This window comes from Hemicordylus capensis, chromosome 13 (genome assembly GCF_027244095.1).
Source record: "Hemicordylus capensis ecotype Gifberg chromosome 13, rHemCap1.1.pri, whole genome shotgun sequence".
Classification (NCBI taxonomy): domain Eukaryota; kingdom Metazoa; phylum Chordata; class Lepidosauria; order Squamata; family Cordylidae; genus Hemicordylus; species Hemicordylus capensis.
In genome coordinates this window covers 16,165,296-16,270,705 of record NC_069669.1, presented here as the reverse complement: position 1 = coordinate 16,270,705, position 105,410 = coordinate 16,165,296, and the positions used below count along the sequence as shown (strand labels likewise).

Sequence of the window (105,410 nt, the reverse complement as noted above, 5' to 3'; positions counted from 1 at the left end):
TTTTTGCACTCGCGTGCTGGCTGGAGACTAGCCCGTCAATCATTTTTGCTAGAGCAAGAGAGCATACTTTGGGAAGCCAGTGGGAGGGCTGAGGGCTCTTGCCTCCTAACAAAGCAACAACGGAAACGGTAAATGCGTCAGTGCTCTGTTTAGATTGTCCTCGTAGCAGATTCTTCTGATTGGTTTTGGTGCTCCTCAAGCTGGCAGCAAGGTTCACATGATGCTAAGAGCACACTGGGTCAGAGGTTCTCTCAACCTGTGGTCCTCCAGATGTTGATGGCCTACATCAGGGTTTCTTAATCTTGGGCCCCCAGATGTTGGACTACAGCTCCCATCATCCTCAGCCACAAAGGCCATGTCTGGGGATGATGGGAGCTGTAGTCCAATAACATCTGGGGGCCCAAGATTAAGAAACCCTGACTTACATCTGTCCCAGATAACATTTATTGTGGCTGGGGTTGATGGGAGCTGTAATTCAGCAACTTCTGGAGGACCACAGGGTGGGAACCCCTGCCCTAGATGTATCGGATTGATTCTCTAGATGTATCGGATTGATTCTCTAGATGTATCGGATTGAGATCTGCAAAAATACTGGACGTTTGCTTTGGGAGACCAGATTATCTCCTAGGACAGGGGTGGGCAAACTTGGCCCACCAGCTGTTGTTGAACTACAACTCTCATCATCAATTGTGGCAGGGGATGATGGGAGTTGTAGTTCAATAATAGCTGGAGGGCCAGGTTTGCCCACCCTTGTGCTAGGACAAGGGTTAGGTAGCATTTGGTACTCCAGTTGCTGCTGAACTACAATTCCCATCATCCCTCACCACGATAAATTAGGGTGGGGCTGATGGGAGTTGTAGTTTAACTGGGGAGAGAAAGGTGGTTTACCCTTGTCCTAGAATAACATCAACTGAATGGGGGGGGTGCTTCTGAAGGTGAAGGGGGTCCATGTGAAATATTTATTTCGCCATTTCCTCCATGCCCCAGAGCATGGTCAGAGAGCCACCTTGGTGTGTAAGCCAGTCGTGGTATGAACATCAGAACAGCCTTGTTGGATCAGGCCCAAGGTCCATCTAGTTCAGCATCCTGTTTCACACAGTGGCCCACCAGATGCCACTGGAAGCCTACAGGCAGGAGTTGAGGGCATGCCTCTCTCCTGCTGTGACTCCCCTGCAACTGGTACTCAGAGGCATCCTGCCTTTGAGGCTGGAGGTGGCCTATAGCTCTCCGACTAGTAGTCGTTGATAGACCTCTCCTCCATAAAGTTCTCCAAACCCCTCTTAAAGCCATCCAGGTTGTTGGCTGTCACCACATCTCGTGGCAGAGAATTCCACAAGTTGATTATGCAATGTGTGAAAAAGTACTTCTTTTGGTTGGCCCTCAATTTCCTGGCCACCAATTTCATGGGATGACCCCTGGTTCTAGTGTTATGTGGGAGGGAGAAGAATTTCTCTCCATCCACTTTCTCCACACCATGCATGATTTCATAGACCTCTATCATGTCTCCCCGCAGTTGTCTTTTTTCTAAACTAAAAAGCCCCAGGTGTTTTAGCCTTGCCTCATAAGGAAGGTGCTCCAGGCCCCTGATCATCTTGCTTGCCCTCTTCTGCACCTTTTCCAGTTCTACAATGGCCTTCTTTAGATGTGGTGACCAGAATTGTATGCAGTACTCCAAGTGTGGCCACAGCATAGTTTTGCATTATAATATTAGCAGTTTTATTTCAATCCCCTTCCTAATGATCCCTAGCATGGAATTGGCCTTTTTCACAGCTGCTGCACATTGAGTCAACACTTCCAATGAGCTGTCCACCATGACCCCAAGATCCCTCTCCTGATCAGTCACCGACAACTCAGATCCCCTCAACATATACTTGAAGTTGAGATTTTTCGTCCCAATGTGCATCACTTTACACTGGCCAGACTATTGGGATAAATTACTGTGTGGGCCAGCCCAAGGCAATGTTAGGTGAGTCATGCTAGTCAATTCTTGAAATCAAAACACTTAAAACCTAATCAAGCTAGTAAATCCTTTAATTAGATGACTGCCCTAGGAGAAAATGCGTAACGGCTTCTGTATCGGCGATGCTTTAAGAGTTGTTTTAAGTCCAAACTTGTCCGTATTTATACGGCATCGACTTAGGCAGAGGCTGAAATTTTATGTGGGCTCCACACGGACCCCTTTATTGCTCCGCTTGTTAATCGTTCAAGGAGATTTGCAGCATGGAAACATGGACACAAGCCCTGTGCGGTGATTCTTGTCTCTTCGAACAAGACGGACTGTTAACTGGGATTGCTGAGCCCTGCAGAGTTGATTGTGGGAACCCAGAATTTCAGGGCAAATTTTTGGGGTTAAATGGCATTTATCCAGGATAGGTCATCGGGATCAGATCCTGGGAAAGACTCCTGCCTTAAACCTTAGGAGCTGCTGCCAGTCAGTGTTGACAATACTGAACTAGATGAACCAGTGGCCTGACTCCGTATAAGACAGCTTCTTATGTTCCTATGAAAGTGCTATACAAATTATTGCTAATGTGTTGTCTTTTTATATAAATTGATGCATACAGTCATAGCATACATTTTATTTTAACCCTTACTTTAAAATTTTGCAGGCCTCAACCAGTTACGGGATCCCATGCCAACTCCATTCTGATTTCTCACTTTGCTGAATAATGTCAATTTCAATATTTTACTATCCCTTTTTCTTTTTCTTCCATGTTTCCAATGTTTTGCAGCCTGTGTTTGTACATAAATATGTATATTATGTCTAGATCGAATCCCACACATAATTTCCACTGTTTTGCCGAAACAATTTTCACCGCTATTAACGAATTCATAACATCCTGTTATTCTTGCCATTAACGTTGAAGTTAATCCTCAAGACCACCACTGAGTTTCTCTCGATATTCTTGGACCTGGTGTAGTGCTTCTAATACACCATTCCAATCTTTCTTTTTTCAGCTGTAGGACTAGCCACTATGTAGGGGAAAACATCTGCCTTTAGAAGGGCCCTGTCAGTTTTATTCTTGTCCAGTGCCTAACTATTTGGAGGACTATAAATAAAGATGATTCAGGCTGTCAGGTTCCATGTGGCCTCTGGGTGCCTGGCCAGAAGAAGGCATAGAGGGAAGGATGCATCATCCGTGTCTGTGTGCAGGTGATATAAATGTGTGCCCTTCTCTTAAAGCTGCCATCACTGGGAGAAGGAGAAGCCAGGGAGGAGGTCCAGGAGGACAGAGTCCCAGGAAAGAGATGAGCAGCTGAGACATAAGAACATAGGAAGCTGCCATATACTGAGTCAGACCATTGGTCCATCTAGCTCTGTATTATCTACCCAGACTGGCAGCAACTTATCCAAGATTACAGGCAGGGTTCTTTTTCAGCCCTATCTTGGAGATGCCAGGGAGAGAACCTGGAACTTTCTTCTGCATGCAAAGCAGATGCTCTAAGGAATGTACTAAAATGAATGACAAGGAATGCCCACTGAAAAGCTCCCATTCCTTCCCAAGGGCTATAGGAATGCCTGGAATTTCTGAATGGCTATTGGCCATTTGGAAATTCAGTGCATTCCATGGCCACATGGAAGGAGAAACATAGGAAGCTGCCGTATACTGAGTCAGACCACTGGTCCATCTAGCGAAGTGTTGTCTGCACAGACAGGCAGCGGCTTCTCCGAGGTTGTAAGCAGGAGTTTCTCTCAGCCCTCTCTTGGAGATGTTGCCAGGGCCCAGGGAGGGAACTTGGAACCTTCTGCATGCAAGCAGGCAAGTGCTCTTCCCAGAGAAGCCCCATCCACTAAGGCAGTGGTTCTTAACAATAACATGTCCCTGGGAATGTCGGGAGTTGTAGTTCAGCAACATCTGGTCGACCCCATGTTAAGAACCACTCCCCTCAGGGGGCTATCTGACAGTGCTCACAGATGTAGTCTCCCATTCAAAGGAAAACCAGGGTGGGCCCTGCTTAGCAAAGTGGACAACATATACTTGCTACCACAAGACCACCTCTGTCCTCCCAACAGGCAGGGTTAGCCCAAGGCAAGCTGGATGGCTTTAAGAAGGGTTTGGAGAACTTCATGGAGGAGAGGTCTATCAACGGCTACTAGTCGGAGGGCTATAGGCCACCTCCAGCCTCAGAGGCAGGATGCCTCTGAGCACCAGTTGCAGGGGAGTCACAGCAGGAGAGAGGGAAGGCCCTCAACTCCTGCCTGTGGGCTTCCAGCAGCATCTGGTGGGCCACTGTGTGAAACAGGATGCTGGACTAGACTAGAAGCCACTGATAGACCTCTCCCCCATAAAGTTCTCCAAACCCCTCTTCAAGCCATCCATATTGTTGGCTGTCATCACATCTTGTGGCAGAGAATTATGCGTTGATTATGTGTTGTGTGAAAAAGTACTTCTGTTGGTTGGTCCTCAATTTCAGGGGATGACCCCTGCTTCTAGTGTTACGTGAGAGGGAGAAGAATTTCTCTCCATCCACTTTCTCCACACCATGCGTGATTGTATAGACCTCTATCATGTCTCCCCGCGGTCGTATTTTTTCTAAACTAAATAGCCCCAGGTGTTGTAGTCTTGCCTCATAAGAAAGGTGCTCTAGGCCCCTGATCATCTTGGTTGCCCTCTTCTGCCCCTTCTCCAGTTCTGCAATGTCCTTTTTTAGATGTGGTGACCAGAATTGTACACAGTACTCCAGGTGTGGCTGCACCATCGTTTTGTATAAGGGCATTTTAATATTAGCAGTTTTGTGTTCAATCCCCTTCTTTATGATCAGCAGCGTCCCCTCTAACAGGGATTCCCAGATGTTGTTGACTGCAGCTCCCAGAATCCCCAACTGCAATGGCCTTTGGCCGAGGATTCTGGGAATTGTAGTCAACATCTGGGAGTCCCTGTTAGAGGGGACACTGATCCCCAGCTGGAACAGCTTTTGCTTGGGGATTCTGGGAGTTGTAGTCAACAACGTCTGGGAGGCCCTGTTAGAGGGGACACTGGCCCTGAACCATTTATTGGTAGCCCAGATCGAGAAGAAGCAATGGGTGGGTCAGGGATTGGGTGGCGCTATCCTGGGGGAGCAATGCCGCTTCTCTCTCTCTCTCTCTCTCTCTCTCTCTCTCTCTCTCTCTCTCTCCACTCAATAGAGTGGCTCACCACCAGGGGGCACAAAACAGATGCTCTACCATTGAGCTATGACCCTGTTTGTTTGTTTTTAAATGGGGATGGGCTGTGACTTTCAAGCTATGGGAACAGGGAACAGGGACAGTCTCTCCATTGGGGGGGGGGGCATATAGAACAGACTAGTTGTTCTTAGGTGAGCCCCTCGCTGCCTTGGCCCCGCTTCTGAGAAACCATCTCGATCAACCTGTCCTAAGAATTGCTGCCATAATGTTTGTGAAGGGCTTTGCCTCCTCTCAAGCAGGGGGTCTCTCAAGCTTGGCTCTCCAGATGTGGATGGACTACAACTCCCACTATCCCCAGACATAGGAACATAGGGAGCTGCCATATACGGAGTCAGACCATGGGTCTATCTAGCTCAGTATTGTCTTCACAGACTGGCAGCGGCTTCTACAAGGTTGCAGGCAGGAATGTCTCTCAGCCCTCTCTTGGAGATGCTGCCAGGGGAGGGAACTTGGAACCTAGATGCTCTTCCCAGAGTGGCTCCATCCCCTAAGGGGGGAATCTCTTACAGTGCTCACACTTCTAGTCTCCCATTCATATGCAACCAAGGGCAGACCCTGCTTAGCTATGGGGACAAGTCATGCTTGCTACCACAAGACCAGCTCTCCTCTCCAGACCAGCTCTCCTCATTGTGGCAGGGGGTGATAGGGGTTGTAGTCTAACAGCATCTGGAGACCCAAATTTGAGGAGGACCCCTCGAGTAGGCATTCTCAACCTGTGGTGCGCCACAGGTTGCCGGTTTACAACTCCCATCATCCCCAACCACAAGGGGTGATGGGGGTTGTCGTTCGTCAACGTCTGGAGAACCACAGGTTGGGATCCCCTGCCCTAGGGAATAAACACAAAGCCACCAAAAAGCTGCCGCCTGGGTTGTCTAGTTTCCTCTTTTCATAAATTCACCGCACCTATCACGTCCCACCCCCCTTCTGCTGTTCTGAAACCTTCTGGTGCAGAGATTGTGAACAGCTTTCCCAGTGTTAAATCCAGCATTAGCTGGCATGGAGAAGGAGTGAGTGAGTGTGTGTGTGTGTGTGTGTGTAGAGAGCGAGAGCGAGTAAGGGAACTCTTTAAAACCAGATGGCAGGTGACAGAAAAACCATTTGAGTGTATATATCTACCCCACAGTGGCGGCTTCCTCAGATATTAGGTATCAGAAGTGGCCTGACAACTGAGAACAAACAGCTGTATTGATTGGCTTCCAAGCGGCAGACCCGCACGCCCATGGAGCGAGTCGTGGCTTTCCGCCAGAGCAGCCCTCAGGCAGGCAAAGCAGAGATGGATGGGATCAGGGGCTGGGATTCCTAGCAAAGGGGGCTTCTGCAGTGATCGTTGCAAGGTTGGCCTCATGGATTTGGGCAGCCATGGCTCAGTACGAGAGCACCTGCTTTGGATGCAGAAAGTCCCGAGTTCAAGTTCTAGCAGGAATAGCTGCTGCCAGTCAGTACAGATCAGTGTTCCCTCTAACAGGGATTCCCAGATGTTGACTACAACTCCCAGAATCCCACAGCTGCAATGGCTTTTGCTTGGAGATTCTGGGAGCTGGAGTCAACAACATCTGGGCGTCCCTGTTAGAGGGGACACTGGTACACATCATACTGAACTAGAAAAGCCAGTGGTCTGACGTTCGTACCCAGAGAGGGCCTGGCCTAAGAATGAGATAGAAACAAGGAAGCTGCCTTATACTGAGTCAGACCCTTGGTCCATCTAGCTCAGTACTGTCTACACTGACTGGCAGCAGCTCGCTGAGGTTTCAGGCAGGAGACTCTCCCAGCCCTACCTGGGTGCTTTCCAGATTAGCCGCTCAACAGCAGCAAAATGCTCCCATTCAGTCAAATCGCACTTGAAATGTAAACAGCAGGGGGAGCAGTCTTGAAACTAACAACCTGAAAAAACAGCAACTTTTTTATGCCGGGTACATGATATCATAGCACTATATCGCAGTGATTAAATCCAAAACAAGGCATCGGAAACGTGAACGGCACCCTGCTGTCAGCGTAGGGACTGCGGTGTCACAACACAGGAAGGACGGAAGCACACTTCAGGGATACGTTGCGACCCCGTTGCAGGGTGTAATCTGGAAAGCGCCCTGGAGATGCTGCCAGGGAATGAACCTGGGGCCTTCTGCATGCAGAAGGATAAGTTCCAGAGATGCAAGACTGGGCCAGTCTACGAGTTAGGAAAATAAAAATTAAAAAAGTATATTTATTTTATAAATGAAATACATATTTTTAAACTAAGTAAGATAAAATAAATATGCCTACTATATAACCCCATCTATAGAAAACTGCCTTATACTGAGTCAGACCCTTGGTCCATCTGGCTCAGTATTGTCTACACTGACTGGCAGCAGCTCTTCAGCATGTCAGGCAGGAGTCTTACCTAGTCCTACTTGGATGGGGTGCGGGGATTGATCCTGAGATCTTCCGCATGCCAAGCAGTTGCTCTGCCAGTGAGCTACGGCCCGCATCCCCATCTTCTCCCGGCAACATCTCAGGCTCGGCCAGAGAGTGTTTACAGCCAGACCAGGTCAGGGAGAGCCGATGGGCCAGGGGGTTCTCAGACTGAGAACTACAACTCCCATCATCCCCAATGTTCTACAACATCTAGAGTCCCAATGGGTAGCGAGGTACACGAATCGTGATTCGATCAGTGGGAGTTGTAGTCCGACAACATCTAGAGTCCCAATGGGTAGCGAGGTACACGAATCGTGATTCGATCAGTGGGAGTTGTAGTCCGACAACATCTAGAGTCCCAATGGGTAGCGAGGTACACGAATCGTGATTCGATCAGTGGGAGTTGTAGTCTGACAACATCTAGAGTCCCAGTGGGTAGGGAGGTACACGAATCGTGATTCGATCAGCGATTCGAGTACATCCCGGGCACCGTTAAAGGGGAGAAGAACAGGTCCATATCTGCTCCTCTGCCGCTCACCGCCGCTTCCTGTTTCTTCCTGATCGAATCATGATTCGTGCACTTCCCTACCAATGGGCTTTCTGAGGGAATGGCCCTCCATTGTCCTTTTTGCAGTGATGGAGGCCAGACGTACCATCCACCCTTGAACTGACTTCATGGCTTTTCTGCTGCCAGCGACCTTGGGAAGCGGAGCCATCATTTCCAAGCCGGCTGTCTGTCAGCCAATAACTGCTCTTTGCTATCCTCTTGCACGGAAGGAAGCTGTGCTTCTCGGGCCCCTGAAGCTGCTGGGAGGCTTTGCTCATTATCAGATTGCTTGTTATTAATCAAAGCAGCAACAATGAGATGGAGGGAGCCGAAATAACAACGTGGCTGGTGCTTCGTTTGTTCCCATTGATTTCCCCATCACTGTTTATTACCAGTATTTACTTTGTAAGCCTCCAAAAATAAGCCACACAGCATGGCGGGGCATGTCTACAGATTCCTCTGCTAAATGCTTTCGTACCAGCTTATTTCCACGGTGACAGGAGCAGCCAGCTGGGGACATGATCTCCTCGAGTACCAGACAAAGCAACCTGCTCTTGCCATGCAAAATAGGCTGCTCTTAAGCAGCAGTTATTTGGAGGCACTGAATGCAGAACTCTGGGGGGCACCATCCCCAGGGCTGTGTGGCGGGCTGCAATTCCCTAAGGCATGTTGCTCGTGCAGAATTCCGCTCTGAAGATGGTTCTGATTTCCTTCTTTTAAAATTTAAAGATATAGAATAAAGGCAGGTTTCTAGCCTTTATGGCTTCCTGGTGAGCAGGCAATGTGTGGATGACATCATTGGGAACAGAGGAAGCGGCCATATACTGAGTCAGACCATTGGTCTATCTAGCTCAGGAGTGTTTTCATAGACTGGTAGCGGCTTCTCCAAGGTTGCAGGCAGGAGTCTCTCTCAGCCCTATCTTGGAGATGCTGCCAGGGAGGGAACTTGAAGCCTTCTGCTCTTCCCAGAGCAGCTCCATCCCCTGAGGGTGATATCTTGCAGTGCTCACACATCAAGTCTCCCATTCATATGCAACCAGGGTGGGCCCTGCTTAGCTAGGGGGACAAGTCATGCTTGCTACCACAAGACCAGCTCTCCTCATTACAAACTATGCCATTAAGTTTGTCCCTATGTGTCCCTACGGCTGTAGCAAATTTGGTTCAAAGCAGTTAGACCGTCCACAAGTAAGCCCACTTGCACCTCATATGTTTACGCATCCACCATCTTGAATCGGGGTGGATGACGTCATCACAAAGTACACCATTGAAGTGCCCCTGTGTGTCACTAACTACAACTGTAGCTAATTTGGTACAAATCGGCTAGACTGTCCACAGGTTAGTCCTCTTGTGCCTCAAACATTCACATGTTTGCCATCTTGGATTGAGGTGAATGACCTCATCACATGTTACGCAGTTGGGGCATCCCTATATATCCCTACAGCTGTAGCAATTTTGGTTCAAATTGGTTGGGCAGTTCACAAGTTAGCCCACTTGCGCCTCAAACGTTTACGCATCCGCCATCTTGAATTGGGATGGATGTCATCATCACAAACTACGCCGTTGAGGTGTTCCCTACTACTGTACCTGATTTGGTTCACACTGGTCCAGGCATTGTGAAGTTGATGGTGGGGGACACACACATGGACGGACACACGGACAGAATGCCAGATGATCTACAGATAATGTCCAGCCATAGAACGCACCCGTGGTCATGCTGCCCAGACAGAAAACACACAGAACACCTTTATGAGAATGTCCCCCACCCTGAGCAGACACATAGGGTTGGGTGTTAGGCAACTGATGTCCCTTCCCATGTGCTTATTCGCCTTGATTGTTCGGGAGCTATCACAACATTCCCTATAGGAAATGCAGGTAGACATCCTTTATGGTGGAAGGGATGGGAGAACGGAGGGCGATGGAAATGTGTCCAAGTATTACTGTTATTGGGGGTCAGTGCAACTGGCACCACAGTGATGGGTTCTCTGAGACCTGTCCTGAGCTCTCCGTCTTATGTTCCCATCCTTTTTTGTCCAAAAGACACAGGGGAAAGCTGGCTGTCTCCGACGCATTTCTGTGCTTTGAAATGCATGAGCTGTAGGGATGTGGCATCCCGTTGCCAAGCAGCGGCAGGAGGGTGAGGTAGATGACAGAGGGAGGGATGTGAGCTCCGAGAGGCAACTATCGGGGTGTGGGCTGCTCTGAGCCGGCCTCTTGGTGGTACCGGCCAGAGCTCGGGCACAAAACCTCAGTTACAGCAGCGGCAGAATTCGGACAACACTGCCCCTTCCCACCTCTATTTGCAGTGATGGAACCGGGGAGGAACTGAAGGCTGAAATTCAGGTTTGGGACCGAAAACGGTGTTGCGGTTGGGTAACGAAACCGCGGCTTCACACATTCAGATGATCTGTAATGCGAACCTCTGCAACATTTAACTCTGGTTTCGTGTTATGTCCAAAGGCGGCCAGAGAGTCGCCCTACCAGGAGATGTCAGGGATTGAAACTGGAACCTTCTGTAGGCAGAGAAGGGGCTTTGCCGTTGAGTTACTGCCTTTCCCCTTGCCTTCTCTGAGATTCTTCTAATTGGAGATGCCAGGGATTGGACCTGCGACTGTTGAGTCCTCACCGATACATATGAAGCTGCCTTCCCTGGAGTCAGACCCTTGGTCCATCTAGCTCAGTATTGACTACTCTGACTGGCAGTGGCTCTCCAACGTTTCAGCCCTACCTGGAAATGACAGGGACTTAAACGAGGACCTTCTGCATGCAAAGTGAGTGCTCTGCTACTAAGCTGCCATCTTAGTAGGGATGATTGAATAAGGTTGCCTGTAGTTTGGAGAGGAACTTCAGTGCACTATATAGCTCCTTCCCTCTTCCCTATCACTAACCAGAATGCAACAGAGTGACCATTGCAAAATGAATTATGCAAAATAATACATCAAACAACTGTGCTTAATTTGCATTACACACACACACACATCACAGAACTTGGGTGCGTTAGTGCAGAATGTATTACTTTTTTAAAAATGCAGAAGTTTGTCCTTTTAGAACTTGCTGTCTTGGATGCTGGCCACAGATGCTTGGCAGGAGAAGCCAGGCGTGCTCTTCGCGGCTTAGACTCTGGGGGCCGTGCAATGATTCTGTTAACAATACTTCCCCTCCCAGCTTTCTTGGTCGGTAAACACATCTATTCTGATGAAAAGGCCACAAGGCTCCAGTGCAAGTTTGGCAATGGACTGGAAAATGTGCATGGCTACTGCGCCGTGCAATGGCTATGGGCGAATCTGTGGAACCTCCAGGAAGAGAGGCAGTATACCTCATGCTGAAGACAACAATAAGGGAAGGCATCTTTGTGCCCTGCTTGTGGGCAGAAAACCACTTGGCTCTGTGGCTCTGTGGTTGCCAGGAGTTGGCACCAACTCAACGGCACAACTTTACTTTGTGAGCTGGCTAGCCACTGATGAAAATGGGCTCTGTATCCTATACCCCACTCTGGCAGGGAGAGGGGGGAGGCAGACAATTCAGGGAATGAGTGCAAATGGGAAATTCCCATTCAGAAACTGGGAAATCCAGTGCCACTGGGAGAACCAGGGAGAGCAGGAGAACCAGGGGAACCGGAGTCAGTATCCCTACCATGAGCCAAAGACACAGCCCAGAGGAAAGCTGGTCTTGTTGTAGCCAGCATGACTTGTCGCCATAGCTATGCATGGTCTGCCCTGGTTGCATATGAATGGGAGACTAGAAGTGTGAGCCCTGTAAGATACTCCCCTCAGGGGATGAAGCCGCTCTGGGAAGAGCAGAAGGTTCCAAGTTCCCTCCCTGGCTTCTCCAAGATAGGGCTGAGAGAGATTCTTGCCTGCAACACTGGAGAAGCCGCCGCCAGTCTGTGAAGACAATACTGAGCTAGATAGTTCAATGGTCTGACTCAGTATTTGGCAGCTTTCTATGTCCCTCTGTCCCTTCATCCTCTGATTCAGAGGAGTCCCATGAGCACCTGCTAGACAGAGATCTCCCCAGTACCACTTACAAAATTGGGCAGGGCCGCTTTAAACAACAAAGCCACCCCCAGCGAAGAGGTGGAGCCAATACAACTCCAAGCAGCTCCTGGAGCAACATCCATCTCAGGCCTATTGTGCCCAGTTCTCTCACTCTGAGCTGTCCAAGGTCCTGACTTCCTTTTCCCTTGGATCTATCTGAGGTCTGCATCTCTCCCAGGTCCCCCTGATGGTGGAGGCCCTGATTCAGCCTGGAACATGCTAAAGAGAGCTGGGACATGTGGTCCCTAGTCTAATGCAGCAAGCCCATTCTTAGAGAGGCGGAGGGCGGGAGGAATCATGGGACATCTGCCACCACATGGTGCGCAAATGATCTGTGCAACTCACCCTGACATGACCTGATGATGACAAACAGGAGCTGTGTCTCCAGAGGGCTACTGCATATGCAGGGGAGGTAGGAATATCAATAGCTATTAACGAAGGTGGTCTGGGAATGCACCGCCATAATGAGCATTTGGCTGCTCACTTGAAGTCGATAATAGGAACAGACTATTAAGTGGCTTGATCTGGAACTAACAGCCGTCAGGAGCCCAACACAGGGGCCCCATAAGCCGTTGCTCTGAGCAGGGAAGGCTAGTCCTGCTGCCTAGTTCTGAGCCGGCTGACGACGAATCCGACCAGCAAGAGTTTTATTTCCCTTATTCTATTTGTTCTGTATCTTGTGTCCTTGGGTTGCACCAAATAATCGTTTTCTTGCTGGTTTTCGGGAGGAACAAGAAGGATAATTGAAGAAATGTGCAAGAGGGCACCAGGCCAGTAGGGGTTAAATGAAAGCTAAGTTGATCCCATCAGTCGGGCCAGTTTTCAGGTCACAATTTGCTGGAAGGAAAGCTGGGAAATCTCAGTCTGAGGCCTTCATATTGTAAATGTGTTTTACAAGAGCAGACGTTGTGACTGATGGGAGGAAAGGATTGGGAGGAGGAGTGCGTGTACACACACACACACACACACACACACACACACACACACACACACACACCAGCAGTGATTGATGGGACCAGAACCAAGTTCAGAAAGCGGGATACGTCTCAATGCAACGGTATCGAGCAGAGACTGGAAGCACTAAATATCTCTGTTAATCTGGCACTGGTTCCGTTCATACTTTATTATTATTGTTATTAGGGCCTATAATTTATCGCAGTCAACTTGGAACACAGTCAACTGTTTTTTCTCCAAGATGTTCGCCCTCTGCTCTTTCCCTTTGCTTGCATTTATACTGACGGGGCGGGGACGCGTTTGCTGAAGAGCTCTGTCTCCCTCTACTGGTAAAAGCCAATCAAATCTCCTTTCTCAGGAACAATCCAGCCATGCAGATAGAGATGACCTGTACTTAGGTGACGAAGTCACTAGTGTTGGGGGCTGCTTCCATGCCCAGAATTTAGACTGGAACTGGGAGCCATTGTCCATTCATTTTGGGGGGAGAATCCAGACGATGTCATGGCCAACTTGATCCCCTTGTTTTCTGGGCTCTCCTCCCATTTTCTTTTCCCCTAACCCTGATTTGCGTGGGGATGCATTCTTTGCAATAAAACTCACTTGCTGCACCAGCCTTCCATGTGGAAGGGAAAAGCTGGAAATGGGCTACAGACAGCCGAGCCCATGCATAATCTCTTGGGCGAAGGGGAGGAGGAAGGAACTCGCTGCTGCCCGGCCGCATGGTGAGCCACCACAGGTTAAAAAAGGCATCCTCTTCCCTCCTCACACCCACCCTCCCTGCAGCCAACAGTGATCTTACTTTAGGGGGCAAAAGGGGGGCTTTCCCCTCGCCCGGTTCCCCCCCCCTGCAGCTACTGCCACTGCGGCTTTTTAAAAAAATAAAGTAAAAGGGGGGGCGGTCCTCTCGCCTGCCCCCCCCCTGCAGCTACCTACTCCCACCGTCGTCGCCCCCGGAGAGGCGCAGCAAAATCTGAGAAGTGGCAAAATGCCACTCCTCAAATTTGGACGCCGTAGGCAGATGCCTCTTCTGCCTCTGCATGAATCCGTGTCTGCCTGAGGCATCTGCCCAGCCATCGGCGGTTCCCTTGGGGTGTGGGGCAGCAATTCTGATGTGGGCTTCTGATTCTTCCCCCGTGCACAGCCCTAGGGCACAGCCTGACTGGGCCACTGATTCCCACAGAAATGGGCGTGAGCATTCCAGGACTGGCTCATCCTAATGCACCAGGGGGCGCTAGATGAGGCACAGCTCTCTCCACTTCCCGGCAGCTCCGTTTGCTCCTCGCTCTCCCACCCCACCCCATCCCACCAAGCTCCAGCATTAATGAAAGCTCTGCTGACTGCAGCCCAGCTCTGGGTCGGACTGAGCTGTCCGAGCTGGTTAGTCATTGCATAAGGACATAGGAAGTTGCCTTCTACCAAGTCAGACCCTTGGTCCATCTAGCTTAGTATTGTCTACACCAGGCCTGCTCAAATTTGCCCCCCCACCCGCCGCCAGCTATTCTTGGACTACAACTCCCATAATCCCCAGCCATAGAGATTATGGGAGTTGTAGGCCATAATAGCCAGGGATTATGGGAGTTGTAGGCCAACATCTGCAGGAGGGTCAAAATTGAGCAGTAATGGTCTACACCAGGGATTCTCAAACTTGGGTCCTCAGGTGTTATTGGACTTCAGCTCCCATAATCCCCAGCCTCAGTGGCCTTTGGTTGGGGATTATGGGAGTTGAAGTCCAATAACACCTGAGGACCCAAGTTTGAGAATCACTGGTCTACACAGACCAGCAGCGGATTCTCCAAGGTTGCAGGCAGGAGTGTCTCTCAGCCCTATCTTGGAGATGCTGCCAGGGAAGGAACTTGGAACCTTCTGCTCTTCCCAGAGCGGCTCCATCCCCTGAGTGGAATATTTCGCTGGGCAGTGGAATAGTGCTCCCCAGTGGTCATAATTTGGATGCCTCCTGGAAGTTCCCTCTACACAGGAGGAGGTGGAACCTTACAAGGGTGTCTTCCTTATGGCTGCCATGCGGGCTGCCGAGATCTGGACCCTCAGGGACTTCACAGCTCTTCTCTCTCATGCTCTAGTTGTCAGATACTTGAGGATACGGTGCGAAACATTCCCTTGCATGTCCCGAGCCCACTCTAAATCATTCCATCTGCTTTTCCTCCAGCCAGTAAATATCTATTTCATGTCCAATCTTGAAAGCTCAGGGATAAAATATGAGGCTGCATTCAATGATCTAATCATAATATGTCAGTATTTTTGATGCATAAAATTGAGCTGATTGGGCACCAGAATGATGGAGTGTGATAGTACTGGAATCCGTTGCAGTTTCTCGAAGAAGCACTGTTTTCCCCAATCCATTTTCTCAGTGGCGTTGTCAATATTACTCACAATCTGCACGACAGCCAAGGGCCAGATCCATGATGCCAGACGCTTTCCAGATGGCTCTCCAGCATAACCTCTGGCTCCAAGGATTCCATCCCTCCCTCCCGCCCACACCAACGACTATGTGCTAGCCACCAACCTAGGAACACAGGAAGCTGCTTTATTCTGAGTCCGACCTTTGGTCCATCTAGCTCAGCATAGTCTGCACGGACGGGCAGCAGCTCTCCAGAGCTGTAGGCAGGAGTCCCTTCACAGCCCTACCTGGAGATGCTGCCAGGGATTGAATTTGGCCCCTTGTGCATGCTAGGGGTGTGCACTGAACCAGCTGGTCCGGTCCGGTTCGAGTCCAGACTGGAACCGGACAGGGCCAGTTCCGTCAAGCAACCCCCCAGAACACACACACCCGGTTTGGTTCGGACCGGGGGAGGGGGTTCACAAGGTTTATTTTAATTTTTAATTTTTTTTAAACTTACCCTCTCCACGGAGGTTCCCCCTCCCCCCACCAGCCTCCCTTATTCCATTAATCAGCCGTTTGTCCACTCTTAGGATGGTTTTCGGCCTTTCCCCCTTGGCGTGGCAGCCATTTTGGAGGCCGCCACGCCTGCACAATAGGCCTCTGTGTGGCCTGGGTTATGCCAGGCCCACCCAGAGGCCTATTGTGCAGGTGCAGCAGGGGATGATCCGGTTCGACCCCGAACCATCGAAACGAACCGGTTCGACGTCCAACACGTTCGACGTCGAACCTGCTTGCACACCCCTAGTGCATGCAAGACAGATGCTCTACCACTGAGCTATGGCCGCACCCCCAGATTATAGTGGGGCAAAGTGATCTTCGACACCTTCTCCCCCCAGTGGCGGAACCTTTTCGAGTCTTGCTTTGGATGCTGCAGTGATTCGCCTCCATTTTGCAGTGTCTTGGCTGTGTGCTGGTGTGTGGTGCTGGAGAAGTCGCTGCCGGTCTGTGAAGATAATACTGCGCTAGATAGACCAATGGTCAGACTCAGTATATGGCAGCTCCCTATGTCCCTATGTAACGTCTCCCTGCTTCGCCCTCCTCATCCGATAAAGATGCCCATCAGGAGAATGACCACCAAAAGGTGGCCGTTGGCTGACCTTCATTTGGATCCAGGGGGGCTTCCCTTGTTCTAGCCTCTGTTGCCAGACCCCCATCTTCCTCCTCCTCCTCCTCCTCCTCCTCCCACCAGGTTATAAATTAAAAGTCAATCTCATTAAAATCACATGTAATCATTCCCCAGCCAGAGCTCTGAGCGTTCTGGTGCGGGGGGTTCCCGGCTGCCCCTAGCTGTAATTCAATTGGACTCTCCATCTCATGTTCACAAACTGCTTGAGCTGCACTTTCGGTCCCAATTTATGGTGCCGGGAGCATCCAGCGGCTGAGTTACAGCTTGGGGGCTGGACGGAAGGGCTGCATTATTCCGCACCGGATCCTTGCATTTTGACAGCTGCGGTGGGAGGAGGAACTCCCTTGTAAGGCAGGCGCGGCTCCCGTTGTTCCCCGGCTTTTATGTCGGCAGCTGGAAAGCTTTGGGGAATCTGGAGGCTGTCAGCACGGCATGATGAGTAAACAACCTGATCGCCAAGGCATGAAGTCATAAATTAGAACTCTAACGAGAGGGCAAGCCAACGGGATGGGACGAAGATGGGACTCTCACCAAGCCCGCACTGGTTACATAGGAAGCTGCCTCCAACTGAGTCAGACCCTTGGTCCATCTAGCTCCGTATGGTCTACCCAGACTGGCAGCGGCTTCTCCAAGGAGTCACTCTCAGCCCAGTCTTGGAGATGCCAAGGAACTGGGAACCTTCTGCATGCAAGCAGGCAAATGCTCTTCCCAGAGCGGCCCCATCTCCTAAGGGGAATATCTTACAGTTCCCAGATATAGTCGTCCCATTCAAATGCAAACCCAGGTGGATCCTGCTAAGCAAAGGGGACGATTCATGTTGGCTACCACAAAACCAGTTTATGGTTTGCCGGTCCATGGCACTGTGCACTGGTGCCCCCTGGTGGTGAGCCACTCTATTGAGTGGAGAGCGAGAGCGAGAGCAAGTGGCATCGCTCCCCCAGGATAGCGCCACCCACTCCCTGACCACCCATTGGTTCTTCTTGATCTGGGTTGCCTATCAATGGTTCAGGGACAGTGTTCCCTCTAACAGAGATTCCCAGATATAGTTGGCTACAACTCCCAGAATCCCCAAGCAAAAGCCATTGCAGCTGGGGATTCTGGGAGATGTAGTCAACAACATCTGGGAATCCCTGTTGGGGGAACACTGTCCGGGGTCATGCTTGGTTCTTTACCTGGGCAGCAGGCAGGCTTTGCTTGTGTGACCCCCTTGTCCCATCCCTTCTCCACTCTTCTTTCCCACTCCTATTGGACCCAGATGAGAAGGTCTTCATTCATCCTTTTTTCTACTTGAGGATAAACAACCAGGTGAATAGCTGATTCTTGGTTATCTCCGATGTGTGGGACACATTGTTCAGATAGAGCAGGGAGTCCCAATCTCAGGTGGCCAGGTGGTGTTGGACTACAACTCCCATCATCCCCAGCCACCAGCCAGGGACCCAAGCTTGATTCCGGGGCAATATGTGGCCAATGTCATTGGGGAGGAGAGCTGGTTTCGTGGTTGTATGAATGGCCCCCTTTGCTAAGCAGGGTCTGCCCTGGCTTCCATTGAATGGGTGAGCACTGTGAGACATTCCTCTTAGGGGATGGGGCCACAGCTCAGTGGTAGAGCCTCTGCTTGGCATGCAGAAGGTCCCAGGTTCAATCCCAGGCAGCATCTCCAGGTAAGGCTGGGAGAGACTCCTCCTTGAAACCTTGGAGAGCTGCTGCCAGTCAGTGTGGGCATACTGAGCTAGATGGACCAAGGGTCGGACTCAGTATACAGCAGCTTCCTAGGTTCTAACCAGAGGTATTCAGGATTGTCCCGTGATGGTCAGCATGGCAGAATGGCTGGGATGTCCTTATTCCCATCAACCAAGTTTCTCTCGAGATAACCTCACGGAGATCATCAGCTTGGCCTCCAGTCTCCAAGCATTCCCAACGTCCCCCTTTTGTACAGGCCTTCCAGGTACTGCAGGTGGCTGCTCTTGAGCTCATCAAGATGCTTGCCAGCCCCTCAAGACCTGTGCCCAGGTGCTTCTCAGCATGGTCTCCGCTGATTCCTTCCAAATTCCATCACTTCTTTCTTTTCCTGGACAAACGGAAATATATTTTCCTTTCCCTAATTAACTCCCTGCCACCTTGCATTTTTTTTAACCTGATTTATTCTTGCCTTTCCACGTTCAGAGAGATGGGATACTTAATCTCCAGTGCGTGGAGTCCCAACATGGCATCTTAATGAAATGCCCATCACTCATCTGACTAGCCTGTTGCCAGCTCGCCCCTGCTTTCCAGCTTGCTTCTTTCTTGCTTTGCTTCTTTACATTCATCCATCCTTTTCTAGATCCGCTTGGAAATCCATGCTCATGATTCCGGTGAGTGTGTGTGTGTGTGTGTGTGTGTGTGTGTGTAGCAGGGAGACAACAGGGGGTGGCATTAAGCATGACCTAATGAAATAATTTACATTATTATTAAATGTAAATAATAATCCCATTTCAGATGGGGAGGACAGCTGGCCTTGTGGTAGAAAGCATGAATTGTCCCCTTCACTAAGCAGGGTCTGCGCTCGTTTGCATTTAGGTTTAGATGGTTCAGGTCAGTGTTCCCTCTGACAGGGATTCCCAGATGTAGTTGACTACAACTCCCAGAATCCCCAAGCAAAAGCCATTGCAGCTGGGGATTCTGGGAGATGTAGTCAACAACGTCTGGGAATCTCTGTTGGGGGAACACTGTTCACAGTCACGCATTTATGATGATGATGATGATGATGATTTCTTGTTTACACAGTCAGACAGGTGTTATTGACTGGTTTGTTTTATCCAGTATTATTATTGCATTATTATTATTATTATTATTATTATTATTATTATTATTAATAATTCGATTTCTATACCGCCCTTCCAAAAATGGCTCAGGGCGGTTTACAAAGAGAAATAATAAATAAATAAGATGGATCCCTGTCCCCAGAGGGCTCACAAACTAAAAAGAAACATAAGATAGACACCAGCAACAGTCACTGGAAGTACTGTGCTGGGGGTGGATAGGGCCAGTTACTCTCCCCCTGCTAAATAAAGAGAATCACCACGGTATGGGAGATGACATGTGAGTGCTGTAAAATATTGCCTTTGGGGCTGTCATTCTTAATGTGGGATCTGCCAGATGTTGCTGAACTAGCATGCTGGGAATTGTAGTTCAGCAACATCTGGCGGATCTCATGTGAAGAACCACAGCCTTAGGGGATGGGGTTGCCCTGGGAACAGCATTTTCATGCTCACATGCAGAAGGTTCTAAGTCCCCTCCCTGGCATCTCCAAATAGGGCTGAGAGATACCCAGGAGAGACCACTTCCAGCCTGTGTAGACCGGGCAAAATCCGAAAGAAGGCATCAGAAAGGTGGATGGCCCCTTGCTGACAGCGCCGGGCTGTGATGCCGAAACATGGGCAGTAAGGAGGCACACTGAGTGGACAGCCCCCTGGAAAGCCCTGTGATGCCCTTGGACTATAACTCCCAGGGTTCCCAACTACCATGACTTTTGGCTCTGCAGCTCAGGAGCAGAGCATGACGGCTTTTTTTCTTTTTTCTTTTTAGCAATTTTTGCGACGCATTTAGCGTTTAGCATTTTTATCATTTAGCAAGCTAAATTAGCATTTAGCGTTTAGCATATTTAGCATGCTAAATTAGCATTTAGCATTTAGCATTTTATTGAGACGCATTTAGCTTTTTTTTTTTTTTAGCTTTTTTTCTCTCCCCCCCCCCCCGATGCACATGCAATGTTGTAGGATTAAAAGGCAAGGATAAAATCTGAAAGAAGGCATTAGAAAGGTGAACGGCACCTTGCTGACAACGCAGGGGCTGTGATGAGCGGCGGAGCCAGTCTGCCAGCGGCCCGTGTCCAGCCGCCGCCGCGACCCCGCTCACCCCGCCCCCCACGTCTGGCGCCAGATGCGGGGGGAGTGGTCTGGCTCCGTTCGGGAGTTAAATGGCCGGCGCTGCATTCGCGGCATGGCTAGGAGTGGCTCTTCCCTGCCTTAAAGGGAAGCCTTAAAGGCAGGCAGGGCCTTAAAGGCAGGGAAGAGCTGCTCCTGGCCGCGCCGCGAACACAGCCATTTAACTCCCGAACGGGGCTGCACAGCCCTGCTTGGGAGCTCAACCAGCACCCCCCGCATCTGACGTCAGACGCGGGAGGTGTGTCTGGGGCCGCGCTCACGGCCCCTGATTGGTGGCGGCCCGGGTTCTTTGAACCCGTTCGCCCAAGGGTGGCTCCGCCCCTGTGATGTCGAAACACGGGCAGTAGGGAAGCACACTGAATGGACAGCAGTGACACTGTGGTAACTGGGTGCTCTGGAAAGCCCCCTGATGCCCTTGGACTATAACTCCCAGTGTCCCCAACTCCCATGACTGTTGGCACTGCAGCTCAGGGGAAGAGCCTTTGCTTGGCATGCACGGGTTCCCTGGTTCCCTCCCTGGCAGCACCTCCAAGAGAGGGCTGGGAGAGACTTCTGCCGGAACCCTTGGAGAAGCCGCTGCCAGTCCGTGGAGACAAGACTGAGCGAGATGGACGGATGGCTTGTCTCATTACCAAGCAGCTTCCTACATCCCTGTGCCAAAATCTCCCAGGCCACAACCGCAGGAGTGTACGATGTAGCTGTACAGATCTGTATGTAGTCCAACACCTGAGCACAGGTGCTCCATAAGGCTTCTGTGAGCTGGCCCAGACGAGTGTCGGGAGAACAGAGCGGCCGCCGAGAATACAGACGCTGGCCGTCCCCTGATGCTTGAACACATCCGTGATACAGCAAACTGGAGCGACTGATGGAGCTTCTGCCGGGAACTAAAGCTACCAGCTAAAGAGAACATCTGTTTCCCCTTCAGATGTGGCGCTGCAGTCACAAGCCATGCATGCATTTTGTGAAACCCAGCTAATTTCCGGCGGGCCTAGGGATCTCTCTCTCTCTCTCTCTTACCCATCTCTCTTTCTGTGTAATCAGATGCCATGTATTTTTCAAAATACTTCACGGGGACGGGGAGGGGGGGTGTGTGTCCAGGGATTGGCAGGCAGTGTGAAGGTAGCTCCCTTCTCAATTATTGTGTAGTGTGGCGGTGTTGATGCTAATCAGCACTATAGTGCTTTGTAGAAGGCAGCTCTGTGGGTTTCATGAAGGTGGCATTTGTTGTGCTGAAATTCCACGTCCAGGCCAAATCTGGTGGGCCCGTGAGCCAACTAGGACCGTCTGGTACAGAACAACCACCTCACACTTGGGTCAGGCTCCGAGGACTTCGTGTTGTGCCATAAAGTCTGAGCTGTGCTATTGGGAAACAGAAATGGTGCTCCAGGATCCATGACGCAGATTTGAGATAACGTGCCTGTGTTTTGTTCACTGGGATATGTAGACTCATGAGGCAAGAGCCCACCCTCCAGAATAATAGGATGTTGGAGCAGTGGGGTAGGAACATAGGAAGCTGCCATATACTGAGCCAGTCCATAGGTCCATCTAGCTCAGTATTGTCTGCACAAACTGGCAGCGTCTTCGCCAAGGTTGCAGGCAGGAGTCTCTCCCAGCCCTATCTTGGAGATGCTACCAGGGAGGGAACCTGGAACCTAGATGCTCTTCCCAGAGCGGCTCCATCCCCTGAAGGGAATATCTTATAGGGATCACACTTCTAGTCTCCCATTCATATGCAACCAGGGCAGACCCTGCTTAGCAAATGGGACAATCCATGCTCACTTAGCCCTGCTTAGCAAATAGGACAAGACCACTGCAGATCTGGCAGGCATTTCTCGGTGATTACATAGGAAGCTGCCTTGTACTGAGTCAGACCTTTGGTCCAAGCAGCTCAGTATTGTCTACACTGACTGGCAGCGGCTTCTCCAAGGTTGCAGGCAGGAGTCTCTCTCAGCCCTATCTTGGAGATGCTGCCAGGGAGTGAACTTGGGACCTTCTGCATGCAAAGCAGATGCTCCAACACTGAGTACAGCCTGATCCCCAAATTCAAGGGTGCCATTGAGGCTTTCTGAGCATTCTGTCAGCTGACCCCCAAGGGCCAATCCCTGTCCACCAGGCCCTATAAAGCCCCAGCCTCAGAGCTTGCTCCTCCATCTGGGTAACTTGTATTGTGAGGGTCATACCAAAGTTTCCTCTTTGTTTTTGTGGTTGCTGCATTGGATCTGGAGCAGTGTTCCCTGTAACAGAGATTCCCAGATTTTGTTGACTAGAGCTGCCATAATCCCCAGCTGTAATGGTCTTTGACCAGTGTCTGGGGCAATCGTCTCAGGATCCATTGCACCTGAGGATTGTGGGTGTTGTAGTCAACAACATCTAGGAATCTCTCTTACAGGGAACACAGATCTTGACCCTTACCTTTTAAACTACAGATCTGCTTCTGGCCCACAAGTATGAGCCGAGATGCCTTTCTCCGCCACTCCAAAGCTGCCTAACTTAATCTGTTGGTCAATTAGGTCCCAAATATGGTATCATGGGTCTCCATCTTGGGGCCGTGATCATCTAACCCGGTTCCCTAGTCATTTCCTGTATGTTACCCTCTAAGGACCTTATTGAAGAACATCGATGGGAGAGGGTTGTACATCAGATTCAAAAACATACTCGGCATCTCTCAAGAATTAATAAGTTGAAGAGTAGTTGGGAGCGCCGTGTTTTGAAAGTAAACTAACTCATTTGGCAACACCGGCTTGGAATTCTAATGAAGGGGGACCAGCTTCCCTCCAAGAATTATGGAATGGGTGAGGATTAATTGACAAAGGAGCCATGACACACATATTTTAGTATTTATATTTTATCCCCCCAGGGCTAGAAAGAAGACTGTGTGGGGAAAGCAAAATTAAATGTGCCACGTCTGACACCAAGTAATAATAGAAATAGACTGGCGATGACCCCAGAGGCCAAGCTGACGTTTCCATAATATTTAGTGGCGAATGTGCCAATCTTAGCAGGGTGCATGGTGGGAGACTGCAAGACGCTGGAGCTTTGGGTTGCCATCAGATAACCTGGTGAATTAGAGACACCATGAAGTGTCAACGCCGAGACATTTGCACCTCACTCCTGCATCAGATTTGCTCCCAACTAGTATTCCCTGTGACAGCAGTTCCCAGACGTTGTTGACTACAACTCCCATAATCTCCAAGAGCAATGGCTAAAGGCCATTGCAGCTGGGGATTGTGAGAGTTGTTGTCAACTTCATCTGGGAATCCCTGTTCGAGGCTCCTGATGTCTCCTCTGACAAGGAGGCCCCGGAGACAGGGACCCGAAGCACAGAGCCCCTAGAGGAGGATTCTGAGACTACTGTCAAGCATGCAGATGCTCTTCCCAAAGCGGACCCATCCCCTAAGGGGAATATCTTACAGTGCTCACATGTAGTCTCCCATCCAAATGCAAACCAAGGCAGACCCTGCTTCACAGAGGGGACACATTTGGACAATTCATGCTTGCCACCACAAGGCCAGCTCTCCTCCCCACACACTTGAAATGGGGCACCAAATGCCAGCCCCCTTCTCCTCCCCCCGACATACACACACTCTTGGGTTCACTGGAATCATAAGCATGGGTCTCCAATAGGATATAGGAAAGGGCTGGATTAATATAAAGAAGCAAGCACTTGGAAAGCAGGAGAGAGCTGGCAAAAAAAATCCTGGCAAGGCTTGTGGGGCATCCTATGGGCCATCAGCCCTGAGAGCCCCCTTCCCGATAGTGGCCACCATGGGCAGGAAGAAATACAGAAGACTCACAGGCCCTACAAACCCCAAACTTGTCAGGACCCAGTTCCTGGCAAACACAGAGTGGGTGTCCAGCTGATGACCTCGACCCCGACCCCCCCCCCAAGGAGAGCATCCTCCATCTCCATATCCGCCAGAACCTCAGGAGTGGCACCAACGTTGCAACAGCGTCGGAGAAGAACAAGACTGGCAGCGCAACGGTTCGACTGGGAAGAATCGACTCGTGAGGAGGGGTCGGAACGACGACTGGACCCAGGTGCTGCAGATCGAGATTGGGAGCCTTCAGGACCACTTGAGTTCCACTGCAGCACAGCAAGATTGCTGGCTTAACAGATATACTTGCTGTGTCCCTTGGTTCTAAAGCACCTAGTTGTGCTCCTTGAAAGCTGGGCTATCTGCTGAGTCTGCCAGATCTGGTTACTGCTGTATCAGACGGCCAGCCAGTCGTGCTTCACTTCTGCCTGCGCTAGAAGAAGGTACCTCTGCCTGCTAGGGTCTCTGGGAGAATACATCACCCTGGGTCCACATGGAAGCAGCTATTCCCCCTTGCTTACTACTGTGCACACTAGTCCATGCACAGCATGGGCTTCAAGGCAAGTAAAGCTGTGGGAAGTGCTGGGAAAGGTAGTCCTTCTCAGGGCCATAGAGCTCTATGGGGAAAGTGCTGGGAAAGACTATGTTTCCCAGCATTCCTCATGTGCCTGCCTGCATGCCTTCTGAGAAGTCACTGCGGCTCACTTCCTTGGGCCCTTGATTGGATCTAAACACACTTTTTACAGAATAATATTAATATTAAACACCTCTGCTTGCAAAAGATATAGAATGACTACAATAATGGCTATTAAAATTTGAGAAAAGGTTTCACTGTCTGTTTTTCCATTTTTAAAAAGGCTTTTTACAAACCAAAACATTTACACCAGAGCAAAGGATAACCACAGACAATAAGACAACACTACTGAAAACTACATGCCTGTTCATTCACTTATTTCTAAAAACTGGCCCTCTCCATCCCCAGCACAGCATCCCTCCAGTGGCTGTTGCTGGTGCCTATCTTATGCTGCCTTTTTAGATTGTGAGCCCTTTGGAGACAGAGATGCATTTTATTTATTTTATATCTATGTAAACCGCTTTGGAAACTTGCCTTGAAAAGCGATATCTAAATATCTGTTGTATTGTATTGTATTTAGGGATTCGCTTCAGATTCAAGGCAGCTAAGAAACCTTAGGTTTAGATTGTCTCAATTCACTTAAATGAACCTCTTTGGACTGGATTTTGGGTATGGGTTGACTCCCTGCATGCTTCCAGAGGTTGTTTCACATGTGATCGTCAGTGGGTGTCCCATAGCTGAATGTGTGGCATGTTGCCACTGAAATCATATCGTCTGAGATGATTTAGCAATAGCAATAGCAATAGCACTTACATTTATATACCGCTCTATAGCTGGAAGCTCTCTAAGCGGTTTACAATGATTTAGCATATTGGCCCCCAACTATCTGGGTACTCATTTTACCGACCTCGGAAGGATGGAAAGCTGAGTCAACCTTGAGCCCCTGGTCAGGATTGAACTTGTAACCTTCTGGTTACAGGGCGGCAGTTTTACCACTGCGCCACCAGGGGCTCATTTAGAAGCTGTCTGTGGCATCTGGACTGTGATGGTTCTCCTGTACCTGCAAGTTGCCACTTGATGATGCTGCAGTTGTGATCAATGCACATGTGAACTGGATGGGATTGATTTTCCAACACATAACCCGGTAATAGCCCAAAGTGTAATGTGTAGGAACTGAGATGTGTGTAAAAATAAATGGCTGACAGTGCCCCCTAATGGTGTAAGGCTGTCACTACATATCTGAACCTTACCAATATGATCTGTACAAGCATTACATGTTCCATATGCACCTTCAATTCTGGACCAGAATTTTTAAGAATTCTGTGTGGAAATGGTATTTAAAGATATATCAGTTTAGTGCAGTCATAATCACACTACAGGATGATGTGTGGGTTGGAGGATGATATGCACCTGATGGGTTCCTGTCTGCAAAAACCGCTCCCCCCAAAAGGGCTAGGGCAGACAGATATCTGAAAGAGGCTCAGGTCACTGTGAATGCGATTTGAGCTCACTCTTGCCATGTATGTCTGTATCTAGCACAGCAGCAAATCGGACGCTGCTGTGTTGCAGCCAATCGGCTGCTGCCCCCTTCTCCTCTTATTGGCGACAAGTCTGGTGGTGGCTATATAGGCCACCAGTTGCAGGGGAGCAACAGCAGGAGAGAGGGCATGCCCTCACCTCTTCCCTGGGGGCTTCTCAGGGGCAACCTGTGGGCCACTGTGGGAAAAAGGATGCTGGACTCATGATCCAGCAGGGCTGTTCTTCTGTTCTTAGGTTCTCTTGGGGAAATGAAGCATCCGCAGCCACTTGACTGAGACAGGAGGTGGCTGGTGCTTGGGCATGGTTTGTCGCAGCAAGAGGCTTGTTTGCATGTCCCCCTCAGTACCACAGACATCAAGAATGCGGCCTCCTACTGTGGGACAAGAAAGCGCCCTGCAGAGCACTTCATCCCCCCAAGAGGCAGCCCTGATGGAAATGCCAGCCCTCTGGCTAGAGCAGAGCAGCCTTCTAGTTGCTGACAGGCTCAAGTCCTGCCTACAGCTTTAGAAACACGCAGAATCCAAGTGAACTCACAGCAGTTGGAGTCTCTTATCTACAACTGCCTTGGCCCCAAATCTCTCGAAGGCAGAGCTTCTTAAATAGTGTTCGCTGCAACAGCAATGCCCAGATGTTGTTGGCTGCCACTCCCAGAATCCCCTGCCAAAGGCCATGGCCTCTGGGGGTTGCAGTCAACAACATCCGGGCATGTTTCTTACAGAGAACACTTTTCTTAAACTTTTTGGCACCTACAGGCCCCCAGATCCTCAAGTATTACCCATGGACCACCGAGAGAGAGAGAGAGAGAGAGAGAGAAGGGGTGGGGGAGCTCTGGTAAAAAATAGAGAAAAAAGTTCTCTGGATTCTCATTTTCAAGAACTATTTTCACCAGGAGGCAAACTAAAACTTAGCGCAGCCAGGGATCTAACAGGGAATCCCAGATGTTGTTCAAGACACATCTGTTCACCCAGGCTTTTAATTAGATACTGTTTTAATTGTGTTTTAATAGTTTTAACTTTTTAATTTTTAATTGCTGAAATGTTTTTATTTTCTTATAACTGCCCAGAGAACTTGCATTTTGGGCGGTATAAAAATATGTTTGTTAATAATAATAATAATAATAATAATAATAATAATAATAACAATAACAAAACAACAACAACAACAACAGCAATAATAATTGCACCTAGGACGCCAATTACCACTGAGACCAAAATAATCCCAGTGGTAATTGGTGCCCTGGGTGCAATTCCAAAACAACTTGAAGAGCACCTCAACACCATCGGGGCCACAGAAATCACCATCAGCCAATTACAAAAAGCAACATTACTGGGAATAGCCTATATTCTGCGATGATATCTATAATAATAACAGCAACAACACTGATAATAAAATTCTGGCATCCCAGGTCCTTGGGAAGGACTCGATGTCTGGATAAAACAAACCAGTCAATAACACCTGTCTGACTGTGTTGTTAATAATAATAATAATAATAATAATAATAATAATAATAATAATAATAATAATACAACTCCCAGCATCCCCAGCAGCAGTGGCCTTTGGCTGGGAATTGTGGGCATTGTAGTCAACAACATTTGGGAATCCCTGTTAGAGAGAACAGTGACCCCCAGTTAAACCCCCTGCTTTATGGAGCGAGAAGGCTCTTTATTAGCTATAACCTTGGTTTTGTTTCTCTTTCCCCCCCTTTACTTGGAAAATTTGTCTGTTTAGTATGAGAGTTCCAACTCCATTCCCATGCTTCTGAGACAGTTGTGAGAGGAGGACACCTATTTATAGGGTGCTGTGGTTTCCTAAAATGATGCTGCCATTTTCTTGGCTGATGTGATCAATGTTCCCCATCCCTCCGTCCCATTGCCCCTAGTTTTGAAATGTGCTCTGTGTCACGCACCTAGTACATCTTGAAGCATCATTTTTGTATTAATATTGATCAGGGGCCTTCTCCTAGTGCTGAAAAATGCAGACTTCAAGAAGAGGAGAAAAGGATTCGTTGAGTTAAAAGAAGAGCATAATGTAAGAGAGCTAGCTTTATAGCACACGAGTTTCAGGTTTTGTTCTTGCAGAAAGGAAGGGGGGAGAAAGTGAAAGGTGAGCCCCACACTCACTCTCACTCTCACTTCTGCTTGCAGAAAGGAAGGGCTATTCTAATCTTAGCTTCTGGCTTTTTCTTTTTTCTTTTTATCCTATATCTCTTTCCGTATACCAGACGATTTCAACTTCTTCCTATCTAAAATTAAATATGCAATGTGTGATTGATCGGATAAAGTAGAGGATTTGAAAAGCCATACTTGACTACTAAAAAGGTGCCCCTGATTAATCAGGCAGCAGATTTCTTTTTTTAAAAAATCCATTTTTAATTTCAGTACTTGATTAAAAAAAACAACTGCATGTGGGAGGGCCATCTTAAAAGAAGCACACTTTCTCTCTTTTTCTTTTTAAAAGGGACCTAAATAAGCAAAAGGACACCCATTAATCCTTCGATATTTCAAAGCAGACAAAGCCGTGATGCTGGCATAGACATTTCTCTCCCTTTCCTCTCCCCACCTTCTCTCTCTCTCTTTTTAAAGTGTCACTTGTGTCAATGAGTGAAACCGACTAAAAAGAAACACTCAAGGTAGCTAACAACAACTTTGAACAGGCAATTGCACTGTAAACTGCAGTTGTAAAACTCTTTATAAGAACAGAGAAAAGCAGCAGTTTGTGTTTTTTTAAAGTCAAGAGGAAACTGGCTGAGTTGAGGTTAGGCCACAGGCTGCTGGTCCGGAGCAAGAATGTCCACCACTAGCGTCAGAAATGCACTCAAGAGGGAGGCAGCCAAATCCCCTGGGGCAAAAGGCATTCGTCATTATATGCCTTTCCTAGAATTCTGCACAGGAATTCATTAACTGGGATGGCACAACTGGAACAGGAGCTCCCCTAATATGTTTAGGCAATAGGCTTGGGAGTTCAAAGAAAACCACTGGTCCTTTTGGTGGGGTGGGGAGGCAGTCTTGGTGGAGCAATACTGACATCTAGTGGAAGAAGACTTCCACTTGTAGAGCAAATTTATCTGGTCTGCTTCACACAACATAGGAAGCTGCCATATACTGAGTCAGATCATTGGTCTATCAAGCTCAGTATTGTCTACACAGACTAGCAGCGGCTTCTCCCAGGTTGCAGGCAGGGAAACTCTCTCAGCCCTCTCTTGGAGATGCCAGGGAGGGAACTTGGAACTTTCTGCTCTTCCCAGAGCAGCTCCATCCCCTGAGGGGAAGATCTTACAGTGCTCACATGTGGTCTCCCATTCAAATGCAACCAGGGCGGACCCTGCTTAGCTAAGGGGACAAGGCATGCTTGCTACCACAAGACCAGCTCGTTCAAACCTAGTTTTAATATGGCCACCAACATTAGCTTGATAGTGTAAACCAGACACGTGGCTAGAATAGACCACCAGTGCACAAAGCCAGAAGCTCCCCCCCACCCCCCACCACTATCTGGAAGAGGGGCTGCATGATCGCTTTGCTTCTCTCCACTCACACTCCATTCATGCGCTGTCTGGGTGCTTCTTTCTCTGCTTCACGCCGAGCAGAGCAAGCAAGCACCCAGACAGCACTTGAATGAAGAGACTAGAGACGGGGCCTTTTCGGTTGTGGCCCCTCGGCTTTGGAACACCCTCCCTGAGGAGCTTCGCCATGCTCCCTCCCTCAGTGTTTTTTTTTTTAAACAGCTTAAAATGCAACTAAACTAAACTTAAAATGCAACTAAACTAAAGAGGCTTTTGGATGCTCCATTTTTTTGGTTACATCTGGTAGATTCTTTAGCTTTTTATAATTTTCAGTTTTTAGCTTTTAAAATAACCTTTAATTTGAACCTAATAACGATTGTGGTTTTTAATCTGACATTTTTTGTTTGTTTGTTTAATTTAGTTATTTTTTTGACTTTTATCTTATTGTTGTGAGCCACCTTGAGCAGTAGTGCACTGGAGGGGAGGGGTATGAATATTTTAAATAAATAATAAATAAATGTGTCTGGGGCGTAGCTGGCATGTGCTTATGCACGTGCACAAAACAGCAATACAGGGAAGGGAGCTACTGGCAAGAGCTTGTCCATGGCCAAAAGTAAGCTCTCTCCACCACAGGTGTAAACCCAGGCCAAGGTGGTTTATGGCTAAAATGGTTTACAGCTAAATGCAACCTCCATGTTCAGGGACAGCCTTGTGTCTGCCTCTGAATCCCATTTGCTTGGAGGGATTGTTTGTATTGTATTCAGCCTCAGTGTTTCCAAGTGTTTTTCTTCATACCCATCCAGCCATTTATGTCTCTCTGTTGACCAACTGAGGATAATCACGCATCTGATGAAGTGAGCTGTAGTCGCCCACACGTGTGTGCCGCAATAAATCTGTAACCCTCTAGAGTTTTGGTCTTCTATTAATATTAATATTAATATTAATAAATATGGGTTCCTGTTCCAGAAGAGTTCATAAACTAAAAAGATACATAAGATAGACACCAGCAGCAACAACAACCATTCGAGGGATGCTGTGTTGTGGTTGTGTTCGGGTTGGGTAAAGACTGTTTAGGAACAGAGGAGGCAGGGGCGTAGCAAGGTTGGAATGGGCCCAGAGACAAGATGTTAAAATGAGCCCCTTGCTGATATACACACATAAACACACTTCACAATATATAGTGCACTCACACTCGCATCAAATAGGGCGGGGAGAAAAGTTAACCCTTTTTTTACTCTCTGCTACCGCTGATCTCCAAGAGACTCAATATTAATTCATAGGGGGTGCAACACGGGCAGGGAGTCATGTGACGTGCCTTGGGGGGGCTTGAGGCAGTGGGGCCCTGAGACAACTGTCTCCCCTTGCCTAATGGTAGTTACGCCCCTATTAGGAAGCTGCCATATACTGAGTCAGACCCTTGGTCTATCTAGCTCAGTATTGTTGACAAAGACTGGCAGCGGCTTCTCCAAGGCTGCAAGCAGGAATCTCTCTCAGCCCCATCTTGGAGATGTTGCCAGGGAGGGAACTTGGAGCCTAGATGCTCTCCCCAGAGCAGCTCCATGCCCTGAGGGAATATCTTCCAGTGCTCACACTTCTAGTCTCCCATTCAAATGCAACCACGGCAGACCCTGCTTAGCTAAGGGGACTAGTCATGCTTGCTACCACAAGACCAGCTCTCCTGTTGCTCCCTGCCCCGCTAAATATGGGAGAATCAACAAGTGTAACTGAATCTCAGTTCCCTTGCACCATGTGTCCTGTCTCCATGCATTCTCATTCCCAATATTTAGACACTTGGCTGGCCAAATCTTTAATCTTCCTTCAAGGAGTGGGGTCACATTCCTAAGGTGAGTCAGTTTGCCAGCAGATCTTGAAGACAGAGAAGGCAACAAGCTTTGTCATTCTCTCCTAAAGAAGGTCTCAAGCAAGGAAATTCAGCACAGAAATAAACAAATAATTTAATAAATCAACAAGAAAACAAAGGGGGAAAGACAAGCTATGTTTGTAAGGGCTAGTCATTTCCTAGGCAGTGGTTCCCACACTGGGAGCCTCCAGATGTTGCTGAACTACAGCTCCCATCATCCCCAGCCACAATAAATTGTAGCTGGGGCTGATGGGAGTTGTAGTTCAGCAACATCTGGAGGCTCCCAGTTTGGGAACCACTGTCTTAGGGTTTGATTTCTGGCCAGCTGGAAATGTGTGCGTTTGACAGAGCAGACCAGTTATTCTGAGAGGGGGATACATTCCAGGTGAGTGACTCAGCTTGTGAGTCAGGAGGGGTCACATTCCTGAGGTGATTCAGATTGCCAGCAGATCTTGAAGACAAGGCTCAGACTAGAGGAGCCTTGCTCCCAGGAACTTTGTGAACAGATATTGAAGGGGTTTTGCAAGAGTTTAGCGGGGAACTCGGTGGGTGGGCACACAAGCAGCCCCTCTTCATCCCAGAGAGGAGACACAGCATGAGGATAAGGAGAGTAATAACCTATTCCTGCAATTTTCTTGGAGGGCAAAGCTTAAAACCTTTAATTAGCTGACAACTGCATCCAAGACGTAGCATCAAGTGAACAAGCCCTATATAACCAGTTATGAAGATAGAATGCCAGTGGAGGGGGGCTTCCCAGTGTATTGCACAGAGTGTTGCATGTATAATTATCTGCTTGAGAGGCAGATAACCCTCGGTAGGTTGTGCTCAGTTCAAAGAGCTCCTGGCCCTCAGGGGAAAGGTTTGTTCCCTCGAAGCCAAGGTGGCTGACCTGGAGAAGCTCAGGAAGGAAGAGAGGTGTGTGGAGGAGACCCTCAGGGATGTGATAGAGGCATCGCAGGCTAAAGGTGCTTCTGCTGTCATGGAGAATGAAGGTCTCGGGGAAGGAGGACATCAGTCTGAGGAAGAGGGAAACACTCCCTTAGCAGGGACACCTTCCTTGGGTGATGTGCCCATAACCTCTCACATACAGGATACTCCTCCAGGGGGTGGGGGGATTCCTAGCAGTGGGTAATTCAATCATTAGGGGCATAAAGAGATGGGTCTGTGACCCGCATGTAGATCGCACAGCGACTTGCTTGCCTGATGAGAAAGTTGCAGACATCACACTGTGTCTAGGTAAGCTATTAGGCAGAGCTGGGGAGGAGTCAGCTGTCATGGTGCACATTGAGACCAATGATGTTGGGAAATGCAGTCGGGAGGTCCTGGGAGCCCAATTTAGGCTGCTAGGTAGCATACTGAAATCCAGAGCCCCCAGGGTAGCATTCTCTGAAGTGCTACCTGTTCTACGTGTAGGGACAGGCGGAGCTAAGGGGTCTCAATGCATGGATGAGACGGTGGTGCCGGGAGGAAGGGTTTAGATTAGTTAGGCAATGGGATACCTTTTGGGGAAAGCGAAAAGGACGGGCTCCACTTGAACCAAGATGGAACCAGACTGCTGGTGCTTACAGTCAAAAAGGTCACAGAGCAGCATTTGAAATGATGCCTGCGGGGTTGCCAACAGGAACTGGGTGGTATCTGGGTCAGTAATTCAAGATTTCAGTAATTAGGCCACATTTTCTCATGGGGACTTTTTCTCATGGGCAAGAATTTTTCAGTAAGCTGTGAGATTTCAGTACCGAGATAAGAGTCATGGGTGCTATTTTCCGACCTCTAGACCTCTCTGGCCCCTTCAGATGTTTAATTTTATTTAAGATATTTATATCCCGCTCCTCCAGTACAATACTGCTCAGAGCGGCTCCCAATAGTTAAAGTAATATAAAAATTTAAAAAGGAAATTCCCCCCCCCCCCCGGACATAGACAAGAGTATATTTTTTCAGCGCCCTGTGCGATTTCACTACCAAGGTAAGTGCGGGGGTAGATGTCTCTCCTTTAATCATACTGTGCATGCGCCCCTGTATTTGAGCATGCTCAGTTCCACAGAATCAGAACATGTCATGGAGCGAGGGGGAAAACTCAGCTACATCGGACACAACAGCGGCGCTCGGGCCACTCGCTTCCCCCTTTTCCCCATTCACAAATCCACTTGCGGTGACGTCGTGAAGTAAGCCCTCCAATGAACGAGAGCGCCGTCCTCCATTCCCATTCTCAGGCTGGGAAAACTCCACCCCTCGTCGCTCAGCCGAAAGGGGCGGGCTCTTCTTCCCTCCTCCAACCCCCCGCGCCCATATTGTCGCAGCTGGTTGGTCCTCGGGCCAGCCACTCCGCCTCTTCCCCGCCCTTTCTCTCCTCAGCCCCGCCCTCCGCCCTGCAAACCCAATAAGAAAACCAGGACTCACCGGGACGGACGGGGCCTGGGCCCAATGAGGCGCCGCGACCGCCCCCCAATAGTGGGCGTGGGGGGAGGTGGAAAAGTCGGGTGAGAGCGAGAAGCCGAGAGCTGAGGGGGCGGCGGCGGAGCAGGGAGCTCCCCCCTCCCGCCCCATTCCTGAGGTAATTCTCCGCTGCCCAAAAGTGACGGTTGACCGCGAAGGCGGGGGGGCGGCTCGGTGACTCTTCCTCCCGCCCTCTTCGCTGAGGGAGGGGGGATCTGAGGAGAATAACGGAGGGAGGGGCGGCGGCGTTGGGCGAGATGGGCGGCCCCTCCTCGGCCGCGGCCCGTCCCCTCCGCCCGCTGTGAGGCGGTGGCCCGTGCCTGCCGGAGCGCCTCAGCCGCCCTCGCCCGCTCCGCCATGTCCGGGGTGGTGCGGACCCTGAGCCGCTGCCTCTTGTCGGCCGACGCGCCCAGCCGAGGAGGAGGCGGCGGCGGAGGGGAGCGGCCGCCCGGCGGCGAAGGCAAAGAGCGGAGCCGCGACGCGGAGCGGGAGGCGCGGCGCCGCAGCCGCGAGATCGACGCGATGCTGGCCCGCGAGCGGCGCTCGGTGCGTCGCCTGGTCAAGATCCTGCTGCTGGGCGCCGGCGAGAGCGGCAAGTCCACCTTCCTCAAGCAGATGCGCATCATCCACGGCCGCGAGTTCGACCAGAAGGCACTGCTGGAGTTCCGCGCCACCATCTACGAGAACATCCTCAAGGTAGCCGGCGGGACGCGCTGCCACTGGGCGCGCGGTGGGTGCGGGGGAGGTCAGGCCGTCGGTCAGTTTTTAATTAGGCCATTAGACCAGCCGAAGGCATAACACGGCTCGTACGGGGCTGCTCAACTTCGGCTGTCCTGCAGATGTTGGCCTACAAATCCCATAATCCCTGGCTATTGGCCACTGTGGCTCGGGATTATGGGAGTTGGAGTACAAAAAAAACCCCAGCTGAGGCTAAATTGAGCAGGCCTGACATAGCATACCCAGCGCAGAGCAGATGTGCTGACTATGTTAGGTACGGGATAACAACCCTAAAGGACGCACATCCAAGCACTGAAGTACAGCTCAGTCATGTTGCCTAATGGCAACAGGGGAGGGGAGGGGGGGTTGAAATGGAGTTTGCCTGGCAGTGTTCCCTCTAACAGGGACCTCCAGATGTTGTGGACTACAACTCCCAGAATCCCTAGCTGCAATGGCTGTTGCTTGGCAATTATGGGAGTTGTAGTCCACAACATCTGGTGATCCCTGTTAGAGGGAACACTGTTGACTGGTCCATGTTGAAAGAGCTCTGTCGGGCTGTGTGGAGCCCCCATGTCCAGATGCAGTCAACCTCTGAATGCCAGGCAGGGGGCAAGGGTGTAGCTGTCATGCCCTGCTTGTGGTTTTGGCGTGGCTCTGAGAAGGAGGAGGCTAGTTTGGTGGTGGTTCTAAGCCAGCAGAGCTTTCCTAATGGGGGAAGAAAAAGAGAATCAAATGGAGGAGAGGAGTTGGGATATTCTCAGATAGTGTTCAATACAGACGGTTTGCTGGGGGAATGAGCAGAAGTGCTCCATAGGCAAGCTATCAGTTAATCTGCACAACAACCCTGTAAGGTAGAAGGAGGTGGTGGGTGGGTCCAGGTGGAAAGGATGTGGGACTCTCTTTGGAGGGAGTGGTGTACAGAAGATGGACAGTTAGGCATAACAAACTGCTTGCTGTGCCTTGCTTTTCTCCAGCAACCAATGACAGTGCTTTCTTGTCAGTTTTCCAGTTAACTCACAGCAGCTTTATAAAGCTGAAGCCAGGCAACAACTGGAGGGAAAGAGGAATTGGGTGGGTTGGGGAGCGTATAGAAGACAAGGTATGATAAAATGCTTAGTATATGTTGTTTGCTAAGGAAAAGCAGCACAAGTGTTTAATAAACAATTAATCTTTTCACACACCCCTTAAGATAGGAGAGCCAAGTAATACGTAACACAAGGGATGGCGTCTGTGGATACAGAGGGGTGAACTGTCAGTATGTACTACAGTAATAGGAACAGCTATAAACAAAGTGCTTTCACACACTCTTTCTCACTCTCTGAATAGTGGTTAAAACAACGCTGGAAGTTGGGCCATGGTTGCTTAGCAGTATTCCTTCAGTTAATCTGTACAGCAGGTCTTTAGGGCAGATAATTGGAAGAGACAGGTAACAGGTAGCAGCAAGGAGAGAAATCTCTGTGGGTTACAGAGAAAGAGGTTGGTGCATAATGAAAGAAAAATGCATTGCCTTTATTCCTTTTCCTTGCATACGAAGTAATTCTTACCAGAGCCCTGCAAGCTAGGCAGTGCCTGCCGCTGCTTCTCCCCCACCCCCATAGAAATTCATGCTGAAATGTAATTGCATGCCCTTGGGCACACAATGAGTTCATAGCTGAACTATGATCTGACCATCCCATCCCATGCTGAGGTTTAAAGGGGAAGATGTAGGAGGGGCGCTTGACCGTTCCTTCCTGTAATGCCCCTGTGCCATGGGCTTCATCATGGAGAGTAACTATGTCATCCATTCTTTCTATTGGCATGCAGTTATCCCTCCTCCTGCACTTGCCTTTTGCCTCTTGACTGGCAGTAGAGTGGGAAAACATTACTCCCTTGTGGGGCTAGACTTGGGGATTGCCAGTTGCTAATCCCTACATTATGCTACTCCAGATTTCTACACACATGTTGGTGGGCATTTGATGCCAAATAAAGGAATATATGGAATTTGAGGCACGGGGTTATATTTCTGTTTACACCAGGCCTGCCCAACCCATGAGCCACCAAGATGAATACAGCCTGCTAGCCACGAATGGCAGCTCATCGGGGCCCAGTAAGCCTCCTGTTCTCACTGATTGCTGAAGACTACAGAAATGGGGAGACTGGATTTGTCAAAATTTGGATTTGTTGGGCCACAATGCAGGGCTGGGTGTGTCTCAGTCATCTTTGTGGGGCAATATTTTCAGGCCTGATTGCCACATATTCTCCAAATAAGACATCCCTCTAGAGTAAAAGGAACAAACAGTGGGGATTGGGGGCATGACACATATTTTGATACCACTGCCCCTTTACTGAAAGGTTTGTCAAAATGGGATGGTGAGAGGCAGGAGGAATTTTCCCATGATAATGTGCTAAATATGTGAACTCTGGAGACTAAATATGTGTTGATGGGATTGGAAACACCTGAATCTATAAATAGCCTCAAGGAGAAAAAGAACAACTTGGCACTATAGTGAATCGACAGCGAACAGAGATTGGTCACAGGAGAACTAGCTGGGACCTGATGTTCATGATGCCTGCTATTCTAAGCTGGGAGGACTGAGGGTGATGGAAATCCATGCTGCACACATGTGTTGGTTGAGGAGATTTCTTTGGCTAGAGAGGGGCACCAGAATCATGTGCTTTCTTCGGGATTGTTAATATGGAATACTGTCCACTTTGTCAGTAACATGAATTAAAATACACATCTCCTATGTCCATACATTGAGGTGCAGGGTGGATGGCTGGGAGCATCATATGTTTGCATTCATGTTTAGAAGCAGAAAATCATAGCTGTTCAAACAGGCCCCTGGTAATACCAAGGTATTGAAGGGTCTCTCCTAGAGCTACAGGCACTGGGTGTATAAATCTGCCATTATTCTGGGAGAGAACTAAGCTCTGTGTGTGCATTCATGTGTATGTACAGTATGTCCCCTCTTTCTCCATCTCACTTGCCTCTAGAACATTGAACAAATGCAGTTCAGCAACATGTGCAAGGTAAAAAGATTGGAGTTTTCAGTATTCCAAGCAGAATAACTTGTATGTTCAGATGTTCAGACAAGAAAGGAAGTAAGGTGTAGAGTGGAAGGAACAGGATGCTGAGCAGGATACACCCTGCTATAACTGCACAGACTTGTTTTTCTGATTTTGCTCTCCAGCCTCCAGGGTTAGAAACTTGCTTTGAAAAACACTTCAAGAATCCAGATTTTCCAGTGTACAGTATATAGTCCTGAGTGTTTCAAGCAAGCAGATTCTAGAATGTCAGTTTTGACACCCTGTATAGTTTTCCTACAGTGTGTGAGCCTTAAGTACTGTACCACCTTAAAGATGGCTGGGTGCATAACACTGGATGTGCTCGTCCATATAATAGTAACATTAATATTATAATAATATTATAATAATCTTGACTTGTGTTTCTTTTGGACCACTAGTAATTTCAAAGCTGCTAGTACCATAGTGCTTACAGCAGAATAGATATGACTATCCTAGCAGAAAGCGCACACATTCTTTCTTGAAGATATTTGCCCCCCAGTAGTCAGATGTGTGTGATTAAACATTTGTAGGATGTAACTGTGGCTGCATCAGGGATTTAAGAATGTGTTCATAATCATTTTGTGGGCAAATCATGACTAAAACCAAAGGAAATAATAAACAGGAAGAAGGCCTTGTAAAGGAATGGAATGAACTTGGAAGAATACTTAGAAGGCAACATTGGATGGAAATTTAACAACTGGAGAAGAAATGGTGTGAAAGGAGAAATGTATTAGTGGCCTTGGGCAACAGGACTGAAGGATTTAATTGCAAATTGATCATATATGTATCATAAAAAGGAATGAGGATAGTTGTCTTCATAGCTCTAATGGGGCAGGTGATGCACCTTGATTCAGACTTGTATTGACTTTGTTCTTACCGCAGCCTATTCTATTGACCATTTGCAATAATATGGCACTGAACTTCTTTTGGTAGTTTTTGAGCTGATAGGAGTATAACATCTGTGTTGTGGGAGCCAGTTACAAGAAGGTTCCCTTCATGTAAGTTGTAAGGTTGATAACAACTTACATTAGTATTGCAAAAGCCAGGATTAGATCATGTTGGTCTGATAGTGTCATTGTACTGACATACTGGCCAACCATTTATTTGTGGTTGTGCCCAACTGCCTCCTTTCTTCAGAATCCTTTAGCACACTCGGAGCACTTGGAAAAAGAAGCAGGATCATCTTTAATTTGTAAGGGGGGTTGGAGAATGCAAGAAACAGCAGACATCTCTTGCAATCAGTTTGAAGGTCTACTGCTGTTCTGATCTTTGAAACTTGCTACATTCATGGGATGGGATCTGTGTGCTACTAGACATTCCACTTGCCAGAGGGCCAGGGTACTTGCCCTGCAGATAGATTTCTGGAGACTTGCTTACTGCCATGCTGTGAAGCCTTTGAAGACGTCTTGCTTATGGCCCCAATAAAGAAGAATGAGTAGAATAGTCTTCAAAATACATTTGAACACAATTTCATGATCAAGGTTTTCATGATCAATGGTGTAAACAATTGGCTTGAAGCTAATATACTAAAGTTTGTGACTCCTGATGATGTGGATATGCACTCTTCACTGGAAGGAACAGGTAGGCAGTCTGGGGGTGCTTCTAGATCCAAGCCTCTCCCTAGTGTCCCAGGTTGAGGCAGTGGCCAGAAGTTGAGGCAGTGGCCTTCTATCAGCTTCAGCTGATACTCCAGCTGTGTCCATTTCGTGCAATAAACTACCTCAGAACAGTGGTACATATGCTGGTAACCTCCAGACTGGACTTCTGCAATGCACTCTATGTGGGGCTGCCCTTGTATGTATTCCGGAAACTACAGTTGGTCCAGAACGCGGCAGCCAGGCTGGTCTCTGGGTCATCTGAGACACCATGTTACTCCTGTATTGAAAGAGCTACACTGGTTGCCGATAAGTTTCTGGGCAAAATGCAAGGTGCTGGTTATAACCTAGAAAGCCCTAAACAGCTTGAGCCATTGGTATTTAAGAGAATGTCTTCTTCGTCATGAGCCCTATCGCACATTGAGATCATCAGGAGAGGTCAGTCTGCAGTTGTCACCGGCTCGTCTGGTGGCTACTCAGGGACAGGCCTTCTCTGCTGCTGCCCCAAAATTTTGGAACATGCTTCCTGCTGAAATAACAGTTTCCCCATCTCTGACAACTTTTTAAAAGTCTTTAAAGAGACATCTGTTCACCCAGGCTTTTAATTAAATATTGTTTTAATAGTTTTAACATATTATTTTTTAAAAATTAAGTGTTGTAATGTGTTAACTTTTTCTGTTTATTTTGCTTTGTTGTAAACCACCCAGAGACTAAATAAATAAATTAAATAAGCTGCTTGGAATGGTGTGGCCTACCACCTGTTCTCTTGACCCTTGTCTGGCATGGGTTATACTATCTGGCAGTGGGGGCTGTTGTAGAAGGCCTGGAAGATAGTATAAATGCTTCTCTGAGGGAGAGCAGGATGCCTTCCTGTCTTAAGGAGGCAATCATCAAACCTCTTCTGAAGAAGCCTGCATTGGATCCCTTAGAGTTAAGCAACTTTAGGCATGTCTCAACATTCCATGGTTGGGCAAGGTAATTGAGTGGGGGGTGGCCTCCCAGCTCCAGACAATCTTGAAGGAAACTTAATACCTAGACCCATTTCAAACTGACTTTCGGTCGGGCTGTGGCATGGAAACTGCCTTGGTCAACCTGATGGATGATCTCCAATGGGGAATTGACAGAGGGGATGTGACACTGTTGGTCCTTCTCGATCTTTTGGTAGCTTTAGATACTACTGACCATAGTATCCTTCTGGACCATCTGAGAGGGTTGGGAGTGGGAGGCACTGCTCTGCAGTGGTTCTGCTCCTACCTCTCGGGCAGATTCCAGATGGTGTCTCTTAGAGACTGTTCATGTCAACTTTTATATGGCATCACCCAGGGCTCCATACTGTCTCCAGTGCTCTTTAATATCTACATGAAACCACTGGAGGAGATCATCAGGAGATTTGGTGCAAGGTGTCGTCAGTATGTTGATGACACTCAAATTTTTCTCCTTGTCAACATCATCAGGAGAAGGCATAGCCTCCTTAAATATCTGCCTAGAGGCAGTGACGGCTGGATGAAGGATAACAAATTAAGACTAAATCCAGTCTTAGTTTGGAGGTATTTCTTGTACACGGTTGGAACTTGGGAGACAATTTTGATCTGCCGGTTTTGGATAGGATCACAATTCCTCAGAAGAAACAAGTACACCGTTGGGGGGTGCTTCTGGAGCCAAACCTCTCCTGGGTGTTTCAGTTGAGGCAGTGGCCAAAGGTGCTTTCTGTCAGCTTTGGCTAATATGCCAGCTGCATCCATTTCTTGAGATAAATAACCTCCGAACATATGCTGGTAACTTCCACACTTTATTGCAGTACGCTCTATGTGGGGCTGCCTTTGTACATAGTCTGGAAACTGAAGTTGGTACAGAATGCAGCAGCCAGGTTGATCTCTGGGTCATCTCGAAGATACCATATTACTCCTCTATTACACTGGCTACCAATAAGTTTCCAAATGAAATACAAGGTTTTGGTTATCACCTATAAATCTCTAATTAGCTTAGGCCCAGGGTATGTAAGAGAATGTCGTCTTAACTATAAGCCCCATCACCCATTGAGATCATCTGGAGAGGTTTGTCTGCAGTTGCCACCAGCTTGTCTGGTGGCTACACAGGGATGGGCGCCCAAGACTCTGGAATGTGCTTCCTGCTGAAATAAGAGCCTCCCCATCTGATAACCTTTTAAAAGTATCTAAAGAAACACTTATTTACCCAGGCATTTTAACTAGACTTGTGGTTTTAAATTGTTCTAAGGTTTTGATTTGTGTTAATTTGTTTTGTTTCCTGCAAACTGCACAGAGTCCGAAGTTTGTGGCAATGCACAAATATAATTAATAAATTAAGATTAGTTCCCAGTATTGCTAGGCACTATACAGTACCTGAAGGGAAAAAAGCTTATTAAATAAACTTCAGTTAAGGGCTGCATCGTGAGCCCCTTTTTGTGAATAGAGACAACACTGATATTTTTATAATTACTTTAATACTTGCCTTAAAAGTATCAGTTTGAGGCACAATTAATGGAACTCTGAAAAGTGGGCTGATTTAAGTGCATGTGGAGCTAGTTATTAAATTGTTCTTTAAAAAGAGACAAACTCTAGCCGTGAAACCCAATGTAATACTTGTTTACCATCAGACAAGTGATATAATAGGCCATCAGTTTTCTTATTAAGTGTAATATGTAAACAATTACTATTTTAATGAAGAACTAAAGATTTGCATGAAGAAAGATCTCTCCAGACTTTAAGTGGGGTATGTTCAGTAAAAAATATAGCCATATTGAACTGAATGGCTGTTAGTGGTAAAGAAATTTTATTTTTCTGACCCTTACCTTCCACAGATCTTACGTATGTTCCTTCTTGACCAGCTCAGAAGAGGTTTCATAATCTTGCATCTGGAAATGGTGTTTGGGAAAGATAATTTTAGCCCTTTATTAAAATTATAACTTAAAAGTGACCAGTATCCAAAAATGGTTTCCCTATACAGTATTGACCTATCTTAAGTTTCACCTGTGGATTATAGAAATGCATTTATTTATTAAGACCTTATTTTTAATAATGACAGTGCTTTGTGTTTACTTTCCTGTTCTACTGAAATTTTCCCATCAAGCGTCTTCCTCTATTTCCCCTTCCCTAGTTTTCTGTTAAAGGAAACACTCAGTTGAAAATGCTGAGAGTTACCCCTAATCCAAAATTTACTTTTCCGTTTCATTCAGGCACTGGTTTAATTTTAACCTTTTCTAGCGTTTATGGAGCAGGCTTCCCAAACACCCCTATTGCTTTGGCTTAAATAGTGACTTAACCAATGACTTGGTTAATGATGGTTTTGCTTGTTCAAGGTTGCTTTTTCATGAGAAGCGCTAGTGTTAGGAGTACATAGACTTCATCCAGGTTAAACACATCCACCTGGAATAGAAAGAAATATAAAACATGAGTAGGAGGGTTGTCGACCAAGCAAGAGATAGTATGACTATCAATGGATTCAGTCTACATAAACTTGTATCTGAATAAGCAATAGTCTTGAGGAAGGAAGTCTACTTACTTTGTTCTTTAGGTTACGCTCACAATGTCATATCAGGTCTCATCCTGGAAGAGGCATTATCTCCTTTTGGGGAGAGATGAGAGGATGCTTCTAATGACGCACTTGCCATCCATGGTTTTTGTCCGTACATCTAAAATTATTTTTATAAATCTGTTGCTTGATTAACAAGGAGCACATATTTTAATCAATCTGACAGTTACAGCATTTTCATTTTAATAAACATTTGATGTTGTGTAAAAAGACCTTTGTCAAAAGCTTCATACTTTAAGAGTAAGTGTTTCTTCTCCAGTTAGCTAAATGCTAAGTAGGGGTGTGCATGCGTGGGCACCATGTGCCCGTGCAGGGGTACTTGGGACACATGCCGCCCCAGCAGGAAGCTGTATGGGGTGGTGGAGAGCAGGTAAGGAGGGCTTGTTCTTCTCTCTTAAAGCTCCCGGTCCCACTCGTTGTTCATTCACACCCTTACTGCTAAACTGGATTGAATGTCCATTTGTGAATGTTAAATTGCTGCTTAAATTGGCAATTGTCACTTTTCCACAGATTCAATGCATGTTCCCTCCTGACCACAATCCAAAACATGTTGGAAACTAGTTGTAATGGGTCGGCAAGTCGTAACTAAGTTACATTTTATGTACAGTCTCTGCAGTTCTATCTGTATTGCAGTTTTGAAACTATAAGGTGTTGGTATCAGCTGAAAAGAACCAGGATTCCCTACAGGAGATATATTACCCTGATTCAAACTCTGATGTTTATTTTGAGCTATACAAATAAACTACATTCTGCAGAGCTTCCAAAACCTGTTATATGTATAGTAATAGACAAAAATCCATTCTGAGAGACACAGTATATGGCAATCTGGAAATCTTAATCTCTGAGAAGCTAGTGATCTTCTTACTAATACAACCTGAGTAGCAAATACACCAAATTAAAATTGGATTGGGCATTCTTCAGAGAAGTTCTTGGGTTATTGTAGAGCTATGAGTGTCAGCTGAATAAAATAAAAAATAATAAACACCTGTGTATTAAATCTTACTGTATTTAATAGTTTCCCCTTATTCAGTTGATGCTGCCTGGAAATTAGAGCATTATGAGAACTATACTTCTCCAAATGTGCTTAGCTGCTCCTGGATGTGCACTTCTGATTCAGAAGCTTAACATCTGCTTTGGGTGTTGGAAATTCTCCCCCTGTGTCTCATATGAACTATAGAGAGCTATTCCTGGGGAAGGAGCTAACTTAAGGGCCATTCTAGCCCTAGTATTGTCAATAATTAGTTACTAAAATTCTAAATGGTATGCATTGGTTTATTACAAAAACGTTTGTATCTGACCTAAGCAACAGCAGTGCATTAAATACTATGTGTAATTCTGAGCATGTACATTTGGGACATGCTCAGTATCTCAGATCACTTTGTACCTCCAAGGTTCTTCTGTCATTTCTCTGCTTGCATTAACACTACTCTCCTGAATCTCTTCCCCCTTTCATTGGATTTACTTGGAGACAGAGAGTCGACTTGGAGTAGGCAGACATAACTGCAGTTACAAATACAGAGATTTGGCAGTTAATCCATCTGCTTAAATTCCTGCAGGCAAAGTAAAGGACTATTTCTTTTGTTCGTGTTTGTATATTGAGCTGCAAGTATTATCTTGATGTTTATAATGCTCTCCTGGATGGTAGTAGCATTTTGAATGATGAAATATGTGAAGCTATTTAAGATACCTGGCTTTAGTTCTGTGTTTATAAGACTGATAAAGCCTTGAGGCAGTGTGTTTGAAGTGTGCTGGGCAGGCTTCCTAAAGGAGCGAAACTGAAGAGTTTTCCTTCGTTAAGTGCTTTACCATGCAAACAGGGTGAATAATTTCTAAAGATTGTAGTAGATAACACAGCACAGTTGCATTCTCATGCGACATGTCCATTTTCCCTATATTTACCAATTCACTCTGGTCACTGAACAGCCCTGAGTATAGGGCCTGCATTTTTAACAGTATTCCAAGTGCCTAGCCTCTTACTTAAAATCTTGATAGAAATCATGTAGCATGTCTCCTGAATTGGGTAATATTACATAAAATGTTAGGGGAAATTGGCAGCATTTTTAAAAAACTGTACTTTTGGGTGGAGAAAGAAGGTGGAAATGTTTGTAGTATTTCCAAGATACTGCTGCCAAAATTGGTAGTGTCCTTGAGGCATATGAATGATGCATGAAATGCACCTCCCATGAGATTATCATGAAGATAAATAATATCCAATTTAGATGTTGAGTTGGATTTCTCTTATTTTTCAAACTTTCTCCCTTATACTAACTTTTTTTCTTCACCTATTCAAAAAGCCACATTAGGATATCAATATAATCCTTTTTTAATCTTGGCCAGAGCTCTGAAGTAAATAAGGTTGAAAGACAGTGATTTGCCCTCTGATCCTCTCAAATGAGAAATTATTTTATACAAGATATTGGAGCTACTGTAAATGACAAAACAGTTATCTACTTTCCTGCTTCAAAGCTGTAAATCAAACACCCTCTTATGTAATTAACATCTGATGATTACATTTTAAAAGATTCAAAATCACTCTTTCACTTCTTCTGTACTCTCCTAATAGGCCTAATTACTTTCAAGTTGAGAGTTTTCTAGGAAGTCGCATCTCTGGCCTCCAGGCAAATTATTTGTGGGTTATCGGGATACTAGCAGTGGCTGCTTAAGAAGATTCGAATAAGGGGCTAATTAAGGTTACTTTTGAAAAGACAAATGAATAAGGGGCTAATTAAGGTTACTTTTGAGAAGACAAATAGATCTTGAACGTACATCATCCATTGTTTGGTATATTCAGTGAAAACTTTGGATTGCTGATAGAGGCTGAATGCCAAAAGTGAACTTGTAATTCTCAGAAGCACTACTTCTGGTATGTGTAATAGGTGAAAAAGAAATGCAATGTTCTCCTCTTGGTCTCGAAAAGAAAACTGCTTGTGTCAACTTCTGTATTCCTACTTGGGAAGAATGTTGTGAAGGGGTCGTATTAAGAGTGCAATGACTCTGTGGGCATGAGCACGATACAAGGAATAGTATAAAGAGAACCGGCATTGTGCAGTTCTGTGGTCCTGATAAGAAACCATTATGATCTCATTCACCAGTGTAGGGAATCTTTCAGGCAGGGCTGCAGCTGTGTGATGGTTAGGGGTTAAAACCAACTGAGAGCTGCCAGGGTGAAGTAACTGGATGAGTTAAAGAGCTTTAGAAGGCTGGGACCTAAGCCGGTGAAAGGTCAGAGCATGGCAAGCAGATCTGCAACTCCACTTTGAAGCAAGTTGAAGAGGGAAAGGGCTACAGAATGGCTCGTTTCCATGTTGCTGTTGGACTGCTCTACCACCTTCTCTAGCAACTGCTTATTTCTGTTGGTCTTTAACTGTAGTAGAGGAGGTTGCTCTAGAAAAGGAAGAAGGAATTAATACAGTTCTGTTCTGTTTATGGTCACTGACCAGAAAAATATATACAGTACACAACAGCTCAAACCGTAACAATAAACTAATCCAAGTATTCATAAACTTTATGAAACCTAACTATTACACTTGCTTGATTAACTTTTACCTTGTTTCTTCAATCTGGTGGTAGTGTGTTGGGTTTTTTGTTTTTTTTTTAACTTAGAATACAAAATTATATTGAAATTAAATAGTTGAATAGTTATGGAGCATGCAGCGGGCATTGGGATAGAACTAACGTCTTAAGGTGGCTGACACTTGTGAAAGTTGCTTTTGTCTTTCCAAATGGCCTTTGATTTACTCTGAAAAGAGAAGCCTCAATTAACAGTAAATTTAACACTAGCATTGGTGGGGACATGGGGGGGGGGGGAAGAACCCAGTTAATACAAGGGAATGAAAGCAGGGTTTTTAATTCTTAGTTTCATCACAGGGAAACAAAATCCTAACTTTATGCCCTGAGTTCATAGCTTCCTTTTACTAAGTCTTAATAATTGTGCTCTGTACTTTGTACTGAAGACATACTCTTTGAACAGTATGTCTGAAGGATTACATTGTATGGAGATGAAGTAATAGGCGTTCAAGACAGCTCAACGTTTACATTTGGGAAGCTGCACTGCAAAGAGCCCAAGCTATAATGGTTACCCTGAAGACCTTTTTAATTAACTGGATGTGTGTTAGATTAATGTGGATGTTAAAACTCTCCTGCTCAACTCCAAGTTGGCAACCTTTAAACTTTCTTCAGCACAAATTAGTTTAATGCTTGTGTCTCCTGCAGATATATGGAGATTTGAACCCTCTCCTGCTAAATCTTGAAGTTTTGTTTTTAATTATCATTTATCCTGAGCTTGACAATCCTTCAGGAAGCTTCAGTTTTAGATTGACTCTTTGATTGTGTAAACAAATCTTGAGATTGAAATTAATGGTGGAGGTGGAGTAAGGGTCCTTGAATAACTTCTGCCACAAAGTAAAGTTGCTGTCCAAAACAGGCAGAGCATGTTTATTGCTGTAACCCTTGCCTTGCTGCAACAGAAATGCTTCCCACACCTCAGAAAACGGAGACTACAGCCCAAATTGCTATGACTGGGCTTCCTTTCTCTCTTCTATTTCCAGGAGCAAGAGTGCTGAAGCATAGCAGACACTTAATTCATGTAAAGCCTTTTCCCCCCTTGGATAAATATGCAGTAACCCTTTGGGAGAAAATTATCTTTCCAGTTAGTGTGTTCAGCCTTTCTTTGCATGAAACTTGTAACATTCTTAATCTTTGTCTGGCATGGGTATTTGGAACCTGTTTTATTAAGTTTACTTTATTTCCTTTTGTCTGTAGAAAGTTTGCAACAGGACACGTGTAGATCTAAAACAGATAACCAACACAAACCTCTTTTAATAGCAAGCAACAGAAACATTACAAGTGGGTCCTCAAGTGGGTATGAAGGATTTCACAGCATGACAGTAAAATGAACAGCTTCTTCATAAACACCTCCAAATCCTGGTTAAAAAATTGTGTTGCACTCCCATATGGGGTGTGAAAGTATTGTATAATTTGCAGCTTCAGGAATTCATTGCTGATTTTTCACAGGCAGACTAGCACCAGAGCTTAGTACTGCTGGAGCTCAAAGATGCATCCCCATGTCATAGAACTTACTGTGCTGTAATCTTTGCATCCTTTGCACCCAAGCTGCAGTTTTGATATATGATTTACATGTGGGTTGCTTTGATTATTGTAGAGTTTGGGTTCTCAATGAAGGATTTGTTGCCTAATGGCTTCATGAATAACTCTTAGGGTCTTTGAGCTAGATTTTAATAAACCAGCATGATAATTAAGTGAGAGGGACTGTCAATGATAACTAATTAGCCCATGATGTAGAAGGGTAGTGACTGTGTTCCCAAAGAAAATAGCTTCCCAACTTGGTAAATTCTTTGGAGTTGTGATGGCTTAGCTTATATATAATACAAGAGTTGTATCTTTTCTGTTTTCGCCAGGGAAAACCAAACAAGAAAGCTATGTGAATGTTTCTTTATGTCCGAGCAAGGTTGTCTCAACTGTTCCTGCAGCTTTTCAGTACACTTCAGAGCCCCCCCTCCTTTGCACAGCAAGTGCAGTGAATTTGGTGGTAGTCCTGATTTCTAGATACTTGTGACCTGTTCAGAGTTGCCATCTTTGTTGGCAATAATTCTGACATTTAAGGCTGCATTTCTGAGTGTTTGCAGAGTTTGTTGTTGTTTAGAGATGCCAGTAGGAGAAGCTAGGTTACATCGATAACTGAGGAGGAAGAGGTTAGGAGCTCTGAGAGGCCAGACAGAATCCCTCCTGAATAAGGGCTTATGCTGGTGTAACCGTTACTCCTTTCCCCAGGCCTGAGGAGCAAAGGGTCCTCATCTCTGCCATTGCTATCAGATGATCCTATAATAATGCAGTAAAAGGTAAGTTACCACTAACATAAGGGTATATTTGACATTGTGAAATATATGACTATGGTCAAACAAAAACAAATCAGTTGACTGATCAGTTAACTTGCATTTCAACCGTAACTTGGCTATAGCTCTGCTCTTTAATTGAATATAATGGTTTTATTGCTTTAATTTCTAAGTACATTTGTCTGATTCTTTAGGGCTGCAGGGTTCTAGTTGATGCACGGGACAAACTAGGGATCCCTTGGCAGTACACGGAGAATGAGAAGCATGGGATGTTTCTAATGGCCTTTGAAAACAAAGCTGGGATTCTGATTGAGCCTCCCGTGTTCCAGTTGTACGTACCAGCCCTGAATGGCCTGTGGAAGGATTCTGGGATCAAGGAGGCCTTCAGCCGTAGAAGTGAATATCAACTGGTGAGTGTGTCCAACTGCATGCTAAACAAAGCACAATTATTTGAATGTTCCTTCACTTCAAGAGCAGCCTTCTGAACTAATAGTTCAGTCACTATTCAAGCAAGCTGAATCAGTGCTATAAATCTTGATATGATTCATGGTAGAGTAACTTCAAAAAAGTTGAAAAACCTTATTCAGTGATGAGACTACAAGAAGCAAGATAGGTAAGAGACAAAAGCCTTTCTGAAAGGGAAAGCTGGTTCATTCATTCATTCATTCATTCATTCATTCATCACATTTATATACCACCTTCATCTCTGGGTGGTTTAGTCATCTTGTCAGCTCTTGTACAGCTTGCTCTGAAACAAATTTTGGCTGCATTGTTCTATTTTTACTTTTTTAAAAAACACGTTATTTTCTTAGCATGTGAAAACTGCATTGAAGCTCAGTAAGCGGCACTTTCATATCTGTTTACTTTAGAGATGATGATTTAAGCAACATGAAGGCATTGTAATTGGAACGCTTCTAGTCAATACTCAGGTGTCTCTCTAGTCAGCATTCAGGTGTGTCTGTTTCTGCCCAGTTCTTAAACCTGAGGCCCTATCCTGAAAACCCCCTTAATGCTTATGCAGGCTTGTATGTGTTCAGGTTGTCTAGAACTGCTCTTGGTACTGGAGAGATTGAATAACAGCTCAGATGAGGATGTATTTATGCTTGCAGTATAAATGGATTTCCCTGCGTGTCTTTCTAGAGTGTACCTTGCCTTCCTTACAGTGAAGCAGTAATTTTATAACTTTAAAATGAAGCAGAAATCAATTTTTTAATATTTTCAGGCGTCCTGAAACCAGTCCTTTAATGGCATACCTGGTTGGTTATAACAAGTTTAAAATTATCCCTTTTTAGTCGAATAGTATCAAATTGCAGATTAAAGTAGGACTCTGGCTTATGCCTCAAATGTTGATAGTCAAGATATCTTAACTGCCAACTTAAGGGAAAGAGACAGGCAAGACTTTAACCACATAACTGCCCTGGCAATGCGGCTATACTTTGACACAACTTCGTTGGCACTTTGAATGAAAGTTTGCCAACCTTCTCAAATCTTTAAGTGCCACCCAACATGCTGATGAATATGAATGCAGGTGCACCACACAGCATGAGCATTGTTTCAGTCAGATTGGTGGAGTTACGACATCGGGTGTCCTGACCTAATTTTCAGTGGTAGCTTTTTGGTTACATAGTCTTCAAGACTATAAAGCATTTAGAAAATAAAATACTATCTCAAATATTGGATCTAACTCAAAGTTGACTTGACTGCTGACAGCTAAGAATTGTAGTATCTAGGTTAGCTTAACTTGGTGAGTGTAAAGTAAGTAATTTGATTTTTGTTAGCAGTTTGTCTTGATTGGTCATAGCCAAAAAGATAGAACATGACTTCATTAAGGAGTTGTTTCTAGGCCTTTGTTACATTGGCTGCAAAGCAGAATGTATCTAAGTTCTGGCTGTGAATCCATGTCTGGGACCTTGAACTTTTCAGCACTGTGTGGGTGGATTCAATAATAGCAGTATTTTCCATGCTTCCCTCTTTCTCCCCTAAAGCTCACTAACCAGCTTTCTCCCATCTGTGTCTCCTGGTAAGTCCCTCAGTCTCTTTTATGCAAGCAAATCTTTGACAAAAGCTTCATTGTATATCAACTACATTGTCTGGTGTCTGTCCTTTTTTTTTTTTTTTTTTTAAACTACCGGAATAAGAATACATTTGTAATCAGTATGTGACTCTGCAGCCCCCTGTATTTTCTGCAAGTGTATTTGAAAAGGATATATTCCTTCCTAAAGATCTCCTAAATTCTACTTTTGTGAGCATAATTTAGAGAGAGACCAATTGCTTGAGTATGTATGGCATATTGATTGATGCCATTAAATAACCTTTCTATATATGGCCAGAAGAATATCCCCTGGATTCAGTCCACATCCTCTTGGCACTCATATACACCTTATTCACCTCTTCTGCTGTTTCTGAGAACAAGACCTTAATTCACACCAACTTTTGTTACATCCTTGCTGTTAACTTTGAGCTTGTAGAGCTGTCTTCATCTGTCAACATGCCATAGCATTCATTCAAATATAGCATAGTGTTGATTTCTGAAGCTTTCTGGTGAAGTATATAGAACTTAGAGTATTTGGGGGTTCTTAATGCCCATATTACTTTGAAGCATAAAATGCCTGGCCACAATAGCTTTTCTTTTGCTATGTGAAATTATATAGATCCTTAGACAAACTCCTGTGCATGCGGAGCTATGACTCTAAATGTCACACAATTCTTTAAATTTCCAACATTGATGATAAATTAAACAAATGCATAAATGCTTTGTTTTTTGGGACATTAGATTTCTGTCTACCACTCCAGCTGCTTCCTTTGACATAATGGAAAACTGCATTAATGCAGACTTGACAAGCTTTGATAAAAATTGATCAAAGATCCAGCTTGGCCTGCAAAGAAGGGAGAGCTTCCTTTTTCATGCTATATTTGGGTCAGGGGAAATTGATTGCGGAATGTGGAAAACTTGCATAGTCCAGCTTTTGGCTGGAAGGGGTTGCACAATGTTTCCGACATATCATTTCACTGTGTACCTGAGTCTGACATGCCTAAGGCAGGGAAGATAAGTGGTGTTGGGTGAGGAGTGTTAAGTCAGCAGTCTGACGTCCATTTTTGAGGCCTGCTGTAATGAATACTAGTGTTTTGCCCCCAGACTGATACTTGGTCCAAATATATTTGGAGCAATGGCTAATACTATTCTACAGGTGTGTGGGAATAACCTATGGTATCATTTTGTAGCCTGGTTAGCATACATATCTCCACTTCAGATTGTTGGGTGTCTCCAGGCAACTGAAGTTGCCCAAATGGGAAGGGATGGAGTTGATTAGATTAACCTGCGACGGGGCAGGTGGCCTATCTGCACATTGTTCACCAGTAGACAGAAGGGACAGCACCAAAAAGTGTGACAAAAAGAGGCAAAGCCTTAAACTGATGCTCAGAAGGAAAGAAATGTATTGACAACTAAGTTATCTCTTGGCAGGTAATCTTACACACTGACAGCTGGTTGAAATGGCACATCTCTGTGTCCCAATGATATCAGAAGTGCAGTTAGTGCATGAGAAAGCCTTCTCTATGGTTGCACCCAAGCTGTGTAACTCCTACTGTGGCTCATTTTGGCCCCTCTGTGTTGGCTTTTCGAAGTCAATCAAAAGCTCTCGTGTTTCAGCAGGCATCTTGTGTGTAGGGGCTCACTTTTGGTGGTTGCTGCTAATTGTTATCATGTATATGTTTATAATTGCGTCTATTTACATTGTAAGCTAACTCTTGCATTCAGTGGAATGGCCAGGCTGAATATAAATGCTTTTAAAATGTATTGGGTGTACTATATAGCACAATCAATTTCTGTTTTTTGAGCATCATTTTGGAGCTTACAAGTTTGGTACTCTGTGTTTAGATAACTACTTTCCCCCCACCATAATTAAAAACAAAATACCAAACCACCTTAATTCTATCTCAGATCTCTTGACAGTCTTAATTATAGAAATATAAATGTTGTATCAAACTTAAAAGTTTAGTGGTAGTTAGACTTGTGAATAGTCTGCCCATTCCCATCAGGAAAATTTGGCACAGGTTGTGAGAAATGGGGGAGGAGACTTCAGATCAAACTCTTCTGAGCCAGTACCAAACAGTAGTTAAATCACTAGTGTAGGCTGCTCTTTTTCTGTCTAGCAGGGGGGAAATTCTGATGTATGCAGATAAAGCTCAGTCCAGTACGCAAGTTTTGGCTTCTGATGAAACAACTTATGCTTGACTAAGCAGGAATTCAGTTGAAGAATTTAAACAAATCTTGAATGTTGTGAAGTAGCCAGTTCATAGATTTGCCACAGAAATGAAAAGGCTAAGTAAAGATGGTTAAATAGGCAGTGCTGCCTCTGCCAGTAAGATCGGGAGGCATGCATTCCAGTAAATGATAGAATCCTTGCCAAAACTCAGTCTTTGAGTGTAAAGTTGGGGCAAGAAAGTCCTTTTTAGAGCTTCTGTAGTATTGGCTCTTAACTGAGATCTTTGCAGTCCATTGACAACTGGTCAAAAGGTCGTGAATCCCTGTGAAATACTGTGAGCAGCATCCAGACAAATTAATCATGACTAACAAGTCCCATTAAAATTAACTTGTGTCATTGATTTAAATAATGCTTAGCCATGACTGATTAATCTAGATAACTGCCCACTGAAAAACACACAGATATGTGGCCAGATAAATATTACATATTCTTGGGTGCCAGCACCACATTTTTAAGCACATTGAGTAATGAGGTACCTGGCTCTTCCTCTTGTGGGAGCATATTTCAGCTTAAATGGACTGGGTGGTTTCAACAAGGTTCTGTAGAAATAGTAGACTCCATACAGGGATAACCCATATTCCAATTCAACCAGAATTTTAATAGTTTCTGAGAGATTATCATCCTCTGGCAGAGAGGGGATGCTTGGTCATGAAATGCCTGTGTTATGCCATGGTGGCTCCTAGTTTGGCTGCTGCTGGTTACATTTGTGCCTTTAACACCTTCAGTAAAACATCATGTGGGTATTCAGGTGGATTGGACCACTTGTCCAGTACATAGCTCTGCCTCTTGACAAAGCAGATATGGTCCAGACATTACAAGAATACCACTTGCAAGAAAGTACAACTTCTAAGTACCCCCAGAAATGCTTTTTAAAGTCGGCCGTTGTCATCAAAATGGTGCTGTTGAACATGTCTAGGATTGCATGTGTTCCATGCTTGGAAGGTCTACAACCATGAGTCTTTCGTTCTGTCATTTAGAAGAGAAAGGTGGGCTGTTTCTCAACACAAAATGTCAGCTGAGACAAGGATGGATTTTTAGACTGCTGTCAAAGCAATATATCCATATATCATCTCTCCCCCCCCCCAGGTTGCAATTATGTTTAAAGAAAAGAGGCTATGTGAAGCAAGTTTGTAAGTCACTCAGCTGTTTACTTAATCTGTCTCTTCCCTCTCCCCCCCCAGCCCCCCAAAAGCCACTTCCGGAAACATCCGTCAAGGTGTTCTTTTGAGAAGGTGGAAACTGCTGCTTGGAGTAGTAATTTACTGACACCTTTCAAATGTCTTCTCTGTTTGCAATGTTGATTTCTGCAATTCAGACTGTGGCTGATTTGTGCTTCGTTTGGCTCCACTCCTGAGCAAACTGGAGAGATGTGTCCTGAGAGGGTAACTTAGCCTACCACATCACCAAAAGAAGCCGCTTAACTGAGCTTTAGTTATTCAGTAAAGTCGGGCAAATAAGCTTAGAAAATGACTAGAAGAAATGGCCTACAATAGATTGCCTTTACACACTTCATTCTGATCTTGAAACTGTAATAGTTTGGACTTCTCAATCTCTGGTAACCCAGCGGAGAACTCACCAGCCTTAGGTCCTGGTGAATTGTCATACATCAGTACCATTTTTCAGGGATATGTAACACCCCTCTGAGTCGCTTGGCTGTCTGAACAGCTGCATCGTCTTGAAGAGGGATGAACATTTTTCTGCTGCAGCTCACCACGCTACAAACTGGGCCGTCTCAAAGCCTGGGAAGAGAACATCACCCCTACTTTCTATGAATGGACCCTGCTCACACCCTTGTTGCCTCCCTTGAAAGTTTGGAAACTTGGCTTTTTAGATCAGTGATTTAATTTCACCCTTGGTGGTTTTAATTACATCCACCCCATCTCGTTTGTTTGTTTTTTAATTTTAAGTCTTTAACACTGTAGGACCCCAGATGTAGATTTTTTTTTGGCTGGTTAAAAAAAAAGAGTCTAGCTGACCCAGTATAACTGTGCGCACACATCCCTTGGAGCAGCCCTGTATTCTGTAGTCTCAGAATAGTTGACATTAGTGTGTGAAGAAATCTGCTGTCTTGGTTGGGCAAGCTCCTTTAATTTACTAGACATGTGTGAGTGAGAAGCTTCTTAGTTTTTAGCTTGTCACTCCTGAAAGCTCAGTGATTACTCAAGGCTATGGGTTGTTTCTAATTCTCAGTTAAGAGGTGCGCCTGATGCAAACATTGTCTTTTTAAGGGATGGGGCCGTAGCTCAGTAGTAGAGTATCTGCTTTGCATGCAAAAGATTACAGGCTCAGTCCCTGGCAGCATCTCCAAGTAGGGCTGAGAGAGAGTCTTGCCTGAAACCTTGGAGAGCTGCTGCCAGTCAGAGCAGACCGTACTGAGCTAGATGGACCAGTGATCTGACTTGGGATAAGCCGGCTTCTTGTGTTCCTATAACAATTTGTGGGAGTCTAGTTAATGAGCGTTGTTCGTTAACACTGGCTTTGAGCTCTCTGATGACACTGTAGTTGGAATTGGCAAAAACCTTTATTTTCTGCTAGTTAGAGGTACTATGGCATGCAGATTATCATTATGAGGAAATAGCAGCCTATCTGGTTTGTGCTCAGTTGCCTATTCTTTAATTAAGTGTAGCTTACTGAGGGTGGTGACCCGTGTTCCCTCTAACAGGAATTCCCAGAGGTTGCTGGCTACAACTCCCAGCATCCCCAGTTGCAATGGCCGTTGCAACTGGGGATGCTGGGAGTTGTAGTGAACAACCTCTGGGAATCCCTGTTAAAGGGAACACTTGTGGTGACTTGACTATCTTGGTTCCCATATAGTTTACTGTCTTGAGTACAGAAGTGACAAAAAGACTTTACTCTCTGTCCCATCTTCAAAATGGCATGTATGTCATTGGTGAAGGTGACTGGCATCTGGCGAGGGTTGAGCCTACACCACAGTGACCCCAACTGTAATCCCATTCTCAGTGCTTATTGCTCTTTGCTCTGCTTGCATGTGAACCAGCTTTCCTTATGGCAGTGTCAATTGTTGTTGTGAAGGCAATGTCTCTTGAGAACTCTCTCCTTCCAAGGCATTGCCAGTGACTGGCATATCTGAGACAAGCAGACAAAGCCATGTCCCCTTGTGCCTGTTGAGAGTAGTGTGTGTTTGCAGCTTACAAAGTGCTCCCTTCTTTTGAGTCCAAGAGAATAAACCAACTGAATAAAAACTACCAAGCACCATTTTAAATTCTGAAAATCAAGGTTTTAATCTCGAGATGCTAAGAAATAACTAACTGCAGAAGATTGGTTCTGTTCCCTCAGCAGCAGCCCAGGTGTACTTTTCTCTTTCCAGGTGTAACTTCTGCATCAAAATGGACATCACATTTGTGACAGCTATGCTATGGAAAGATACAGTTATAATGCTTTCACCCATTTTACCCTTCCATCGAAGAGGCAAAATCTTCCAAAATCAGAGGCAAAATCTAGAGCATTTGGAGGATTGATTGTTACCTTAGGCATGTATAGAAGAACTTGTACCGTTAACATTTAGGAAAACTAGTGTAGAGAACTAGGTGAAAGCTTGTACAGTCATCCCTCACTAACTGCAGTTTTCCCAATTGTGGTTTTGAGTACAGTGGTCCCTCTACTTACGAAATTAATCCGTTCCGAATGCACACTTGTAAGTCGAAAAGTTCGTAAGTCGAAAAGCGGTTTCCCATAGGAATGCATTGGGAACGGATTAATGTGTTCCGGAGCCTAGAAAAAAGACCCAGACCCCCAGTAAGGCTTGCAAACTGCACAGGAATATTTCTTTTCAAGAATAAACAGGCAGTAAACAGGCAGGCAAGTCAAGGAAACCGCATGTAAAATTCGTAAGTCGAGGAAACCCCATCTAAAAATTTGTAAGTCGAAAAAACCGCATCTAAAACCGGATCTAAAACTGCCGTTTGTAACTCGAAAAATACTTATGTCGAGTAGTTCGTAAGTCGAGGGACCACTGTATCTGCAACTGGGATATTGCGACCACTCGCCAACTGTGACCAGAGTATCCACAGTTTGGCAAGATGTTTTAGTGATGGGGGGTGGTTCTGCAATTTTTCTGGGTTCAGAGGTTCAGTCCATTCATTCCTCTCGCTGACCCTGTGATACAACTCTTTGTGACTTAAAGTGGCTTTGTGTGGTTTGGGGGAGTTCAAAAGTGACTTTGAGTGGTTCTTGGGGGGGTTCAAAATTTTCTAGAGGTTCAATGTGCTTACTCCTCTTGCTTATCCTTGGTGATTTTAAGGGATTCCGGGTGATTTTTGGCAATAGCAAAACATTTTCCCCCCCTTGGATTCTTGTTCAGTCTTCACAACCACAGTTCCTCTAACCTCCTGTTTCGTATTGATTTCAATTGCTCACCAACTGCAAATTTGCCAATGCGGGGTTTTGCCAGAACAGAACCCTCATGGTTGGTGAGAGATGACTGTAATCTGAAACTACAATCATAGACTAATCCATTGTTGATTCACTATCAAAGTGTGATATGAAGTTCAGTATTTAACTTGGATGCAGTCATTTGTGGCTTAGCTGAATGCAAAGCATACTAGGACTTGATTTTGAAGGCAATTATTTTACCTCTGTTCATGAAGTTGGGGGAGGGCCTCACAGCAACTTGTTCACTACTGTTAATTCCAAATTGTCCCATTCTGTTTCTTAATGGCCCTTGGAGTACCTGTCCATGAATATACAGTCCTTCCTTGCCAACCACAGTTTTACCAACCACCTATATGTAAATAGGAACTTGTGACAGGTCTTGCCAACCGCGACCCGAGTATCTGTGGTTGGCGAGGGTTTTTCATGACTGCGGGGAGTGGGGTTAAAAAAATGTCCAGAAGTTAAATCTGCTCATTCTTCTTGGTAACTCTTGGAGACATTACAGGATTTTTTGTGATTTTTTTTTTTTTTTTAGCATTTTCTAATTTCCCCCCTTATTTTTAGGTGGTCTTGCAGTCGTGGTTCCCTAACCCCCTGTTTCCCATAGACTTTAATGCCTCGCCAACTGCAAATTTGCCAACAGCGAGGTTTTGCCAAAACGGAACCCTAGCAGTTGGCGAGGGATGACTGTATATTCAAAGTGTACATTTATCTGTGAGTATCACCATTGATGTAGATAAAGCAAATTCACTTTCCCAAGACTGCATATTCAGCCACTAGCTTATTAGTTTCTATTTGTGGTAGACTATTCAGAAAGACAAATGTGTATCTTATCTGTTTATTCGACTTCTATACCGCCCTTCTAAAAATGGCTCATAGCAGTTTTCTTCCATTGATATTAGTGGAAGCAAAATGCTGTTTTCCTTTGAAAGAAGTTTGATTTGGTACAAATCATAAACTATTGGTCTGTAATCTGGCCCCTCCTTTAGTTGCTTAATCTGTGCTAATCAAGGTGGTAATTGTTTCATTATAAAGATACATTTTCTAGCTCAAGTCTCTGTTTTAAACTAGTATAGGTTTCACTGAAATATCACTTTAGCAAGCACATACAGCAGTCAACACTAAGTTGGAGCCATTTCACACATGGAGTATACTGTGTAAAATGCTTTTGACTGTGAGTGTTAATACTATGAATCTTACATGAGGCAAATGTGTGAAACTGATGTGGCTTCTAGTTAAAAACTTTTCACTTGCTGATTGGTAAAGATGCTAGAGTTTCAAATTTGTATGTTCTTTAATAGCATATATAATGTGGTTATATATGAAATATGAAAATGAAAGTGAATTCACCTGGGAAAACATGCCTTCAGGTACGGTTGTCAGAAATTTCTCCTTAGTGGTTTAAAACGCAAATTGTATATTTTCACATCTCTATTTTTCAGTAACCTGCTTCAGAAAATGTTACATACCTATATTCTTTAAAGAAGAGAGAATATGACCATGCATCTTTGAAATGCTATCTTAGACAGTCCATTCATACTGCTGAAGAGCTCCTGGATCAAAGATAGCAATATTTTTGACAAGAACTATGCTGCTGCATTTCATAGAATACTAAGCAAGCAGTATTCTTAGGACTATGTTGGAAAAAATTCTTTCAGTTGTTGCAGAATTCAGAATATCTTCCATTTCTGTCTCAAAGCATTTGGTTTGGTGATTGTTCTTTAACTCTTGTGAGTTTGCTGTTTTTGGTTTGACTATTGGTGGTTCTTGCTTTTTATGTTTGCTTTATTGTAATTTTGCACTTTTTAGCTTTTTAGCTTTTAATTTGATTGTAAGCTGTCTTGGTCTACATATCATTTGAAATATGAGATATAAGTACCTAAAATGTAATTTTTTTCAAATTTTTCTTCTGCCAAAACAATGTGTCACCCTTATAATTTCAAAATTTTCAGAAATGTTGCTTCTCTTTGCAACAGTGCCCTGTTCAAAACTGAGATTACACAGGATTGGGTTCCATTGACATGTTCTAGTCACTTTATTTTAAGTTGACTATTAAAATCTTGTTTGAGGTATAGTTATCCACTGTGAACATCTGGCTTAAAGTATGTTTTTCAATTAGCCTAAATCAGAAAAATGATTCACAGCAAAGGTGCAGTCCCATTTCCCCCTGTGCTGGAGCTCCTCATTGATGGGTTGTGCAGTGAGCATGCTCGAGACAGGACTGTGATTTTGCTAGGCTAGCTTTCTGCCACCTGAGGTGGTCGTGTTCCCGTTCCGGTCCTGTCTGCTCGAGCTTGCAGAACACTGTTTACAGATACTGTTCTGCTTGGGCTAGCTTTCTTCTTCTAATTTTCTTCACATTTTACTATTGTTGCCTCTCTTATTCCCTCCCCCAGATTGTGCGAGGGTGGGAAGGGAGCTGCCTTAGATTTCTGTTTGGGTTTTTTTGTGTGTGTGTGCCAAATTCCTATATGGTTTCAATTCGGCCCCCTTTTAAACGTATTTTCAGTTTAAAAAATTTCTGTTGGTTCTTTATCATGAAGCGGGTGCAGGCAGAGGATTTGTTGAGGGGTTCCCTGTCTGAGGGCCCTTATTTGACTCGGCTCTGCAGGGCTTGCCTCGTTTTGAGCACGGTTGGCTTCTCTTCCGACGCACTCCGTTCTCGCCATTTTCACTGTTAGTTCTGTAGAGGCTGCTCCGGCTCCAAAAAAGGTGGCAAAAAAGTCGAAGCAACTCAGGGTGCAAGATGAGGCTCCTAAAAAGAGAAAGAAGAGATCATAACTCTCCAGGTTGTGCCTCAGGGAGTGTCTCTTTATTAAGGATAAGTGCCCCAAGCGAAGCTGCGGCACAAAGGAGAGGAGTGTGCTAAGGAAAGGGACAGCAGCGCCTGGTGGGCGATTTCCTGGTGTCCATGCCACTCGTTCTGGGGGCAGAGGGAGAACCGGCTGGTCTGCGCACCCCCCTCCCCCTGTGTCTCCCAGACCGAGCCTGCTGATGCTGCCTGACAAGCCATCGCCTGCGGAGCAACCGTGCATGCTGGCAGATAAGGCGCCTATGTCTCCTGTACTGCCGGAGTCTCCAGCCCAGCCGTCAGGTGGACTGGTGGCTGTGAGTAACACGGTGCCGCTTCCTTCCTGGCCGGCATCCACGATTTCCCCCCCGATGTAGCTGGGTGATTGAAGGCTTTCTTTTTGCAGGCCTGTTTGCCTCTCAGTAATGCGCTGCCATTGGCTCCTGCCGCTTTACCCCCATCCCGGCCAGCAGAGCCCACATTACTCGCTCAGAGGCCCCAGCACACCAGGGCTCCATTGTCCTAGTCGTTACCAGATTCGAGCCCTCGGAGGCAAGCAATTCCTATTTCTGAACATGGCAGGTTTGTGCCTAGAAAAGTGGGGCACAAGCACCAAAAGAATTCATTTTGTTCTTCATCGTCAGAATCTCTACCACCTAAATGGCCTCTTAGACAGTTACCTACACCTGTCTTGCCTCCTGCCTTACCAACCCCTATTGTGCCCCTGCCTGTCTTGCCTTCCCCTCCTGTTGGACCTCTGCCTGCCTCCACAATAGTTCCTATTACTCAGCCTCACGCTCCTGTGTCGTGCCCCCCTCCCCGGCTCCTCCTCATCCCAGACACCCTGTCATTCCTCACAGAGCTATTTCTGATTCCGATTCAACTCCCAAGTCTCCTGGGCCTCTGCAGCCCATTCCTTCGGATAAGGAGGAGGGGGGGTTATCTGGGGAAGAGTTAGTGCAACAGACACACATATCTGCATGTTTATTCACTTCTGCTGACTTCAAAGTGTTGCTTGCTAAGGCAAAAAGAGCGATCATTGACGTGGCACCGGCAGAGCTAGCACAAAACACCCCGGATTTAGATCAGAATGTTTTCCCTTCATCATCCTCGTCTTTGGCCTTGGTGCCATTCCCTTTGCTTTTCCGTAAAGTTACTATGGCAGAGTGGCAGCAGCCACCCTCTTCTAAGCTAGTGGGTAGCTGCCCTAGGAAGCATTATGCGTTCAGGTCAGTTCCTTACTTGCTATCCCCCATATTTATATCCCAGTGGCACAAATGGTGTCTGGTTTATTTTGAATATAGAGGGTCAAGATCAGTTGACGTCTCCTGAGGAGAGGAAATGTGATGGTTTATTTTTAAAAGGTTCACGAAGCTTCCGCAACTGTGATAAAAGCAGCTACTACTAATTCTATTTTTTCTCGGGCTTCCATTATTTGGGCAAAGGAGCTCATCGCCCTAGTTCCTCCTGAAAATGTGAAGCTCTGCCAGGGCATCAATAAGATGGCAAAGGCTGTGGCATTGATGGCAGACACGAGCCTGGATTGCATCCAGCAGACATTCAGGGCTGTGGCTTCAAGGGTTGTGGTTTGGCGGTCTCTCAAGTCATGGCAGGTGGACACCAAGTCCAAATTGGCGCTTATTTCTTCTCCCTTTATGGGAGCTAATCTGTTCAGCCTGTCTTTAGAAGATTTTCAGAGGTGCATTGGTTCCCATAGGTAGTTCCAGAGATTTCCGCTACAACAATTTTCGAGGGTACAGTCGGTCACAGTGGAGACAGCGTTATAGAGGCCCTGCAAGGGCACAAGAGCTCAAGGATCTAGATCTTTCAGCACCAGTAAACAGTTCCCCAAGAAACAATGACCCTGTTCAGGTTGGGGGCAGGCTTCTGAACTTTGCCCCCACCTAGATGTCCACCACCCAAGACCACTGGGTGCTGGACATAATTACCAACAGATACTCCCTAGACCTTAAATCATCTCTGGCCAGGGGATTTCTTGGCCTCAGTGGACTTAGCTGAGGCATACCTTCACATCCCAATCAATTCACTTTACTGGAAATTTCTTCGGTTCTCCTACAATGGACTCCATTATCAATACAGGGCCCTTCTGTTTGGTCTGTCCTCAGCACCGTGGACCTTCATGAAGATCATGATCATGGTTATCATGCACTTGCGCCTGCAGGGGATACACATATACTTGTAACCTCTCTAACTCAGGCCCAGAAGGAGGTGAGAAGGAGGTATGCTGCAATGCCTGGAAGATCATGGTTTTGTGATCAATTCGGACAAGGGCCATCTGGACCACAGATTCTTCAGCACCTAGGAGCGGTGTTCGATATGGATCGGGGTCTGACTTTTCTGTCAGAGGAGTGCAAGGTAAAGATTGCCGCACACATATGCCTACTCCTGTGGTGCCTGTCAGCAGATCTAATGCTCCTGGCTCAGATCCTCAGGTCTGTGGTGGCGTGCATGGAGTGCATTGCCATGGGCAAGGTGGCATTCACATCCTCTGCAGTGGCTCCTTCTCCTGTATGAGGAGCATATCATGGCGGGGATCCACCAGCAAATACACCAGCCCCAGAAAGCCAAAGAATGCTTTCAGTGGTGGTTGTCTCCAGTGATCAACAGATGTCTACCTCTAATCGATCCTCAGAAGATTGTCACATCGTATGCCAGCCTGTCAGGGTGGGAAGCACACTGCCCAAATAGATAGCAATAGCAATAGCACTTACATTTATATACCGCTCTATAGCCGGAGCTCTCTAAGCGGTTTACAATGATTTAGCATATTGTCCCCAACATTCTGGGTACTCATTTCACCGACCTCGGAAGGATGGAAGGCTGAGTCAGCCTTGAGCCCCTGGTCAGGATCAAACTTGTAACCTTCTGGTTACAGGGCGACAGATAGCTCAAGGCATATGGTCCAAGGGGGAAAAGAAAAGGAGCATCTATTGGTTGGAACTTTGGGCTGCCAACTTGGCTCTCATGAAATACTGTCATCTGGTGAGGGGCTCTCATGAATTATTGCATACAGACAACATCACAACCAAGGCCCACATCACTCGCCAGGGCAGCATGCAGTCGAGACTGCTGATGGCAGAAATGAACGATCTGCTATTATGGGCAGAGAAGTGTCTGTCATCCATCACCTCAGCAGGGTGAACAACATGCAAGCAGACTGGCTCAGCCAACAAGTGGTGGATCCCACAGAATGGTCCCTCCATCCACATGTTTTTCAATTGATAGTTTAGCACCTAGGAGTTCCCAATGTAGATCTGTTCGCATCTCACCTCAATCACCAGCTCCTTCGCTTCTTCACCAGACTTCAGTCTCATCTGGCAGGAGTAACCAGTGCTCTCACAGCTGCCTGGCCCAAATGCCACCTCCTTCGCATTTCCACCCACAGCCATCATTACCAAGGTCATTCGGAAGATGGTAGCGGAACGGACACGGGTGATCTGGTTGGCGCCACATTGACCAAAGAGGCCATGGCTTTCGGATCTGGTCTTGTTCTCCACCCATCCATCATGGCGTCTCCCTCTCCGCCAGGATCTTTTGAGCCAAGGTCCCTTGTTATATCCTGAACTAGAATGGCTCCGGCTCTGGGTGTGGATAAACCTTGCAGCCAGAAGTTATACGAAGTTGGTTCAGGACACGATAACTGCAACCCACCGTCCATCTACTCAGCTTATATACCTGTCCACTTGGGCTGCCTTTTCCAGATGGGCTGTCCGCAAACACCTGGATCCGCGGTGTTTTGGAGTTCCTGAGGTGTTGGCTTTTATTCAGTCCAGAATGGATCTTCACCTGCGTCCCAGCATGCTACGTAGACAGGCTTCTGCTTTAGCGTCTGTTCTGGAGATTTCAGATCCGGACACTTCATCCACACATCTCATGAATTTTGAGGGGAGTCTCTAATTTGGCACCTCCGCCTGTCCATTTTCCCTTTTGGAACCTTAAACAGGGTGCTAAATGCCTTAACTCGGTCCCCCTTTGAACTGCTGTTTTCCATCAGCATGAGGCTACTGTCCTACAAGGTTCTAATTTTAGTTGCCATCACCTCAGCCTGGAGGGTTTTGGAACTAGGGGCTTTGTCAGTGAGTAAGGGGGGGTGGTTCCAGCACGATTCGGTTATTCTGATGTTAGAACCAACTCTCATACCAAAGGTTAATACACCCTTTCATTGTTCCCAGGAAGTCATTCTACTTTCCTTCTGCCCATCTCCTGTTCATCACAAGGAGAAACTTTGGCATAAGCTGGATGTCCACAGAACCCTGCGAGCCTATATCGAGTGCACTGAAGGTTCTTGTAAGGGGGAGGGGAGGGCTCTCTGGGCAATACTTTCGTCCTGTCCTGGAAAGGCCCCTTCCTTTACCCGTTTCTGCTGTTCCCCCTCATATCAAAGGTTCTTTGCAAACTGAGGAAGGACTGCTCCAAGGCCATCCTGATAGCCCCTTGGGGGCCCAGGAGGCCTTGATTTGCGACTCCTAAGCGACTGGCAGTAACTTGGGTGTGCCTTCCAGCTCTACTTTGCCTGCTGTCGCAGGAGAAGGGCCGGGTGCTCCATCCGGACATCCAGTCCCTGCACCTGACTGCCTGAAAGATCCTACTGACTTCTCAATGAGACTCAGGGACACTTTGCTGGTGGCAAGAAAGCCTGAAAGACCCTACCAACTTCCCGGTGAGACTCAGGGACATTTTGCTAGTGGTAAGAAAGCCCTTGTCGAGAAAGTCGTATGGACATATTGTAAATGGGCTCATTTGTGTACATTTGCTACTCAAAATGGGTTTGATGTTCTTAATCCATCTGTTCAAAATGTTTGTACCTACAATTATCTCTGAAAGAATCTGGTTTGAAGCTCTCCTCTCTGAGTACATTTGGCGGCCATTGTGGCGCATTCGCCTGCCTCTCAGGTTTCCTGGTTCAAGGACCCCCTGGTAAAGAGTTTTCTGAAGGGTTTATCACATGTTTTACCGGATGACCCTGTTATGTCACCGGCTTGGGATTTGTTGGTGGTTCTGGCTGGTTTGCTGCAACCACCCTTTGAGCCTTTGGCTTCAATTGATCCTCATCTGCTGATGTGGAAGATTGCCTTCTTAGTGGCGATCACCTCCGCTAGGAGGGTGAGTGAATTGTGGACCTTGAGGACTGATCTACTGTACCTGCAGTTTCATAAAGATAAGGTTGTGCTCTGACCGGATGTTCAATTCCTTCCAAAAGTAGTTTCTACCTTTCATCACTCCCTACCACTCACCTGGCCTGTATTCTTTTCTAAACTCTTCATCAGATGCAGAATGCAGGTTACACCATTTGGATATTCGAAGGGCATTGTCATTCTGTGTGCGGAGTGGAGGAAACTCCTTCTCTGTTTGTTCTGTATGATGGACCTCGCAAAGGCCCGCAAGTTTCTGCTCAGTCCCTGTCTAGGTGGATTGTTTCTACTATTGAACTTGGTTACGATTTAGCACATAAACAATTGCCTGTGACAGTTAAGGCACACTCAGTTTGGTCCATGGCGGCTTCTGTTGCCTTTGATCGTGCGGTCCCTTTGGACACTATCTATCAAGCAGCTACTTGGGCTTCGCCCCAATCCTTTATTCGTCATTATACCATTGATGCCAGGGAATAGAATGATGCTAGGTTTGGCAGGACTGTCCTACAGTCTATTTTCAGTTGATGTGCCTCATTTCTTTGAAATAAATACTTGTTTCTGTTTGTTCCCTCTTCCTTGGGTGCTAGCTTGTTATGCGCCCATTGGTGTAAAAGGCAGAGACCACATCAAAGAACTACAGGTTGCTTACCTGTAACTTTGGTTCTTCTAGTGGTCATCTGTCCTTTTACACACCCTCCCATCCTCGTTGGGTCAACTGAAGGAGGACTCCGTGACTGAAGAGAAGTGGCGTATCCGCCACTCCACTTCTCTTCAGTGGCGTATATATAGCGGCTGGGGGCAGGGTTCCTGCCTAAATCAGGAGAACTGAGCTTGTTAAGTTCCGACGAGGGCTCTGCGCAGGCGCATAGCACCATTGGTGTAAAAGGACAGATGTTCACTAGAAGAACCAAAGTTACAGGTAAGCAACTTGTAATTCCTTTCTTCAAAAGGGAAGGGTGCAAAGATTATAACTTCTAATAGTTCTTCCTAGTTCAAGAGAGTGTTGGCAGAAATTTTAGTATGCCTTAAACTTGTCAGTAAGTAAGCTTGTCAGCTTTGAGACATTGGGCTTCTAAGGTACATGCTTGCTGGAAAGAAATACAGTGAAAATTATTCCAGTAATCTGTCTTATGACACATAACTTTGAGTTACTAGCAAAATGTTCTGCACAGATGTTACAGGCTTTCTTGTTTGTTTTTTTAGGGTGTCTGAATTCTGCTAAAAGTGAATGGGCAGTACTTTTGTGTACTATTTGTGTAAGCTGGCAGCACTGGAAATTTAGAATATGGTCTGGTTCTGATCTAAGAACCCATTGTTCATTGGTTCATGGATGAACTACATGCACCTTCTCCCATTGCACCTCCACCCACCACCACCACCTTATTTCTCTTTTGCATGTCTGGCTAAATGCAAAGGTTCCTGATTCGTTAAACCAGTTCCCCTTGATGTCCAAACCAATAAACTGCAGATACATGATCCCATCAAATGGTGATTTGACTTCCGGGATTGTTGGAGTTACTTAAACCACAGTTTCTTGATTTGGACTTAGAACTACAGCACAGTAGTCAGACTACCTGGGCAGCAATATAAAATGCAACACTTGTACTATATCAATCTGGCAGCCCAAACAAGCACTAAAGGATTTATCCATTTGAAGTCTGCTCCCTCATAAAATAACTTCCATCTACAGGTGGCCCTTGTTATTTATCCATGAGGGTTTTGTTCTTGGCTGAAACCATGGATAACAAAGCCGTGGATTATGAGACCTTGCAGCATTCAGAATTGGGTGGTTAGGTTCCTGGAGGCTTTAAAAGGAAATCAGAGAAATCAAGTGCCATACTATGCTCTTCAGGTCTCCAGCTGTCCAGCAATGTCCCTCCAAAGCCGCCAGTTTTGCTAATTTTTCCACAAAAAACCACAGGGAGAATCTTTTTACACAAAAGAACCACCAAATGGCTCCATTTTGCAGTATGGTGGCCTTGGAGGTCATTTATGGCAACCCAGTAGCCATGGATAGGCATATTTCCAGTATTTTTCAAACCATGTTTAGCGAGACCGGGTACTCCAAGACCCAGCCGTGGGTGACGAGGGCCACTTGAGTTCCTTGCTGATCAACAAAATTGAGGCAGCCAAGTGTTGTGTGTCTTTTAATAACATTGCCTATGGAGGGCGTGCTGAAACAGAGCTTATTGTTTTATACTTGCCATCTTTCTTTTTTTTTAGAATAAAGTTTTCTCAGATGTACAGGCTCTTCTCTTTAGTGATTTAACCAGAGCACTAGAAAACAACTCTATTGTGCCTTGTTGCTTGATAAAATAAGCTGTGAAAATGCAGTTATTTTAAGTGTCAGGTGTGTATATCTGGAACTTTCTCACTTCTCCTAGGCTTTTTCATATCTTGGCCTGGATTTAACCTTAAACTGTCTGTCCTAAATTTAGCAACTATGCTTTGTGCAAGCATAATCGGGAAGACTAAATTAAACCTGTGTCAGGGGGTCCTGGGATAAGCACCAGAAAATAGCAAATATTCATAGGGTGATAGTTTCAGATTCTAGTTGAAAATGACTCTTCCTGAGACAGACTTTTAAGCTACTTAGAACTGCCAGAATGCTGATGTCCTTTTTAAAACCTCAGTAGTGCTTTTTAAAATGAACACCTAACTAAAGCTTAATGTATGGAATTTGTGCAGTCTCTGCTTATGGCTTTTACATAACAACAAATAGAAGCACCTTAATTTGTAGCAAAAACACTGGTGTTAAATATATTACAACATACTATACAGTCTAAAGTAAAATACTTGCTTAAAACACAGCATGTTAGCAGAAAGATTGTGTTTTCATACACTGAGCACTCATAAGACATGAGCTCATAAAACATGAGCTGCCTAAAAAACTTCCCACAAACAAACCAAATTTAGTTTTTGTGTTATCTCTCCGTTTTTCAGGGTGAGTGTTCTAATGACAAGGCCCTCTGTTTCTTGTTAACCTTTAAGTGTCACAAATGAAAATGGCACCAGGGTCTCCACAGGCTGCTGTTTAGGGCTGAAGTAGTAAGAAGCTTGACCATGTAGGCCAGAAATATACAACACGAGATATGAAGCTCAGAGTAATGCTAAAGTGTGGGACCTGGCTTATTTCAGGCCTGCTATTCATCGTTTTGGATTCTCCAATTCCCAGATGTGCAGTGATTCATTGCTGCTTCTCAACAATGGGAACAGCACCTCTTATGTGGTCCCAGTTGGCAAGACTGACTCAAAGGATATAGAGCATTAGAGAGGAGATGTACAGTACTAGAATGAATCATCCAAGTTTGTGTGTTAACTCTTTGGGTAGGAGGGACAGGATGTTAATGAGAACATAATATTGAATACAGAAAAGTAAACCTGCAGTTGAGAGCTGAGCAGCATGCGCCTTTCAAATAGAGTAATAAAGATGTATTGCTTTGGGGATTTTAAGAGAGAATGCTGAATGAAGGCAATAGTATGTGAAACATCCTTTCTTCATTCTCATTCAAATGAACAGTAGCAAGGGAATGAGAAACAAATGAAACAATTTCTAAGATGAGTACAAATTAGGTGGAAGTTTCAAATTTGAAACTTGCAATTTAATGTTGGGATCTAATTCAGCTAAATTCAAGTTGATTTATTGGGATTTGTTAGCAGCTATGGCTGCCCACAGGCTTGGGTCTTTGGGGTACATATTCAGTAATTGGAATAAGTTGCTGAAAGCTTCACCTGGTAGACAACATGAGTACAGGGAATGAGATGTTGACACATCCTAGACACCCCTTTTCTCTGTACTTTTGTATTGGACATATGTTAAGGGTGTGTGTTGCAGTTACTAGATGGTGGTAACAAAAGACACAAGTAGCAGGTTTTGGCATATTATCTCTGCTCTTTCTCCTGAATAGATGCTCCAGAGCAATCTGGATGGTATCTCCTAAGTTTTTAATTGTACAAGTGAAACTCGGAAAATTAGAATATCGTGCAAAAGTCCATTAATTTCAGTAATGCAGATTAAAAGGTGAAACTGATATGAGACAGACGCATTACATGCAAAGCGAGATAAGTCAAGCCTTAATTTGTTATAATTGTGATGATCGTACAGCTCATGAAAACCCCAAATCCACAATCTCAGAAAATTAGAATATTACATGGAACCAAGAAGACAAGGATTGAAGAATAGAACAATATCGGACCTCTGAAAAGTATACAGTGTACTGTGCTTGACTGGCCAGCAAACTCGCCTGACCTGACCCCATAGAGAATCTATGGGGCATTGCCAAGAGAAGGATGAGAGACATGAGACCAAACAATGCAGAATTGCTGAAGGCCGCTAATGAAGCATCCTGGTCTTCCATAATACCTCATCAGTGCCACAGGCTGATAGCATCCATGCCACGCCGCATTGAGGCAGTAATTGCTGCAAAAGGGGCCCAAACCAAGTACTGAATACATATGCATGCTTATACTTTTCAGAGGTCCGATATTGTTCTGTTCTATGATAGTTAATAATTGTAGATGGTTATTTTGGAGACACGTCAGCATGAAAAAAAGCAAATATGCTTTTTGTTTTGATGTGTTTTGGCTTTAACCTAGTCCAGAAATGAATTAAGCTACAAATGTCGTCTTCCTCACAGGGTGAATCGGTGAAATATTTCCTGGATAATCTGGACCGGATTGGCCAGTTGGTAAGATTTGCTCCCCCCCCCGCCCATGTACTTCTGTGTACTCTGATACTCAAAGCATGAGACAATGAAGTTTAATTCTGTGCTCTGTATCCCACCACCATCAGTTAGCCATTCCTAGTTCACTCGAGGGTAGGGGGGGGATACTTCTTATCCTAACATTTTCAGCATTTCCCACTTTATGGACCATGTATTCATAATTCTTTCCACATATAAGAACAGGTGTTTTCTCACAGAAAATATTAGGATAAGAAAGTATTTTTGTGTGATAGATTAGGCAATATGGATATAGGCCTTTGAATTACTCCCAAATGGAATCTGTTGCATCCTCTATCAGTCAAAACGTGACTGCTGCATCAGTTCTTGGAATGTCATGAGAGCTGCAGAACCATAGCATTGCTTGAGGAGGATGGTTTTTCTGCTCCTATTGTCAGAAAATGGAAGTAAAACATGAAGACAAGTCTACATCGTTGCTTGAATTGACTGCAACCTTTAGATTCATCTCTTCCATTCATGCTATGTGTAAGGGCAATAAGATGAAACATTCAAAATTTAGCTTATCAGAAACTCCAGGTTTTGTTGCATATGTTGTAAGATTGCTAAACAGATCTTCAAAGGATGCATTCAGGATGCTAAGGAGGCTTCTACGTTATTCAGAGTCCTCCTTCAAATTGAATTGGCTTAGAGCCAGTTCATGCAACCAAACGGTGAAAACTGTTTGAGTGAAAGTGAACTGTTTGTGTGGTAAAGTGACCACGGGATTGCTTTACCATAAATGGAACTTGACTTAACCCACATTTTCCAACCTAGTGAGTTATGTGAGATTGCTCCTTAGATACTTCTCTTCCACCTTCCCTCTTCCCAGGTCCTGTGTCCTGATCTGCTTAAATAGTAGGCCTGTGTATTGCAATGTCCAGTTCCGATAAACTTGTATCTCTGCCACCCTTGGTGCCATGCAGAGGTACAGCCAGTTTCACACAGTACCTGCCACTTCACCACTAGGGGTGCCTCTTCTACAGAACCAGAGCCCACAAGTATGCCTAGAAAGGCATTTGGGGACATCTGGGAAGTGTAGTTCCTCCCAGTGAAAGTAACATCCCTGTGAGTTCTGGTTCAGTAGAAAAGTCTCCCCTGGTGCTGGAAACGGCAGGTACTGTTCTGGGAGTACCCACCTTTGTGTGATATCAGGGGGTGTTACACATCAGAATCAGATATTCTGACATACCAGCCAACTAAACAGAGCCAACTCTTGGTCTATTTGACACCTTATCTTTTCCCTATTCCCCTCTGTATCTCTTTACAGAACTATTTTCCCAGTAAGCAAGACATCTTGCTGGCTAGAAAAGCTACCAAGGGGATTGTGGAGCATGATTTCATCATAAAGAAGATTCCTTTCAAAATGGTGGACGTAGGTGGGCAGAGATCTCAGCGTCAAAAGTGGTTTCAGTGCTTTGATGGAATAACATCTATATTATTCATGGTCTCCTCAAGTGAATACGACCAGGTCCTCATGGAAGACAGACGCACAAATAGACTGGTTGAATCCATGAATATCTTTGAAACCATTGTCAACAACAAGCTCTTTTTTAATGTCTCCATCATTCTGTTCCTTAATAAAATGGATCTCCTTGTGGAGAAGGTGAAGAGTGTCAGCATCAAGAAGTACTTCTCAGACTTCAGAGGTGATCCTCATAGGCTGGAAGATGTTCAGCGTTACCTGGTACAGTGTTTTGACCGAAAGAGGCGGAATCGCAGTAAGCCCCTCTTCCATCACTTCACCACAGCCATAGACACTGAAAACATCCGTTTTGTGTTCCATGCTGTAAAGGATACAATCCTTCAGGAAAATCTTAAGGATATAATGTTGCAGTGAAAGAAAACTGTCTTCCCTCCATTCAAACCTACCCTCGTAGGCCCAAGTATTACCTTTGTGGCCTTCATGGCAGGTTTTCTGAAAGATCCCTGCTGTTTCCTTGGCTCAGAGAGGCTGCAAATAGCCAATCCAGACAGAGGAGCAACATGCAGAAGAACTGTGACAACTCAAGCTAGCTACTAAAACACATAACTAAAAACACTACTGAAACAGTGGTTATTGTGAGTGGGGCGCTGCCTTTTGAACACTGAATAACACTACCGCCTTCTGCCTTTTTGGAAAAAAGAGCCCTAAATTTGAAACATAACGTAAAAGAGTTCTGTGTGTTTAATGTTGTTGTACAACAGTGCCAGAATTTGCTGGCCGTAAAGCCTGTCTGCCTCAGTAGTTTTGGGTGCTGAATTTAACTCATGTTAACATAGTTTACTCCATAGTTGATATTTGTATTTGGAGAATACATTGCAATATAGTCTCACAACTCTGAGATCAATATCCAGGTTTGGCTCATATAACAATTGCCTGCCAAGATGGCTGGCTGCCCACCTCTTACCTGAAAGTCTCCAGCTTCCCTCGTGTGGAATTTCAGAACTGTAAAAGGAACTTAGCTGGCCACATAAGTAAGTTTCTTCTTAGCAGTTGGCCTCAAAGGGAGCAGAAATCCAGGCCTGGGTTGGTGCAACACAAGGCTTACTTTGCACTACATGTACAGTGTTTGCTGCACCATGGGAAATGAGACTTCCATGTGGTAGAAGTTCAGGGTGGTGCTGAGACTGCTCCGCATAGAGTGGACATCTTCAAGACTGATCCCACACTTAACAGTTGGAAAGATATGAAAGCTCTTTCTGCTCGACAGGACAGTGTTATCAGTCTCTAATAGTACGGATGCTACACATTAGTCAAATGTCTGGGAAGCCATGGCTGTTCATGACACAGAAGTCAAATGCTCTTGAGATTCCCACTGTACAGCTGCCCTGAGCTTGGACAGAAGGAGCCTGCTTTGAACTAATTCTTAATATGTTGTAGGTGTTTGTTAGCCTATATAATACACACTTAAAATATTGTAAACTGGCGGGCCTAAGTTGCTCCTTTCAGGCTACTACAGAGTATGTGTGAATTTGCAGGAGGTTGTGAATAACATTGATGTGAACTTTTTTAAAACTCTAAAATGCTGAGCTTAACTATGGGTGCCTTTTCAGTGTGTACAGACACTTTACATGCTCTGATATGAGGTATGTATAACCAAACTAAGACCTGCTTTTTCAGTGCCATAGTCTTTTTTCTTTTTTTTAAATTCAGGGATCTTTTTAAACACAAGAAATGTTTACTATGCTGTTGGTACCGCAGTTGCCATAATAACATCTAAAGGGCTAGTCTTTCATAAAGCACACATTGGAATGCTGTAGTTTACACCCTTTGGGACAACCATGTCTTAAATGTGGGGGGAAACTCCAGGCATTCACGCCACAAGTTACATTCACCTAAAAAGGAAATCTGTTGTAACTTCTGCTTGGACAAAATCTAGTTTTTTCCCCTCTGTGTGGATTACTCACGTTTATATAAGCATGTTTTGTGTGGTGTACCATACTTTGTGAACCAGGAATCTCATAGTGATGTTTTTTGGGCACAAGCAAGCCACATCCTGGAAATGAGAATATTTGTCTCCTAAACTTTTATATAAAACTAAAACACTAGTAAGGCAGCAGCCATCTGCTGGTTTCATTACATATCATGTAGCCTTTTGAGGCTACATTATGTTTGGGAAGTGACTTGGTGACATTTGTCTTATTCTTTTAGAACCAATTACTCTATTTTCCACATCTACTTCTGGAAAAGAAAATAATGTTGCCATTTTGCTATGAATCTTCTAAAGCTTGGCTGGCTCTAAGTGACTTGTCAGGAAATAGAGGGGAATGCAACGCAACTGTGATTGCCCATTTCTTGATAAGCTAGAATGAATGCTTTAAACTGCTTCACCTCTTGAAAATACAAAGAGGACTTGCAACTTTCATTTCTCAAACCTTAAATTCTCCCTGCCACATGGCAAATTGCTGTTGGAAATGGACTAGTTTCTAAAGCAGTTTGATATGGCATATGTATTTGTTTTTAAGGAGGGGGGAATCAGTGTTCCCATTGGACACGCCCACAATCTTGGACATGCCTAAAGTAGTTCTTTCTGGATTCTATCCACTAAATGTTAACTTTGCTCCACAGCAAAGCCTCTTTGATAGACAATTGTGCTTTACTCTTTTGGCTTTCTAAACGTGCCTGAGTTTTACATATGAATCTTAGTTTGGCCTTAAGTGGCATACAGGAGCACAATCTTTTATAACAAATATTTAAAATCTTAACTATGCTACTATTTTGCATTTTAAAATAAAAATCAAGAGCTATAACACTCTAGTTCTCAAACTGTTTTAAGTTGCAACTGTGTACCCAAAAGTGTGCATGTTTTGTAAAAGAATGGCTCTTCCTTCATTCTTTTGGTATGATGAGAATCCCTTGCAGCACCAAATGTACTTGATCACAGCAGATTTCACTAGGTTGAATTTGACATAATTTGGTGGCAACCCCTACAGACATTAGATACGGTTAATATGTTTTAACATGGTTAATACCAGCTTTCCTTCTCGTCCTTTTTGCCCTTCTGATAGGTCATGGTCATAGCTGTAAACTTTGTGTTTGACATTGCAGTTGAAGCTTGTTGCCTAAGCTTTTTCGTGGCTCCACCAGTGTGTGTACACATGGTCTGTCAAGCGTGTATCTGTTTCAGGATTCTCAGTGACACCTCCGTTTTGATCATCCTTGCTAGTCCGAGTTGTTTAACAGTTTGATTTGAACACAGAAGGGAAACCTACCCTTAGCACTTGATGTACAACGTGTGCCAAAATGCATGCTTACTCTATTTGCAATCCCATCATATTGGGTGCTCTGCAACCACCTAATTTCCCTTCTTTTTTTCTCTTGCCAAAGCAACAAGACATTTGCCTTTAACTGTTATCCTTGAAAACACTTAGTCTGAAGTGTAATTAGAGGGAAGGGGAAGGATTTGTAGAAGGAAGAATCATTGCTACGATTCTTACTGGCCAGGAAATGGGTTACACGTAGGACAATCTGCTAAAGGCCTTGAACTTACACTTCAGTGTGCTTTGTACCAAATAAATAGTCTTGAGCTATTGGTGGTGTTTCTCATTTATCAGAGGAAGGTTACTCTGAAGGGTGTACCACTGAATATGGCGTGTGTTTTAGCCAAGGACAAAGAGAGGAAATGCTTCCCTCTTGTCATTAAAAAATAAAATAAAATTCTGATGTTGTAAAACCATTTATGTATATAAACACTTCAGAAGCAAGGCCTTGGGGAAACTTGCAGTTTTTATTTGTGGAAAGAGTGGTGTTTGTGTGAGTTTGATTGCTGTGTTACTCTGCAGCATGAGCAGTATTTAACACAAGTCAGCCAATGCCAGAAAAGATTCTGAGGTTGCCAGTTTTTGTTTCAGCCTAGACAGCTTTTTATCAGCTAAAACATTGGTTCTCAAACTTGGTTCCCCAAATGTTGTTGGAATACAACTCCCATCACCTGTAACCACCTTCTGTTCATTGAGGCTGGGGATGACGGGAGTTGTAGTCCAATATCTGGGGACCCCCCACAAGCTAAAGTATTTCACAAACTGCCTTTCCCAGCATACTTCTAACACCGAATTAACAGTTATGCTGCCTGCAAAATGAAAAGGAAGTGTGCCAAGCTATTTTTGGATCCATTCCAGAAAAGGAAAAAACCCTGCCTACCATTTCAGGCAGTAGTTGCTATTTATTACTATTAAATATTTTTATACTGCTTTTCAACAAAGTTTTCAAAGCAGTTTACATAGCAAAAAGCTGTGGGGGGAAATGGCCCATGCCTTGTATGGATGAGCAGGTGGTATTTGCATCACAAATTCTTCTCACTAAATTAAGGAACCTCCTCAGTGGACCAGCAACAGATTTAGATTTCACTGTTCTAACTTCCATTGTGTTGGAACTGGAGCACATGTTGCTGCCACAGAACACTAAGATTTCCTACATGGCCATCTGCCCAGTAGGTGAAAAGTTGCAACTGAGGAGTAGCGAAAGCACTGCAGGGATACTATTTCTGGGTTAATTCTGTAATGCCTGAATGCATCTCTCCCTCAAGACTCGGTTGACCTCGAGCAGTTGCTCCAAAAAGTCAAAGCGTAAGTTGGACCAAATAGCCACTCAAGGAACAAATACTTAAAGCAGTGATTCTCAACGTTGGGTCCCCAGATGTTATTGGACTTCAACTCCCATAATCCCCAACCAAAGGCCACTGAGGCTGGGGATTATGGGAGTTGAAGTCCAATAACACCTGAGGACCCAAGTTTGAGAATCCCTGACTTAAAGCATCACATTTGTTCATGTATGTATAGTGAGAAAGTAGTTGCCTTGGCTTGACACTGAGATATACAGGTCAAGGTAAATCACTTTGATTTACCAAAGTATAGTTTGTTTGGCTGGCTGGCTTAGAATTGGACCTCCTGATATGTCAGAAATAGTGGGGAGGACTTTTCAAAGGGGCTCTTAACCCAACTGAATGGATGTGAAACAGACTGCACAGAGCGTTGCAGAAAACCAGGCTCTCTTGAACTGAGTTGCGCATGAGCTACAAATCACTCTGGCCATGGTCGACTTTCAACTCAGTTTGGCTTTGGCTCTTTGGGCTTATTCACATGGCCCAGTTCAGGCTGGTTTGGAATGAGTTTGGCTTTAAATTAGCACACTATGAAGCACTGCCAGTAGGTTCACCTGTCAGTGTCTGTGTGACGTTAGGGCACAGCAGCTGACTGGTGTCCCGGCATTTGGGGGATGTGGTGAACTAGTGCCTAGCACCATTATCCAGGCACCAATTCAAACCAGGCTGACAAGGGAAAAAATTAATTCAGCCTGTTCTGAGCCATGGGCAAACGGTTGTATGAAGTGACCCTAAGTTTTCAAAGGTACTCTTTAAATGGTTTTCATTTGGTGGAGAGGGGGAGATACAGGCTTACTCAGTTGTCGGCCATTCTCGGATTCGGTTTAGCTTTATTCATTAAGCAGTTATCTAGGGGTCTGGCTTACATCCCATAGTTCAGCTCTCTGTAGCTAGCTTGAAAATCACAGCCCAAACGCAAGAACTGTACTGACCTCTGTGTATGGCTTTCTGGGGATGAGCCAAAATCTATTGTTGGAAGGGAGAGGAAAGGATTTAGTTTCTAAATAGGTTTTCAAGCACTGCTGCTTCAACACTGACAGTCTGTGTGTACTGAGACAAAATGCCATCAATGGAGAGTCTGTATGCTTTGATGACTGTCTCCAGAAGCAGGGCTTGGCTGCTTATTAAAACAACATATTGGCATCACTGTAGCTATTGGCACACACATTATAAATCTTTTCTCCCCAACTTGCCTATTTGTTTATAACTGGGACATGCAAATTCAGGCTTCTTCCAGAGCGGTGTAGAGGCTTTGGCCAGACAGAAAGCCTAGCATGCTTCCTTAAAAATAAAAAATAAAAACGGGGGGGGAACCCCTGCAAGTGTCTCTCAAGATACACGCACACAAAATGAAGCCCTAAATGGCTGGAGCCCTGTGTACCTCCACGATGGCTTGCTTCGTATTGTGTTCCACTGTGGCTTTTAAGTTGATCCAAGACTGCCAAGTTCAGACTGCAGGGACACACAGTGGTGTTCTTGGGGTCTGTTCTGGTGCAAGTCTGTTCCCCTAAAGTTCTATTGGAGCCTGGCCTACATGCCTTCTGGAAGCACTGTGAGAGCGAGAAGAGCTGAGCACTGTGGGTGAGCAACTGGATGTCTGAACGTGGCCCCCCCATACACGAACAAAAGGCTACCTGCACACACGGACACAGGAAAAAGTCTCACCCTGACATACTAGTTTAGTGTATGCAGGGTGTACATCCTAAACCCCGCATAAAACACTTAAATAGAAAATGATGTAGCTCAGCAACAGCTACATCACAGGCATCTTCCCTTGCTCTCTTTAGAGGCAATGGAGATAAAAGATTTGCCTTGGCATAAGTCGGGGGTTCCCAAACAGGGGTATTAGTACCCCAGGGTGCTTGAAGGGCTCCGGTGGGGGGTACCCTGAGCCCTCCTGCCTCCCAACACCGCAGCTGTACCATAGGTTCCCCAACTGAGGATGGGACAAGTTTATTTGTCCCATGTTTACAAGTTTACTGGAATAACCTCTCTCATAACGATAACATTTACGTGTGTGTGTGTACACTCTAAAAATCTCTATGGGGTACCTGAATTGAAGGATTGTGACATAAGGGGTACACATGTGTGTTGGGGTTTTAAAAAACCCACAATTGGGATCCCCTTGACAGAAGTGGTCCTTGGCCTGTTCGGTTCTTATTGGCTTGGGGTGGTTGAGATGGCACATTAAGCGGACACAAGCACTGCCTGGCCTTGATGGTATGGCTGAGAAGTGTCTTGTATTGGGTAATTGCTCCTAGGGATCTCATGGGCAAAGCAAGATTGGAGCCAAGGGCCACCTCTGCTCACACTTAACTCATAAATCCGGTTCTCTCTAGAACTATATTCTATGAAATATTAGGAATCTTCAAAAAACTATTTTGGGTAGAAAAGGCCTGTGTTTGCTTAGCCTTGATTTCTACCTATTCAGAGGAAATGAATACTGAAAGATGGTGACAGTTCTAATAATGAGATGAAAGGGCTGCAACTCATAGCACTGTAGTGGTATTCTTGAATTGTATTCTTTTAATTGGTGGTCTTTTTGTGAGCACTAAAAGAGCATCCCTAATACTCTGTGGCCTATTGCTGTAATAGCATCTGTTTATGAAAGCTGTGTATTAGATTTAAAATGTGTTTAAAATGTACTTTATCGCTTTGAATTGGCTTACTGTTTTGTATATATGAATTTTGTAAGTCTATTAAATCATGGCTTGTTATGACTCTGCTTGAGTGCCTGCAAATCAACTCGACTTTCATTGGGGAAACATTTATAACATTTGGGGTCAGCAACCAGTAGCCCCTGGGCCAAACCATACCACCTCAAAGACTGGAGTCCCACCTGCCAATCACTGGCTTTCTTTCCTTGTCATGAATTGGAGGCTAATCTCAATTTCCATCTTGCCTTTCTACAGTGTGTCACAGTAAAACTAAATACCATAAATACAAATTATGAACAAGTCACTAAAAAAAATAAAATAAGAAAATACTGATTAAGTGAATGCTTTGTTCCAGTGAGCACTCTCACTGGAAGGATTCTGTCCTACCCAGGAGCGGTGAAAAGGGGTCCTACCTACCATGAGCCTCTCACACGATCACTTCCTCCACTTCCCACCTTGGTTTTTACTCAGATGATCACAAAACAGATGTGTGCACAGCTCCTGAATCTGGGTAGGATGCTTGCCCTACCCTATTGATGATCATGAGATCAGCCCTACTGTGAATTTAAACCCAGATTGGATGTAATGCAAGAACTCGTGCTTGAATGTCATCACACAATCCCAGTGGAATTGATTTGCCTGCTTTGAGTTGGGTTGGTGCTCCCTTGACTCTGCAATTACTGCTGCAGTTTGCAGAGTACATTTCTTGAGTCAGGATTTGAGCATTCTCACTTGGAAGCCACTCAGTGGGTCTCTAGTGAGCTGTGACTGAGCCCCACTGTGCTAATTAGGCAGGCTCCATGTTCAGGATGGAGCCCACCCCCCAGCTGGCCCAGTGTGGGGCCTCTCTCTTCCCCATTATGCTGAGCAACAATGGGGCTCTGTGTGCCCTGCTCAGAATTGTGTGACCCACCCCATCAGTGGCACAAGCAGTTGTTTTTACTTTCCCAGCCTGAGATGTGGGCTGGAGTGGCGAAGGGGGTCCTCGGCTAATCAACGTTGAACTTGCAACTTGGACAACTACACCTATTTTCTTCCTCGACTTACAGATTGCTTGGCCTCCTTCCTAACTGGCTTATTTTACGAAGCAAACGTGATTTGCAAAACAGGATCCTTGGCTCTAACCAAGACAGTTGCCACTACCTCCTGCTTGCACCCGAGTAAGCTCATACAGATCCTTGTCCCAGCTTCTGGTTGGCCAGCTCTCCTTTGCTCCCGATGGTCCTTCTTGTCCAGGGTCTACAGCAATGCTTGCTTAGATCCCCTGGGTTCACTGTCCTTCCATGGTGAGGTCTGTTCTCTGCCCCATTCTGCATTTCAGGAACTTGTTCTCATATCTCCACACAGTGATATTTCATGGGTGTAGGACTGGAGGTGGAAGCCATGTGGTCTCGGGTGTGGGCTGTCTGTGGAAGGATATCAGAGACTGCCTTTTGTGCGTTTAGGAGTGTTTAGGGTTTTTGCTACTTGTGGAGTGCTTTGTCATGGGCTTGTGCAGTTCTATGCAATCTTCTGTTCTCAGTTAACATTCTCCTGCCTTTTGGGAGGCCGGTATTTAATTTAATTTAAACTCTTTATACCTCACCCCTCCAGTAAACTATTGTACAGGGCGGCTTACGGCATTCATAAAATAGTTGCAATATAAAACTTTAAATCTTACTCATTTTTATTGTTCAAAGACCAAGTTGAAACCATATTTAAAAGTTATAAATTTTTAAAGTTTGAAATTAGAAGTTTATAAACAAGAGCCAAAAGCTAAGGAACCGACCCGATCTTGCAGCAGATAAAATGTTTAAAAGCCTCTGTAAAAAGAAGTGTCCCCCAATTATTGGTAAAAAAAACACGGAGGGAGGGAGCATCGCGAAGCTCTTCTAGTAGGGCATCTCAGAGCTGAGGGGCCATAACCGAAAAGGCCCTGTCTCTAGTCCCTGCCAGCCAGATTTCCATTAGTGGGGGGTGAGTGGGTGGGCTGAGCATGGTCTGAGAGTGGAGTCTTTTAAGGAGGAATCCTGACACTGAGGGAAGGAAGCTATCAAGCTCCATCACGCCTTCACTCTTCCCATTTCATGCTCATCTCCCACCCACCTAGACTCCACATCAGGTCTTGCGTAAGTACTTTGCACAACTCCTAGCTTGGCCGTCTGCAGGCCTGGGCCTTCTGGCTGCCTCAGTGCTCACTGGAGAATAGCAGCATTGCTTCGGTCCAAAGGCACTCATCTGGCATCCTGTCCAAGGCAACTGCCTTGTGGTCAATGGCAACTACTCCTAGGTGAAACTGCGTAACTAGAATCTCGGATTGCTTGTAAAAACTAGAATGTTAAGGGAGAGAGCCTGGTGTTCTCATTCACATACTTGTTTTGAATTTTGAGGATTGTTTCGGGGGAGCATCTGGAACATGGAAGGCTGCCATTTACCCAGTCAGACCGTTGCTTCATCTAGCTCAGTTTTGTCCAAACAGACTGGCTTCTTGCAAGGTTGCCAGCAGGAATCTCTCTCAGCCCTCTCTTGAAGATGCCAGGGAGGGAACGTGGAACCTTCTGCCTGTAAGACTGCAGGTGCTCTTCCCAGAGTGGCTCCATCCTCCTAAGGGGGATTTCTTACAGTGCTCACAAATGTCTCCCATTCAAGTGCAAACCAGGCTGCACCCTGCTTAGCAAAAGGGACAAGCCGCGCTTGCTACCACAAGACCAGCTCCCCTTCCCCTTTCTGGAGTGGCACAATTCCTCACTCGTTTCATCACGAAGCTGTCCATCTTCTGTGGGTTTTTTGTTTGTTTGCTTGCTTTGCTTTGCTCTCCAATCAGCCTGCAGATTTGGGGGTGGGGTGGGGTGTCTCTGCTATGAATGCCTGCTGTGCAGTAGATATGAACCCCTATGAGGCTTCTTGAGCGGATCGTGAGCCTATGTCTTGAACACGGATTCCGACCCCGAGGAAGCCTGCAGGGTGTCACTGCTTTCCCTCCCTCCACAGTTCTTGCTGAAAGAGGTGCCAGCTCGATTCCCTTGCATGGTGAAGCAGTTGCCATAGCAACCGCGAGAGGGCTGCAAATACTCTGGCTGACGAGGGAGGCGCAGACACATCTCTGCCTTAGCTTCTAGTTTTAGCGTTGGCTGATAATTTCGCTTTTATCTAATCTCACTGTTTACTTTAGAAGCCTCTCTCTCTCTCTCTCTCTCTCTCTCTCTCTTTTCCTTCCCTGCGGCCTCTGTCCGTGTCCGTCCCAGTTTTACACGTAGTTGCTGTTGGATTTTGAAGTGCTTGCCAGTGCGGCCTCAGTGGCAGAGATGCTTTCCCACAAAACCGGATTTCAAACACATGTAAACACTGGCAATATTTGAGCAACCCGTAGGGGGCAGCAGCAGCACAGTTCGCTCTCCGATGGCTTCCAGATGTACAGCTTGGGGGTGGGGGTGATGGTTCCATCCAGTCCTTGACACCATTAGCTGTCCTGCATTAATGCACCAGCAAAATCCTTATTTTTTTTTTCCCCTTGTGTGATTTTACTATTTGTCTAATAGCTATATAAATTATAACATTGGGGAGGCTATTCCAGAAACGAGGTGCAGCCAGCAAAAAGAGCCCCTGCAAGAAGAGATGCTCTTCCCAAAGCGGCCCCATCCCCTAAGGGGAATATCTTGCAGTGCTCGCATGTAGTCTCCCATCCAAATGCAAACCAGGGCAGACCCTGCTCAGCAAAGATGAAAATTCATGCTCGCTACGTAAGACCAGCTTTCCTCCCATCTCCTAAAGGGCCCTCCCAGCATGGAGAACAGTGCAGTATTGTGCAGAGGCCAGCACAGTGGCTCATCGAAGGGGTTTTGTTTGTTTGTTTTGCGAATGTTGCCCCCACTTGAAAAACAGTGAAGATCACTGTCTGAAGTACAGAAATGGGTAGCGGGTTTATCTTCAGCAGCTTTCTGGGCTGCCGGAGCAAAATGACACCCAAGGCAGGGGAATAACTGCAGGTTGGAGTCCTTGGGTCCTTAGCTGTCAGACTACAACTCCCATCATGCACAGCCACAGAAGCCAAAGGCCCTTAGGAGTTGTTGTCCAATAGCATCTGGGCACCCACATTGGAGAACCCCTGCCATAAGGCTTTCTAAACTTGGGTGGTCAGGAAATCAGCCCTCTAGGGGCAAGTATAACAGCCTTCTGCACATCCGGGAGTCCATTTTCCAGAAAGGGCTCCATGGCCCAGAAGGTGATTTTGCAGCACCGCCTGACTCCCTCGCCAGTAGTCAGGCCCTCTAAGTCAGCAGCACCCGACTGACAGGAAGTGTCAGAGCTTCATATCTATGAAGGACATGCATTTGGATCTGGCCAGGATTTCAACATCGGAAGCTGCCATATACTGAGTCAGACCCTTGGTCTATCTAGCTCAGTATTGTCTTCAGAGACTGGCAGCGGCTTCTCCAAGGTTGCGAGCAGGAGTCTCTCTCAGCCCTATCTTGGAGATGTTGCCAGGGAGGGAACTTGGAGCCTAGATGCTCTTCTCAGAGCGGCTCCATCCCCTGAGGGGGAATATCTTCCAGTGCTCACACTTCTAGTCTCCCATTCATATGCAACCAGGGCGGACCCTGCTTAGCTAAGGGGACAAGTCATGCTTGCTACCACAAGACCAGCTCTCCTCTGTTGAGAGTGGTTGACCAGCTTCCTATGTTCCTATGATGGAGCCCTCTTTTAAGAGCTCTAGGAGGAAAGTGCCAGGAAGGGCTAAACCTTCCAGCACTGTGTGCACACTCCACCCCAGCACTACCCGGCGAGAACAGTCACCTTCACATGATGCCCGGGCGATTGTGCAGATGATTTAGCTTGGTCCAAAGCTTCACAGAGGCCCGGTCAACAATGAGGGAGCCACGCTGAGGGTTGATGGACCCGCTCCTGCTCCCCGGACCTTACAATGAAGAACACTAACTTAGGTTGTCGAAAACCCGAGATGTTGCTTCAGAAAGGACAGGAGAGATGGCTATAGAATAAACGTTTTTTTTATTGCAGTTCTGAACTCTTGGATCTTTCCCCAACAAAATGATGAGAACGTGCAAAGGACGGGATGCCTCACTAACGCATGACTAACACAACCCCATGTTAAACTCACTGGCAAAGTGGAGAAGCTAGCCCTCCTCCCATCTCCAGTGCCGAGGGGAAGATTCTGCCCTCGCCTGCTTTCTAGAGCTCAGTTTCCTCCTTAAAGAGGAGAACTTATCTCCGAGGACTTTCCTCAGTCCTGTACTGTCGCTGGTGAAAGCCAAGTCCCTCCTGATGCCAGGTAGCTGCCCTGTGAACATTTCCCAGCGTGCCAGGGCGTCCACAGCTGTGTCCACCTGCAGGAGCTCTTCCTCGGAGACGTCCTTTTCGAGAGCGGCGATGCACATCTGCAGCCAGAGCCCGTACTCCTTAATGATGTCCAGGGGCTTGGGGGTGCCACTCAGTTGCTCCTGGCTGGGGGCATCGGCCAGGGAACACGACTGTTCGTCAAGGTCCAGATCCTGGAAGGTGGAAACTGCTTGGCTGCAGGTGTCTGGGGTCAGGGGCTCAGAGAGGGACGTGACCGCCTCAGAGTCATTCTCGCAGCCCATCCCGGAGTCTGTGCTGTCGGGCAGAATATCTTCTGATACTGACAGGTCTGTCAATTCTTGGCTGGGCCAGGTAGCCAGGATGGTTTGCGTCCAGGCGTAAAGTTTCTGCAACCAAAAAGAAGGGAGGGGAAGGGCCGTGGTTGCAGTTTCCACTCTTATTGCAGTAACAATAAGGTGTGTGTTGCATAGGAGTAAAATTCAGGATTTGGTGTAGAACTTAGTAATTTATTTTTACATTTATATGCTGCTCTTCCTTCCAGGAGCCCAGAGCAGTGTATGTGGTTCTGTTTATCCTCACAACAACCCTGTGAAGTAGGCAAACTTTGGGCCTCTAACTGCTGCAGGACTAAACTCCCACCATCCCTAGCCTCTTGGCTAGGGATGATGGAAGTTGTAGTCCCCCAGCAGCTGGAGGGCCAAAGTTGTGCAATTTGTGTTTATATACCACCCTATATAAAATCTCAGGGTGGTTTACAATTTAAACGAACAGCAAGTAAAATCCTATAAAACAGATTAAAATTACCATCAATAAAACTTTAAAACAACCTAAACTAAAAGCCTTATACAACAGGTGTTTTCAAAAGTCACTTAATAACAGAGACAGGGAGATTTTGATTTCATTTGGGAGTGTGTTCCAGTGCTTCGGGGCACCCCTAAAGGAGGCCCGGTTCTGGTTCACCACCAAGCATTCCCATCCAAATGCAAACCAAGGCAGACCCTGCTTAGCAGAGAGGTAATTCATGCTCGCTGCCACAAGACCAGTTCTGCTGCAGGGCCCATCTGTTATAGTCCTCCCTGGCCAACTGCGAGGGTTCTGTTCCAGCCAAACCTCGCTGTTTGCAAATTCACAATTCGCGAGGCATTAAAGTCTAAGGGAAACAGGGTTAGGGGAACTGTGACTGCAAAAAGACCCCCAAATAAAGGGAAAAAATAATTGCTAAAAATAAAAACCCCACAAAAAATCCCGTAATTTCGCCAAATGTCAGCAAGAGGAATGAGCAGATTGAACCTCTGAACTCCTCCCCAATAGCTGAAACCCCCTCAAAATCACTAAAAAACCAGGAAACAGTTGGCAAGACCTGTCCAAAACCGTGGTTTGACAAGGGCTGTGTTGACGCCATGAAAGCCCTTGTTTCCACATACCTTACCCACAAATCCAGCTCAGGAACTAACACCGCAATAGCTCTCCCACACCACCTCATCCTCAAGAACATGGGCGTAGCGCCCTTTGGACAAGCAGGGACAAATGTCCCTGGAGAGGGCCAAGGGGCCCCCAAGCACACTGCCCCTGCCCTGCCTCATTGCCATCCTTGTGCTGCCAAACTTGCCCTTGCCCCGTCACTTATCTTTGCCGCTGTGCACCGGCCCACCCGGCCAAGACCCACAGCGGCAGGTCTCGGACCCTAATAAAGTTGATTTGAGACTGAACCTCTGAACCCCCCAAAACCTCTGAAAAACCACCCAAATCACTAAAAAACCTCACCAATGCAGGTACTTGGGTCAAAGAAAGAAGCATCTTGGATCAGGCCCAAGGCCCTTCTAGTCCAGCATCCTGATTCCTGCTGTGGCCCACCAGATGCCTCCAGGAAAACCACAGGCAAGAGGGGAGGGCGTGTCCTTTCTCTCCTGCTGTTGCTCCCCTGCAACTGGTATTCAAGAGGCATCTTGCCTCTGAGGCTGGAGGTGGCCTATAGCCATTGATACCAGTAGCCATGGATAGTCCATGGACAGACAATAAGCCCCTCTTAAAGCCAGCCAGGCTGGTGGCTGTCACACATCCTGTGGCAGGTTTAATTATGACCCTGAATTTAAGACTATCTGCACTGCAATTTCTAACATTAAAGAACTTGGGGGAAAGCTAGTCTTGGATTCAGGTAAATACAGTATGTGCTGTGTGGGGAAAGTGCTTCCTTTTGTCGGTCCTAAACTTCCTGGCCATCAATTTCACGGGATGACCCCTGGTTCTAGTGTTATGGGCGGGAGAGGATTCTATCCACTCTCTCCACACCATGCATATGTTTACAGACCTCTATCACGTCTCTCTCCTGCTGCTTTTTCCCAGCTCTGAGCTGGCTTACAGAGAAGACGGGGCCTTTCTCCGAAGCCTTTTGATAAGAGCCGAGGGCGTGGGAGAAAAGCAGAATCTCGTCTCACTCGGGCAGAGGTTTGGACAAGATAAGAAAACAGCCGGAGAGATTCTTCTCGGTTGCACAGGATTTTGATTTGAAGCGTGCCCGTATGTATGTATGTATAATCCCACTTGCTTTCAAGCTCCTTGTGCTTGACAGAGGGCTCAGGAGGAGGAGAGAGGAGAGCTGGTCTGGAGGTAGCCAGCATGACTGGTCCCCATAGCTAAGCAGGGTCTGCCCTGGCTGCATCTGAATGGGAGACTTGTTGTGTGAGCACTGCAAGATATTCCCCTCAGGGGATGAGCAGAAGGTTTCAGGTTCCCTCCCTGGATTCTCCAAGATAGGGCTGAGAGAGAGTCCTGCCCACAACCTTGGAGAAGCCGCTGCCAGTCTGTGAAGACAATACTGAGCTGGATAGACCAATGGTCTGACTCAGTATATGGCAGCTTCCTATATTCCTATGTTCCTAAGAGCCTTATGCACTTGTGGAGAAGATAATAACAGCCCTGCTGGATCAGGCTGAAGGCCCATCTAGTCCAGCATCCTGTTGCCTCTGGGGAGCCCTCAGGCATATCCTCTTTCCTGCGGTTGCTCCCTTGCATCTGGTTTGAGTTGCAAGATGCAAGAGAGAGCAGGAGGGATCCTTGCTGTTTCTTCCCTCCTTTGATCCCCTGCATTAGAGGAGATTCTCTGCCTCTCTGGAGCCCTCTGACAAGCACAGGGCAGGGCCTTGGAAGAGAGCAGAGTTGGGTTCTTCTCAGGTGCCCACAGCTTTGGCACCTCGCCCATTGTTTCTCATCTCCAAACCTCCGTGTAAGTATGACAATAACTCGCCTTTCTCCCCTGACCAGAAGCCTTGGGAACAGCGGAAGCTGCCCTGACCTAAGTCAGACCACTGTCCCATCTAGCTTGGTATGGCCTACATCAGGGGTGGGCAAACTTGGCTCTCCAGCTGTTGTTCAACTGGGGATGATGGGAGTTGTAGTTCACAGGAGAGCTGGTCTTGTGGTAGCAAGCATGACTTGGCCCCTTAGCTAAGCAGCGTCCACCCTGGTTGCATTTTAATGGGAGACTTGATGTCTGAGCACTGCAAGATATTCCCCTTAGAGGGTGGAGCTGCTCTGGGAAGAGCCTCTAGGTACAAAGTCCCCTCCCTGGCAGCATCTCCAAGATAGGAATGAGAGAGATTCCTGCCTGCAAGCTTACAGAAGCCGCTGCCAGTCTGTGTAGACAATATTGAGCTAGATGGACCAATGGTCTGACTCAGCATATGGCAGCTTCCTGTGTTCCTACACTGGAAGACTTAGAGGGGGATATTAGCAAGGCCAGTACGAACATGATGAATATTTATATACCACTTTTCAATGAAAATTTCCAAATTGGTTTACATAGATGTAAATAAATAAAATGGCTCCCTGTCCCCAAAAGCACTCAGTCTAAAAAAGAAACATAAGATTTGGAGAGATGCTGCATTGGGGATGGATAGGGTCGGTTGCTCTCCCCCTGCTAAATGAAGAGAATCACCACTTTTAAAAGGTGCTTCTTTGCTTAGTTAGCATCGCGATAGAGACTGGCTAAGAAGTTTACCGTGTGTGTGTGTGTGTACACACCCCTGACTCCTGCACATGGTCTCCTTAAGGCCTGCCTTAGTGGCCACAGCCTGACCAGAACAGAACGTGCACTAAGTGATACATGGGCGAGGGGAATATGTCGACTGATCACCATATTTATGGTTTGGTGGAAACCCTCTGTCAGCTCAGATTGGCTAGTGACTAGGGAGTTGCCACCTTCAGCATGTGGCTTGGCTCAGATGCTTGAGCCGCCTATAAGTTTTTGCTCTGCAGAACGCTGCCCTCTGCTTCTGACACAGGAGGTGATCTCTCTGCAGCCGGTGATGCTAAACCATCTTGCCTTGCAGAAAGATGGGGAAGGAACAGCTTTAATGGTTCTTACCTGGTAGCGCTCGATGAGCTTGAAGCCCACAACGTACTGTAGCTTCCGGAGACAAATCGGGCAGGGCTCCAGCGGCCGGAGCAGAACTTCGTCCAGACTCAGCGCGCCTTGCATGATGCACTGAAGCCAGCGGCAGTTTCCCAGGCCAATCAGGTGACAGATTTCGTGGCATGTGACCTTTCAGTGGAAGAACAAAAGATTCTCTAGCCCAGGGTTTCTTAACCTTGGGCCCCCAGATGTTGTTGGACTACAGCTCCCATCATCCCAAGATATAGCCTTTGTTGCTGAGGATGATGGGAGTTGTAGTCCCAACAACATCTGGAGGCCCAAGGTTAAGAAACCCTGTTCTAGCAACTTTTCCCAGTCTTGGGATAACTTTCCTCTTCTCTCTCACCCCTGCTATATTGACTGAGAGACGCACACAAGCCTTTTCATTTTCTGTATGTAAGATTTCTACAAGCCAAATCAGCTGTGCAGGAATAGCTTGAGACCAGAGTCCTTCCTCGGCTGCACCATTTCAAAAATCCAGGTAGAAGAACTGCATATTTGAACCCAGACCCAAGTCAAAAACTCCCCGCACCTGTAAATTTAGTATGTTGGAGAGGACAGCCTTAGCCTAGCCATCTCCCTGGTCTTTCCACATAGGAAGCCGTCTTCTACTGAGTCAGACCCTTGGTCCATCTAACTCTAACTTGTTGTTCCTGGGGATGATGGGAGTTGTCGTTCAGCAACATCTGGAGTGCCACAGCTTGGGAACCACTGCTCTTGTGCCACAGAGTTAGGGCCAGTGTTCCCTCTAACCAGGATTCCCAGATATTGCTGACTACAACTCCCATAATCCCCAAAGGCCACTGTAGCTGGGGATGCTGGGAGTTGTAGTCGACAATATCTGGGAATCTGTTAGAGGGAGCATTGGTTAGGGCCCTAACCCATTACCAACAAACTCCCCGTACTAACAAGGAAAGCCACTGTTGAAGCTTAAGAGGCATCTTGCAGTCAATGAAAGCGACAGTGCCAAATTAGAAATTAGACAATTTAGAAATAAAGCCTCAAACCAACACAGACCAAATGCACCAGAGTGCACTTAGTGTGCCTCCCAGTCAAATGCAAGCCTAATCACAACGCCTTAACAATGGTGCATCAGGAGAGCATCGTTTGCAACTTCAGAGAGCGAGGGAGGTCCTATGCAGAGCAGAGCATTTTCTTGCACATTTCAGCAGGAACCCTGTCAATTTCAACAGGCTCTGAAATCCTGTCGATTTCAGCCTTCGGCTCCTGCCTGTGGGCTTCCCAGGGGCATCTGGTGGGCGACTGTATGAAATCAGGATGCTGGACTAGATGGGCATTCTTGGGCCCGATCCAGCAGGGCTTCTCTTACGTTATGTAGGCAAATTCTTCTTCCTCTCGAAAACATTTTTCAAGAAAAGGTGGCTCTCAGAGTGGTTGATGTCACAGGAATACTGTATGAGGCTGCTGTACTGGAGTTCACAGTCAAATCCACACAGAAGCCGAGGCTGATAGGCTTAGGTGACTTATTACATTTAGAGGGAGCTTCTGGAAATAATTTCACCTGCTGTCCTGCAAATGTAGCACCAACCTGCTAGGAATGGTTGCTTCAGGCCTTGCCTGCATCAGCTGCCTTCTTGCCCAATTCATAACCACCCTGAGCCATTTTTGGAAGGGTGGTATATAAATCAAATAAATAAATAACCACCTTGCCAACACCCTACGTAGAGTAAGGCTTCCCAAGCTGGAGTCCCGTGATGTTGTTGGACTCCAACTCCAACCACAATGGCCTTTGGCCTCACTGGGAGGCCCAAGGTACAGTATCCGGCTTTCTGGAAGTATCTATCTATCTTCTATATATTTAATTCTCCTAGACATACCCATCACTAATCGCATGCGTGGCAGCTCTCGTGAGAGTTCAAACTGCGGCCGAAGGGTGGGCGGAATGGACTGAGGCCTGGGGAGGCGGGGCATTGTAGATGGGGATGATGGGAGTTGTAGTTCAACAACATCTGGAGGGCCAGAGGTTAAGAAAACCCCTGCTAAGGCCATGAAAACATATGCCACCATCACTATTAACTTTTAAGGTGCCAGGGGGAATGCTTAGGAATGCAACAGAAGAACAGCCCTGCTGGATCAGGCCCAAGGAAGCCCATCTAGTCCAGCATCCTGTTTCACACAGTGGCCCACCAGATGCCTCTGGGGAGCCCACAGGCAAGAGATGAAGGCAGGCCCTCTCTCCTGCTGTTACTCCCCTGCAACTGGTATTGAGAGGCATCGTGCCTCTGAGGCTGGAAGTGGCCTATAGCCACCAGACTAGGAGCCATTGATAGACCTGTCCATCATGAATCTGTCTAAGCCTCTTTTAAAGCCATCCAAGCTAGTGGCAGAGAATTCCATAGATTCATTATGTGCTATGTTAAAAAGTATTTCCTTTTGTTAGTCCTAAATTGCTGGGCCTTCAGTTTCATGGGATGACCCCTGATTCTAGTGTTGTGAGAGAGGAAGAACAACTTCTCTCTCTACTCCATGCATAACTGTATATACACCATGATCATGTTTCCCCTTAGTCGCCTCTTTTCCAAGGCAAAGAGCCCCAGATGCTGTATCCTAGCCTCATAAGGAAGGTGCTCCAGGGCCCTGATCATCTTGGTTGCCCTCTTCTGCACCTTCTCCAGTTCTGCAATATCCTCAAGATACGGTGAAAAAGCTGTGCACAGTACTCCAGACGTGGACAGGAAACTTCCTTTCCGAGCAGTCAGAATGGGCAAAGGGCACAACCTCACCTTGCAACACTGCAGCATCTCCAGAATGTTGAACAGCAGCGTCTGGTTTCGGGCCTGCTCCGCGGCCTCACTGCGCACCTCCTGCCTCTGAGGAGACGGGTTCAAGGTGATGCAGCCCACCTGGGGGAAGTCGCCGGAAAACCTGGCAAAACTGCACACGCCCACCTCTGGGGAGAGAGGAAAAGGCCATCGGAGAAGGTCACTCTCATTTCCCCAGGCACCCAGTTCTCCCTCTATATCCAAGAAGATCAAAAGGTTGATGTAAATAGCATAAAATATGCTTAATATAATAATCAAGCAATCCGATTCAAGAAAACATCTGTCGGATCGTTCTCCTAAATATCGTATCCGGCGTTGGAGAGGAGAGCTGGTCTTGTGGTAGCAAGCCTGACTTGTCCCCTTAGCTAAGCAGGGTCCACCCTGGTTGCATATGAAAGGGAGACTAGAAGTGTGAGCTACTGCAAGATATTCCCTCCTCAGGGGATGGAGCCGCTCTGGGAAGAGCAGAAGGTTCCAAGTTCCCTCCCTGGCAGCATCTCCAAGATAGGGCTGAGAGAGATTCCTGCCTGCCACCTTGGAGAAGAATGCACTTACCTTAATTTTAGATAGCTATAAAAACTATAGGAACATAGGAAGCTGCCATATACTGAATCAGACCATTGGTCCATCTAGCTCAGTATTGTCTACCCAGACTGACAGCGGTTTCTCCAAGGCTGCAGGCAGGAGTCTCTTTCAGCCCTATCGGGAGATGCCCTATCTCCAGATAGGGCTGAGAGGTCAACAAGATAAACGCACCAGTACAAGTCCGCTAAACATGCCAGTACTCATGTACTCCCACAAGTAAACGTGGGATGCTCAAAGATCTTGGTAAATGCCTGCCTCTCTTCCAGATCGAACCTTGGAGAAGCTGCTGCCGGTCTGTGTAGACAATACTGAGTTAGATGGACCAATGGTCGGACTCAGTATATGGCAGCTTCCTATGCAACATATTTAAGCTCTAATGCTTCAGGCAAGGAGCCAACTGTGGTTTGGGTGGCAAATCCAGCTTTCAATAAACCGCCCCCCTCCGCTTTGGGAAGAACCTGGGCTAGAAAACATACCTTGGCCTGGCAAGAACTTCCCGAAGGTGAAACTCCACGTTTCACATGGGTAGAGGTCAGCAAGGGTGAGGCCCAGGACACAGAGAGCATCCATTGGCTTGTTGTTCTTCAGAAAGGTCAGGATCCCATCTACAGGGGCCAGGAGAAGAAATAGAAACCTGCTCATTATCATCTTGGTTGCCTTGGTAGAGAAGATGAAAATGATGTTGAACTAGACAAATATGGCGTGCCCAGCTCTAGGCATGGCAGGTGAAGGGGAGTTCACATACTGGTAGAACCTACAGCAGTAAAAAAGTCACCTCGACAGCTCTCACTGTCTTGTCTGATCCTTTAAATCCTTGGGTTGTGGGTTCGATTCCTGATAGAGAGGCAAGGGAGGCTGTACCTATAAGACTTTGGTTTAGGGAAAGGACTGTCAACTCAGTGGTAGAGCATCTGCTGTGCATTCAGAAGACCCCGGGTTCAGTCTTGAACCTTGGGTTCTCTCCAGGTAGGGCTGGGGAAAACTGCTGCCTGAAACCTTGAGAAGCTATTGCCAGTCAGAGTAGACAATGCTGAGCTAGATGCATCAACTGTCTGACTCAGTCTGGCAGCTTGAATCAATTTGTCAATTGCCTAAAAGGCAGGTGGTCCATTGGGTTAAGTTATCCGATCAGTTGCCCATTCCAGTTCTAGGTGTAGAGTTTTTAATTTGACACTTTATTTGCGAATTATGTTCGGACCACCCCTGAGTCTCCCGGGAGAAGACAGGAAGAAGATAGCCACAGAGCATGTCCCTAAAGCATCGGTCTAATCAAAGGCTCAACTCCCAGGCTGGGCAAATGAATCTTCCCCTAAAAACAAAAAGATGAAAATATCATCTGGAAAAACAGTGATAGCGATCATCTGCCTGGTGGTCTGGTCATGTGCTATTCTAGCTGCTGAGCATAAAATGGTTTTCCAAGGGAAAACATTTATTTTTCCTAACTCTGCTTCTTCCCTCCCTGCTTTATGAGCAAGGAAGTGATTTCCACATATAGCCTAAAGCAGGATGGCGCGGCGAGGAAGTAACTTGCCTAGGAAGAAAGAGGTTGCTGGTTCGAATCCCTGCTGGAATTTTTCCTAGACTATGGGAAACACCTATATCGGGCAGCAGCGATATAGGAAGATGCTGAAAGGCATCATCTCATACTGTGCGGGAGGAGGCAATGGTAAACCCCTCCTATATTCTACCAAAGACAGCAACTTGAGTCGACACCAACTCAAGGGCACAGTTTTACTTTAGGGGTTCTCAAGCTTCGGACTCCAGATGTTTATTGGACTACAACTCCCATCATCCCCATCCACGGCTTTTAAAAACGTGCAGTCAGACACAATGCCTGTAGTTTGGGGTTTTGTTTGTTTTTGAAAGCAGTCCTAGAAGAACACTGGTGCAGTTAACAACAATTCAAGTAATGCCAAAATTGGATTATGCTAGATCATGGGCTCCCAGCCTATGGTACTTCAGATGTTGCTGAACTACAACTCCCTTCATCCCCAGCTGCAATAGATTATAACTGGGGATGATGGGAGTTGTAGTTCAACAACATCTGGAGGACCACAGGGTGGGAACCCCTTTGTTAAGTGATGTAAAAAGTGACTGATAATGAGGAAAGTAAAGAGAGTAGTCCAGGCTCCCCTAGAAGCCAGACCCTGGTCAAGTTTTTCACACAGTGCATGATTAATCTATGGAACTCTCTGCCACAGGATGTGCTGATGGCCACTAGCTTGGATGGCTTTAAAAGGGTTTGGACAAATTCATGAAAGACAGGTCTATCAATGGCTACTTGCCTGGTGGCTGTGGGCCACCTCCAGCCTTAGAGGCAGGATGTCTCTCAATACCAGTTGCAGGGGAGCAACAACAGGAGAGAGGGCATGCACATTCCTCTTGCCTGTGGGCTCCCCAGAGGCATCTGGTGGTCTCCCCATCTCTGGCAAAATTTTAAAACTCTCAAAAGAGACATTTATTCACCCAGGCTTTTAACTAGACTTGTGGTTTTAAATTGCTTTAAGGTTTTAATTTCTGTTTTAATTTGTTTTATGTTGATGTAAGCCACCCAGTGGTGAAGGTTTGGGGTGTTGTACAAATATCTATCTGGATATCTAGTGATATCCAGATATAGATAGAGAGATACCTCTTCTGCAATAGTGCTGTCAGATTCCCAGTTCGGAGGATTTTCTCCCACTCTGTATAGACTTCTAAATGCCATGGATTATGACTCTAGGCAGCAAAGTCTGTGTGCACAGGCAAGGAAAATGCACAGGTGTGCGGGATAATTGTGCACACTACACGCACAGATTACACTCATGTAGCATTTTGCAATTCTGGGTTTTATTTATTTTATTTATATACCGCCCTTCCAAAAATGGCTCAGGGCAGTTAAAAAAAAAAAAAAAAGTCTTGTCCCTGTCCTCAATTACCTTTGACTATTATAGGCTGGGGAGGATGGTAGATCATCAACATCTGGGGAGCCACATCTGAAAACCCCTGGCCAAAGACGTTCAGGGAAAGGGCTCCAGGCAAGGATGAATTGGAGCACCAGGTACCCCCGCTAAATGAGCAAAAGCACCTTTCAAAGTGGAGATTCTCTTCTCTTTAACGGGGGGAGAGCAACTGGCCCTATCCATCCCCAGCACAGCATCCCTCCAGTGGCTGTTGCTGGTATCTGCCTTATGTTTCTTTTTAGATTGTGAGCCCTTTGGGGACAGGGAGCCTTCTTTAGTTATTACTATTTTTCTATGTAAACCACTCTGAGATCTTGAAAAGCAGTTTATAAATATTTGTAGTAGTAGTATTTATTGTTTGTTTGTTTATTTGATTTATATACCGCCGTTCCAAAAATGGCTCAGGGCAATTTACAACAAATAAAAACAATCAATCCATTAATAGTTAAAATCAAAACGATATCAATTAAACAACTAAAATCATTTGAACATTAAAAACACCAACATTTAAAACCAGCATTAAAATAGTAGTATCTTAATACTATGAATACACCTTGACATTCCTCTCCTCTCGCCTCACCTGTGTGGAGTTGCACTCTGTCGGAATCCTGGTTGTGGCGGTAACAGCAGTGAAGGGAGGAAACCGGAACCGAAGGAAGGCACTTGACCCGGAGGCCAAGAAAAAAGGACTCCACACAGCTCCGGAGGGAATCGAGCAGCGAGATCCCAGCTGGGCCTTCACTCAGGTCTAGGAGCAGAAGTGGCAAGGTCAGCAACCCCAGTAAAATGAGAAAGGGGTGTGGGGGGGATTTCTAGGGGTGCAACCGCCGCCCCCGCCCCCCCCCCCCCAGTTAGTTACTGTATTTCCCTGAATCGAAGACGGCTCTGAATTTAAGATGAGCCTCTTAAAACAAGTTATACCTGTATTTTACCAAAAGGGGAGGACTTGGAATTTAAGATGATGTCCACATTTCTAAGATAACATGGACAAAATCTTGGATTCAGTCTTGGAAAAAGTCTTGGATTCAGGTAAATGCAGTAATTATCTTTAAAAATCTGACATACTGCCACTTTGAATGAGTGATGCAGCTCTTCCTTGGGGTGGGAGGGGGGAGAACATCACTTTGTTAAGCGGGGGGTGATTAAAATGTCTCTCTTTTAGGGTTGCCATGCCCCCTGGAATTTCGGGTAGCCCCCAGATTTTGGCTCCTCCACCCGGCTGCTAAATTCCACCCGGATTTACACGGATTTCAAATGCGTTGCCCGGATTTTACTCCGGATCCGATCACTTGGGAGGGCAGAGAAGGAGGGGAAAGTATACAAACCTGTCAAATAAATAAAAAATGCAAAATAGTTGCACCACCCAGTAGGCCACCCAGGTTTGGGAATCTTGACTCTGGCAACCCTACTCTCTTTGGCAAGGAAAACATCTTCCTTCTCCCCTGACATGACTCCCCCACCTCTGCCCCACCAGTTCTGTCATATGCATCTTTGTGGAGGGATAGGATGGGCACTTGGCTTGGTCTGGGCATCAGAGCTGGCCTCTGGGGACGTTTTCCAGTCCATATGCCCGGTGGTGCCTGGGCTACCTATGGGTTGCAGGTAGATGTGCTTGCGGTAGAATCGTTGCTTCCTCCTCAGCAGGGAGTAGTAGAAGGTTTCAAAGTCCTCGGGGGCATCGGGGTGGCTGAGCTGCCAGTCGAAGGCCGTCCGGATGAACAAGCTGCAGAAGAGCGTCCGGTGCGGGTTGTACGCTTCGGAGAGGAAGAGCTTCTCGGCCCTGGAGAAGGCTTTGGCGTAGAGCTCCTGCAGGGCAGGGTTGGTGGAGATCAGAGCGTCCTTCAGCGCCCGGGGCCCAAAGCTGAACTCCTGCGCATGTCTGCACTGCAACATTGCTGACAGGCTCTGGTTCCGTGGGACCGCCTTCTGGGAACATAGGAAGCTGCCTTATTCCGAGTCAGGCCCTTGGTCCATCCAGCTCAATATTGTCTACACCAGGGCTGCTCAACTTCGGCCCTCCTGCAGATGTTGGCCTACAACTCCCATAATCCCTGGATTTTGGCCACTGTGGCTGGGGATTCTGGGAACTGTAGTTCAAGAACAGCTGGGGGGCCTAAGTTGAGCATGCCTGGTCTACACTGACTGGCAGCCTCTCTCTAAGGTTTCAGGCAGGAGTCTTTCCCCCAGCCCTACCTGGAGATGCTGCCAGGGATTGGACCTGGGACCTTCTGCTTGCCAAGCAGATGTTGGGCTTTGCTCTCAGGTAAGCTTGTCAACCTATGCTGCACCAGTATATAGATATTTTTCATGTTGAGAAGTGTGTGTCCCTGAATATCACTGGCTAAGGGGCACCCCTGGGAGAGGACTGTTGCCTTCATGTGCTGCTGGTAGGCTTTCTGGTCTGGAGGAACCTGTGGCTGGCCACTGTGGGGAGCAGGATGCTGGACTCGATGGAACTTGGATCTATGGGCCAATTCCTGGAGGACAAGCCTGTCGATGGCTACTAGCCTTGATGGCTAAAGGCCACGTTACGAGGGAGAATAATACCTTTGAATGCCAGTTGCAGAGGAGCAACAGGAGGAGAGAGCGCATGCCATCATCTCCTGGCTGTGTGGCTTCCCATGGCATCTGGTTTGTGAAACAGGGTGCTGGACTTCTATATGGGCTATGGGCCTCATTCAGTCTGGCTCTTCTTATGTTCTTATATTTGAATTCAAAGAGTTATTTTGTCATATTATTTTCTCATGCTGTAGTCCGGGAACCTTGAGTTCCTAGACGTTGTTGGACTACAACTCCCATCATCCCCAGGCACAAGGGCTAATCCCAAGGGTGGGACCTACCGCAGAGGTCCCACCCTTGGGTCCCCAGATGTTATCAGGACTGCAACTTCCATCCTCTCCAACCACCATGGCTTTGGGCCACGGTGTATGGGAATGATGGGAGTTGTAATCTCTGGATCAACTGGAGACACAAGGGTGGAGCTCCTGGTTTAGGGAGATAGTGTTGCATAGTGGTTAGCTGTGAGCCAGGAGGTCAGGGGCACAGGTTCAGATTTCTTACAGGGCAGCAACAGTCCTAGTTCTCTATCTAATCTATCTATCATATTTTTATGACGCCTGATATGTAAATCTCTAGGTGGTGTACAAAATTTAAAATATTTAAAAGTCACAAATTAAAATACATGACACAATAAAAACCATAGAATAAAATAATTATTAAAACCAGTTTTTAAAATAATTAAAATTAATTCTCATCGAAAGCATGCGAAAACAGGAGAGTCTTCCTGAAAACAAACAGAGGAGGAGATGCTCTTATTTCAGCGGAGAGCATATTCCAAAGCCCTGGGGCAGCCACAGAGAAAGCCCGGTCCTGGGTCGCCACCAAACGAGCCGGTGGCAACCGTAACCGGACCTCTCCAGAAGATCATAACAGGCGGCAGGGATTACGACAAAGGAGGTGCTCTCTTAAATAGCCTGGATCCAAGCCATTAAGGAGTTTATAGGTAATAACCAGCACTTTGTATTTCATCCAAAAACATATTGGCAGCCAGTGCATTTCTTTTAAAACCGGTGTTATGTGGTCCCTTCGTGTTGTCCCAGAGACCAATCTGGCTGCTGCAAGACGACATTGCAAAAGAAAAGAAAAAACCATAACAAAATCCAAGACAGTGTGAATTAGGAGCATTTGCTGCAATTATTTCCATAGATTCCACCATCCATGGTTGGCGCACTCCAACCATGTGCGCTGTCGGCCTCCCGCCTATCACCGCAGAATGGTCTCTGCGTTGCCCTCCACGGTATTTCCCTTGGAGTGTTCCTTCCCCAAATGTTACCTCCTATCATCCAATTGTTTACGGTGTCATTATGCCCGCCATCCCTCAACTATACAGTGTACAATCTACTCATCAGCGATTCCCTTTGTAAATCGGTTCCCATCCAACAACTCCCTGAGAGCGGCAAGTACCCATGAATTATTCTCTTTCCTCCTTCGGCTTGATGCCATTCATTCTCTGCTTCATTCTGGCACCCCGTCTCCCCACCCGCTCCAGAGAGAGATGTTCCGGGGTGATAATAACAGGCATTAGGAGTGGAATAAAAGATGGCACAACTGTCCAGGGGGAGGAGGGAGGGAGGGACGTCAGAATGTCGTGGCAACTCTTCCCAAGTGCAAGTGGTTCTTTAAGCATCTCGGGGAACCTTTCAAAATTATTTGTTTTCTGTCTGCATTCTCTCATCAATCTGTTTGTAATCTTTGCTAGCTAATCCATCTCCATTTTTTCTCATCTGGATTGCTAGAAAACAGAACAAATAAGATGCAGTCAGGCTTTACAAGAGAGAGGAGAGAGGGTGGTGAGAGAGGGGTGTGTGTGTGTGTGTGTGCGTGCGTGCGTGAGAGAGAGAGGTGTGGGGGTGAGAGGGTGTGTGTGAGAGAGAGAGTGAGGGGTGTTGTGAGAGAGAGATGTGTGTGCACGCGTGAGAGAGGGGGTGAGAAAGAGGTGTGTGTGAGAGAGGGAGGCTTTGTGAGAGAGAGGTGTGGGGGGAGGGGGAGGTGTGTGAGAGAGGGGTGTGTGTGTGTGAGAGAGAGAGTGAGGGGTGTTGTGTGAGAGAGATGTGTGTGTGTGTGCGTTTGAGAGGGGGTGAGAAAGGTGTGTGTGAGAGAGGGAGGCGTTGTGAGAGAGAGGTGTGGGGGGAGGGGGAGGTGTGTGAGAGAGGGGTGTGTGTGTGTGAGAGAGAGAGTGAGGGGTGTTGTGTGAGAGAGATGTGTGTGTGTGTGTGCGTTTGAGAGGGGGTGAGAAAGGTGTGTGTGAGAGAGGGAGGCGTTGTGAGAGAGAGGTGTGGGGGGAGGGGAGGTGTGTGAGAGAGGGGTGTGTGTGTGAGAGAGAGAGTGAGGGGTGTTGTGTGAGAGAGATGTGTGTGTGTGTGTGTGTGTGTGTGTGTGCGCGTGCGTGCGTGCGTGCGTGCGTGCGTGAGAGAGGGGGTGAGAAAGAGGGGTGTGTGAGAGAGGGAGGCTTTGTGAGAGAGAGGTGTGGGGGGAGGTGTGTGAGAGGGGTGTGTGTGTGTGAGAGAGAGAGTGAGGGGTGTTGTGAGAGGGAGGTGTGTGTGTGTGTGTGTGAGAGAGAGAGAGAGAGGGGGGTGAGAAAGAGGTGTGTGTGAGAGAGGGAGGGGTGAGAGAGAGGTGTGGGGGGGAGGGGTGTGTGTGTGTGTGTGTGTGTGTGTGTGTGTGTGTGTGAGAGAGAGAGAGAGAGAGAGAGAGAGAGAGAGAGAGAGAGAGAGAGAGAGAGAGAGGTGGGGGGAGGTGTGTGTGTGTGAGGGGGGGGGGGATGCACCATTATGGCATTCAAGATCTATGATGTGATTACTTAGTTATTTCATTTTCCTCCCACACTGAATTCAGGCTAGAGTGCAAGGTTCCCTGCTGCCCATTTTTCCAGGTTCAGAGAATAAAATGGGATCTGGGTATATGTGCCTCCCTGAGTTCCTCGGAGGAAGAAGAGCAACATAAAATTGTAATTAATTGTAATCAATCACTGTAATTAATTGTAATCAATTCCTTTCTTGTTTGCCTGATTCCCTGCTGTTGCTAGCACAAGGGTTCCCAACCTCTAATCCCCAGATGTTGTTGGACTATCACTCCCAAGGGGATGATGGGAGTCGTAGTCCAACATCTGGGGACCCCAGTTTGAGAACCTCTGACCCAAGAACCCAGAGTTTTAATTCCAGAGTACATTCCCCTAAGGTGGCCTTAAGACAGGTCTTAGCAAATTTTATTCGGATATAGGAACCTGAAAATCTCAAAGTTTGAGTCAGACAGTGGACCCTTGACAAAATTGTTGGACCTAGTGACAGGCATCATGAAGGAAGGTAAATGGGCTTCTCTTTATCCCCTTTACAGCTGAGATACTTAGAACAGAAAAAGGGTTGCGTGGAACAAATGAAGATTTTATGTAATAACTCTGCCTCTGAATAGGCACCATGCCTATATTTCTAGGCACCATGGCTCCCAAGATTTGTCAAGCCCTGCCCTAGTCTAAGCACCACAGTTAAATTTCTAGGCACCGTGGCACCCTGGCGCCTGGGATTTGTAAGCCTTGCCTTCAGCCAAGTCACGGTCTCTTATCATCTTTGTAAGGGAGGGCTGATCATGACCAGGATCATAAACCTCACAGCTTCCTGACGGAAATGGAATCTGGCTCACAGGTTCATCAGGCCTTGCAGCTGTCTCTCTTTGCCTCCTTTTGTCATACCATATTAAAGTCACCAAGGCTGCGTAGCCAAAAATGCCCAGAGTCTTTTCGTTTTAGTTGCATTTCCATGTCGTTTGTCCCCCGGCACTAGGAGACATTTGGGAGCATGATTCTCCTGCCATTTCTGATGTACCCAGAACGGAGAGGACAAGCAGATATGCAGAGATCATCAGCTAGCACTCATCAAAATAGAAACACTGTCTGGAGAAGAGCTCAAGGGCGGCAAATCTCAGCTATCCATCCAACGCAGGGCGCCTTGTGCTGCTTCGTGCTTTTGCAGGGAGACCTGATGCTTTCTACAAATGAATCTTGGTATGATTTTAATGTGAAAAGAGTTTTTAAAAAACAACACCCAACCATGCAACATTTCCAAAAGCTTGAGTACGGCCACAATGGCTTGATTCACACAATCTTCTGAATCTAGGTTTAACAGGTTATCAACATTAGCACAGATTAGCTGGAGGGCACAGATTATTTTATCTTTATGCTCACATTACTCTGTGGGCGCAGATTATCTGGAATGAAGAAAAGATGCTTCCCCTCCACCACCTGTTACCAGAAAAAGAATATATATCTCAAATCTAGGTTTAATGTGGGTTACCAATATAAGTATGATTGTGTGAATCCACACCAAGACAGGAATCTCAGATTCATCTTGGGCCATAAACCACCTTGGCATGGGTTCATACAATCACACCAATATGTCAGTAACCAATGCTGGTAACTCACATTAAATCTAGATTTGAACAATTGTGTGAATAAGGCCAATATGGACCTAAGAAGGGGCATATATATCTTCCAAAGGTTCAACCACTGTCAAGCATCTATATGCAAATGGACCACAACGATTCACACGTGCATGCATGATGCTTGGACACTCAAGCCTTTATTGCTGAATGTGTGAATGGGCTCCATCCCACAAGCACGTGGCTACCATCAGGAGTGGAACCATGTATCAAGTGACACATTCTACAGGAAGCATAACCCATGCTTAGTATATGAGATGGGAGCATCTCCAGCACAGGTTTTTCCTGTGCCCTGACAGTAACAGGAGATATGCCCCCTCAAATGAGGTCATGGGGTGACTCCTCCTGACATTAAACCAACAATCCTCCCACCTGGCATGAACCATCTTTCAGTTGATCAGCAGATCAGTACCTGGGGGTGGGGGGGGCGGTCCTAGGGCCTGCCTACCCCTCAACAGAGTTTCTAAGCCCCCTCCCATGTTGTTACTGAAGCTATTTTAAACTAGTTTTAATCCTATTTGTTTTAAATGAGTTATTTTGTTTTTATCCGTTTGTAGTTCTGAACAGCGATATATCTGTTTATATTTGTAAACTAGAGCCATCAAAATCTAATACATCATAAATAATAAACAAACAGATACTTCCTAAATAACTGAATGTCACTTGTACCTAGGACTGGTGGGGGGCAGATAAGCTACTGGGGTGTGTGTGTGTCAAACTTTAGGCGGGCTAGGGGTTTGCTGGTCAGCCTGTGCAGAAGAATGAAATGCCAGAATGGATTTCACCGCTTCAGTCTGTGAAGAATTGAAGATGTGATTTGGATGCTGGGTTTTGACAGAGACTTTCATGGGGCAGAACAAGAAGAAAGTGCCTTACAGCTGTCCCCGACCTTAAAGATGGTGTAGGAAAGGAGCCCCAGATGTGCCTTTGAACCCCACGGATGGGAAGAATGTTGATGGAAGCATGTGGAGAGCTCTACTGATTCTTAGGGACTAGCGCCTATCAGAATGGGGAACCGATTTAGAGTGAGGCTCACCCGCACCAGCATTTGTGTGAAAGCACCCAAACCAGAGAGTCCTGCAAAGGTCAGCGTGGGACTGAAACCCACCTGACGTGCACAGACCAATGGAGGGTCTGCTTCTCTGGGCTGGCATCTCTACTGCCGGCCCATCATCCCCAGCCAACCCCGTGGCTGTGGATGATGGGCGTTGTAGTCCAACAGCAGCTGGGGACTCTTTCTCTGGAGCAAAGAGCATGCCTGGAAACCTGGATCACAATGGTCCGGATCCAGAAAGAGGCTGCCATGAACATCTCGGGTATCCCTGTTCTCGCTGCGCGCCTAGCCCCGGGATCCCTGGCGATGCATTTTCACATATATGCTGCTGGAGGAGCCCGGCTTGGCTAGAAACCAAATAATAATAATAATAATAATAATAATAATAATAATAAATAATTAATGAGGAGGAGGAGATGGAGATGCTAAAGGAAGCTGCTACTCTCCGTCCCACGCACTGCTGCAGAAATGGCCATCTATTGAGTTGGGAGGGGGGCAGCTTTGGGGAGCTGGCGCGGGGGGGGGCTCTTTCTCTCCCCCGCCCCGCCCTGACGGCTCCCGTGGCGCAGCTGCCACGCATGGAGGCAAAGACCCAGCCCGACCCGCTTCTGCCCGGCGGATCGCCCAGCTGCTGCGTCCCCCGAAGAAGGGCAACACGCGAAGGGGCGCGCTCTGCCGGGCCGCCGCGTCCACACGTTCGCAGCCGCTGCTTCGCCTGCCTCCCTCCCTCCCGCACGTCCCCCGCCTCGGCCGCCCCTCCGGGGATCCCGATCCCTCCCCCCTCCCCCGGGAGGCCACCGCGCACTTCTTGCCCACCGAGGCCGGGCAATGCCGCTCGGAGAAAGCGCGGGGCGCAGCAGGCAAGGCGTCGATCCGCGCAAGACTAGACACCCCCCCCCCATCGCGCGCGCGCCCGCCCGCCCGGGATCGCGCTCCGGAGTGCCTGGCAGGCTTCCCCCCGGCGCGCTCTCCGCCTCGGCGAGCCGTTTCTCCCCCCACCAGCCCCGCCATGGCAGCGGGGACTCCTCCGGCTCCTCACCAGCCCCCGCTCCTCCTCCTGCGGCGCGACTCACCTCGCTGCCAACCTTCTGCTCTCCGCCTTGCTCCTCTCCGCAGCCGGCCGGGCCGGGCAAGGCGCTGCCGCTGAATGGCGAGAAGCTGCTGCGCGCTGCCGCGGAGCAGGCGGAGGAGGAGGAGGAGGAGGGATGGGCATGGAAGCGTAGCGGGGCGGGGAAGCACCCTCCGAGCCCAGGAGGGAGCCCAACGAGCAAGTGCTCGCCTCGCTGCCCCTGGTGTGCCTGCGCGATGGCCAGCCACGGGGGTCCCCAGGTTAGGAACAGAGGAAGCTGCCATATACGGAGTCAGACCCTTGGTCTATCTAGCTCAGGATTGTCTACACAGACTGGCAGCGGCTTCTCCAAGGTTGCAGGCAGGAGTCTCTCTTGGAGATGCTGCCAGGGAGGGGACTTGGAGCCTAGATGCTCTTCCCAGAGTCACCCTGAGGGGAATCTCTTACAGTACTCACATGTAGTCTCCCATCCAAATGCAAACAAAGGTGGACCCTGTTTAGCAAAGGGGACAAGTCATGCTTGCTATCACAAGACCAGCTCTCCTCTGGCGAGGAGAGACACCATGACGATGGTCAGGATCCTGACCATGGTATAAGGCAGCTATGTTCCTTTGACCCCCAATTTATCTGACTGTTATCCTGCCCTTCTGCTAAGGAACTCCGGAAGTTCATGGTCCCCCTCTCCAATGTTATCTTCACAACAGCCTTCTAAGGTAGGAGATGCTAAGAGAGAGAGAGCAACTGACCCAGATTACTCAGTGAGCTTCCTGACTAAGTGTGGATTTGAACCTGGATCTCTTCAGCCTCAGCCTCTGCACATGGTTTATGCCAAAGCTAACGATATAGAAAACTACCCACACTTACATGGTTTCTGTAACAAGAAACATCTTTTTCCCTATAGCGATTTGAATATTCTGTAAATTATAAATGTATTATTTTAAACGTTAAGCTGGTCTAAGGACTGTAATAGATTCACTTACTCTTTTTCCCTGTAGAAGAGAGGGAAATTGAGGCATTTTCAGAGGCCCTGGGTCCTGCTAAGCAAATAGCTGGTGCCTCTCGCAATAGGAAACGGACTCTCATGAGCATACTCAGAAACACTTTGGCCCTGCTGGATCCTTTTTTTAAAAGCTTCTTTCCCAAGGAAAGGCATTTTCAGAGATGGCCTGCTCAAGGTGCCAGAATTTCTGGAAATGTTTAAGTTGG

The 105,410-nt window shown here is 46.4% G+C and overlaps 2 protein-coding genes across 4 annotated transcripts; one reads left to right on the top strand and one right to left on the bottom strand.

Annotated features, from left to right (window-relative positions):
• Window positions 1–34,211: 34,211 nt before the first annotated feature.
• GNA12 (G protein subunit alpha 12) lies at window positions 34,212–79,141 on the top strand. The gene is made up of 4 exons (XM_053276122.1): window positions 34,212–34,957; window positions 49,214–49,429; window positions 70,258–70,308; window positions 71,609–79,141. The coding sequence occupies exons 1-4, from the start codon at window positions 34,619–34,621 to the stop codon at window positions 72,176–72,178; spliced, it is 1,176 nt and encodes a 391-aa protein (XP_053132097.1). The 5' UTR covers window positions 34,212–34,618; the 3' UTR covers window positions 72,179–79,141.
• A 4,904-nt stretch (window positions 79,142–84,045) lies between these two features.
• On the bottom strand, window positions 84,046–104,403 carry AMZ1 (archaelysin family metallopeptidase 1). 3 transcript variants are annotated; one of them, XM_053277077.1, is made up of 7 exons: window positions 104,209–104,403; window positions 96,681–97,017; window positions 95,672–95,839; window positions 92,629–92,757; window positions 91,529–91,695; window positions 88,737–88,913; window positions 84,046–84,759 (listed from the first exon to the last, which is right to left on the bottom strand). In XM_053277077.1, exons 2-7 carry the CDS (start codon window positions 96,982–96,984, stop codon window positions 84,190–84,192), a joined length of 1,515 nt encoding a protein of 504 aa, XP_053133052.1. In that variant the 5' UTR covers window positions 96,985–97,017; window positions 104,209–104,403; the 3' UTR covers window positions 84,046–84,189. The 3 variants fall into 3 exon arrangements, with proteins under 3 accessions (XP_053133052.1, XP_053133051.1, XP_053133050.1); XM_053277076.1 differs by having other exon boundaries at window positions 96,681–97,014; window positions 104,209–104,402; XM_053277075.1 differs by lacking the exon at window positions 104,209–104,403 and adding an exon at window positions 99,055–99,635.
• Window positions 104,404–105,410: the final 1,007 nt, after the last annotated feature.

Coding starts and splice junctions, on each gene's coding strand:
- GNA12 (XM_053276122.1), top strand. CDS start 34,619: ATGTCCGGGGTGGTGCGGACCCTGAGCCGCTGCCTCTTGTCGGCCGAC. Junction 49,430..70,257: donor GTAGAAGTGAATATCAACTG/GTGAGTGTGTCC, acceptor TCTTCCTCACAG/GGTGAATCGGTGAAATATTT. Junction 70,309..71,608: donor TGGACCGGATTGGCCAGTTG/GTAAGATTTGCT, acceptor ATCTCTTTACAG/AACTATTTTCCCAGTAAGCA.
- AMZ1 (XM_053277075.1), bottom strand. CDS start 99,093: ATGGCATCAAGCCGAAGGAGGAAAGAGAATAATTCATGG. Junction 97,018..99,054: donor GGAAAGAGAATAATTCATGG/GTACTTGCCGCT, acceptor CTATGTTCCCAG/AAGGCGGTCCCACGGAACCA. Junction 92,758..95,671: donor CAGAGTGCAACTCCACACAG/GTGAGGCGAGAG, acceptor TGGCCCCTGTAG/ATGGGATCCTGACCTTTCTG.